The following is a 144179-nucleotide window of genomic DNA, read 5'->3' on the forward strand; positions in this document are numbered from 1 at the left end:
ACCCCGCCCTCTAAGTTTTCCCAGTTCTCCGGTGGAGAGGGATGCGTGGCAGAAAGGTAAACGCCAAGGTAGAGCAGCGGACTTGCGCTCCACCGGACGGTCTGAAGAGCGGGTGGGAGGGAGCTCGCCTGCCGCCAGTCTCCTACCGCCAAGCCAGAGCTCTTGACCCAGTTGACCCGGACGGAGGAGGCTGCCGAATAGATGGCCTGGCAAGCCTCCACCCGCACCAAGTCGCCCGGATCCTGGACCACGAGGAGCACGTCATCAGCGTACGCCGACAGGACCAGCCGCAGTTCTGGCTGCCGCAGCACCAACCCTGTCAACCTCCTGCGGAGGAGACAGAGGAAGGGCTCGATCGCCAGAGCGTACAGCTGGCCCGAGAGGGGGCACCCCTGCCATACTCCTCGCCCGAAGTTGACCGGTTCGGTCAGGGTCCAGTTGAGCTTAACCAGACACTCTGCGGAAGCGTACAGCACCCGGAGAAAACCCACAAACTGGGGTCCGAAGCCAAATGCCCGCAGAGTGCTCAGGAGGTACCCATGATCCACCCTATCGAAAGCCTTCTGCTGATCTAGGGACAGGAGGGTGAACGACAGACCGTCTCTACGCCCGAGTTCCAAAAGGTCCCGAACCAGAAATAGGTTATCAAAGATACTGCAGTCCGGGACGGTGTAGGTCTGGTCTGGGTGGATCACATCCGCCAGCACAGACCCTAGCCGCAGCAAGATTGCTTTCACTACGATTTTGTAGTCCATGCTAAGGAGCGAGACGGGACGCCAATTTCATAAATCGCGGAGGTCCCCCTTCTTCGGCAATAAGGCGAGCACAGCTCGCCTGCACGAAAGAGGGAGGACCCCGCTCTGCAGAGACTCGGCCCAGACCTAGTCACCGTCCCAAAACACGCGGTAGAAATCCACAGTCAGCCCGTCCATGCCTGGAGACTTATTAGTGGGCATACGACGGAGGGCTTCCGAGAACTCGGCCAGAGTGAGAGGCAACTGTAGCCGGTCTCGGTCGCTCGCGCTGACCATAGGGATCTCCTCCCAGAGCACTCTGCAAGCGCCAGGGTCAGTCGGATCCGGGGAGAAAAGACTTGCATAGAAGGCTCAGGCCCTCCCGCACATCTCCACTGGTTCCATGAGGGGGGTGCCATCTTCTGCCAGGAGGCAGGTGACGTGTTTCTTGGCCTCCCTCGTTTTCTCCAGGGCATAGAAGAAGAGGGAGCCGCGATCCATCTCCCGAAGGAGGCGGATGCGGGATCGAACAAAGGCGCCCCGGGCCCGATGGTCCTCGAGGGCCCGGAGCTCCTCCCACTTCTCCCGGCATGCTCCGCCAGACGCCTCTCCAGCTCTAAGACCTCCCGTTCCAACTGCTCTATCGCCGCATTTCTCCGTCGGCTGGGGCCCCGGGTGTAGTCGCGGCAGAAAAGCCGGGCACGCACCTTCCCCAGGTCCCACCATCGCTGGGCCGAGGGAAAGGCACGCCGCTGCCCTCGCCAGGCCAGCCAGAATTCCCGGAAGGACATCACGAAGCCCTCATCCTCCAACAGGCTGTTGTTAAAATGCCAGTAGGCCGGCCCTGGCCTCTCCGCACAGAGGGAAGCTGTCACGGTGGCTAGATGATGGTCAGAAAATGGGGCCGGCCGAATGCTGGAGGAGTGGACTCTTGGAGATGGAAGCATGATAAATAAATGCGGTCCAACCGGGAGTGGCTCGACCCATGGGCTTCCACCCGGACAAAGGTGAACGTGGAAGTGTCATCCGGGTGGTGGTCGTGCCAGATGTCCACTAGGGAGTGATGTTCGATTATCTCCCGGAGGGTGTCCGTAGCGGCCCGGCTCTGCTCGGTCCCCAAGCGGTCCTGTTCCTCGAGGGTGGTATTAAAGTCCCCTCCCAGGACCAGGCACTCATGAGAATCTAAGGTGCCGAGGAAGGCGGACGCCCGCTGGTAGAATTGCAGCTGCTCTGGGCCCGATGTCGGGGCATAGACATTAACGAGGTTAACTACGAGCCCCTCCATACGGACCCGGAGATGCAGCAGATGACCTGGCACGGCCTCGGAGACCCCTAGCACCTCGGGCCATAGGTCGGGAGAGAACAGGGTCGCCACTCCAGCCTGTCGAACCGTGGCATGGCTAAAGTAGACCCTGTCCCCCGACTCCAGCCGTCAACTGTCTTTGGTGGTTGGGTCTGTATGGGTCTCCTGCAAGAAAATCACAGAGTACCCTCTCTCCCAAAGGAAGAAGAGCACCTGGGACCTGCGGAGAGCCATTCTACAACCCTGGGTGTTCAATGTTGCGATGGTGAGAGGTGTCATGGGGAGGGTTGGGGGGGTCCTCACTAGCAGGGAGGCTCGCATCTCCCAGCGGCCCGCGCAGCAGTCCGTGACCCATCCCGTAGGTGACTAATTGTTCACGGAAGACGCGGACCCGCCAGTAGGCCGCAGCATCCTGCTTCCACGTCCCTTTACCTTCCCCCATGAGGGCCCTTGTGGCCCAGAGGATTTGAGAAAAGTCCCCCCATCGCTGGAGAGCAAGTTGTACCTTGTTGCGGGAGCCACGGACATCCTCTAAAAACTTCCGCAGCTCTCCTCGCAGCTCATGGGGGGGTGGAGTTACGGTTTCCCGGTTGTTCCCTGGCGGGGCCTTTGGTGCAGCCCTGCGGTCCATTAAACGGACAAGCAAGGTGCGGACACCCGACGGGGTGCCTGATGGGCTGGAGCTTCTAGGACCGCCTCAAGCTCTGGGGCGATAGGGGGCGGTGGAGGGAAAATAGCAGCTCCTAATGGGTCGGGGCAGGAGAACACAAAGGCCGCTCCCTGGGGGTCATCAGTTGGGAAAGGGAAGGAGACAGCCCCGGGGGTGGCAATGACATTGCAGGAGGTAAATTGGATAGGGGTAGGGGCAGGGGCAGAGGCGAGGTTCTGGGTTTCGGGAGGCAAGCAGCTGGATGGTGGCACCTCCCGATCAGGCTCAAGGGTTAAGGGGGTGGGGAGGGAGCTCTCAGTGACACTGGGTGCGCGCTCTGTGGTGGATTTAGCGGCCACAGCATCAGGAGGTGGATTATCTTCTGTAGGGCCCCCGCCCGGGAAGGAAGTCGATTGCTCCGCACCAACGGGGGGTGCCCCTGGTGACTTGTGTCCCGGCCGCGTGCCACCGGCTGTCACCTGAGCAGGCTCGGTGGTCGTCAGCGGGGTGCCATCAGCGGCTGGGTCGGTGGAGGAGTCCAGGGGCTCCTCGGAGGTGGGAGCGGAAGCAGCAGTTAAGGGGAGGGAGCATGGGGAAAAGAGGGGTGGAGTGAGGTCGCCCAGATCGAGATTTGCTGGCAAAAGGTCATCCTCCCCCTGGGCGAGCGAGGTCAGATCTAAGGCCTCGATCTCCTCGAACATGGAGGAGAGAACACTTTCCGCCGCCCCGGGGTTCTCCCCGCCGGCACCCGCCATGGCGGTTGCCTCGGGGTTCATGGGGCCTTCGGGTAGCGTCAGGACAGAAGGGGCTTCCTCGAGGGTCTCAGAGGGGAGTGTCTCCTGTGGAGGGGAGACACTACCCTCCGGTGCTGCCACGTCTTTCCTGGCTGACACCGGTGGATGGGACGCACTCGTGGGCAAAGCGGAAGGTTCGGCATCAGTGCCCCCCTTCCTGGTCTTCCGGGGGGCCTCCGCCTCGGGTAGATGAGGCGGAGCTCGAGCCTTCCGCTTGCCTCGCTTCCCCTGGACTAGGGCCCAGCCCTCCATGGCATCATCTGGGGGCTGGTTAGCAGGGGTCGTGTCAGGGGGTAAAGGCGATGGCTCAGGGACTTGGGGGGGGAACGGTGGGGCAGCATAAGGGAGGGAGGATTCTCCCTGGGGCAGGCTCTCTCCCATGCCTGGTGGTATCTCCGCCACACCCTCCTCCATAGGCCCCGCCAGATTGTCAGCAGCGAGGGTAGGGCTCTCCCACTCGTCTGGGCGTTGTAGGGGAGGTGCCCCTTGGGCCTGAGCGGGAGTAGTGGTGCTCCGAAGAGGAGGGGGGGCAGGTTCGGGTATCGGGCAGCCAGGGGCATTGGCAATGGCGGGGCCGATGTCCTGCCAGGTCTCTGGGATCCCAGATGCCCCTCCTTGCCGGGCTAAGGGGCAGTCCCTCCGGACATGCCTCAACGCCCGGCAGAGGTAGCACCAGGCTTCCCCCATGGAAAAGTACACCCGGTAACGGGCCCCCTGGTGGGGGACTAGGAAGGACCCTTCGAGCGCCTCTGCGTCACGCGCCGCCGATGGCATTAAAGTTGCACTTGCCGGCGGAAGGAAAAAATGTGACGAAGGGTGGGGTCCTTGCAGCCCAACGGGAGAGGGCTGATAACAGAAACAGGTTTCCCCAGGGTGGAAAGGGCGGGTAGCAGGGCAGCATTGGGGAGAAAAGGAGGGACAGAGGTCAGGACCAGGCGGATGCCCAGGTCCTCTGGCGGGGGGGGTGACAAACGCCCCCCCCCACTGCCAGGCCCCTCTCCACCGCTTCCTGGGCGGCAGCCTCCGATGCTAAGAAGAAAATGACCTTCCCGTACATTTTGGAGGCTGCCACGATGGCTGAGGGCCCCAACACCCTCACCAACGCCTGCACGTAGGTCTCCACATGGGGCAAGGCGGGCACCAGGAGGCATCGGACACCGTGCTTCCTTGTCATGGTGGGAAAGGGGCCCCGGCCGCTATTTTTGGTGGCGGAGGCGGTGGGCGGGAGAGATGACGAGGCAGAAGGCGAGGGGACTGCCGCCGCCCGGGCATACATCCTGGGGGCTGAGGGAGGGACATCCGCAGAGCTGGTGGAGGGGGCAGTGGGGGAGGACGCCGTGGTCGATGGCGGGGCTGCAGCAGTGGGGGTGGCCCCTGCCATGGAGAGCCCGGTGGTTTTAGAGGGGCCCTTCCCCTTCTTCTTGCCCTGGCCTTTCCCACCGGCTTGGGGGGCTTCCCTAGAGTCTGGGGAGGCAATGGGCATGGCAGCGGCGGAGGTCACCCCAGTGCCCTCCGTTGCCGATGCCCCAGCGGGGGTGGTGGCAGGTGATTAACAGTAGTTGGGGTCAGGTAGAAAGGGACAAGCTGTGGGGTGGACAATTCAGGCTGGGGGGGGGCACATGAACCACCGTACGCTTGTCCAGAGAGTCCTGTTTGGTTGGCTGGTGCTTCTGGCCCATGCGGTGGAATCAGGGCGAGCAGCTGAGTCCAGAGGCAGATGTTAGACAGCCAGCAAAGATGGTGGAGTGGGGGGGTGAAGATAGTAGTATGGGAGTTAGGAGGACACAGATGGATCGGGGGGCAGCTCCGTGCCACACCCCCTGTGTCCCTACAAACACAGTTAAAACACAGTCAAGGCCTCCCCCCACACAAGAGCACAATTCGAAAGCTACTCAGTCTTAGGCTCCCTCCACGGCAATTTGTAGACTCCCCGGGTGGTGTTCCTCTGGTGGACGGCTTTTTCTCTGTCTGTTCCGGGCTTTCTTTTTTGCATTCCAGAAATGCCAGAGCAAGTGATAAGAGTCCTCTCGACCGGAGACGGGTCCGCAGACAAACAGCAAGCAGCTGGATCTGGGGGCTGGGTCCTTCCACTCCCCCGCTCTGGGGAAGCGGGCCGGCAGGCCCCCCCCCCTCAGGGGCGGGGGTTTCAGCTGGAGCAGCAGCAGCGTCTGAGGGCAGGTGGGCGGGGGGAGGCTAACAGCCGGCCGGCAGCCGGCCAGCACTCTAGCAACAGCAGAGAAAGAAAAAAAAACAACAAAAAGAAAAGAAAGGGGAGAGAGCGTCTGGCCCGGTCAGGGGGGAAGCTGAAAGCAGGGGCAAAAAGCAAGGGGCCAGAGGGCAGCAGCAGGAGAGCAGGCTAAGTAGGTCCCTTTTCCCTGGGTAAGGTAACAGGAAAGGTTTTTTTTTTTTTTAAATACAGAAAAGAATTTTATTGTGACAATTACAAGAGTTACCAAAGAAACAGACCAAACTATGCAACAAAACAATGCAAACAGAAGGTATAACACAGCAGCTTTCAGGAGGGAGAAGTGTTCAGGTTAGCCTGGGCCCAGAGCGGGGGGGCTTCCTCGACACTCGTGGTCTTCCACCCTCCTGAGTTACCTGGTGGCCTAGAGCGGGGGGGCTTCCTCGACACTCGTGGTCTTCCACCCCCTCGAGTTACCTAGTGCCGCGCCCAGTGTCACCGATTATCCCCCTCTTGAGAGTGCCCGGCAAGATGGACACGGCTGCGGGGTGGGCGGCTTGGGGGTGGGGGGGTAGACACCCACGTATTATAGGACCCCTCCTAGATGACAGTAACGATCATATCCACAGCGGCAACGGCTGGGGCTGGTGTCTCTCGCTCTTCCCCTCAATCAAAGGGTCAAACGGAGGGAACCGGACGGGGTCACCGAGCAGAGAACCCCGGACAGCGCCCACCGCTCTTCGAAGGTGTCAAGGGAGTCGGTGGATGCCGCCCAGAGGAACTCCGCCCGGATACGTGAATGTACTGAGGATCGGAAAAAGGCCCTACAATCGCAGGACGTTTCATGGGCCAACCTCCTCTCTCTGGTTTTATAAATGGCTGTTTTAGCCAAGGCTAGAAGGAGGTTAACCAGGAGATCCCGCGATTTTGTGGGGCCACGGATGGGAAGTGTATAGATAAAGAGGTGAGAGAAGAAATGAAGCCAGAAGCGCAATAGAATATTTGTGAGGAGCCGAAAAAGGGGCTGCAATCTGGCACACTCTAAATATACGTGCGCCAGGGTTTCCCTCACATTACAAAAAGGGCAAGTATCCGGGACGGGAGTAAACCGTGTCAAAAACATGCCCGTGCTCACAGCTCCGTGAAGGAGCCGCCAACTGATGTCCCCGACGGGCCTCGGGACCAAGGTGGAGTACAGGCTGGCCCACCGAGGTTGCTCACCCTCCAAAGGTGGCAGGAGGTCCCGCCACTTTGTGTCGGGGCGGGACACCAGGGTGTGGGCGTGAACGGTGTGAAGCGAGAGTGTATACAAATATTTCCGTGGTGCAAGTTGAAAACTGACCGGCTGCAGTTCATGCAGCTGGCTCGCAGTGAAAGGGTGAGGGGTTTGTTGGGATCGGCAGGGTAGGGGCCCAATGGAAAGGTCCGGCGGGCCTGGGGTAGAGGATGAGCGGGGTGCGCCCTCGCGCAAGGCTCAGTTGACATAAGCCCGAGCAGCGGGGGTCAAGGCGGCCTTCACCTCCTGAAGTACGCGCCGGGGAGTACGAGGGCTGGAGAGCCCCATGCGCCGAGCGAGCATCAGGGGATCCAGCCAGTCTCTCCGGTCGTAGTCCAGGAGGTCTCCGACCCTCGTGACTTCCGCCAGGACCAACCTCTGGCGCACCGAGCGGGACTCCGCCACCTGCACACAGAGTTGGGGGTTGTGTAGCAGGGGCTCCGTGAGGAGATCTGCTCCCACGGTGGCCGCCACGGACCTGGTCGTTAGAAACAGTTTCCAGGTCCGGAGGAGGTCCTGGTAGAAGACCGGCAGCCCGGAGAGGTCTCGCGGAAAACCTCTCGGACAAAGATAAAAGAGCTGCCGGTCGTATCGGAGCCCTTGGAAGCGGCGCAAGAAGGAGTGCGCCAATATGCTCCACGTCGAACTACCTTCACTGTAAAGGAACCTCTGCAGGGCCTGGAGGCAGAAAACGTGGACCTGAGTGTACAGACACTTCAGGCCCTGCCCTCCTTCCTTCAGGGGTAAATGAAGAACTCCGACAGGGGCCCAGTGCATTCCTGACCAAAAGAACTCTAGAATCAATCTCCAGAGGTGGGTCAGGAAACCCGGGGCCGGGGCCAGGGTGTTGAGCCGGTACCAGAGCGTGGACAGGACTAGTTGGTTAAGCACCAGTGCTCTCCCCCGGAGGGAGAGACATCGGAGTAGCCTCGTCCATTTCCGGATCCGCTCTATCACCCCGCCCTCTAAATTTTGCCAGTTCTCCGGCGGGGAAGGGTGCGTGGCGGAAAGGTAAACGCCGAGATAGAGCAGAGGACCCGCGCTCCACCGGATGGTCTGAGGCGCGGGTGGGAGGGAGCTTACCTGCCGCCAGTCCCCCACCGCCAAGCCAGAGCTCTTGACCCAGTTGACCCGGACGGAGGAGGCTGCCGAATAGATGGCCTGGCATGCCTCCACTCACGCCAGGTCACCCGGGTCCTGGACCACGAGAAGTACGTCATCGGCGTACGCCGACAGGACCAGCCGCAGCTCCGGCTCCGGCAGTACCAACCCCGTCAACCTCCTGCGGAGGAGACAGAGGAAAGGCTCGATCGCCAGAGCATACAGCTGGCCCGAGAGGGGGCACCCCTGTCGCACTCCTCGCCCGAAGCTGACCGGTTCGGTCAGGGTCCAGTTGAGCCTAACCAAACACTCCGCGGAGACATACAGCACCCGGAGAAAACTCACAAACTGAGGTCCGAATCCAAACGCCTGCAGAGTGCTCAGGAGGTACCCATGGTCTACTCTATCGAACGCCTTCTCCTGATCAAGAGACAGGAGGGCAAACGACAGACCGTCTCTCCGCCCGAGTTCCAAAAGGTCTCGGACTAGAAATAGGTTGTCAAAAATGCAGCGACCTGGGACAGTATAAGTCTGGTCTGGGTGGATCACGTCTGCCATCACGGACCCTAGCCACAGCGAAATTGCTTTCGCTACGATTTTGTAATCCGTGCTAAGGAGTGAAAAGGGACGCCAGTTTCGTAAATCGCGGAGGTCCCCCTTCTTCGGCAGCAAAGCGAGCACCACTCGCCTGCACGACAGAGGGAGGACCCCGCCCTGCAAAGACTCAGCCCAGACAGTGACTAGGTCTGGGCCGAGGATGTCCCAGAACGTGTGGTAAAACTCCACGGTCAGCCCGTCCATGCCCGGAGATTTATTGGTGGGCATGCGGCGGAGGGCTTCCGAGAACTCGGCCAGGGTGAGAGGCAGCTCTAGCCGGTCTCGGTCGCCCACGCTGACTGTGGGGAGTTCCTCCCAGAGCACCCTGCAAGCGCCACGATCGGTCGGATCCGGGGAGAAAAGGCTTGTGTAGAAGTCGCAGGCCCTCCCACACATCTCCTCCGGATCCGTGAGGGGGGTGCCGTCTTCCGCTAGAAGGCAGGTGACGAGTTTCTTGGCCCCCCTCGTTTTCTCCAGGGCATAGAAGAAGCGGGAGCCGCGGTCCATCTCCTGAAGGAGGCGGATGCGGGACCAGACGAAGGCACCTCGGGCCCGGTGGTCCTCGAGGGCCCGAAGCTCCTCCCGCTTCTCCCGGCACGCTCCGCAGAGGGACGGGTCCTCGGGGTCGGCGGCCAGGCGCCTCTCCATCTCCAAGACCTCCCGTTCCAACTGCTCTATCGCCGCATTTCTCCGTCAGCTGGTGCCCCGAGTGTAGTCACGGCAGAAGAGCTTGGCGCGTACCTTCCCTAGATCCCACCATCGCCGCACCGAGGGAAAGGCACGCCACTGCTCTCGCCAGGCCAGCCAAAACTCCCAGAAGGACGTCACAAAGCTCTTGTCCTCCAACAGGCTATTGTTAAAATGCCAATAGGCCGGCCCCGGTCTCTCTGCACGGAGGGAGACCGTTATAGTAACTAAATGATGGTCGGAAAAAGGCGCCGGCCGAATGGTGGAGGAGTGAGCCTGTGAAAGATGGAAACGGGATAAGTAAATCCGGTCCAACCGAGAGTGGTGTGACCGATGGGCCTCCACCCGGACAAAAGTGAACGTGGAGGTGTCATCTGGGTGATGGTCACGCCAGACGTCCACTAGGGAGTGATGTTCGACTATTCCTCGGAGGATGTTTGCGACGGCTGGGCTCGGCTCGGCCCCTGAGCTGTCCTGTTCCTCAAGGGTGGTGTTAAAGTCCCCTCCCAGGACCAGGCACTCGTGCGAATCTAGAGTGCCGAGAAAGTCGGACACCCGCTGGTAGAATTGTGGCCGCTTTGGGCTCATTTGCGGGGCATAGATATTAACAAGATTGACCACGAGCCCCTCCATACGGACTCGAAGGTGCAGCAGGTGGCCCGGCACGACCTCAGTGACCCCTAGCACCTCGGGCCGTAGGGTGGGGGAGAACAGGGTCGCCACTCCAGCTTGCCAAGTCGTGAAGTGGCTAAAGTAGACCCCGTCCCCCCACTCCAGCCGCCACCTGTCCTCGACGGTCGGGTCCGTATGGGTCTCTTGCAGGAAAACTACAGAGTACCCCCCTTCCCGAAGGTAAGAGAGCACCTGGGACCTGTGGAGAGCCATCCTACAGCCCCTGGTATTCAAGGTTGCAATAATAAGAGGCATCATGCGGAGGGCTGGGGGGGTGGGGGTTTCTCATTGGCAGGGGTGTTCGTGGCCCCCGGCAGGTTGCACAGCAACCCGTGACCCATCCCGTAGGTGAGTAGATAGTTTCGGAAGCCGCGGGTCCGCTCGTAGGCCGCAGCACCGCGCCTGCCTTGCCCTCTGCCCTCCTTTATAAGGGCTCTTGTGGCCTGAAAAATTTGATCAAAGTCCCCCCATAGCTGAAGAGCCAGCTGTACCCTATTGCGGGTGCCAGGGGTGTGTTCTAAGAATTTCTGTAGTGCATGCCGCAGCTCATGGGGGGGTGGGGTTACGATTTCCGAGGTATTCCCTGGTGGGGCTCTTAATACAGCCTCGTGGTCCGTTAAGGCGGGTAGGCAAGGTGCGGACCACCGACGGGGCGTCTGACAGGCTGGGGTTATTAAATCCATTTCACTTAAATCCATTTCACATTTAAATCCATTGGGGTGGAAGGGGATGGCGGGGAAAAAATTGCAACTCCTAATGGGTCGCGACTAGAAAATGCAAAAACTGCTCCCTGGGGGGAATCTGCAAAAGGCGGGAAAAAAACAACCCCAGGGGCGGCAATAGCATTGCAGGAGGAGGTAAACTGGGCGGAGACAGGGGTGGGGGCAGGGGTAGAGGTAAGGCTCTGGGGTTCAGGAGGCAAGCAGCTAAAGGAAGGTGCCTCCTGAGCAGAGTCAAGGGTTAAGGGGTAAGGGAGGGGGCTCCCAGTAATGCTAGGCGCTGGCTCCATGGTGGTCTTGACGGCCATGGCATCAGGTGGTAGACCACCTTCTGCAGGGTGCTCGCCCGGGAAGGCAATCAGGGGGAGGGAGCATGGGGAAAGCGGGGCTGGGGTGAGGTTGCCCAGCTCGAGGCCAGCCGGGAGTAGATCATCCTCTCCCTGGGTGACCGGGGTCAAATCTAGGGCCTCAATCTCCGCGTACACGGAGGAGAGGCCAACGCCTGCTACCCTGGGGGCCTCTCCTCTAGGGCCCGCCTCAGCGGTCGCCTCAGGGTTCGCGGGGGGTTCAGATGGTATCCGGGCAGAAGGGGCGTCCTCAGGGGTCTCGGAGGGGAGGGTCTCCCGTGGAGGGGGGGTTCTGCCCTCCAAAGCCAGTCTGTCTTCCCCTCCCGACACCAGCGGATGGATCTCACTCGTGGTCGCAGCGGAGGGCTCGATATCAGTGCCTCCCTTCCTGGTCTTCCAGGGGGCTTCCGCGTCGGATGAATGCAGCGGAGCTCGAGCCTTCCGCTTGCCTCGTTTTCCCTGGACTAGGTTCCAGCCCTCCATAGCGTCGTCTGGGCGCTGGTTAGCAGGGGTCGTGTCGGGGGGCGGAGGCAATGGTTCAGGGGTTTGGGGGGGGTAGCGGTAAGGCAGCATGAGGGGGGGGGGGTTCTCCTTGGGGCGGGCCCTCTCCTATGCCCGATAATATCTTTGTTGCACCCTCCTCCATAGGCTCTGCCGAAGTGGAAATAGCAAGGGTGGGACTCCCTTGCTCGCCCGGGCGTTGTAGGGAAGAAATCTCCTGGGCCCGGATGGGAGCAGCGATGGATTGAGTAGGAGGAGGGTTGGTTTCAGGTGCCGGGCAGCCAGGGGCGTCGGCAACAACGGGGCCGATGTCCTGCCGGGTCTCGGGGGTCTCGGGTGCCCCTCCCCCCCCGGGCCAAAGGGCAGTCTCTGCGGACATGCCCGGCTGAGCGGCAGAGGTAGCAACGGGCCTCTCCGGTGGAGTAAAAGACCCGATAGCGGGCTCCCTGGTAGGGGACTAGGAAGGACCCCTCGAGCGCCTCCCCATCACGCACCCCCGCCGGCGGTAGAAGCTGCACTTGCCGGCGGAACGAAAGGACGTGATGGAGGGTGGGGTCCTTGCAGCCCAACGGGAGAGGGCTGATGACAGAGGTAAGTTTCCCCAGGGCGGAGAGAGCGGGTAACAGGGCAGCATTGGGTAAAAAGGGAGGAACGGAGGTGAGGACGAGGTGAACGCCCAGGTCTTCTAGCGGCTCTAGGGGGACGAACACCCCCCCCACCGCCAGGCCCCTCTCCACCGCCTCCTGGGCGGCAGCTTCCGTAGCTAAGAAAAAAACGACCTTCCCATACATCTTGGAGGCCGCCACAATAGCCGTGGGTCCTACCACCTTCGCCAACGCCTGCACGTATGTCTCCACATGGGGCGAGGCGGGCACCAGGAGGCAACGGACACCGTGCTTCCTGGTCAAGGTGGGGAAAGGGCCCCGGCTGCTGGTGATGGTAGCGGAGGCAGTGGGTGGGCGAGATGATGAGGCGGCAGGCAGGGGGGAGCCTGCCACCGCCCAGGCATACATAAGGGGGAGGGGCATTCGCAGAGCTGGTGGAGGGAACTGCGGGGAGGGGCACCACGGTCGAAGACGAGGCCACGGCTGTGGGGGCAGCCCCTGCCACGGAGGGCCCAGATGTTTTAGTGGGGCCCTTTCCTTTCTTCCCGCCCTGGCCTTTGCGGCCAGCTTGCGGGGGGGTTCCTAGAACCTGGGGGGGCGGTGGGCGCAGCAGCGGCAGTAATCACTTCGGTGCCTCCTGCTGCCGGTGCCCCAGCGGGGGCGGTGGCAAGTATTTTAACAATTGTGGTGGGGGAGGGAGGTTAGGGGTTGGGCGGGGGGGGTGGGGGAGGAACAGCTGATATTATTAAACGGGCCTCGCCCCTCTCATTCCCCGCCATTGTGAGCAGGGAGAGACGGGGAGACACCGGAAGGAGGAGGGGGTAGGGGGAAGCAGATTAACCGCTCCTCGCTGCAGGCGGAGGGGGGGAAGCCAAATGAGTGGACTGGGAGAGGGGAATGACAAGAATCGGGGTCCGGTAATAGGGGTAAGCCTGTGGGATAAGCAGACCGAAGGGGGGGGCGGTGTAGACCCACGCACATTTGTCCAAAGAGTCTCGTTTGGTCGGCTGTTATGTCCGGTCCGAAAGGCAAAGTTCAAAGCAAACAGCTGGATCCGAAGGCAGATGGCAGGTTGCCAGCAGGGACGGACAGCGGGGGGCCGTGACAGTTGTGATAATGGGGGTGGGGGTGGGGGGGCACCGATGGATCGGGGTGCAGCTCCGTGCCACACCCCCTGTGCCACCACAAACGCAATTAAAACACAGTCAAACTCCCCCCCACGAGAGTATAATTCAAAAAATTATTCAGTCTTACGGCCCCCTCCACGATGATTTGTATCTTCCCGGGGTGATGTCTCTGAAAATCTTCTTCTCCAACTGTGTTGGCTGTGTTCCAAGGCTTCCGGCAGGCTGGGAATGTTATAAAGATAGGGCTGGAATATCCAAACAAAACAGCGAAATGGCTGGGTCTGGGGGCTTCCACTCCCCCCTCCGGATAGCAAAGTCGGCAATCTTCCCCCCCCCCCCCCCGGGGGTTTCAGCTGAGACAAATAGCTGCGCCCGAAAGCAGGCGGGGGGGGGGGTGGTGCTGGCTGCAAGATGGCAGCCTGTCAGCACTCAAAAAAAAAAAGCAAAAACGGCAGAAAATCAAACCAAATCAAAAAAGCGTCTGGCCCATTCGGGGGGTAAACTAAGGCAGGGTCCAAAAGTAAGAAAAATCCTGGCCAGGGGGCTTTAGGAAAGAAAAGAAAGCAGATAGCTGAGGAGCAAGCAAGGGACGGTCCCGTCTCCCAACAGGGAAGGTTTTTTTTTTTTTTTTTTTTTTTTTTTTTTTAAACAGAAAAGAAATTTATTTGTAACAGTTACAGAAATTACAAAAGGATAAAGAAAAACTTAGCAACAAAACAACGCAATCAGAAGGTATAACACAACAGCTTTCAGGAGGGAGAGGTGGTCAGGCTAGCCCAGGCCCAGAGCGGGGGGGCTTCCTCGACACTCGTGGTCTTCCACCCTCCTGAGTTACCTGGTGGCCTAGAGCGGGGGGGCTTCCTCGACACTCGTGGTCTTCCACCCCCTCGAGTTACCTAGTGCCGCGCCCAGGGTCACCGACCCTCCCTCTCCTGAGAGTGCCCGACAAGATGGGCACGGCTGCGGGGTGGGTGGCTGGGAGGGAGGGGGGCACATCCATGTATTATAAGACCCCTCCTAAATAACAATAATGATGGTATTCACAGCAGCTAACGGCTGTGGCTGGCGTCTCTCGCTCTGTCCCTCAATCAGAGGGTCAGACGGAGGGAACCGGACGGGGTCACCGAGCAGAGAACCCCGGACAGCGCCCACCGCTCCTCGAAGGTGTCAAGGGAGTCGGTGGACGCCGCCCAGAGGAACTCCGCCCGGATGCGTGAATGTACTGAGGATCGGAAAACGGCCCTACAATCGCAGGACGCCTCATGAGCCAACCTCCGCTCTCTGGTCTTATAAATGGCTGTCTTAGCCAAGGCTAGGAGGAGGCTAACCAGGAGATCCCGCGACTTGGTGGGGCCACGGATGGGGAGTGTATAGATAAAGAGGTGAGGGGAAAAATGAAGCCAAAAGCGCAAAAGAATGTTTGTGAGGAGCCGAAAAAGAGGCTGCAATCTGGCACACTCTAAATAGACGTGCGCCAGGGTTTCCCTCACATTACAGAAGGGGCAAGTCTCCGGAACGGAGGTAAAACGTGTCAAAAACACGCCCGTGCTCACGGCCCCGTGAAGGAGCCGCCAACTGATGTCCCCGACGGGCCTCGGGACCAAGGTGGAGTACAGGCTGGCCCACCGAGGTTGCTCCCCCTCCAAGGGTGGCAGGAGATCTCGCCACTTTGTGTCGGGGCGGGACACCAGGGTGCGGGCGTGAAGGGTATGGAGCGTGAGTGTATATAGATATTGCCGCGATGCAACTTGAAAACCGACCGGTTGCAATTCATGCAGCCGGCTTGCAGTGAAAGGATGAGGGGTGTGTTGGGATCGGCAAGGTAGGGGCCCGATGGAAAGGTCCGGTGGGCCTGGGGTAAAGGATGGGCGGGGTGCGCCCTCGCGCAAGGCTCGGCTGACATAAGCCCGAGCAGCGGGGGTCAAAGCGGCCTCCACCTCCTGAAGCACGCGCCGGGGGGTGCGAAGGCTGGAGAGCCCCATGCGTCGAGCGAGCGTCAGGGGATCCAGCCAGTCCCCCCGGTCGTAGTCCAGGAGGTCCCCGACCCTCGTAACTCCCGCCAGGACCAACCTCTGGCGCACCGTGCGGGACTCCGCCGCCTGCACACGAAGTTGGGGGTTGTGTAGCAGGGGCTCCGTGAGGAGATCTGCCCCCACGATGGCCGCCACAGACCTGGTGGTTGAAAACAGTTTCCAGGTCCGGAGGAGGTCCTGGTAGAAATCCGGCAGCCCGGAGAGGTCTCGCGGAAAACCTCTCGGAGAAAGATAAAAGAGCTGCCGGTCATATCGGAGCCCATGGAAGCGGCGTAGGAAGGCGTGCGCCAATATGCTCCACGTCGAACTACCTGCACCATAAAGGAGCCTCTGCAGGGCCTGAAGGCGGAAAACGCGGACCTGAGTGTACAGACACTTCAGGCCCTGCCCTCCTTCCTTCAGGGGCAAATGAAGAACTCCAACAGGGGCCCAGTGCAATCCTGACCAAAAGAACTCCAGAATCAATCTCCGGAGGTGGGACAGGAAACCCGGGGCCGGGGCTAGGGTGTTGAGCCGGTACCAGAGCGTGGACAGGACTAGTTGGTTAAGCACCAGTGCTCTCCCCCGAAGGGAGAGACATCGGAGTAGCCTCGTCCATTTCCTGATCCGCTCAATCACGCCGCCTTCCAAATTTTGCCAGTTCTCCGGCGGAGAAGGGTGCGTGGCAGAAAGGTAAACGCCGAGATAGAGCAGAGGGCCGGCACTCCACCGGATGGTCTGGAGCGCAGGTGGGAGGGAGCTTACCTGCCGCCAGCCCCCCACCGCCAAGCCAGAGCTCTTGACCCAGTTGACTCGGGCGGAGGAGGCTGCTGAATAAATGGCTTGGCATGCCTCCACTCGCGCCAAGTCGCCCGGGTCCTGGACCACGAGGAGGACGTCATCGGCGTACGCCGACAGGACCAGCCGCAGCTCCGGCTCCCGCAGCACCAACCCCGTCAACCTCCTGCGGAGGAGACAGAGGAAAGGCTCGATCGCCAGAGCGTACAGCTGGCCTGAGAGGGGGCACCCCTGCCGCACCCCTCGCCCAAAGCTGACCGGTTCGGTCAGGGTCCAGTTGAGCCTAACCAAACACTCCGCGGAGGCGTACAGCACCCGGAGAAAACTCACAAACTGAGGTCCGAATCCAAACGCCCGCAGGGTGCTCAGGAGGTACCCATGATCCACTCTATCGAACGCCTTCTCCTGATCGAGAGACAGGAGGGCGAACGACAGACCGTCTCTCCGCCCGAGTTCCAAAAGGTCTCGGACTAGAAAGAGGTTGTCAAAAATGCTGCGACCCGGGACAGTATAGGTCTGGTCTGGGTGGATCACGTCCGCCATCACGGCCCCTAGCCGCAGCGAAATTGCTTTCGCTACGATTTTGTAATCCGTGCTAAGGAGCGAGAGGGGACGCCAATTTCGTAAGTCGCGGAGGTCCCCCTTCTTCGGCAGCAAGGCAAGCACCGCTCGCCTGCACGACAGAGGGAGGACCCCGCCCTGCAAAGACTCAGCCCAGACAGTGACTAGGTCTGGGCCGAGGATGTCCCAGAACGCGCGGTAAAACTCCACGGTCAGCCCGTCCATGCCCGGAGATTTATTGGTGGGCATGCGGCGGAGGGCTTCCGAGAACTCGGCCAGGGTGAGAGGCAGCTCTAGCCGGTCTCGGTCGCCCACGCTGACCGTGGGGAGTTCCTCCCAGAGCACCCCGCGAGCGCCAGGATCGGTCGGATCCGGGGAGAAAAGGCTTGCGTAGAAGTCACGGGCCCTCCCACACATCTCCTCCGGATCCGTGAGGGGGGTGCCGTCTTCCGCTAGAAGGCAGGTGACGTGTTTTTTGGCCCCCCTCGTTTTCTCCAAGGCATAGAAGAAGCGGGAGCCGCGATCCATCTCCCGAAGGAGGCGGATGCGGGACCGGACAAAGGCACCTCGGGCCCGGTGGTCCTCGAGGGCTCGAAGTTCCTCCCGCTTCTCCCGGCACGCTCCGCAGAGGGACGGGTCGCCGGGGCTGGCGGCCAGGCGCCTCTCCAGCTCTAAGACCTCCCGTTCCAACTGCTCTATCGCCGCATTTCTCCGTCGGCTGGCGCCCCGAGTGTAGTTGCGGCAGAAGAGCTTGGCGCGCACCTTCCCTAGATCCCACCAGCGCCGCACCGAGGGAAAGGCACGCCACTGCTCCCGCCAGGCCAGCCAAAACTCCCGGAAGGACATCACAAAGCTCTCGTCCTCCAGCAGGCTGTTATTAAAGTGCCAGTAGGCCGGCCCCGGTCCCTCCGCACGGAGGGAGACCGTGACGGTAACTAAATGATGGTCGGAAAAAGGGGCCGGCCGCACGGTGGAGGAGTGGGCCTGTGAAAGATGGAAACGGGATAGGTAAATACGGTCTAACCGAGAGCGGTGTGACCGATGGGCCTCCACCCGGACAAAGGTAAACGTGGAAGTGTCATCTGGGTGATGGTCACGCCAGACGTCTACTAGGGAGTGATAATCGACTATGTCTCGGAGAATGGTCGCGGCGGCCGGGCTCGGCTCGGCCCCCGAGCGGTCCCGCTCCTCGAGGGTAGTGTTAAAGTCCCCTCCCAGGATCAGGCACTCGTGCGAGTCTAGGGTGCCGAGAAAATCGGACACCTGCTGGTAGAATTGTGGCCGCTGTGAACTCACTTGCGGGGCATAGATATTAACAAGATTGACCACGAGCCCCTCCAGACGAACTCGGAGGTGCAACAAGTGGCCCGGTACGACCTCAGTGACCCCTAGCACCTCGGGCCGCAGGGCGGGGGAGAACAGGGTCGCCACTCCAGCTTGCCAGGTCGTGCAATGGCTGAAGTACACCCCGTCCCCCCACTCCAGCCGCCACCTATCCTCGGCGGTTGGGTCCGTGTGGGTCTCCTGCAGGAAAACCACAGAGTACCCCCCCTCCCGAAGGTAGGAGAGCACCTGGGACCTGCGGAGAGCCATCCTACAGCCCCTGGTATTCAGGGTTACAATAATGAGAGGTGTCATGCGGAGGGCCGGGGGGGTGGGGAGTTCTCATTGGTGGGGGTGCTCATGGCCCCCGGCGGGTCGCGTAGCAACCCGTGTCCCATCCCATAAGTAAGTAGCTCTTTCCGGAAGCCGCGGGCCCGCTCGTAGGCCGCAGCACCGTGCCTCCCTTGCCCTCTGCCCTCCTTCATAAGGGCCCTTGCGGCCTGAACAAGTTGATCGAAGTCCCCCCATCGCTGGAGAGCCAGCTGTGCCCTATTGCGGGCACCACGGGTATGCTCTAAGAACTGCCGTAGTGCATGCCGCAGCTCATGGGGGGATGGGGTTACGGTTTCCGGGGTACTCCCCGATGGGGTTCTTAATACAGCCTCGAGGTCCGCTAAGGCGGGTAGGCAGGGTGCGGACCGCCGACGGGGCGTCTGACAGGCTGGGGTTAGTAAATCCATCTCGTGCCTTGAAGTGGAAGGGGATGGCAGGGGGAAAAGCGCAACTCCTAATGAGTCGCAACTAGAAAACGTAAAGACTGCTCCCTGGGGGGGGTCTGCAAAAGGCGGAAAAGAAATAACCCCAGGGGCGGCAGTAGCCTTGCAGGAGGAGGGAAATTGAACCGGGACAGGGGTGGGGACAGGGGCAGAGGTAAGGCCCTGGGCTTCAGGAGGCGAGCAGCAAAAAGAAGATGCCTCCTGAGCAGGGTCGGGGGTTAAGGGGCAAGGGAGGGGGCTCCGAGCAATGCTAGATGCTGGCTTCGGGGTGGTCGTGGCAGCCATGGCATCAGGTGGTAAACCACTTTCCGTGGGGTGCTCACCCGGAAAGGCAGTCAGGGGGAGAGAACATGGGGAAAGGGGGCCTGGGGTGAGATTGCCTAAAACGAGGCTGGCCGGCAGTAAATCATCCCCTCCCTGGGTGACCGGGGTCAAATCTAGGGCCTCAATCTCTGCATACACAGAGGAGAGGCCGACTCCTACTACCCTGGGGGCCTCTCCGCTAGGGCCCGCCTCAACGGTCACGTCGGGGTTCGTAGGGAGTTCAGGTGGTATCCGGTTAGAAGGGGCTTCCTCCGGGGCTTCGGAGGGGAGGGTCCCTCGCGGAGGGGGGATTCCTCCCTCCAATGCCAGTCTATCTTCACCTCCCAACACCAGCGAATGGATCTCACTCGTGGCCGAAGCGGGAGGCTCAAGGTCAGTACCTCCCTTCCTGGTCTTCCGGGGGGCTTCCGCGTCAGATGGATGCAGCGGGGCTCGAGCCCTCCGCTTGCCTCGCTTCCCCTGGACTACAGTCCAGCCCTCCATAGCATCATCTGGGGGTTGAGTAGCAGGGGGCGGAGCGGGGCGCGGAGGCAAAGGTTCAGGGGTTCGGGGGGATAGCGGTGAGGCAGCAGGAGGGGCGGGGGGTTCTCCTTGGGGCGAGCCCTCTCCTGCACCCGGTAATAGCTGTGCCACACTCTCCTCCAGAGGCTCTGCCGAGGTGGTTGCAGCAAGAGCGGGACTCCCGTGGTCGCCCGGGCGTTGTTGGAAAGATACCTCTTGGGCCCGGACGGGGGCAGCGTTGGATCGGGTGGGAGGAGGGGTGGTTTCAGGTGCCGGGTGACCAGGGGTGTCGGCAACGACAGGGCCGATATCCTGCCGGGTCTCGGGGGTCTCAGGTGCCCCTCTCCCCCGGGCCAAAGGGCAGTCCCTACGGACATGCCCCGCCGAGCGGCAGAGGTAGCACCGGGCCTCTCCGGTGGAATAAAAGACCCTATAGCGGGCTCCCTGGTAGGAAACTAGGAAGGACCCCTCAAGCGCCTCTCCGTCACGCACCCCCGCCGGCAGTGAAATCTGCACTTGCCGGCGGAACGAGAGGACGTGACGGAGGGCGGGGTCCTTGCAGCCTAACGGGAGAGGGCTAATAGCAGAAACAAGTTTCCCCAGGGCAGAAAGAGCGGGTAACAGGGCAACATTAGGTAAAAAGGGAGGAACGGAGGTGAGGACGAGGCGAACGCCCAGATCTTCTAGCGGTTCTAGGGGGATAAACACCCCTCCTACCACTAGGCCCTTCTCCACCGCCTCCTGGGCGGCAGTCTCCGAAGCCAGAAAGAAAACGACCTTCCCATACATCTTGGAGGCCGCCACAATGGCCATGGGTCCTACCACCTTCGCCAACGCCTGCACGTATGCTTCCACGTGGGGCGAGGCGGGCACCAGGAGGCAACGGACACCGTGCTTCCTGGTCAGGGCGGGAAGAGGGCCCCGGGCGCTAGTGATGGTAGCGGAGGTAGTGGGTGGGCGAGATGAGGAGGCGGCAGGCGAGGGGAAGCCTGCCGCCGCCCGGGCATACGTCCTGGGGGCCGGGGGAGGGACGGTCGCAGAGCTGGTGGAGGGAGCAGCTGGGAGGGGTGCCACGATCGATGATGAGGCCACAGTAGTGGGGGCGGCCTCTGCCATGGAGGGCCCAGCGGCTTTAGCGGGGCCCTTTCCTTTCGGCCCGCCCCGACCCTTCCGTCGAACTGGGGGGGGGTTCCTAGAATCTAATGGGGCAAAAACCAAAGCAGCAGTAGTAATTGCCCCGGTGCCTCCCACTGCCGAGGCCCCAGCGGGGGCGGGGGCAGGGGTTCTAACAATGGAGGCGGTGGGAAAATCTTGAGGGGTGGGCAGGGGGGTAGATGGGGAAGGGACAACCAATTTCATTGGAGGGGCCTTGCGTCTCTCCATCTCTGCCATTGTAAGCAGGGAGAGACAGGGAGACACCGGAAGAAGGGGGGGGGGGGAAAATCGGGGTCCGGTAGTAGGGGTAAACTATGGGATAAACAATCCGGGGGGTGGGGGTTGGAGGGAGGACGACCCACCACAATTGTCCAAAGAGTCTCGTTTGGTTGGTTGTTATGTCCGGTCCGAAAGGCAAAGTCCAAAGCAAACAGCTGGATCCGAAGGCAGATGGCAGATCGCCAGCAGGGACGAGGCAGCGGGGGCCGTGATAGTCGTAGTAGTGGTGGGGGGGTTGGGGGCACCGGTGGATCTGGGGGTAGCTCCCTGCTACACCCCTGTGCCGCCACAGACGCAGCTGGAACGCAGTCAACTCCCCCCCCCGAGGGTATAATTCAAAGGAAATCCCTCAGTCTTACGGCTTCTCTCCACGATGATTTATAACTGCTCGGGCGAGTTCTCCGGCCTCTGGCATCTGTTGCAGCTGTTGGCTCTGTCCCAAGGCTCTCGGCAGCTAGGAATGTTGTAGTGATAAGAAAAAAGTCCAGGCAAAAAACAAAACGGCTGGGTCTGGGGGCGTCCACTCCCCTCTCTGGACAGCGGGTCGGCAGTCCTCCCCCCCTCTTCTGGGGGTTTCAATTAAGCAAAAAGCAAAATCCAAAAGCAGGCGTCTGGGGGGGGGTGCTGGCAACCGGCCAGCACACTGACGCAGCTCAGAAAAGCGGGAGAAAACGAAACCAAAAAAACAAAGCGTCCGGCCCAAACGCGGGGGGGGAAACTAAGCAAAAGGAAAAGTGTGAAAAATCTGGGCCAGGGGGCTGCAGGAAAGAAAGGAAAGCAGATAGCTCAGGAGCGAGCGAAAAAACGATTCCGTCTCCTAACAGGGAAGGTTCCAGAATAATCAGGAACCTTCTGGAGACAATTAAGACAGGCTGATTAGAACACCTGCAGCCAATCAAGAAGCTGCTAGAATCAATTAAGGAAGGCTAATCAGGGCACCTGGGTTTTAAAAAGGAGCTCACTTCAGTTTGTGGTGTGCATGTGAGGAGCTCGGAGCAAGAGGCACTAGGAGCTGAGAGTGAGAACGTGGACTGTTGGAGGACTGAGGTGTACAAGCATTATTAGACACCAGGAGGAAGGTCCTATGGTGAGGATAAAGAAGGTGTTGGGAGGAGGCCATGGGGAAGTAGCCCAGGGAGTTGTAGCTGTCGCACAGCTGTTCCAGGAGGCACTCTAGACAGCTGCATTCCCCAGGGCCCTGGGCTGGAACCCAGAGTAGAGGGCGGGCCCTGGTTCCCCCCAGATCCTCCCAACTCCTGGTCAGACACAGGAGGAGTCGACCTGGACTGTGGGTTCAGAAAAACGGCCAAGCTGAGGGCTGCCGTGAAGCTCCAAGGCGAGCAAATCCGCCAATAAGCACAAGACCCACCAAGGTAGAGCAGGAACTTTGTCACACACTATAGAGATACTAAGTGTTATTACTCTAATATCTGCTGTATTATGGGCCAGATCCTCAGCTGATGTAAACTCATGTAGCTCCATTGTCTTCAGTGCAGCTAGGTTAATATACACTGGTTGAAAATCTAGCACTATGACTTAATTTCACTCTACTGTGAGCATGGATCCAAGTTCACACAGAGTCCACTGGATGCAAGAGAAAAAGAGCTGTTGCATTTATGATGAGATTGTGTCCTGGGTTTTATTACCACCACTCTTTATTCTTTGCAATGAGAGGCTGTTACAACAGATTTATAATGAATAAGGTAATAAAGTGTAACATTAGTTCTAGCTGGTAGGTTCTTGTATTGCCAGGAAATGCACTTTCTCAAGAGTTGATGTTTGCTGCATACTAACTCTATTATTATGTGGATCTGCACCTCAAATACAGCCCAAACATTGTCTTTAGAGGAACCACAAGTAGGGTGACCAGACGTCCCGTTTTTAAAGGGACAGTCCTGTACCTAAGCCCTCCTGCAGATGTCCCGACTTTTTGTGGGGCAAATTGTCCCATATTTTCTGTCTTCCCCACTCGCCCCCATCACTACTGGTGGGTCCTGCTGCTAGCTGGATCCCTGCTCGCCAGCCACTCGCCCGCCAGCAGTGAATGGGAGGGTCCAGTGGCCGACGATGGGGGTGGGTGTGCAAGACTGGTGGGGGGGGCAACTATGCAGCACACGGCGCTGGCCGCTCCCCCTGCTGGTCCTTCAGCACAGCCCCCGCGGGGTGCTGGCTCTGGGCCAGCAGGGCCCCGCCCCCCGTCCCATTTCCAGCTGGCACTGGCTGCATGCTCTGAGCTGCAGTGGTCGGTGAGCGAGGGCAGGCACCTGGCGGCAGCCGGTTTGTCGTCTCTGCTGCCCACCCATTGGCCCTTTCCGGGCTTCTCTTCTCACTGTCCTCTCCCTGCTTTGCCCCTTCGCCCCCCCCCCCCCCCCCGCAATCCGCTGCTCCTTCATATACCCCCCAGCAGGGCACATCCGGCTCCCTGGTGCAGAGAACCAGCCCCTGGTTGGAGCGCTCAGCTCACCAACAGCCTGGCTGGCAGGCTCCTTCCTTCCCCCACTGCCTCCGGCTGGGCCGGCACCACGGGAAAGCCCAAGACCCTCCGGCCCGGGGTGCTGGCCAGGAGGAACTGAGCTCTGCAAAGCCCCGCACAGCACTGGCATGGGGAAGCCTCTCTGCCCCTCTGCTAAGCTCTGGAGTAGTGGGGAGGAAGCAATTTCCAGCCTGATCACACCCCAAACCTGAAGGTTCAACAGTAGCCCCCAGGGCAGGGGCTCAGCAACCTCTTCACCCACCCCTCCCCCTGGGTCTTGCCCCTAGGGAGCATGTGCCTGCTCCATCCCCTAGGCACCCTCCTCTGCTGAGCCACCTCTCTGGCTGGGTTTGCTGAAGCCCGTGCAGTCAGGTTCCTTGGACCCTGGTGCACAATGAATCCTTAGGGCTTAACCCCTTCCTGCCTGCGCTGTAGCCAGGGGACAGGAGACGGCTCGGTTACGTCGGTGGTCAGCAGCAGCCTGGAGGTGATAGCTGCCTTTTGACATTGTGCAGGCAGGAGGGGACAATCTGCTTCCAGCCACATGGGAGCGGTGCAGGTGGCGGAAGAGATGAGCTCTGCAAAGACACAGGCCAGGTCATCCCTTCCCCCGCTTCTCCTCCCCTGCTTCTGGAAGCAGCTCCCGTCCCTTCCCTCCCACACAATGCTGAAAGGCTGCTGCTGGCCACACTCTGAAGTGAACCCTGGCAGAAATCTGGGAGGGAGGCATGTGACCCTGCATGCCCCCCCACATGTTGCCTTGGGAAGATGCAGCGCCAGGTACCAGGAGAGGCAGGTCCATCCTGGGGGCTCAGCCAGGCATGGAGGGTGGAGAGCACTGGGCAGAGAGGGTCAGGTCGGTCGGTCACCCCAGTTTGTGTGTGTGTGTGTGTGTCTGTGTGTGACACCTCTCCCTGTGCATGTGAGGGAGCGGGGGGTAGTGGTGTGTGTGTCACCCCTTCCAGTGTGAACTCTAAAGCCTTAAAGGTAAGAAGGTAAATAAACAGAATCCAATTACACAGTATTTCTTTTCAACAAGGACTCAGTCAACTTGTTGTTAATTTGAACGTTTGTATGATTGCCATTTAACTCACTTGAATACAAGTAATTTTACCAATTGTCCCGTATTCAGCACAGGGAAATATGGTCACCCTAACTACAAGAAGAATCAGAATTTTGCCTGGAGGGCAGGTTCATAATGTGCTTCTGTAGATTTCTTCACTTTATTATATTCCCCATTTTAAAATGTATCTTCAGTTTTTATTCTAAAATCTTGGCAAGGAGATTCATAAGTGAGCTAAATTCAAACTGTCTGATTCTCTGCTTCACTCTAGTTTTGATAAGTTAGTCTCAGTGCCTAACCTAAGGCTATAGTCTGTTGAAATACAGCCACTCTAAGGCCATGGTCTCTTATGCAAAAGAAATAATACATTATGGATCAATACAGAAAACAAGGAATTTAGAATATGCTTTATAGTCTTATTTTGCAACTGTACTGCAGCAAACTCCAGCAAATCACATATTATTCTTATTATTGTTCATTGCTCTTTTTCTATTTTTAGATTGGATATTTTGGGACATGTAGATTTGTGTTACAATCATGAAGTTCTGTAATGAGACAGTACATCAGTTTATTTTCTAGAGACAGCAAGAATGCTACTAATTCCCTGAACTCTTTTCTTGTTACTGAAGTAATTTCTTGGATTGTATAGTGCTAGAATGATTCTAATGTGGTCAGGACTAATATGAAAAGCAACAGCACAGAAATGAACTCTACGTGACTTTTTCCAGGAGAAAAAGTTATACAATAGAAAAGAACATAAGAATGGGTGCACTGAGTCAGATCAGTGGAACATCTAGCCCAGTGTCTATTCTCTGATAGTGGCCTATGCCAGATACTGCAGAGGAAATGAACAGAATAGGACAATATTGAGTGTCATCCAATCCAAGCTTTTGGCAATTGGAGGTATATTGTATGGACACCCAGACCATGGGGTTGTGTCCCTAGCCATCTTGACTAAAAGCCATAGATAGACCTATCCTCCATTAATTAATCTAATTATTTTTTGAACCCAGTTATACTTCTGGCCATCACAACATCTCTTGGTAACGAGTTCCACAGATTGTCTGTGCACTGTGTGAAGAAATACTTCCTTTTGTTTGTTTTAAACCTACTGCCTATCAATTTCATTGGGTGACCTCCTCGTTCTTGTGTTATCTGAAGAGGTAAATAACACTTCCCTGTTCACTGTCTCTGCACCATTCACAATTCTATCATACCTCCCTGACTTGTCTCTTTTCTCAGTTGAACAGTCCCAGTCATTTTAATCTCTCCTCACATGGCAGCTGTTCTGTACCCCTCATCATTTTTGTTGCCCTTCTCTGTACCTTTTCCAATTCTAATATCTAACATTTTTTGAGATGGGGTGACCAGGACTGCCTGCAATATTCAAGGTGTGGATGTACCAGGGAATTTATAGAGTGGAATTACGGCATTTTCTGTCTTACTATCCATCCCTTTCATAATGGTTCCTAATATTCTGTTAGCTTTTTTGATTGCTGCTGCTACACATTGAGCAGATGTTTTCAGAGAACTATCCAGTATGACACTAAGATATCTTTCTTGAGTGGTAACTGCTTATTTAGACCCCATCATTTTTTAATGTAGAGTTAGGATTTTTTCCAATGTGCATTACTTTGCACTTATCAGTACTGAATTTCATCTGTCATTTTGTTGCACAGTCACCCTGTTTTGTGAGATCCCTTTGTAATGCTTCGCAATCAGCTTTGGACTTAACTCTCTTGAGCAATTTTGTATCATCTGCAAATTTTGCCATGTCGCTGTTTACCCCTTTTTCCAGATCATTTATGAATATATTGAACAACACCGGTTCCAGTACAGATCCTTGGGGTACCCCACTATTTACCCCTCTGAACTATGAAAACTGGCCATTTATTCCTACCCTTTGTTTCTTATGTTTTAACCACTTACTATCCATGAGAGGACCTTCCCTCCTATCCCATTACTGCTTAATCTGCTTAAGAGCCTTCAGTGAGCCTTGCCAAAGGCTTTCTGAAAGTCCAAGTACATTCTATCCACTGACCTAACATTCAGCGATCAGATGTCTCTGATGCTATAGAGTTGCAGAGAAGATGTGGTCTTGTTCACATTCTTGTTAACCCCCCTCAAAGAATTCTAATAGATTGGTGAGGCATGATTTCCCTTTACAAAGACCATGTTGATGCTTCCCCAACATATCACGTTGATCTATATGTCTGATAATTCTGTTCTTTGCTATAGTTTCAACGAATTTGCCTGGTACTGAAGTGAGGCTTACTGGCCTGTAATTGCCAGGATCACCCCTGGAGCCTTTTTAAAAATCAGCATTACATTAGTTATCTGCCAGCCATCTCGTACAGAGGCTGATTTAAGCAGTAAGCTACATACCACAGTTAGTAGTTCTGCAATTCTGTATTTGAGTTCCTTTTGAAATCTTGAGTGAATACCATCTGGTCCTGGTGACTGATTACTGTTTAATTTATCAATATGTTCCAAAACCTCCTCTACTGACACCTCAACCTGGGAAAGTTCCTTAGATTTGTCTCCTAAAGAGAATGTCTCAGTGTGGAGATCTCCCGCATATCACCTGCTGTGAAGACTGAAACAAAGGATTCATTAGCTCCTCCTCAATGGCCTTGTCTTCCTTGAGTGTTCCTTTAGCACCTTGATTGTCCAGTGGCCCCACTGACTGTTTGGCAGGCTTTCTGCTTCTGATGTACTTAAATAAAATTTTGTTCTTAGATAGCATAATGGCAGTATAACATTCAGCAAACAGATGTCTTTGTTGCCGTAGAGTTGCAGAGAAGGTGTGGTTCTTGGAAACCAAGCTGACAATGCTGGAACTCAAGCAGTATTGAACCCTATTGACTGAGGTCTGTAGTTGTTTTCGACAATAAACACCTCTTGCTTAAGATGGATTGCAATTCCGTGTGTCATGACAGACAAGCTTTGACCATATTGTGCAAATTAACTTTAAACCAGGAGAAATCTGACATAAGGTCCCAGATACATAAGTTCCTTAGAGGAGTTCCAGGTTTAGGCAGGTCTCAAAACTTTTCTCCTCCTCATCATGACCTCCAGCTATCTTTTGTTTTCTTCTTGGGAGACCCAATGGCCTGCTCCCCACTTCAGCTCAGTGTTTCCAAGGAAGGCTAACTAGCCCATCTCCTACTTGTGGGGCTATCTGAGTGCAGGTGACTGACCTACTCCCAAAAAAACAACAAGGAGACCGGTGGCACCTTAAAGACTAACAGATTAATTTGGGCATAAGCTTTCTTGGGTAAAAAACCACTTCTTCAGATGCAACTTGACCTATTCCCATCTTCTGTCTTGAAGCAGGGTGATATGATGAACCACTCGGCACCAAATCATGGAAATAGCTTTCAGTGGAGAGGGTTGCTGATCCACCAACTTAATTCAGCAGGACTCTGCTGTTAGTCCTGCTCCTTTAGCACATTCTGGAGCCTGAGGCACCCTAGAATGGTATTGCAATACAAGGAAACTTCATTTTTGAGAGTTAGGGAGGAGTAGGGTCTATCTGCCTAGAACAAGACAGGAGAATTGATTGATCTCAAGTTACACTCCAAGAGCTAGTCATCTGACCCCAACACTAGCTGTGCAGAGAGTGTTGAAGACCACTGCTTTCTTGCCCTCACAAGACAAAAGGTAAAGAAAGATCCCAAGACTTGTTTAAATATGAAGCTTAAAGCAGTTCTATTAACTGTATCTGTCTAGCATATCTCAGCTCTCCTAGCTCTTCCCTGCCACCTCCCACTCATGCACTTTGGCTGGTCCAAGCCCCAGTTTTTGCTCCTGAGGCTGTCCTGTGGGTTGGGACACACACAGTTGAACAGAAGATAAGCTGTAGGGGTGTGTCAGTTCCCAGCCAGCCAACGTGCCAGAGTCGGGCAAGTCTAAGTATGGGTCACAAAAACCTGACGTGCTGGCACTGATGCCCAGAGTGGTGGTTTGAGTACCAATTGCTTAAAGAACTTGCCAGTGTCCTTTCAAGAACAGGGAGGAAAGGTTTTGGGGAATCACAAAAAATATTCATGCAGAACAAATGCATCTTAAACTTTCCCCACGTTTATTGACATGGACCAATAAAAAAATATAGGTTAACACAACATTAAATGAATTGAGCCCTTGAATGTGGCATTTTATTAAATTCAGTTGCAGTGGATACAAGCTCAACACTTTTAACTTGCATTTAGTGAAGGATTTATTTTATGATGCCCATCATCCAGTACATACTGGTGTCATATTTTATGTTATACCTTGTTGCATTCTGGGGTGTAGTCTAGATCAGTGAAAGGTTGTGTCATCACCTGCCCTATACCCCTGGCTGCCTTAAATGCACTGCTGCTGTGGCTCACAGCTTGGACAACAAAAGCTAGCAGACAAACATGCATTCGCTGATTTTGTCCCTACATGCTTGTGCTGTTCTTTTGTACTCCTCCTTAGCAATTCAGCTATGTTTTCATAGGATTCCTTTTTGATTTTCTGGTCGTTAAAGAGCTCCGATGGGGCCATAATATCTTTTTCCTATTCTTCCTATCTTTCTTCCACATCAGAATAGCTTGCAGTTGTGCCTTTAATATTGTCTCCTTGAGAAACTGCCAGCTCTCCTGGACTGCCTTATCCCTTAGATTTTATTCCCTGACCCACCAGTTTGCGGAGTTTGTTAAAGTCTGCTTTTTGAAGTCCATTGTCCTTATTCTGTGCTTTCACTCCTTCCTTTCCTTAGAACAGGGATTGGCAACCTTTGGTACGCGGCCCATCAGGGAAATCTGCTGACGGGATGGGACGGTTTGTTTACCTGCAGTGTCTGCAGGTTCGGCTGATTGCAACTCCCACTGGCTGTGGTTCACCCTTCCAGGCCAATGGGGGATGCGGGAAGCAGTGTAGGCCGAGGGATGTGCTGGCCGCCGTTTCCTGCAGCCCCTATTGGCCTGGAATGGCAAACTACAGCCAGTGGGAGCTCCGATCGGCCGAACCTGCAGACGCTGCAGGTAAACAAACCATCCCAGCCCGCCAGCGGATTTCCCTGACGGGCCGTGTGCCAAAGGTTGCCGATCCCTGCCTTAGAATCATTAAATCTATCATTTCATGATCGCTTTCACCCAAATTGCCTTCCACCTTCAGATTCACAACCAATTCTTCCTTGATGGTCACAATCAAATCTAAAATGGCTGTCCCCTGGTTACTTCCTCCATTTTCTGAAACCTAAAAAGTCATCCCCAATACATTCCAAGAACTCATTGGAAAGTTTTTGTTTTGACATATTACTTTTCCAACAAATGTCTGGGTAGCTAAAGTCCACTATTACTACTGGGTTTATTTTCTGGTTGTTTTTGTTGTTTGTTCTAGAAATGCCTTATCCACCTCCGCTTCCTCATTTGGTGGTTTATCGTAGACCTCTGCCATGACATCATTCTATTTTTTCCCCTTTTATCTTTACCACAGACTTTCAACTGGTCTGCCTCTCACCTCCTTCTGGATCGCAGAAAAAGTTAGTATATATTTTGATGTATAATGCAATACCTTCTGCCTTTTTTCCCTTCCTGTACTTCCTGAACATGCTATACCCTCTATATCAATATTCCAGTCATGACATTTATCCCACCAAGTCTCTGTGATGTAAATTAAGTCATAAGTTAGCTTATGTAATAATACTTCCAGTTCTTCCTGTTTATTGTCCCCCATACTCCTTGGATTCGTAGATCGACTTCTGAGATGTTGATCAGATTCCACCACTGATTTCCCTCTTGTTGTTCCTATGACCCTACTGTAATTTTCCATGTCCCTCCCAACATCTAGCCCTCTGTTAAGTTCACCTTTTTTTTTATGCTTATCTATGGGGTTCTGTTGCCTGACCCTTTTGAACCTAGTTTCAGATCCTCCTCACTAGGTTAACAACTTGGTGCACAAAGATGCTCTTTCCCTTCTCAGTCAGGTGGACCTCACCTCTTCCCAGAACAGCATCACATGGTTGAGGAAGCCAAAGCCCTCCCATTGACAACACCTGCACAACCTCAAACACAACTTGCCTGAACCAGGAGGATGGTTAAAAACACAACCTGAACCCCAACTCCTTCACACAAGCTCCCAGAGCCCTGTAGTCACTGATGATCTGCTCAGGGTCAGACGTGGCAATATCCTTAATGCCCATATGGGTGAGCAGTATGGGTCTGATTAGATTATGCACAAGGTCAGATAAGATTATCACAATAGCTCTTCTGGATTTAAAATCTATAAAAGCAAAGAAAGGTAACACCATCCAGTAAAGACAGATCACAGGATCACAAGTAACTGTCATTCCCCTGTGTGCATACATGATTGATATCACCATAACAGAAATGAAGCAACAGAATGATTGACAAAAGTGGCTCTATGGATGCCCACTTGGATATCTGCTATATGTGCAAAGACATTAAAAGGATCAGGCTAATACATTACTAAGCGGTACAAATTTCTTTCTTGTAAAACTAGGGAAGAGTAGTTATATCAAGTGTTGCCAAGAGGCATATTACATTACTGCTGCTATTTTATACATTCAACTGTAGTCTGTACTTCATGTTGCTACAGGATGCATTTTATATTTAAAAATTAATCTACTGCTAAAAGATATTTTATCCTTTGCTCTTTTAGTATTTCTGTGGGAATCTATTTTCCATTCTTTGCTTAAAATGAAAGTGTCATAGCAAATTATACGTAAAACAAGAATAATCCTTTTCTCTGCAACTTCAGATCCAGTAAGATAGTTTTAAAAACATGTCTATGGATATTGAATACCTACACAATATTTGAAACATACATGTTATTTATTGAGTGCTATTAGTGTACAGGGCACTTTACATTTAAGGACAAGGGGCAAATTCTGTGTCCAGTAAAGTCAATGGGAAAACTCCCACTGACTTTAGCAAGAGCAGGAGCAGAATCAGACCCAAGAGCCCTGTCCCAAGGATTATACAGACTAGGCCAATCCTGGAACCGTTTCACTTACTTGAGCAGTCCTCACTCATGAAAACAATCCAGTTAACTCCAATACATTGACTACAGTGTAATTACTCACACAAGTAAAAATTACTCATATTTAAAGGTTGCAGGACTGGAGGCCAAGTGAGACTAATTCAATATACAGGCTGATAGGTCATGTGCAAGGAGTCCTAGCCCTGGTCTACACTAGGACTTTAGGTCGAATTTAGCAGCGTTAAATCGATGTAAACCTGCACCCGTCCACATGATGAAGCCCTTTTTTTTTGACTTAAAGGGCTCTTAAAATCGATTTCCTTACTCCACCCCTGACAAGTGGATTAGCGCTTAAATCGGCCTTGCCGGGTCGAATTTGGGGTACTGTGGACACAATTCGACGGTATTGGCCTCCGGGAGCTATCCCAGAATGCTCCATTGTGACCGCTCTGGACAGCACTCTCAACTCAGATGCACTGGCCAGGTAGACAGGAAAAGAACCGCGAACTTTTGAATCTCATTTCCTGTTTGGCCAGCGTGGCAAGCTGCAGGTGACCATGCAGAGCTCATCAGCAGAAGTGACCATGCAGAGCTCATCAGCAGAGGGAACGGGGGCCTGACGATATGTACTCAGAACCACCCGCGACAATGTTTTAGCCCCATCAGACATTGGGATCTCAACCCAGAATTCCAATGGACAGCGGAGACTGCGGGATAGCTACCCACAGTGCAACACTCCGGAAGTCAACGCTTGCCTCGGTACTGTGGAAGCACTCCGCCGAGTTAATGCACTTAGAGCATTTTCTGTGGGGACACACACACTCAAATATATAAAAACGATTTCTAAAAAACCGACTTCTATAAATTCGACCTAATTTCGTAGTGTAGACATACCCCTAGTGAGATAATCAAGATAGATATCAACAAAGAAAAGCTTAGTGGGCCTGATCCAAAGGCCACTGAAGTCAATGGAAAAACTTCCACTGATTTCAAAGGGCTTTAGATCAGACCTATGAAAGAAAGAAAGTTTTGCGGAAGGACGGGGAGAGAGATTAGCACACAAGACTATTCAAAGTTGAAAGGAGTGGCATGAAAGGAAGAGTGATACCACCAGCAGGAGAAAAGGATGACAGGAACAAGACAGAAGGTAGGAAAAGATGTGTGGCAGAGATACATGGGCATGAAGTAATACTGTGCCCTGGGAGAACCCAAAGAGCCTGGTGCATGAAAAATAAACTAGAGGTTGTTCACTAGGACAAGGAGTCAAAGGAGCTGAGGTGGCTCAGACCAGCAGACTAAGACAATGATCTTAGCAATAACATGTTAAGATGCCAGGAGAGCGATTCCTAATGATCATTTGATAGTAAATGTGCAGCAGGTACTAGTATGCTAGGAAATCCATAGTAAATTAAGTGCAGTTAGCTTTAGCAGGGACATTGTAACCACTGTATTTATGTATATCTTGTGATATGAAAATGTGACAAGTATTATTTTCCTTTTCTCTGAGATGTCAGTTTTCTATCAATTTCTTCACTGGCCACATCTTGAATGATAAGGGGATTAAAGTGGTCATTGATTTACAACAGTGAATTAATTTCATAGAGCACTGACACATCTCAGACGGTGATCTGATGCTGAGACAGAATTGAGGTACTGTATTTTACATTGAAATGATTCTTTAAGCAAATATTCAGAGCCAGGGCACTGTGTGGTCACTGACTAGAACTATTTGGGAATTTTCTGTCAAAATGTTTTTTTCTGTGGAAAATGTGATTTCCACAAAGACAAAATTTTCCATGAGAAAATATAAATTTTTGCTGCTTAAATTTTCTTTTTCCATTGGGAAAATAAAAATGAAATATTTCATTTACGGTTGGACTGAAAGAGTTTCATGTTCTCTTCCAGTTAAAAAACAAATATATTTAACCTAATTAAGTAATTATGCATATGTTGGGGCTAAACCACACATCAACTTTATGGCCAAATTCTGCTCTCATTTACTCAAGTGAAACTCCGTTGGCTTCAGGGGACCTGCGCTGCAGTGACCAAGGAAAGAATTTGGCCCTTCAATATTATTTAGCTCAGGGTATCATTGTTAGGCCTAATTCTGCTCTGTGCTACACCTGTACAAACCTGGAGTTATAGGCGCCGACTTCCTCTGTTCCCAAGGGGTGCTCTGCCCCTGCTGGGCCCCAGCCCCCATTCCACCCCTTCTCCCAAGCCCCCACCCCAGCCTCTTTCCACCCCCACTCTGCCACCGCCCCACCCCCACTCTGCTCCTGCCCCACCTCTTCCTTCCCCCTCCCCTGCCTCTTCCTGCCCCAAGCTCCCCCCCTCCCCGCCCAGCACCTCCTGCACACTGCAGAACAGCTGATCGCAACAGGCAGGAGGTGCTGGGAGGGAGGGGAAGGAGCTGATCAGCAGGGCAGCCAGTGGGCAGGAGGGGGAGGCGCTGATCCATGGGGCTGATATTGGGTGTTGAGCACCCTGGAGCACCCACGGAGTTGGCGCCTATGCCTGGAGTCACCCTAGTGAAGCTGACCGCACTTTCATTTGAATTACTCTGCATTAATGCTGGTTTAACTGAGAACAGGACCTGGCCCAATTACAGCATAAGCAGAAAGCACCCACAAGCATTATCCAAAGATTTTGATAACCTTTAAGGCCTGTTTTGCATTTACCCCTATTATTACATATACTTCTTAGCCATGCTCTACATATTTTGATGGGAACCAACTAGTTCAGGTTATTACTCCATCTCACTGCACCACTTGACAATAGCTTAATAAAATCATAAATCAAAATATGACAGCAGTTTAAGATCTAGCCAGTCACATTTAGTATGCTACAGAACCAAAGGTTTAAGCATATTAACACACCCTTCAAAGTTTTGCCAGGAAATATGACACTGGCCACTTTCTTACTAGGATGTGGGGAACAGCCCAGCAGAGAGTATGCTCAAGGGAACAGTTATTTACATGGATAGGATAAGCAAACTTTTTCACAGTATTGTTTAGTTGAGCAATCTGTCAAAGAACAATGGCAGGAGAGGTAAAGCTTTCTCTGCATGGAGGGGTTTGCATAGGGTCAGACTGCAATCCTCACCCATCAAATAGCCCCAGTGAAATCAATGACTATTCAAAATGAGTACAGTTACCAGAATCTGGCCCACACTAACAGTGATTAAAGCTGGGGGGAAATTTTCATCCACAACTTATTTTCACCAAAAGACGTAGATGCAGGTGGATCAAAACATTTCATGAATTGGTGTTGAATTTGCCAAATTATCTCCATGTATTTAAAAAAAAACCAAAAACTTAAACTCTGAAAAAGTTTTGTTTTGATATTTTCAAAGCAAAATATTTCAATTTTGTTATTCAATACATTGTTTTGAAATATACTTCCATTTTATTTTAAAAAATAAATGATCAATAAAGCTCAAAAACAAAATAGAATGTTTTATTCTACCCCCAAATGAGTTTTTTTCTGATTATTTTGATTCACCAAAAATTCACATCCATGCCTCCTCGGACATTAGGCTGACCAATGTTTGCAGGTTACAGAGGAGAGCCATGTAACAGTCAGAGACAAACAGGAGTTTTGGAGGGATCAAACCAGAGAAGTTACACATTCTCCCTCTTCTGCTTAAGCACACAGAAAGGGAAGTTACTTACTTTCTTGTAACTGGAATTCCATGTTCAATGGACTGTCACCATAATACACTGGGATCTGGAGTGGTAATTCATGACCTCATGGGACTTGAAAGAGAGAACCAATTCCATTGAAGAAAATGGAGTTATGATGAGGATGATTCACGTCGGCGGAGGATGTGACCCAGTATGTCTAAAAAAATGTACTGAAGGGCAATCTGAACATTTGAAGAGTTCAGTATAAACTAATGAACTTTTCTTAATCCTGTTTGCAGAGCCCTTTTAAAATACCATTTAGTTCTAGTTACCCTTGAATCTTACGTGTTTGCAATTTACGGTTCTAAAGGAGTAGCTCTCTTTTATGCAGGAACAGATGCAGGGAAAAATGAGACTATTTTATTGCATTGTTCTCATGTTTAAATATATCCAGTATTATAGCCCAATCATGCTGTCTGTCATTCATTATTATGACTCATTTAAATTATAACTACCTTGTTCCAATTTTCTTTCAGCAGATCTAACTGCATATTGATTTGGAAACCTTTACACAACAGAAAACTTACAGTGGCCAAATAAAGTAGCAGTGATAATAAAGTCCATTCTGTGGTCTGCATCTATCATTTTCTTTTTGTGGGGCTAGAGTTAACCCTTTTTAAAATATTAATTTAACACAAACACACTAAGTGCTAGTCTAAATTAAAAGCCAAATCATTCTGTAATCAAATAGTCATTACTCTTTTGGGAATTACTCTCTGAGAACGCCTGCATTACTATTTATTGCTCTATTATATGATAATGGGATATTTAATATTAAAAAACCCATTTCATTGATGTGAAGTTCACATTTAATTTAAACTTCAGTTGAAACAAAAGAGAATGTGGAATGTGTGTATATTTGTCATTCATTCCTCATGATATTCCTCAGTACCATCCTTTCCTTTCCCCAGCTCTCAGTAATGCAGTGGAAAACATCCAGTGCAGTGCTATTCAAGGGACAAGGGTCTTAATTCTGACCTTGTAAACTCTGGGCTCTAACTGCAGACCAATGTGAGAATGTGCTGTCTCCACAGGAATAAGAAAGGGGAAACCTAGCAGGAGCTATGACTCCTTAGCATGAGGGAGGAAAAACTAGCAGCAGCCTGTTATATAATGTCCATTTCAGGACAGCAGCTGCTTGTTCCTGCCTAATTTAAAGGGCCAGCCCCCAGAAAAAAATGCTGGAAGAAAAGTTTCTATCACCTTATACTAGGAATAGTCAGTGCAGGTCAGGGAGCTGTAAAGAAAGGTGTGTTTGTGTTATATGTGCCACCATTATATCACTGCTAATTTCTTTGGATTGATACTGTAGTACCCGTTGATTTCATTGCAAGCCAGATCAAAATATCACAGCTACTCACTGAGGTTCCAGTTCAGCAATGCATTTAAACATTGAACTCAATGGGACTTAAGCACATGGTTAAAGTTAAGGATGTGGTAAGTACTTTCCTGAATAAGGATGGACTGCTTAAGTGAGTCCTAAGGGCTGCTCTTACTCATGTCCTGACCACAGCAGACAGGTACCAAGGTTCTCTCTGCCAGAGTGTAGTGTGCTTCAAACATGCACTGTAATGTAGTCCAGCTGGGGAACCTGGCCCATAGAGAATGGGAGTATGAGGCACTCAAATTACAAGTCCTGTGAGGAACCACTGCGACATGTCTGAAACAAAATTTTGATGTGATGGAAATTGGCATGCCTATACTATGCCACTGAGGAATCCCCCTTACACCAGCTGCATTCCACAGTGCAGACATCAGACTGGCTTCCAGCCGCTTCCACCATTAGAACAGTGGAGTATCTGGGACGTGGTCCAGAATGTTGTCCTATGACAATGGAGTGTCACTTTATGTGTATTTTCAAATGTAAATCTTACTCTTAGGAGGAGCTTTTCAACTATATCAGGGGTTCTCAAACTGTGGGTTGGGACCCTGATTTAATGGGTTCGCCAGGGCTGGTGTTAGACTTGCGGGGCCTGGGGCCAAAGCCAAAGTCCGAGCCCCACCGCCCAGGGCCAAAGCCAAAGCCCTCGGGCTTCAGCCCTGGGCTGCAGGGCTCAGGCTTTGGCTTCAGCCCTGGACAGCGGGGCTCAGATTACAGCCCCCCTGCCTGGGGCTGAAGCTCTTGGGCTTCAGCTTTGCCCCCCCTCCCCCGCATGGGGTGGTGAGGGTCAAGCTTTGGCCCTAGAGTGACCAGATGTTCCGATTTTATAGGGGCAGTCCCAATATTTGGAATTTTGTTGTATATAGATGCCTATTACCCCCCACCCCCGTCCCAATTTTTCACACTTGCTGTCTGGTCACCCTATCTGGCTCCCTGCCCGGGGTGGCGGAGCTCAGGCAGGCTGGGGCTTTGGTCATCCCTCCTGGGGTTGTGTAGTAATTTTTGTTGTCAGAAGGGGGTCACGGTGCAATGAAGTTTGAGAAGCGCTGAACTATATAAATCACCCAGAGCAGTCAATAATCAAATATATCCAAGCTTCCAAATACGATATTTGCTCCATTTGCCAGATTAGTAAATTTACAATTCAGGTGATGTGTGTCCTATGCTTTTCCTAGAGTTATGTTTAAAATAGGCTAAATCATTATTATCACTATTTATTATCTGCATTATCATAGCAACTAGGGGCTCCATTTATGGACCAGGACCCCAGTGTGAGAGGCACTGTATAAACACAGAACAAAAAGACAGCCCCTGACCCAAAGAGACAACAGACGGATACAGATAATCCAACAAGGAAACAATGAGACGGTGTGGGTGATCAGCAGCGGCCTCAGCACACCCGTGGCCTAGCTGTTCTCAAGGTGTTTTTTTATCGGCTTCACAGCAGAGTGTTTTAAGTAAGGTTTTGAAAGAGGATAATGAGTTAGTTTTGCAGATCTTCTACGTTTTAGAAACAATATATGCAGTGGAGGAGTTTTTATAAAGGCCAGCATTAGAGACAGGAAATAGAGTTGCTATGTCATTTGATCATCTCCATTTCATTGATTTGATTTGATTTTCTTGCCCATGCAAAAAGCAGCAGTCTGTGTGCAGAGTATTTTAAAGCAGCAGCAGCATTAACACCACACTCAAACAAATCACATTTGTGGTGTTCTTCTTCTGTGAAAATGTTAATGGTTTACAGGAAAGGCTGGATTATTTATTTATTTTACACACAGTTAATACTAAGAATGTTCCTCTATGACAAATGTTTAGCAATAAGGATAAAAGCCCAAAGGGACCTGCATCTACAGGTAGCATGGAGGGGTTGCCAAAAAAACATACTAAACGTTTCAGTTGCATTTGAAATAAATTGGAGTAAATAATTCTATTAAAGCTTCTGGAGAGCGGTATGCATTTAGAAAGATTTCCTAAATCAGAATATCTATGAAATGAAAAACTCAGTATCAGCTCCAGATGATGGCTTTGTGGGCTTAAAAATGATTGGCCAAACCTTCATTATAAATAGGTCCTTTTCTCCAGATCTCACCTTTTGTATCTCCTCGTCATGCAAAGGATGTAATTTTGTCTAATACAGGCCTTGTGCTGAACTGCAATCAGCACCCTCATTTCCAGGGCTTTCAGTCTTGCCTGATGGAATGAGACCCTAAATCACTAGTGCACATAGAATTCAATCATAAAAACATATTTTGATAGGGCAGTAGTTATGCTGTGATGTGATTAGGACAGCCAAGGAGCTTTCAAGTATAATTATGGCTAGGTAAAGCTATAGTAGGCAAAAACATTATGCGCTTACCAATGGAAAAGTTACAATCTATCGAGTATGATTATCTTGGTTAAATCCATGTACATCTTTATATCTGAAGTTATGAATATTGGCTATGGACTTGTATTGTACTCCAGGGTGACACCCACCAGATGGATTTACATCAGGGCTAGACAGCTATGTGTCCCATCAAGGACACTCAGCTCTCACAATAGGCCACTGAAGAAATTCATCCCGCCCACTAGGCCTTCCCGCAGATGCCTAACAGCGAAGAATCAGTGGCCACCCCTGTGATTCAGCAAACCATGTAAGGACATGTGATATGCTCATGTGACCCTGAACTCCATCTTGTCCAGTAACTTTCCACAGATAAGGGCTGTGGGCTTTGTTTGGGACAGTAAATTTCCACGTACATGGCAGAAGATATAAAAAGACACCTGAATCATCTCCATGTTACCTCTTTTCCTGCTCTAATTCTCTGGCCTATGGATTTACAACAAAAAGAAGCATCTTGAACTATGGACTGAGGACCTTCCAATCTTGTGGAAGTTACTAGAGAGACTTTACTAGCCAACAGTCTACTCCATCATGCTACAAACCTGATGTAAGGAATTTGCAATCATTTGAATGTGTATGATCTATTAACAATTTAGAATTCTCTTTTCTTTTATTATTAAATCTTTAGTTAGTTTACTAAGGATTGGCTGACAGCATGATATTTCGGTAAGATCTGATATTCATATTGACCTGGAGACGTGTGTCTGATCCTTTGGGATTAGAAAGAACATATAGTGAAATGCATTTTCAATAACCTCTCGCTACATGAGATTGGGTTGCCTGGATGGGAGCCGAGGACTGGAATGCTTAAAGGGGACTGTATTGGGGTTCTGGTTAACCAGTATGGTACTGCAGAAGCTTGTGTTACTGCCTTGGTGAATCTAATTATAGACTAAATCACCAGTTTGGGGGATTGTCTGCCCTATTTCCTGCAGTCTGCTCTGAGTGTGGCATTCTCTGTGTGGCCCATTTCAGGAACTCAGTCACAGTCTCGTTACTGCATTGTCTGAGTAGCACATCCATGCAGCTCCCACAAACAGGGAGTCGCCTCTGACACATTACTGGTCTCCTGCTTGGAGCCCGTTGCTGCACAGTGCTGCAAGTGCCCTCAACTCCCAGGTAACCCATGGGAGCTGAGGCCTCACAGATCCAGCGCTTCTCTCACTGAGTCAGTGGCAATCAGGCAATGCACTGTAAATACCTGTCCTGCTTCTCCCCAGCCCCCCTTTTTATTGTTTATTACCTTAACTTGTATCCTGTCCCAATTTAAGCCCCATTTGTGCACGTTTTTCCACACAGACAAACTTGCTCCCCTTCACCCTTCTCAGAACCCCTACAGAAGGCTTGTCAGGGGTGCGAGGCTCTACCCATAGATTCGGAGTGTAGACTTTCAGCTCTTTGAGGCAGGCTCTGTTTGTCTTCCCCTGTTCTTGTGAAACATTTAGCTCACATTAAAAAAAATGAAATGGTATATAGTGCACTTGCAAAAGATACAGTGAAGGTTAACAAACTAACTTGCCTTTTTAAAAAAAAATCCTCTTGTAGCCATAGGGTTCTATTAGGCTAGACAAGGGAGAGGAGAAATCGGGTGGCGAGGAGGTCACATGATACCAGTAGGAAAATGGCTCCCTAGTCCCACACCTCCTCACTCCCCACATATAAATTCATCTCTAAACATTACTCTCTTAGCACATGGACAATAAGTTCCTGTCCCCTGGATAAACTTTGAACTGTTGAACATGGATTCCGATGAAAAAATGAGAGGCAATAAAAGACCTAGGCCTGAATCACCGAAGCAGCTGAAAGTGGAGCCTCAAGGCCATTGCAGAACCTAGCCCAGGATAGAATTCCAGAAAGAATTCCTCACAGACTGACTGGATTCAGTCTCAAAAAATATTGATGGCCTCTCTAAAGATCTAGTGATGTAAAACCCCAGATGGCTCACTTGGCGAACAAAATACAAAAGACTGTCACTAAAACCAGAGAAATAAAAGAAGAAACTGCCTCCTTAAAGCTTAGACTAGACAAACTGGAAGAAAAACAGGATGACTTAGAAAATAGATTGAAAAGAAACAGCCTTTGTCTCTTGGGCATTGCTGAGGGTCTAAAGGGGAAGGATATTATCGGTTTTCTTCAAAAGCTGCTCCCTGACATACTTAAATTGGACCCCCAGCTGTCCTCCTTAGATATTGAAAGGGCTCATTGAATGCATGGTACTAGAAGGCAGTAGTCTGGCAAGCCCAGACTCATCATCTTCAAGCTGCTGAAGTTCAACGATAAAGTAATGTTAACGAATGCTGCCAGAAAAGCTGAAACTCTTTTGTACAAAGGCCACAAAATTTTTTTCTTTACTTCTCAATTGAGCTGAACAAAAAGAGCTCTATTCAATTGCATAAAGCCATTTGCCATTGAGGGGGACCACTATGAATTTAGCAGGCTCCATAAGATTTGGCAATACCCCCTCTGAAGTTTGGCAGACACTTCAAAGACTCAGACCAGATTTGACCAAAAATAGCAGAATGTTATTTTTTTTAATCATAAAAAGATATCTCAGCACATTTAAAAATCAATTTGTTTTCCTATGTATCCTTGTAGATACGATAATGTTCACATACATAATCTTCCAGCTCCTAGGAGATAACCAGCTAGGCTGAACTCTTCTGTTGATCTCCTTTGGAATTGAGCAAAAACAACAACTGTATAGGACTGCAATGCATAGAGTAACAGTTTAACATTAAGCTGAGGTATACAGCACCATCTACTGACTGGTTTCAGAGTAACAGCCGTGTTAGTCTGTATTCGCAAAAAGAAAAGGAGTACTTGTGGCACCTTAGAGACTAACCAATTTATTTGAGCATAAACTTTCGTGAGCTACAGCTCACTTCATCGGATGCATACTGTGGAAAGTGTAGAAGATCTTTTATACACACAAAGCATGAAAAAATACCTCCCCCCACCCCACTCTCCTGCTGGCAATAGCTTATCTAAAGTGATCACTGTCCTTACAATGTGTATGATAATCAAGTTGGGCCATTTCCAGCACAAATCCAGGTTTTCTCACCACCCCCCCCCCACACACAAACCCACTCTCCTGCTGGTAATAGCTTATCTAAAGTGACCACTCTCCTTACAATGTGTATGATAATCAAGGTGGGCCATTTCCAGCACAAATCCAGGGTTTAACAAGAACGTCTGGGGGGGGGGGGTGGTTAGGAAAAAACAAGGGGAAATAGGTTACCTTGCATAATGACTTAGCCACTCCTAGTCTCTATTCAAGCCTAAGTTAATTGTATCCAATTTGCAAATGAATTCCAATTCAACAGTTTCTCGCTGGAGTCTGGATTTGAAGTTTTTTTGTTGAAGAATTGCAACTTTTATGTCTGTAATCGCGTGACCAGAGAGATTGAAGTGTTCTCCGACTGGTTTTTGAATGTTATAATTCTTGACATCTGATTTGTGTCCATTTATTCTTTTACATAGAGACTGTCCAGTTTGACCAATGTACATGGCAGAGGGGCATTGCTGGCACATGATGGTATATATCACATTGGTGGATGTGCAGGTGAACGAGCCTCTGATAGTGTGGCTGATGTTATTAGGCCCTGTGATGGTGTCCCCTGAATAGATATGTGGGCACAGCTGGCAACGGGCTTTGTTGCAAGGATAGGTTCCTGGGTTAGTGGTTCTGTTGTGTGGTATGTGGTTGCTGGTGAGTATTTGCTTCAGGTTGGGGGGCTGTCTGTAGGCAAGGACTGGCCTGTCTCCCAGGATTTGTGAGAGTGTTGGGTCATCCTTCAGGATAGGTTGTAGATCCATAATAATGCGTTGGAGGGGTTTTAGTTGGGGGCTGAAGGTGACGGCTAGTGGCGTTCTGTTATTTTCTTTGTTAGGCCTGTCCTGTAGTAGGTGACTTCTGGGAACTCTTCTGGCTCTATCAATCTGTTTCTTCACTTCCGCAGGTGGGTATTGTAGTTGTAAGAATGCTTGATAGAGATCTTGTAGGTGTTTGTCTCTGTCTGAGGGGTTGGAGCAAATGCGGTTGTATCGCAGCGCTTGGCTGTAGACGATGGATCGTGTGGTGTCGTCAGGGTGAAAGCTGGAGGCATGTAGGTAGGAATAGTGGTCAGTAGGTTTCCGGTATAGGGTGGTGTTTATGTGACCATCGTTTATTAGCACTGTAGTGTCCAGGAAGTGGATCTCTTGTGTGGACTGGACCAGGCTGAGGTTGATGGTGGGATGGAAATTGTTGAAATCATGGTGGAATTCCTCAAGGGCTTCTTTTCCATGGGTCCAGATGATGAAGATGTCATCAATATAGCGCAAGTAGAGTAGGGACGTTAGGGGATGAGAGCTGAGGAAGCGTTGTTTTAAGTCAGCCATAAAAATGTTGGCATACTGTGGGGCCATTCGGGTACCCATAGCAGTGCCGCTGATCTGAAGGTATACATTGTCCCCAAATGTAAAATAGTTATGGGTAAGGACAAAGTCACAAAGTTCAGCCACCAGGTTAGCCGTGACATTATCGGGGATAGTGTTCTTGACGGCTTGTAGTCCATCTTTGCGTGGAATGTTGGTGTAGAGGGCTTCTACATCCACAATGGCCAGGATGGTGTTATCAGAAAGATCATCGATGGATTGTAGTTTCTTCAGGAAGTCAGTGGTGTCTCGAAGGTAGCTGGGAGTGCAGGTAGCGTAGGGCCTGAGGAGGGAGTCTACATAGCCAGACAATCCTGCTGTCAGGATGCCAGTGCCTGAGATGATGGGGCGCCCAGGATTTCCAGGTTTATGGATCTTGGGTAGCAGATAGAATATCCCAGGTCGGAGTTCCAGGGGTGTGTCTGTGCGGATTTGATCTTGTGCTTTTTCAGGGAGTTTCTTGAGCAAATGCTGTAGTTTCTTTTAGTAACTCTCAGTGGGATCAGAGGGTAATGGCTTGTAGAAAGTGGTGTTGGAGAGCTGCCGAGCAGCCTCTTGTTCATATTCCGACCTATTCATGATGACAACAGCACCTCCTTTGTCAGTCTTTCTGATTATGATGTCAGAGCTGTTTCTGAGGCTGTGGATGGCATTGTGTTCCGCACGGCTGAGGTTATGGGTCAAGTGATGCTGCTTTTCCACAATTTCAGCCCGTGCACGTCGGCGGAAGCACTCTATATAGAAGTCCAGTCTGCTGTTTCGACCTTCAGGAGGAATCCACCTAGAATCCTTCTTTTTGTAGTGTTGGTAGGGAGGTCTCTGTGGATTAGTATGTTGTTCAGAGGTATGTAGGAAATATTCCTTGAGTCGGAGACGTCGAAAATCGGATTCTAGGTCACCACAGAACTGTATCATGTTCGTGGGGGTGGAGGGGCAGAAGGAGAGGCCCCGAGATAGGACAGCTGCTCCTGCTGGGCTGAGAGTATAGCTGGATAGGTTAACAATATTGCTGGGTGGGTTGAGGGAACCATTGCTGTGGCCCCTTGTGGCATGTAGTAGTTTAGAAAGTATGCATCCGATGAAGTGAGCTGTAGCTCACGAAAGTTTATGCTCAAATAAATTGGTTAGTCTCTAAGGTGCCACGAGTACTCCTTTTCTCTTTGCATCTACTGAATGAAATACTGGCTGCATTAATCATCATAACTTGCACTGCTAGACAGAATCTCTTCACTAGCTCTGCCGCTGATGGACTGTGTTATGGTAACCAGACATCCCTTGGAACAGTCAATATTCCTGACATGTAAAGTGAACTATAACCTAAACTTTGAATAGCACTAGTTGTTCAATTTGTGCAGGACTTTTAACAAATCATGAATATGATTTTTATATTGTTGTATTTTTAATATTTAAATTTTGTACTAATTTATATTTGAGTTACCAAATCAATTGTTAATTTACTTGTGATGAGTCTGTATATAGGTATATGCATATACATATGTGTATGTATTGTGGCAAATTGCCAGCACTACTATGATGGGTCTCGCGCTTTCTCTTCTTGGGGGGGCGGTTCCGGGCACAGGTTCTTGCCCCTGAACTGGAGTATTAACTGCCCCACTAGTATCCTTGATGAGGGGAGTGGAGAGGGAGGGACCCAGGCCCGCCCTCTACGCCGGGTCCCAGCCCAGGGGCCTTAGGGATAGCAGTAAACTACTAGAACTAGCAGTTCCTTCCCCTGGGCTGCTTCCCTCTCCTGCCCTTCAGCTTGTGGGGCTTTCTGCCCTCCCTCTCTGCACAAACCAGGTGTCCCTTTACCTAGGGACTTAGTCTTCTTAGCCCACCACAGCACTTCTCCAAACTCTCCTCTGCTTCCCTTCAAACTGCTCTCTGTTCCAACTCAACTCCACTCCACTCCACTCCACTCCACTCCACTCCACTCCACTCCACTCCACCTCCTCCTGTCTGATTGAAGCAGGGGTTTTTTATGATGTGACTGGCTTCAGGTGCTTTAATTGGCTTCAGGTGCTTTAATTAATTTATAGCAAACTTTCTTCCCTCTACAGGGAATAAGTTTCAGAGTAGCAGCCATGTTAGTCTGTACTCGCAAAAAGAAAAGGAATACTTGTGACACCTTAGAGACTAACCAATTTATTTGAGCATAAGCTTTCGTGAGCTGCATCCGATGAAGTGAGCTGTAGCTCACGAAAGCTTACGCTCAAATAAATTGGTTAGTCTCTAAGCTGCCACAAGTCCTCCTTTCTTTTACAGGGAATAAGGCTCCCTTCAAACACTCTCCTGCTGCCCTCTGGCCATGCTGTATCACAGTATGTATACATAAAATCTTCTGTGGGTAAAAACATATTATACATACACTAATATGGTACTTATAGTGTAATATTTGACTTAAAATATATTTGTATTTAGAGATGTTTAGATTATTATTCTATAATACAGGGAGCGGAGGAGAAGATGGAACTGAAGTCATTAGGGATCTGAACATACCCACACTGGCTTGTTTTAAGTCTGTTAATTTTTTTTGTTTTGTTTTGTTTTTCTGTTGCAAATATACTTTGGAAGACACATGATATTTAACTATAGATCTTTTTGTATACTTGACACCCTTGGAGGCTCAACCGAAGGCATAAATTAATTCAAAACTAACCAGTTATCTGATATTTAAAAATAAAGACCATATCCTAAAGATGTGGGTTACAATATCAAGAGGGAAATATGAATCTTAAGATTATATATCTTAATATATCTTATAAAATTGTGCCATGAATTTTCTTAGAGTGGGTTTCTAGAATGTGAGGGGATTTGATCAACCTTCCAAAAGAATTAAAATCCTGAGAAACCTCAGATCAAAAAAGTGCCAAGTAACTTTATTGCAGGAAACTCATCTAGCAGAAACAGATGCCCTAGAATCAAGAAGATCTGGGTAGGTTCTGAGTATTATTTATCATTGAATTCTAAGAACAGAGACACATCCATCTTAATTCCTAAAAATATAACTTTTCAATGTACACAGTCTTGGTCTGATCCTGAAGGCAGATATGTTCTTCTTGAAGGCTCAAAAAGGTTAATTTTAGGAAGCATTCATAATCAAAGACATTGCAGACAGTCTTTCTAATAAAACAGACATTCCTCTAATAATGGGATATGACTGGAATACTACATTAGACAGACATCTGGATAAATCCAAGTACATGAGACCCAGCTCCCAAAGCACAACAGGCCAACCCTCATTATTGAAGAATGAATTTGATTTAATAGATACATGGAGACTGAGACATCCCAAGGAGCGTGACTACACATATGTCTCTACTGTACATTCATCTTACTCCAGAATTGACTTTTTTCTTGTGTCTTCAGAACTGATTCCAACATGCCTAGAAGCAGCTAGTGGTAAATATATTAATTTCAGATCATGCTCCAATCATGTTTACCATAGATGCTAGTTACATATCATTAAAATCTTCTAGGTGGAAGCCAAACACTCTGCTATTAAAAGAGGCAAAGTTTTGTTCCACAGCTGATTCAGTCATCTCTAACATCAGACAAGAACATAAGCACTCAGTTACCTCAGATTCCATCTTTTGGGAAGCTCTGAAAGCTACAGTAAAGGGTGAATACATAAAGTATGTGTGATGGGTGCACTGGGCCCTGTTGAGGCCCCCGTCCCAGAAAGGAGCAGTGAAGGTGGGTCCTTAAGGCCTGCCTAGAAAGGCTGCAGAGAAGCAGCCAATCAGAGCTCAGCAGGCTCAGTTAAAAGGAACTGTAGGATCTGAGCAGTTCAGTTGCTGGCTGGGACCAGAAGGGTGAAGAAAGACTAAGACTGTGAATCTCCACAGGTAAAGGAACTGGGGAGAAACTCTGCTCAAGCTGGGACAGGACTGTGAAGATTGAGAAATTCTCCAGGCAAGGAGGCCTGGGAGAGACCCTGCTCAAACAGCGAACAGACAGAGAACCCAAGAGGAAGAGGCTACATGGGAAGTGGCCCTGGGAATAGCAGCAGCAACTATTACAGGAAGCAGCATGTGACTGCTATTTATAGGGTCCCTGGGTCAGGACCCAGAGTAGTGGGCAGGCCTGCCCCCCCCAACTCGCAGGGTGGCCTAAGCCCCAAGAAGAAGAGAAGGCTTGTTTAGAGGCCCAAGTGAAGGGCAGGACTTAAAGAGTCTCCAGGGAGAAGGCCCTGAGGGCACTGCTCTATATCAGGGGAGACACAGACTTAAAGCTATCCCAGAAGGAGCTGAGGACTGAGCTCAGAGACTGGGCTAAACACAGGGACAGGCCCTGTTGGACCTTTCACCCCAGAAGGGGTTTCTTCGTTCACATGTTGACTGTGTGTGACTTGGCTGGAGGGCTGAGCCACTGAAGACCCACCTGATGAAGGCAACAGCCCACAGGGGGCACCAGAAAGGGAAAGAGTGCTGGTCCGCACCTGGCCAACAGGAGGCGCTCATGAGAGGTGAGTGTGCTCCCATCACAGTGTGCCTCCAAGGATGAGAAAAAGACTCAAGTTACTAGACTCTCTGGACAGGGAAATAGATAAGTTTCAGAAAATGCACAACACTGACTCAAATAACGAATGGTTTCAGAGTAGCAGCCGTGTTAGTCTGTATTCGCAAAAAGAAAAGGAGTACTTGTGGCACCTTAGAGACTAACCAATTTATTTGAGCATAAGCTTTCGTGAGCCTATCCCCACTGTATTTTCCACTGAATGCATCCGATGAAGTGAGCTGTAGCTCACGAAAGCTTATGCTCCAATAAATTTGTTATTCTCTAAGGTGCCACAAGTCCTCCTTTTCTTTTTTCAAATAATGAAAACCTTCTACATTCTCTAATCAATGACAAATATAAATATAATGAATGCTTATCCACCCAAGTTAAATTTGCACTCAACAGGGTCAAACAAAGATATTATGAATAGGGAGATAAAGCAGGTAAATTACTTGCCAGAAGACTTAAAACGGAACTAGCCAACAACAATATTTCTTCCTTACTACGAAAAGATAGGAGTGCCACCCTTGAACCAACAGATAATCAATTTAAGCAATTCTATCAATCTTTATGTAAATCAGAAAACCAGTTTGACTCTAATAAATGTGATTGTCTCATCGAAGGCCTACCTTTTAATATCCTAACTTCAGAACAAGTGTTGTTTATGGACAAAGCTATCACAACACTAAAGCTCAAACAGGCTATAAAAAATATGAATTCCAGCAAGGCCCCTTGTATGGATGGCTTTCTGGCAGATTTCTACAAAACATTTTGTAATCAGCTATCTTCTATTCTTTTAAAGGCCTTCACTGAAACATTCCAAAAAGGAACCATGTCTCATGACATGAGAGTTGCTTTAAATACTTTAATATTAAAGAAGAAAAAAGATGGTTGCAACTGTGACGACTTCCACCCCGTATCTCTATTGAACACAAATTGCAAAATAATTACAAAATTTTTGAGACAAGACTAACACCATCATCCCAACAATTATACATACAGATCAGGTTAGTTTCATTAAAGGAAAACTGGCTGCTGATAATATGCGGAAAAATCACTCACTTAAACCAGAGCGCTCAGATGTTCCCTCCATAGATTTATCTCTAGATGCAGAGAAAGCCTTTGATAGGGTTCAATGGCCTTGGCTAATGGCTGTCACTAAAAAATTTGGCTTTGGACCAATATTCCTGAATTGGATCAGTGTATTAGACAACTCTCCCCTTGCTTTGTTACCTGGGGTTCTTTCAACCCCAAACTCTTGATAACTTTACTCTGTGTGAGGTGGTGTTAGGAAATAAATCAACAGAGACACGGCCATCTGACTAACAGATGACTGGCAATAACAGTACAATACAAGAGTGCTCTCACTTAAAGTAATACTTTATTTAATCTCAAGCACTTACACATGTCCGCAACAGGTTAGTAAAATACCCCCAACCCTCAATAATTACCAAAGTTTAGTGTGGCTTTTGAGTAGTACAGTGGCAGCCTTCTGATGGCCAATCTTTATCTGCCCATGGAGACCGTAAGGTGCATCCATGAAGCAATCCCCCAGCCCAAACTTCTCCCCCCTTATTTAACCTTGTTAGTAAACAACGACACATCAATCGAAAAACTTGTTAGGCAAGCAGTTTCAAAAGCTAAGCCAGAGGTTTCCTCAGATTACCAATTAGCCAGATGTGGTCTTGCAGGGTCTGCATGCCTTGAGGCCAGACAAACACATTCCAGAAGGCAAATATAGAGAAGCTTCTTGTTTTTCTCCTAAAACACAGACTTCATGTTCAATAGAGACTTCATCAGGGAGGGGCACAGGATCAGTTACTCCATACTCAATCATTCTCTGTAGTGTGCCATTTTGCTCCAATGAGACGTGAGTGAATCTTTTCATTTACTAATTTGTTTGTTTGTTAGCGTTCTCAGTGTGTTATTTTTATTTGAACTGTTGTACACTCAATAAGGAAAAGTGGCTGAAAATGGAAAGTGTAAAGATATGAGAAAACAAAAATTCAACATCAGCTAGTGTTTCATCAAGTCCAAAGTGTGAAAAATCTAAATCAAATGATCATTATGGTCCCAGAAAGTTGCTTATGAAGAACAGAAAATATGATAATGATTGTATAAAATATGGCTTTACATGCATTGGTGATCAAGAGTGTCAAAAACCACAGTGTGTAATTTGTGGTGATGTTCTAGCAAACAGCTGCCTCAAACCTTCTCTACTTCAGTGCCACTTAGAAAGTAGGCACCCTGCACAACTCGACAAGCCTGTTGATTTTTTTCAAGCAAAAATTAGCTGAGCGGAAAAGTGACATTACCAGTTTTGTATCCAAAGCAAGTACTGATAATGAAAATGCACTTGAAGTGCCGTTTCGAGTAAGCTACTGAGTAGCAAAAGCATCAGAAGCCCATACCATAGCAGAGAGCTTGATTGGTCCATGTATAAAAGACATAGTTCATTGCATTCTCAGAGAAAAGGCTGCAAAAGGGATGGGCATAGTACCTTTGTCCAGTAATACGTTGTCATGAAGAATTAATGACATGTGAAGTAATGTAGAGACCACAATTGTACATAGAGTGAAAAATAGTCCATATTATGCTATGCAGTTGGATGAATCAACTGATGTTGCTAATCTATCTATTTTGCTAGTGTTTGTATGTTATGAATGAAGGCATGGTTGAAGACGACTTGTTGTTTTGTCAACCATGGAAAGAATGTATAACTGGAGAAGATATCTTCAATCTGATTAATGCATATTTTCAAGAAAAGGTCTCATTGCCTAGGCATTTGCACTGATGGGGCACATCAATGACGGGGAAGTATAGTGGATTTGTAGCTCAAACCAAAAAGGTTGTATCAGATATCTCTTGGGCTCATTGCAGTATCCATAGACAAGCCCTTGCAGCAAAACGCCTGCCTGAGGGACTGAAGAAAGTGCTGGACAATGCAGTGAAAATGGTGAATTTCTTAAAATCATGGCCAACAAATTCCAGAATATTTCACATACTTAAGAAATGGATAGTGTACACAATTGTCTGTTGTCTCATACCAAAGTTAGATGGATCTCACGGGCCAAAATCCTTGTGAGCTTGTTTGAGCTTAGAACGGAAATCCTTGTTTTTTTTCAACAGCCACCCTTTCCACCTTGCCAGCTGTATGGAAAATCATGTCTGGCTCCAGAGCCTAGCTTACTTAGCAGACATTTTCTCGGGGATTAATGACCTAAATTTATCTCTTCAAGGCCTCTATATAACAGTTTTCAATGTGCAAGACCGAGTTGAATCCATGATAAAGAAGTTGCAGTTCTGGGAAAGGTGTTTGGAACACAATCAAATTGAGTGTTTCAGCACTCTTCATGACTTCCTGGCAGAACATAAACTTTGGTAGGATCAGTGCACTAAAACCAATATAACTGCACACCTGAAAGGACTTTGCACAACATTCAGCGAATACTTTCCAGCTATGTCAGGTGATAATGACTGGATTCGCAATCCCTTTGATGATACCACTTTCTCAACGCAGATATTGAGCACTAAGGAAAGAGAAATTGATTGAGATCTCCTGTGATTACAAACTGAAAAGGAGTTTCAGAAGTCTATCACTGACCAACTTTTGGCTGAGTTTAAGAAACGAGTACCCTCTGCTGGCAGAAAAAGCTACTGTAATTTTGTTACCGTTTTCAACAACATACTTACATGAGAAAGCATTTTCCTCGTATACACATCTGAAAACCAAATACAGAAGCAGACTCAATGCCGAACCAGACCTGAGACTTTCTCTTTCTCCAGGTGGTTCTGGACTTCCAAGAGGTATGCAGATCAAAAAAGTGCATCCATCACACTGAGGAGATTTAAACGTCAAGACTCCTTATAAGAAATGGAAAGGGAGGTGGATATTTTTTGCTGTTTCTAAAATTAAATAGGTTGCTAGCGTTGTTTTTAAAAGTATTATGAAGAACAAGTTTAAGCTTTGTTGTAGTCATGCATTGTTTGCCTGGACTGCTCAAGACCCGAATGCTTGTGGGAGGAACTCTTTATTTAAGTTGGCTTCTTAAATACCTTCATTCTGTTTCACGTCTGGTACTCCTTGATGAAACATGGAGGAGCCTTGTCCTATAACAGGCTTAATCGAAGTGATATGAGCTACAATCTTGGAAGAGTGTTGTTTTCATAATGTAATAAAATTAATAATGTAATGATAAATAGTGTGTAGTAAATGTGTCATAAAAAACCCCAAATTATTTCCAAGATCACTGCTTCTATAATTTATGCTCAGGTAAGGGAGAAAATCCCTGGAAATATTCATTTTAGGGGGGGGGTTGTGAGATTTGATATTTTCGTGAAAGGGGTTCGCAGGTTATTAAAGTTTGAGAACCACTGTTCTAGAACAATATATTAAATAGGTACTACTGGGCTTTAGAACATTTGTGTAAGGTTTGATTAGCAACACACAATGAATGTTTGGGATGCAAACAGCCACATGCCAACTTTTCACACATGCTCGATATCCGTAAAAATACATGTGTTCTGGAACACCATATTCAGTGCTCTCTCAAAAACTTTAAGTGTTGCTAGCTTTCCTTCTCAACCTTGTGTATTTTAGGGAGCTGGATGAGTTGGCATTACCAGATAACATTCAGAAACAGATTGCAGTAACTATTTTAGTGGTCAAAAAATGGAAATCTGCAGTTCCTCACTCATACACAGACTAGCTTAGTGAGCTCTCTACTACTGCATTAATGGAAAAAATTACTCTGTCTAATAAAAAGGCTTGGAAAAAATATGAGGATGTCTGGTCATACATGAAACTATTGCATACCTTTGCAGTTTAGGTATATTAGTCCCCGATAATCATAGGTTATGTTCTCACTTATTTATCTATTTAGTGACTTTAATAATTGATGCCCTGCATAAATCTACGAGTTCAGGTTTGTTTGTTTTTTTGTTTTGTTTTTTTCAGGTTTCACAAATAATGAACATTGAATTTTGGTTTTTGTATAGTATTTCCATCTTTATATAAGTTTTGTTTTGTTATGTGTTTATATTTTATATAAAACAATAAAAATAAAGTTTAAAAAAGAAATCAGGACAGAGATGTGGTTCTCAATGTGGCTACAAATTGGGATTTTAACATGAGTCTTATGATATTTTGTGTTTCTCTCAAAGCTGTAGTCCCCGGATGCATGTGACTACACCAGAATATCAGCTTTCATTCAGAAATAAAGTTTCTAGCCCTCATGTTTGCAGAAATAAACTGAGAGCTGGAAAAGTGACCCCCTAGAGGTTCAAAATCCAGAAGGCCAGTAAAACCTCCAATGTATGGTTCTTAAAATTGTCTGACCTTAGAGCAGATCTCAGAATTTGTGCGGCCCTGACTTATGATATTTGAACATTCAGGGTTGACAATTCTGGAGATCTCTGCAGTCAGGAGAGAAAGGGTGAGCAGCACACACACTCTTCTCGTGCAGTACACACAGTGGGGCCCAATCGTCCTCAGTAGAAAATCAGCATTGTTCCAACCTAGTGTATTGATTTAAAATGTTGCTCACTGGGACAGTCTCATGAGACTTGTATCTCATTTTCTTGATGTTCCCAAGGGGACAGCAGTCATAAAATCTTGCTTCAGCATCCTGCATGCAACACAGACCATATCAAACAGAACAGATGTCACCATGCTCTAGCAAGGAAGCTAACAAATAGTCTCAGATTTTTCAGTAACGACCAGCCAAATGAGTTACATAAATGGAGAGACAAATATGATTTGCAAACAGAATTAAATTAAATGTTCAGCTTCTAAAGTGCTCTTAGTAACAAAACTAGGGTAGAAACAACATTGATTTCAAAACTTAGTACCGTCCTTTTAACAGTTTCCACCCATTAGCAAATATTACCCACTATCCTAAATAGCTATACACAGAGCAATAAACCTTATGTATGCATTTATCACAAGCTCTTCCTTGTTTTTTCATATGGTATTAAACCAACACGATAGAAATACAGCACAAAGTAACTTTGCACTATCTCAATGCAACATAGTTTATTAAGTATTATTATTATTTATATTGCAGTAGCACCTGGGAGTGCCAGTCATGGACAGGAACGCATTGTGTTAGGCGATGTACAAACACAGAACAAAAAGACAGTTCCTGCCCCGAAGTCCACAGACTCGAAGTTTAAAACAAGAGACAACAGATAGGTACTGTCTGTAACCCTGGGAGTTGGGTTGAAACTTCATTGAAGCCGGTGTGTGATGGCCACCCTTCATTTGGGAGAAATTTAAGCACTTTTTGGGGTAAGATAACTGAAACAATGGGAGACATCACCCAAGCCATAGGCCACATGCAAGGACAGCCAGGATCTGAGGTAGGTGGGCACCAGAGATAGATAGGGTGCTGGGGATTGTTTGGTGCAGGTGTGTGTGTCTGTTAGCAGAAGCAAAAGAAGTAACCAGAAGCAGGCAGGACAGCCAAGGAGACATCAAGAAAAGCACTGATAAGATGGAGATAAATCCAGATATAGGCATTTTCCTAATAAGCTGTAACCAGTTCAAAACACAAGATACACAAAGCCAGCACAACCCTTACAAAGAACTCTATGGTGGGGTTTCATAACCAGATTGAAATGGAATAATTATGAATAAGGCTATGATTTAGTCACAGGTATTTTTAGTAAAAGTCACGGACAGGTCATGGGCAATAAACAAAAATTCATGGCCTGTGACCGGTCCATAACTTTTACTAAAAATAGCCGTGATTAAATCTTGGGGGGGAAGCACTGAAGAGGAGCGGGGGGCCAGCTCCTAGGAGGAAGCATGTGGGGCCAGCGCCACCAGCTGCTGGGGACCGTGGTTGCTCCAGTCAGCTGCCTGGGAAGCGCGGTGGCTCCGACTGGCTGCCCAGGGACCACTGCGCAGGGCTGAGGCTGCTCTGGCCAGCCACCCGGGGCGTGCTGCTGGGACTGCCAGACCGGCGGCTGGTGTGGCTGTCCCAGGGGCCACCTGAGCCTCCAGAGCCAGCTGCTTGGGTGGCTCTGGGGTCAGCCAAACTGACCCCAGCCACAATGGCCCCTGCAGAAGTCACGGAGGTCGTGGAAAGTCATGGAATCTGTGACTTCCATGACCTCCGTGACAGACATGGAGCCCTAATTATGAACAACCTACTGACAGCAATGTAAAAATACACTGTGCTTTACAAACAAAAGGCAAGACACATTCTGGATCCTAAAGAACATACATACCACATAAGTTTAAACTGTATAGGATGAAGATACTGAACCAGACCTTCAGCTGCAGTAGAAGAGAGAATGGTGCTGCTTAAGGACAGGATGGGGCAGGGCACAAAAATGACTTTAAGCCCATTTTGCCCTCTCCCTACCCTGGGGCTGGCCAGGTACAAGTCTAGTCCCCAAAATAAATGTGCACTGGCTGCCATCGACTCCAAGAGGATAGAATAACCCTTCAGGATCACCCAGACATAAGGGAGGCTTGCAAGTGCCCCTACACTGGCGTCTGACATGAGGGTGGTGTAGGAGCTGCTCTGTGCCATTCTGTATGGAAGCTGTTATCAACATTAGGGCAGCTTGGGACCAAAGCAGCACAGCAAGTATCCCCAACATACTGGAGAACTGGGTCCCCTGGGTCCCCCTCCACCGTACATCACCTAAGACGAGTAGCAGTGTGGTCCAGGGATAGGCACAAGCCCCAGGAGGATCTGGGGGAGGGATTATGCTTGAGGAGGCTGGGATACCTTTTGGGGGGCTCACATTCTTTTAAAGGATGAGGTCTGCTCCCCTGGATAGTGCAAAGGAAAGAAGGGAAGTGGCTATGGCCCAGGGGGGTTGCTCGCTGGAGAACACATGGGCTGAAGCTATGCCTGATCCCTGTGCACAGGATCTTTATATCCTCCCCACACTTGCACACCCACACAGGGATCAGTTACACGTCAGCTCCTATGTTTTGTTGTAGGAAGTCACATCGGTCAGTGGAGCCAAACTGAAGTGAATGGCAGCCATCTAAAATTAACAAAGAGTGAGTGGAAACCAGAGCAGGATGAATATTCATTTAAAGACAGTAAAGGAATTAATAAAAGATCACAACGCTACTGGGAATAGACAGTGATAAGGATTAAAGACTTGTGAATTGCAAACTTTCTGCCATCAGATAATTGGAGAGAAATAAAGCAAAGGATTTCTAATTCCTTCCCTGGTGCTTTATGATTGTACTTGGGACTTACATACATGTTAGATTATAGAATGTACCATAACAATTAAATTAAATTACATTAAATTAATTAGAACATTACCAGTGTGACAGGTTGGGTCACAGAGACCCCCTTGGGACTGCCACCTGATGTGCTGAGACTACCTCTGAGCCCACTTTCCCTGGCAGCTTGGGACTTCAGTACCCTGTCTTGTTGAGCCAGACACACTAGCCTGCTATAAACACAGACCCAGGCCTGAACCACGTCCCCCACAAGCCGCAGACTTAACTGAAAACAGCTTAAGAAGTGCTCCTGTCTCTAGCACCCAGACACCCAGTTCCCAATGGGATCCAAACCCCAAATAAATCAGTTTTACTTTGTATAAAGCTTATACAGGGTAAACTCATAAATTGTTCGCCCTCTACACCACTGATAGAGAGATATGCACAGCTGTTTGCTTCCCCAGGTATTAATTACTTGCTCTGGGTTAATTAATAAGCAAAAAGTGATTTTATTAAGTATAAAAAGTAGGATTTAAGTGGTTCCAAGTAACAGACAGAACAAAGTAAATTACCAAGCAAAATAAAACAAAAACACGCAAGTCTAAGCTTAATACAGTAGGAAACTAAATGCAGGTAAATCTCACCCTCAGAGATGTTCCAATAAGCTTCTTTCACAGACTAGACTCCTTCCTAGTCTGGGTCCAGCAATCACTCACATCCCCATAGTTAGTCATTTGTTCCAGTTTCTTTCAGGCATCTCTTTGGGGTGGAGAGGCTATCTTTTGAGCCAGCTGAAGAAAAAAAATGGAGAGCCTTTTATATTCTCTCTCTTCTGGGCAAAAACCCCTTTGTTCTCTTGTGCAAAATCACAACAACTAGATGGAGTCTGCAGCCACCTGGGCAAGTCATGTCTATGAATGATTCAGCTTTTTGCAGGCCGACACCATTGTTTACATGTTAGTTTGAACCTTCCCAGGAAAGCTCAGATGTGGATTGGTGTCTCCCAAAGTCCATTGTCAGTTGTGTTTCTAATTACTTGAATAACCCCTTCACACTATGTTGGCCAAATCTCCCTTATGTGCTTCCTACAGGAAACACTTTAAATACAAGCATAGAGCCAACACTCATAACTTCAGATATAAAATGACACATGCATACAAATAGGATCCATATATTCAGTAGATCATAACCTTTGCAAAGATATGAACTTATCTAATTCTTTTTTTTAGCCCAGTTTTATTTTTGGACTTCACAACATCCATGGACAATGAATTCCAAAGGTTGACTGTGTGTTGTGTAAAGAAGTACTTCCTTATGCTTTTTTTAAACCTGCTGCCTATTAATTTCATTGAGTGATCCCTGGTTCTTGTGTTATGTGAAGGTGTAAATAACACTTCCCTGTTCACTTTCTCTGCACCATTCATGATTTGAATCTATCATATTTGCCATTACTCATTTCTTTTCTAAGCAGAACAGTCCCAGGCTTTTTAATTTCTCCTCATATGGACGTTGTTCTATACCCCTAATCGTTTTTGTTGTCTTTCTCTGTATCTTTGCCAATTCTAATATATCTTTTTTAAGATCGGGAAACCAGAATTGCACATAATATTCAAAGTATGGGCATACCATGGATTTATATAGTGGCATTATGATATTTTCTGTCTTATTATCTATCCCTTTCCTAATGATTCCTAATATTGTTAGCTTTTCAACTGCAGCTGCACACTCAGAAGATGTTTTCAGAGAACTATCCACAATGACTCCAATATCTCTTTCTTGAGTGGCAGCAGCTAATTTACACTCCATCATTTTTATGTATAGTTGGGATTATGTTTTCCAACATGCATTACTTTGCACTTATCAACATTGAATTTCATCTGCCATTTTGTTGCCCAGTCACTCAGTTTTGTGACTCTACACAGTCATCTTTGGACTTAACTATCTTGAATAATTTTGTATCATCTGCAAACTTTGTCACTTCACTGTTTAGCCCCTTTTTCAGATCATGTATGAATATGTTGCACAGCACTGACACCCATACAGATCTTTGAGGTCCCCACTATTTACCGCTTTCAATTGTGAAAACTGACCATTTATTCCTACCCTTTGTTTCCTATCTTTTAACCATGAGAGGATATTCCCTCTTATCCCATGACTGCTTATTTCACTTAAGAGCCTTTGGTATGGGATCTTGTCAAAGGCTTTCTGAAAGTCCAAGTACACTATATCAACTGGATCATCCTTGTCCACATGCTTGTTGACCCCCTCAAAGAATTCTAATTGACTGGAGAAGCATGATTTCACTACACAAAAGCCGTGTTGACTCTTCCCCAACATAGCATGTTCATCTATGTGTCTGATAATTCTATTCCTTACTATAGTTTCAACCAGTTTCCCTGGTACTGAAGTTAGTCTTACTGGCCTATAATTGGCAGGATCAACTCTGGAGCATTTTTAAAAATCAGCATTACATTAGCTACCTTCCAATCATCTGGTACAGGGGCTGATTTAAGCGATAGGTTACATACCAGAGTTAGTAATTCTGCAATTTTATATCTGAGTTCCTTCATAACACTGAATACCATCTGGTCCTGGTGACTCATTACTATTTAATTTATCAATTTGATCCAAAACCTCCTCTACTAACATCTCAATCTGTGACAGTTCCTCAGATTTGTTACCTACAAAGAATGGCTCACATCCTCTCTCCCTCACATCCTCTGCAGTGAAGACTGATGCAAAGAGTTCATTTAGCCTCTCCACAATGTTCTCCACAATGGGCAAGATGCAACTTCGTTTTTAACGCTTCCACCTCTTCTTATGTCCATGATGAATGACAGGAATGCAAGCAGAATTCACCTTTTGGAATCCTTGGAACAGCAGGAGTTTCTGGTTCTACAATGGAATTATACTGATTTGCATCCTCTTTCTTGTGATCCAGTCCATATGATTCTCCCACTACCATTCCCTTCCTGCCCAACTCTCTGGGGATATATTCCCCCTTCCCATCCCTCCTTCCTCTCATGGTCATTTCCCTCTCACCCTCTTTCCTTACATCTCAAGACCCCTTCCCATTCACAAACTATGTCAGTCTGATGAGAGCTTTTATCACTGTCATCCAACTTTGCCATAATGGTAGTTCTGAATATCATCATGCAGATCCATTTAGTGTCTTAACCACACACATCTATAATGTAATCAGAAAGCGTTCAGAGTGAGGCCTTCTTTTCCCCAGAGCCCATTAGACTACTTTATTTGTCAGGAACAGAAAGAAAAAAATCAATTAATAAATGAAAGAGTAATTCATTTTCAGACCAGGTTTACTTAACAACTCTTTCCAGAGCATGGAAAAAACAGCTTGGCATTATGCTGGTGAGTTTGGGGCTGACATCCCTATACACCTATTTGAGAAAAAGCATGTGTTCTGGGCCCAAGTCTATGCTCACACCAGCTTGACACTGTAACTCCATTGACTTCCATGCAATTACTCTTGATTTATACCAGGGTTAACTGAAAGCAGATTCAGATCCTCCCCCTGAAGCATCTTTTATGACAGCAACGGCAAGTTAACGAATTATGGTAGGTAATGTAATGTCTAGCTCATGTTCTGCTTTGTGAGGCCACACAATTGGCTAACAGTTGGTTCTGTTTTTATTGCCATCATCCTGCTGCATTAAATAATGGTGCTAGTGTAGGAGGGGAAGATTTTTGGTAGCCCAGAGTCCAGTAACATGCCTAGACCAATACCTACAGCGGTAATACCAACTGTTATGCTCATTGTTGAAAACAGCTAGAAAGGCTGTTTCTGAAGCCTTAGCGCAACTAACAGACCAAGTGAGGAGGGGGAAGCGAGTGACCGCAAGGAGTAAACATGACCCTGTGCCCTCCTGACTTGAGCTTTTTGCTGAAGTATACAGTTGTGCAAGCTGGAAAGTCTGGCAATAGTTAACTATTGCAATGTAAAATAGAGCTGGTTAACTGATGGAAAATTCCCTGCCTGACAGGCTGGAAAACTCCACACTTAATTTAGCTTCTGCTCAGCAGTTCTTTTGATGAACAAGCTAGGTATACTAACAAATTGAGTATAAAAAGAGTCACTCCTGACACATACCAACATAGGTGAGATTGACGTCTTAACCATGGTTATGAGCAATAGTTTAGCTGCACTGAGATCACCAAAAAGTGTGTCACATGTGGAAGGCATAACCAGCCTTTGCCCTTGTAAGTGACTTGATTCATTCATGTAGTTTATTGCTTGTAAGAAAACACTGCATACCACTGGTAGTTAAACATCTTGGAACATTACTTCATTTTTAATGCTGCCCAAAAAACTGCATTGCATTTATTATTCAACAGCTCCTCGCTATTATAATTTATTTTACTTGACAGGCACCATATCTGGTATAGTTTATCTATCATGGCTATTGATAGCAAAGTGGTTTCTGAAGAACAGGAGCTCTCTTTGCATTATTGGAGGAGCTTTCTTCTACTCATGTTTCCTTTTCTTGCTAGTTTGGATAAGCAAATAATAGGAACAGACCATGCTAGACAGAACTCAAGTCATCAGGTTGGAGGATAATTATGCCCCATAATGGTGAGTGTATGGTAACCTGTGTTCATAGGTTACACAATGTGCACATAGATTATCTATCACTTCAGTCTCCCTGGTCACTCAATAACAGACCTAAAAGTGGCAATTCTTCAACACAAAAACTTCAAAAACAGACTCAAATGTGAAACTGAAGAACTGGAATTAATTTGCAAACTGGACACCATCAGATTAGGCCTGAATAAAGACTGGGAGTGGTTGGGTCATTACAAAACCTAAACCTAAGTTCCCCAATACTAATTTCCCCCTACTGTTACTCACACCTTCTTGTCAACTGTCTGAAATGGGCCACTCTCATTACCACTTCAAAAGTTATTTTTCCTCCCTTGGTATCCTGCTGTCAATTGAATTGTCTTGTTAGACTGACCTCACACTTGGTGAGGCAACTCACATCTTTTCACGTATTTATACCTGCTCCTGTATTTTCTACTCCATGCATCTGATGAAGTGGGTTCTAGCCCACCAAAGCTCATGCCCAAATAAATATGTTAGTTTCTAAGGTGCCGCAAAGACTCCTCATTGTTTTTGCTGATACAGACTAACACAGCTACATTCAGGCATTCTGAATAGCTTCATGCAAAAACGAATCAAAAAGTTGGGAGGACCAGAGCCAGTGCTTTGTGGCTAATGCTGCAGCTATTTAAGAGCGATCTAAGTTACAGAGGGACCTCAGAGGTCAACTTGAGAACAATTTTGGACAATCCTGTTTTCCCTCTGACATCTACCCAAAGTTTGAGGGTAGTCAATTTTGGGTTTCCAAGTTACATATGGTCCCTGATCATGAAATTTAGATCCAAGATAGGGTCTTTATTTCATAATGCCCTACACTCAAAAGTCTGGAGGGCTTTATATTCAGGATTCCAGGTTAGTTCATTAGAGACAGATTCAAGTCATGAAAGTTGCATCAAATTATCAAATCCTAACCCTCAAAGTCTCAAGTTGTTGAGAATCAGGGTTCCAGTTCAGACCCATTTCTTATGAAAATATATCCATAATGTATGTTTTGCCCAGCAAATGGAGGTCAGCAAAATCTCCATTCTCAGCAGTATTGTCACTACACAATTTGCACACCCGACTACCAAACACCACCCCCATCAATGCCAACACTAACTGTCCCAGAAAGCCAAGAAAGAAACATCCATGCAGTATGGTCTTCATTTGGCCCGCGGAAGACCTAAGATTCCCAATCCTGTACGCAATACAACATTGTTTTTCTTATGTGCCCACTGGAATGGAGAGATCAGAAGAGAGCAACAAAAGCGATAAAAGGTTTAGAAAACCTGAAGAAAGGTTATTTTTTAAAATGGGCATATTTAGTCTTGAAAAAAGACTGAGGGGGACATCTGATAATCTTCAAATATATTAGGGACTGTTATAAAGAAGATGGTGATCAATTGTTCTCCATGTCCACTGAAGGTAGGACAAGAAGTAATCAGTTGAATTTACAGCGAGGAAGATTTACGTTAGATATTAGGAAAAACTTTCTAACGTGTTAAGCAGTGGAACAGGCTTCCAGGGGAGACTGTGGAATTTCCATCATTGCAGTTTTTTAAGAACAAACACCTGTCAGATCAGGGGACACTTCTGGCCTTGGAATCTATGAATGCCAACTGCTGAACCATGGACTAAACTTTCTTGTGGCTCCTGGGTTCCACCTAAAGGTTTTACCTATAAGTCTCCCAGCCAAGCACTGACCAGGCTAGACCCTACTTTGTGTGATCTGACATGACCATTGCCTAATGTGATATGGCTGCAGGCAATCTGGGTGCTACAGGAGCCTCTGGTGCCGCAGGAAAGGTATCAAAGTTTGAAGCTCTGGATATTGTAGAACATAAGCACATTTCAGCTCCATCCCAGCCAGAAGGACACTTCCAAATGCTTTAACAGCCCACAAAACTAATTGGGGACCATCAATTCCCACAAATTATTGCAACTAGGACATGGGGATTAGGGTGCACTGATGATGGCTGCATGGAGGGTATTTGGTTATTTGCAAGGACCAGTTAGCATGTAATTTTTCTGCTGGGGGTGTGATGAAGGATAGATGTTGCAAACATTTTGGTCAAAATGCCAGTTTTGCATCTTAAGCAGAAAGAACCTGAAAGGGCAGGCACAGAGACTCTGAAAATTCACTAATTTCACTTTAGGTGGTAGCAGCTTCCCCCACATCCATTTTTGTTCCCATATTTTTTTAAACCAACGCATTATTTTTCCTTCTATAACTTTATTCCCAGCTTCTATTTAAAAGAAATTAATTTTGTCGGTCTCTGCTGCAGTGTTTCTGAAGTGTTCAGTAGGAACAACTTGCATAAAAGGAGACTAAACATCTTCTCTTTATGAACATACTACTGACATAAATATTTTAATATCGTTAAGTGGCTGCTCTTATTTATGAGGGTACTAAATGGTGTGCAAAACTGTAATAAATGTTACATCAGGAAACTCTAGGGAGTAATCCTAGAACAGCTCTTTAAAATAACAGCAGAACTGTACTTTTATGTTTATACTTTATTTCTTGGGAAACAAAATTATCCAGTCTCACCAAATAAATGCAGTGGTGCTGTCAGAAGGAAAGAAATACTTCACACATCTGTATAATCTTAAATTAGGATTTAGTATTTCTTTAACAAGGTAGAACAGATGTATTGGGTTATCCACTGCAGTTAAATAAATTGAAAAGAGATTGTTGAATTAAGGGTTGGAATTGGGATGTAATTTTGAAATACAGTCTCCTCAGGGGACAAATGCACTCACTCTGAAGGGTACATTTATGATATATGGAAACATACCACTCTTAAACAAGAAGCATTTATTAAGAAAAACAGGTAAAATGACAGGCAAAAACAAGCTTCAACACAATTTAGGATTCAGCTTAGTCTCCTTTGTTCACCAGGGTTTACACTCAGTTTGGGACACCATGCTGCACTCATACAGCTGGTGACTGAATAATATCCTGCAGGTAAACACAAAACCATAGAAATGTAGGGGTGCAAGAGACCTGAAGAGGTCATCTAGTTCAGCCCTCTGTGCTGAGGCAGGACCAGGTATACCCACGGTGATCATCTAGTCTGACCACCTGCACAACACACGGCACAGTCCAGCCTGGGAGAAGGTGGCGAGTCCTGCAGGGTAACTGCAGCCAGGTGTGCGAAGGCTTCTCCAGTCCAGTTCTGAGGCAGAAACCTGTGTGAGCTATACACAGCCTGGACAATGTCATCCCCACTCGCAGCAGGCAGGGGAGCTCACTGGAGGATGGTGTGACAGATTCCCCCCAGGGTGCCACCTGGAACTAGGGTATCACTGAGCCCTCTAACTCACCAGCCCGGGTTCCCTCTCAGCACTGTGCTGCTGTGACAAACTGTGGACGACTCCCGGTCCTACACTTCCACCAGCATTCACACAGATAGGGACACACCCAGCTGCAGTTACATGCACGCTTTGGCCAGCCACTGAATGAACCAACAATAGAGAGGCTACAGCCAAAATAACCCCCAGCTTCCCAGGCTGAAGTATAAACCCAAAATTATACCATCTTGCCCTGCACAGGGATCTGTGCAATGTAAGCTCATAAATAGTCTGCCCCTCCCTCAATGTGGAGAGGAATATGCAACAAACTTGTGTTACCCAAGCTGAGATTTTTCCCAGACACTTCATTTAAAGACACATTGATTTAGATAAAGCAAAAAACAAGTTTATTAACTACAAAAGATAGATTTTAAGTGATAGCAAACAGATCAAAGCAGATTACCTAGCAAATAAACAAAACCACAAACTAAGCCTAAAATACTAGAAATATTGGATATGAATTAACAATTTCTCACCCTGGCTGATTGATACAAGCAGTCCACCAGGTTTCCATACACAGGCTGGAAATCCTTTTAGCCTGGGACCAGCACTTCCCTCCAGTTCAGTCTTTGTTCCTCGGGTGTTTCCAGGAGTTCTCGTGGTGGGGAGTGAGGCCCCTAGATGATGTCACACCCACCGTATATAGCTTTAACATATGGCGGGAACCCTTTGTCCCAAAATCAGTTCCCAGCCAGTTTGTGGAAAAATACAGGTATCAAAATGGGTTCAGTGTCATATGATCTGGTCACATGCCCTTGCTGAGTCATAGCAGCCATTACTTACAGGCTGTCTGGAGCATTCTCAGGAAGGCTCATGAGGTGGGGGATAAGCTTCTCCTAAGGCCTATTGTTTCCCCTCATGGCCCATTACCCTGAATAGGCCCTTCACAATCAGCTGTCTAGACTGGAAGCCTTTTGCCTAGTGGGTATTACCCAGGTATAACCACATTTGAAATACAGATATATAGTCAATATTCATAACTTCAGTTACAAAAGTGATACATGCATACAAATAAGATAATCATATTCAGCAAATCATAACTTTTCCAGACACCTAACAAGACATAGCTTGTACAATATGCATCATAATTATGTCATAAGCATACAACTATGAAGAATATGGGGTGCAATGTCACAGATGGTTTTTTTTCCCTCTTTTTCTCTCCTTTTCAGACAACCCATGACTACGGTGGGGGTGAGTGGATCACTCTCCAGGTGAGTACTTGGCCAGTGAGTACTTGGCCGGTGCATTCACCCACTTGGGAGATGGGTTGTCTTCATTCACTCAAGCCTAGTGACCTTTCAAACCAGGGTCTCCAGGGAAAGATTTTGGGCTTGCAATAAAAAGAAATAAGAATGATCTAGACACTGCTGTGCTCATTTGTGTGGAGCACCAAGTGAAGCCATAAGCTGGTGGGAGGGGCATTAACCTCATCACACACTCCTTCTGGGGCTATCAAACTGAAGAGCTGAGTTTCACCACCCCACAGAAGAGACTGCCATTGCTTAAATGGGAGGTGGGGTGGTGTATTTGTATTTATTTATGTATATATAGAGAGTAATTAGTTTATGATGTCTTTTCATCTGAGTGTAGGAAGTAATATAAGGCAGCATTTTCCAACCTTTTCCACTCTAAGGCACACTTACTTCAATAAAAGATTTGTGCAGCACACCCCTGCTCGACACTAAATTATAACAACACTTGCTTTAATGAGAAATTTGAGCTTGCCTTGATATGCAGAGTCGTTTAATCCTGGCAGGAAATGTTGACAGTGCAACTCGGAGCGCTTGCTCCGCCAATCTCAAACACTCTGTTTGTTTTTGATGTAAGTCAGGCTTGAAAACTCTTAACTTGCACAGGTACATTGTTGAAAATGGCAAGAAGGATAAAGCACGGCCTGAGATTGCTGTGTATTCATCTGCCACTGTCAACCAGAATGAGTCCAATGGCATGTCGCCAACCAATTTTAAAAGAGTGGTCCATCCTTAATCCAGCAAGTTGCTCCTGAGTCATTAGTGTAAGATTCTTAGCACTTTCCATTGCAGAGGAAATCCAAGGATCCCAGACCCAGTCAAAATCTTCTATATAGGTTGAGGGAAAATATGAGCTGAATTTTTCTTCCAGACTTTTCAAATGCTCAGAAATGACGTTGACCAAAATACTGCCAGTAGGATCTGCCACATTTTCCCAGGGGAACATTTCTGTTGTACCTTTTGCTACTTTTTCCACGTCAGAGGGCTAACTTAGATTTAAACCCAGGCAGTTTATCCATGCAGGAGAGAAGATTCTCATTTCTACCTTGCATTTTCTTGTTCAGTCCAATGAGGTGGTGGAATATATCAGCCAGGTAGGCAAGCTTTACACACCCTGCCACATCAGTGATTAAGTCCATGTATGCAGATTCCTCCAAAGTTAAGAATATTTTTAACTCCTCTCTCAACTCATACAAGTATGAGTGAACTTTTCCATGGAAAAGCCAGCGTATTTCTGTGTGCAAAAGTAAACGCTGGTGTTCTGCTCCCATTTCCTCACACAATAGTGAGAAAAGGCAACATTTTAAGGACCGTGATTTTATTAAGTTCACTATCTTTACTGCTCCATATTACACTAAGGAAAGTTCTAGCAGTCTTTTGGCCGTGAGAGCTTCATGGCACAGGAAACAGTGGCTCACCAGAACATCTGGGGTTTGCTTTTGACCTGGCTTACAAACCCCTTCACTTTGCCAGCCATGGAGGCAGTCCCATCTGTGCAAACACTAATTTTTCCAGTGCAATTCTCCCTCCTCAGGGTAGGCCATTGTCATCCTGAAGATTTCCTCTTCAGTTGTTTGACCTGGCAGTTGTCTGCAAAATAAAAAAAAAAAAAACCCTTCTTTTAGACCATTTCCATCAAAATACCTGACATTAGCCAAGAGTTGAGGATGACGACTCACATCTGCAGATTCATCAAGCTGCAGTGCAAATTTTCCACTTGATTTGATTTTTTCCCCTCAGAGCACAGTCTCAGTGTCAGCTGACATCATAAATGTGGCGACTTATCACATTATCTAAAACGGGAACTATGGTGATTTCATTGCATTTGCACCTAACATAACTCTCATCCTTTCTTTGCATGCTGGTAAAAATCAATGTTTCTGTGACTGTATGCGACTTTTTTGCCTTTGCTATAAGGTCAGCGACCAAGTAGCTTGCTTCCAGTGGTTTATCAGAAGCTGTTACGCAGTCTTTCATCATTTGCACTTGTTTTTCATTTTGATCCTTCAAACGCTCAAAAAAAATATTTACCCTTGTTGGCAAGGGACGGGGGTTTGCCTGTAAGGCGGCATTTTAACTTACTTGGCACCACGGTGTGGGTCAAAAGTTTTTCCCCAACCTTGTCGATGAGATTAAATGATGGTTCACCTGTAAATGAAAATCCAAACTGCAAATACCTGTCACAGTAGTGTCAGCTCACCACTTTGACTTTATGTTCCTATTCAGCTTCACCACTGAAAGTAGATGTGGAGGCCCCAGAATCTCTTTTCTTCAAATACTTACCCATTTTTGAGTCTTCAGTTCAAAATTCACCACTGTAACTTAACAGTTAAGCAAACATGGCTCCCATGTTATACCACACGAACAGCAAGGTCATTTGAGCATAGTGCGTGTCATGTGTTTCACACATGTACACCTGAAAAGCAACAGCACAAAACGCTCCCTCACCCTAGTCTCCAGTGTTCAGACTCAATCCCGCAGTCTCAGCAGAAGCTCTGATGTCCCTCAATAGGGAGGGTAATTGGGTTGCAGCCATAAACCCAAGCCCAAAGTGTTCTGGGGAACCAGTAGGAAAGGCCCTGCTAGAATAACCTCGCTAGGTAGATCGGGGGAAATGAAGTCCTCTGCAGTTACTAGTGTCCCACCCCTCCCCTTGAGTGGGGAGCCACACACAGCCTGTTCTTCTGCGTAATGCCAGGCTTAGGAAGAGATGGCTTTCTTCTCATCCCACCAAGATAACTCAGGGTGGGGTAGGGTCAGCTCCCATTTTACAATACCTCTACCCCTAACCCCATACAGGGTTGCCAGCTTAGGGTTTTTGCACCAGTACCACAGCACAGACCTCAACCACTTGAAATTTAGTTCACTCCTTTGGTTCAGTAGTCCAGCACCTTGAACTAAAGCATTCAGAGGTAGCAGTAGTAGACTGTTGTATTCGGGAGAACCTGCCAGCGTGTTACAAATACATTAGCAGATTCAGCCTCATTTCCCTGCAGACTCAGACACAGAATTGCCTAAGCTACAGAAACACAGAGAAACGCTCCAATACACATTTCTTCCCACTAAAGCAACACATCTTACATGTACGTTCGCTGCCTTTGTTTAGGCTTTCCTTGGTAGAGAATCACACTAGTGACCAAAGAGATACTGATGTCAAGAGCTGTCTGCACAATGACAAAGAAGAACAGTAGCTACAGGGGAGAAGGTTTCTAAACCCTGACTGTACGGCGAAGAATGACAAGTCAACAGATGCAGCTAACAGTCCAATTAATCAGGAAACAGGTTGGTGCAACTTTCAGATCACTGCTCCCTTTCTCCTCCAGGCAGAGCTTCTCTCTCCCCTTCTTCTGCATTGCTTCAGAGTAGGCATCAGGATGAATGTTCACATTTTGATACTACACAATATACACACATTGCAAGGCCTAGCTACATACACCCTGCTGTGCGGACTGCTTTCTGGCAGCTTCTAAAATATAGAACATGCCAAGAACCAGGAGAAGGCTCACAAACTACTTAAAGGTATACTACCCTATTCCTCTACACTACAACAGGGCTGGGTCACAAGTGAGCATCCTCACGCAGTGGACACTGAACTGCCATTTAAAACATTATTTGATGTCTCTACTGTAGTAGAAAGAGGGCCTGAAACATAAGCCCTTGTATCAGAGGCCTGGTGTGAGACATGAGGCCTGGGCTAAAGTAATGTTCAAAACTTACTAATATAAAGCAAAAATAAGTTGTGAGCAAGAGGCAGGCTCTGCTCACAGAATCTGGCAAGAACAGAGCTGATATTGCAGAAACACACAGGTGCTGTCGTCATCATGAATAAGTTAGAATATGAACAAGAGGCTGCTACGCAACTGTCTAACTGTACATTCTACAGACCATTATCCTCTGATCCCACTGAGGATTACCAAAAGAAACTACACCATCTGCTCAAGAAACTCCCTGAAAAAGCACAGAAACAGATCTGTGCAGACACATGCCTAGGACCCCAACCAGGGGTATTCTATTTGCTATCCAAGATCCATAAACCTGGAAATCCTGGACACCCCATCATCTCAGGCATTGGCACCCTAACAGCAGGATTGTCTGGATATGTGGACTCTCTCCTCAGGCCCTACGCTACCAGCACTCCCAGCTATCTTCGAGACACCACTGACTTCCTGAGGAAACTACAATCCATCAGTAATCTTCCAGAAAACACCATCCTGGCCACTATGGATGTAGAAGCCCTCTACACCAACATTCCACACAAAGATGGACTACAAGCTATCAGGAACAGTATCCCCGATAATGTCATGGCAAGCCTGGTGGCGACCTTTGTGACTTTGTCCTCACCCACAACTATTTCATATTTGCGGACAATGTATACCTTCAAGTCAGCAGCACTGATATGGGTACCCACATGGCCCCACAGTATGCCAACATTTTTATGGCTGACTTAGAACAACGCTTCCTTAGCTCTCGTCCCCTAATGCCCCTACTCTTCTTGTGCTACACTGATGACATCTTCATCATCTGGACCCATGGAAAAGAAGCCCTTGAGGAATTCCATCTTGATTTCAACAATTTCCATCCTACCATCAACCTCAGCTTAGACCAATCCACACAAGCAGTCCATTTCCTGAACTCTACTGTGCTAATAAGTGATGGTCACATAAACATCACCCTATACCGGAAACCTACTGACCACCTACTTACCTACATGCCTCCAGCTTCCATCCAGGACACACCACACAATCCATGCTCTACAGCCAAGCTGTAAGATACAACCGCATTTGCTCCAATCCCTCAGACAGAGACAAACACCTACAAGATCTCTATCAAGCATTCTTAAAACTACTATACCCACCTGCTGAAGTGAAAAAACAGATTGACAGAGCCAGAAGAATACCTAGAAGTCATAGAATCATAGAATATCAGGGTTGGAAGGGACCTCAGGAGGTCATCTAGTCCAACCCCCTGCTCAAAGCAGGACCAATCCCCAACTAAATCATCCCAGCCAGGGCTTTGTCAAGCCTGACCTTAAAAACCTCTAAGGAAGGAAATTCCACCACCTCCCTAGGTAACCCATTCCGGTGCTTCACCACCCTCCTAGTGAAAAGGTTTTTCCTAATTCCAATCAAAATCTCCGCCACTGCAATTTGAGACCATTACTCCTTGTTCTGTCATCTGGTACCACTGAGAAGTCTAGATCCATTCTCTTTGGAACCCCCTTTCAGGTAGTTGAAAGCAGCAATCAAATTCCCCCTCATTCTTCTCTTCTGCAAACTAAATAATCCCAGTTCCCTCAGCCTCTCCTCGTAAGTCATGTGCTCCAGCCCCCTAATCATTTTTGTTGCCCTCCGCTGGACTCTTTCTAATTTTTCCACATCCTTCTTGTAGTGTGGGGCCCAAAACTGGACACAGTACTCCAGATGAGGCCTCACCAGTGTCCAATAGAGGGGAACGATCACGTCCCTCGATCTGCTGGCAATGCTCCTACTTATACATCCCAAAATGCCATTGGCCTTCTTGGCAACAAGGGCACACTGTTGACTCATATCCAGCTTCTCGTCCACTGTAACCCCTAGGTCCTTTTCTGCAGAACTGCTGCCGAGCCATTCGGTCCCTAGTCTGTAGCGGTGCATTTGGATTCTTCCGTCCTAAGTGCAGGACTCTGCACTTGTCCTTGTTGAACCTCATCAGATTTCTTTTGGCCCAATCCTCCAATTTGTCTAGGGCCCTCTGTATCCTATCCCTACCCTCCAGCGTATCTACCTCTCCTCCCAGTTTAGTGTCATCTGCAAACTTGCTGAGGGTGCAATCCACCCCAGCCTCCAGGTCATTTATGAAGATATTGAACAAAACCGGCCCCAGGACTGACCCTTGGGGCACTCCACTTGATACCGGCTGCCAACTAGACATGGAGCCATTGATCACTACCCGTTGAGCCCGACAATCTAGCCAGCTTTCTATCCACCTTATAGTCCTTAAAGTCACCTATTACAGGACAGGCCCAACAAATAACAGAACACCACTAGCTGTCACCTTCAGCCCCCAACTAAAACCTCTCCAGTGCATCATCAAAGATTTACAGTCCTGAAAAATGATCCCTCACTCTCACAGATCTTGGGAGACAGACCAGTCCTCGCTTACAGATAGCCCCCCAACCTGAAGCAAATACTCACCAGCAACCACACAACAAAAACACTAACCCAGGAACCTATCCTTGCAACTAAGCCCGATGCTAACTCTGTCCACATATTTATTCAAGTGACACCATCATAGGACCTAATCACATTAGCCACGCCATCAGGGGCTCGTTCACCTGCACATCTACCAGTGTGATATATGCCATCATGTGCCAGCAATGCCCCTCTGCCATGTACATTGGCCAAACCGCACAGTCTCTACGCAAAAGAATAAATGGACACAAATCTGACATCAGGAATTATAACATTCAAAAACTGGTAGGAGAACACTTCAACCTCTCTGGCCACTCAGTAAAATATTTAAGGGTGGCAATTTTGCAACAGAAAAGCTTCAAAAACAGACTCCAACGAGAAACTGCTGAGCTTGAATTAATATGCAAACTAGATACCATTAACTTGGGTTTGAATAGAGACTGGGAGTGGCTGGGTCATTACACATATTGAATCTATTTCCCCATGTTAAGTATCCTCACACCTTCTTGTCAACTGTCTAAATGGGCCATCTTGATTATCACTACAAAAGTTTTTTCTCCTGCTGATAATAGCTCATCTTAATTAATTAGCCTCTTACAGTTTGTATGGCAACTTCCACCTTCTCTGTATGTGTGTGTGTGTGTATATATATATATATATATATACACACACACACACACATATCTTCTTACTGTATGTTCCATTCTATGCATCCGATGAAGTGGGCTGTAGCCCACGAAAGCTTATGCTCTAATAAATTTGTTAGTCTCTAAGGTGCCACAAGTACCCCTGTTCTTTTTGCGGATACAGACTCAGATGGCCGCTACTCTGAAACCTATTCCTAAATAGTGCTAGGCATAAGAATATATACGCAAACACATTCCAGAAAGGTGGTACCAGAACACCTTGATACCAGCACCTTCCTCAAAGATAACAGAAAAGCACTGACCCATCCTAAAGATAAGGGCAGGATGACAACATGATGGATAGAAACATTTTGATCAAACCAACAGATACAAGGTAATGGGTGGTGGTTAGCCATGTCAGAGGGTGGCACCTAACTACATCAGAGGGGTAATATGTAATTTGTCTGTATCTGTCTATAAAGATGTATCTCAGAGGCAATGTCTCTGTCTGGCCGAGGGGAGAATGGAAAGTCCCGCCATTCACTGAGCCAGTCCATTGTCACGAGCATACACGTGTTAGTGTACCTGAAACCATTGAGCCGGGGCATTAGCACCGTGCTTCATCAGCAATAAATGCGACCACGTTCCTTCATTGAAAACCGAGTGTGTGGATTTATTGGGCAGTTTGATTGGAGCTTGCTGTACAGGCTATCTGGCCAGAGTTAGAACAGCATGTAGAGAGAACGCACACACTCAGCCAAACATCTGATCACACCAATATATTGCTCAAATTTGTCTTATAGCGACGTTCCCAGCCACAGCAATCAGGCTAAGACCAGTAAGGTCAGGTTTTACCGCATTAGGTAGGTGAAGTGCAGAATCTGCTAGTAGAAGAGGTGGAAACTCACTGACTTTCTGTCTTGTGAACACTTCTCTAGAGCTGGGGTGTCAAACATATAGCCTGCAGGCCAGATTCAGCCCACGTAGTTTCACCTGGCCCATGGACTTCCTGTGACTCTTTGGGCTTATCTGCAAGACCCCGGAGTCTGCAATAGGGGCTGTGATTTGTAGAAGTCACCAGTGTGCCACGCTTTAACTCCCCCGTGTAGACCCTGCTAGTGAGCATTTATGTAGTCTGGAACTACATCCGTGAGCACGAAGGAACATTTAGTGCATGCCAGCAGGGTCCACACGGAGGAGTTAGAGCACAACACACTGGTGTGCTCTACAAGTCAGACCCCCATAACTCCAGACTCTGGCGCAACAATCCAATCTATACCTATACACCTCGCATACAGGTATAGATACACTTGGTCACAGTTAAGAGGCACTGGAGAGCCATAAGTCTGGTGGAAGCTGCTATGTGTCCACGCAAGCAGAAATGGCACTGAAGAGCACTTACCTACTGGCTGAAGAGTAAGTCAAAGAAAAGGAAATGTCAAGTAAGCCAGAGGGTGAATGTAAGTAATTATCAATATGGTTTATAGTATTCTATTTTAATAATTTAATAATTGTTACTGAATATGGCCCAAGTGGTAGGGTATCAGATCAGGCCCACCTTAAGACTAAGGAGCCATTTTGGTGGGAAACTAGGATGAAGATGCCTTTTACCAGACCCTGTGTTTCCCAGAAGCTTTGGGAACATGAACCCAAGCAGTTCACAGGAATTCAACAGACTCTTTTGCATGGGCTTTAATCAGGCCTTTATTATACCACTAAGTTACAGTAGTCCTTAGGCACACCGTAAATGTATGGTAGGGGCCTAGTTACAAAAAAAACCCTACTATATCCTCACTAAAGGCCCAATTATGCAACCCTTACTCACGTTGATTAGTACTTTCCTATGGCCTAAAACACAGGTTTAAGTCAATCTCTATTCAGCAAAGCACTTAAGCACATGCCTAGAGTTAAGCTTGGGCTCAAGTCCCACTGGAGTCAATGGTACTTCAGGCAGCAGTTTAGTGCTTTTGTGAATAGTGATGGAGGGCTGAATCAAGGTCTATGGAAGCTGTCCTGTTGATTGGCATAAGGTGCTACTCATGGAGTAAGGGTAGCAGAATCTGGCTCTACAGATAAAATTTTCAGAAGTCTCCAAATAACTTAGGGGCTTAGGACTCATTTTCAAAAGTGACTTAGGCACCTAAGGCCAGATTTTTAAAGGCATTTAAGCACCTAGTGGGATTTTGAAAAGCACCCAGGCACCTAACTCCCATTTGGATACAGAACAAGCATGGAATATTTCAGTCAGTGAAGAGCCAATGAAAACAGAGGGTTCGACTGGAAGCTATCATGCAGCCTTAACTATAGCAACCCGTGTCTTGCATTACATGCATTATAGTTGCATAAAATGTAATAAAGCTACTCCAGAGTGCTCTAATTCCATTTACTAATAACCATACAAATGTTTGATATGTGTCTGATGAACCGTTTGAAGATAGCATTTTCTAAAGATGATTGGTAGTACCAAGAAAAACATTTAATACCAGATAAATTAGATTCTATGTATGATAAAATGTAACAGTTGCAGTGTTAGTGTTTGTTGTTTTATTTTCATTGTTTGGGCTGCCCTGAACAATTTGTTTTGGGATGAAAAAAATACCCAGGGTTTCTGAGTTGTTCCCAATGAATCACAGAGCATGAGTAATATCATTTGTCATTTTTTATCGACCGATGTCACTGTGTTCAGCGTTGCCCTGCACAGTTAATCTGCTCAACTTCTGATGAATTACATTTTGTACAGTTCACAAAATTATTTTTGGATTTAACCAACCTCCCAGGCAGTTCCATTTACACCACATCAGTTCCCACATGCTAGGGATTTTCCGATTGTATTGCTCTTCTTAAAGGCATGCAGGAATGGACCAAATACATAAATAAATAAAACACAGCTCAACTCATAGCATCAAAATGCTGTCAGAGTCATCTCATTCACTAGATCTCAAATCAAAGTTGCATTTTGTGTTAACTACTATCACAACATGTTTGCTATGACTGCTAGTTTGAATGTTTATCCTCAGTCTTGGAAGCTGTATGAGTGTCCCTTTTTCTGTTCACTTTCCATGTCCTAGAGTAGACCCATTAATGTGACAGGCCTAGATTGTATCCCAGGGACAGAGCCCAAGGAGGATACAGTTCTGCACTAAATACATAGCATGGAGACACAGTGACACACAGTTCTCTCTCTTCTCCCCACCTGCTCCAGAAGGGCAGTAATTTGTTCCTGGCCTATATCAGCAGTAAGACTACTATCCTCTCACTTGGCTGACCTACCGAGAAAGAACTGAGGCTCCACCCAAATTCCATCTCTCCCAATACATGTACTCCAGAACGAGGGAGCAGCAGGTTCACAGCTCTCCTTCTCCTTGTGCCTGGTCCCAGGGTTCAAGTAGCCCTCATAGGGATATAAGGAGTGCCCCTGACCACCCCCTTTGTACTCCTGCCTGAGAACCCTTCCCAAGTCACTCCCTAACCCACAGAGATTTACTAGCACAAATGTTAATCAAATTTTCAGGTCACACACGGAAAATTTTAAACCCACTTTCCACAAACCTTTGCACCAGAGCCTGAATTACAAGTTATGCTCATCCATGTGACATATACCACCAACAACTAAGCAATGCAGCAAAAACTTCAAATAATAGACCAGAGTAATCATAAATTTGCAAAATGTTTCATTCACAATTTCAAATAGTGAAAAGAAAGACTGTCTGCACATTCCACGAGGAGAAACAGAACCAAATAGTTCTTCCAGCAGAGCCCTAAGTCACCCTGCTCAGCAGTACTCACTTGGACGACACCCTGGGTTCAAAGGAGCTAATTGTGTCAGTAAGTATTCATCTTTGTGAATAAGGTTTGTATGGACAATCTTCAAATAAATTAATGGCTGTGAATTATTTGCTCAACTGTAATGTCTATAAAGAACTTTGGTTAGATAATTCCATTGCCCAAAGGGGAGATGGATGTGGGCAGGGTTCCACAGAGTCATACAGAGGGGCTGCACCCCTTGGGCAGCAGGGAGTTCAGCTATGTGGGAACTTCTGAGTGCCGGTTTGCTGGCGGTTTGAAGGAAGGGGAGGGGTTTAAGAGAGGTGGGATGGGAGGATCGGAAGCTGTGCAGATGCTCCTGTTGAGGTTCCCCCAAGAGCTCTTGCACTTTGCTCCCCAAGCATTCAGTCTTGTCACTCGGATTCCTTTATCGGGCACACAGCAAAGCTATGCTGAGTTGATCTGACTCAAGTGTGGAGGATGAGTATAGGGCACACCACATATCCAGAGATCCCTAGCAAACTTTTTCCTTTATATACACATTGCATTGCATCACACATTTTGGGATTGGCTTGGTCACTCTGTAGAAATCAATTCCTATACAGCACGGACTATCCACGCATGACTTACTCTTCACCTCATCTTATGTTCCAGGCTTATCTTATCTATTGTTATCTTGTTCATTGTAAATGGTTCCCTGGGTGTTCCCCCTTATCTTAGCTAGTACAGACATTCTGCTTCCTGCCTGCTGATCCTAATCCTGTCTGCCAAAAAATGAGGCTTCACTGTGTCCAATTACCCATGTCAAGTCAGCCTTACATCTCCCAGAATCCCACAGTGAAGCCTATAGTGGCAGCTCCACAGACTGGAAGGCGGGAGGATCCCTCCTCCTCTACCACCTGCCTGCAGCACACATCAGATCTAAAGCTGGTCAAAATACAGTTTATTGACCATGAGAAGTTTAAAGACACTTTTTCGCATAATTTTTCAAGTTTTGCTGACTATTTTGAAAAAAACCAAACAGTTTTTTCAGTTTTCAAGAACTCTAAAGATTTTAGCATTTTTTGTTTATTTGTTCTATTTTTACAAATCCCCCAGAAATGGAAAGAAAATTCATGTTCAAATTTCCATTTTGTCAAAAAGCCAGTTTCCATCTAAAAATAACTTGACAAAAAATGTCCAACCAGCTCTGATCAAAACCTGAAATGCTACAGTCGAATCTGCCTTGGATTGTAAGTTAGAGGAATTTATTATCTGTCTCAATATAGCCTTCCATGCACTACCATTTTGCCATTGGCCATCTCCAATTGGGGTGACTGAAGTCATGCTGCTGTGGTGTTGACCGTTGAGGTGCATTGGGAGTATGGAGAAGCCAGCACAGCCTCTGGTGATATTCAGATTTCCAGGAAGTAATAACTGTAGATTCTCTTCTACTGAAAAAGAAAGCCTGCAGTAATTACTTCCTTGAAATCAGAATACCAATATTGTGTGGCAAAACTCCTTGTTCACCTCAGTAGGCTCAGTCCTTTTTAGCCTTGGAGACCCAGGTTTGGGCAAGGCATATCCTTATAGGTAGCACAGGGTCCTGCTACTCCTCTCCTCAGTCAGTCCCTTGTGCTTGTTTTCCTTCCCTTCTGGGGAGCGAGTGCAGCTTCCCTACTGGGAAGGTCTGGTGTCTTGCTGCAAACAGCCTACTGGCAACTTCCCTGCTCCTCTCACTCCCTCACTCTCCTCCTCCTACCACCCAGGGGAGGGTTTAAAAAGGTCCCAAGTAGTTGGAGTCAACTGAACCTAATTGGTTCCCTAGCAACCCCTTTTCCAGCTGAACCTTATTGCCCTGTGGTTCTCTCTCCTCAGTGGATAGGGAGGGGCCTTTTAATCCCCTTGGACTAATTACTACCCCTCTTTTGTAGCTGTTTGTCCTGGGTTTACCACAATTGTCACCCATTTTAAATGACACACACAAAAATCTCCCATATTTTCAACCTTTGTACCAAACATATAAAGACTACGTACAAAATCTTCATCCCCACACTTCTTCTGCAGATGTGCAACAATGGCCTAACAGATAAGCTTTGACATCAATGGATGCAATTTCTGATTACAGCCTCAGAAATGAAACACAGCACAATTTAGTGAAGAATGAAAGTAAGCTGATCACGGTACATACTGGATGGTTTACAAAGGATATAAAGAAAGGTCTCATGTGTTAATACCTCTTACAGTTTTAGTTTGTAAGAGGCAGCTTCACATTTAAAGCCGCATAAGGTGAATCCATTAAAGATAATGGAAAATCATATTCATTTGCAGATCAGTAGTGGAGTGATTAAGTAGATAGGTATCTGCTGTTTGGTCTGGTTTGAAAAAAAAAAAGAAAGAACTTTTTTCAGTATAAAGTGACTTTTAGTTTGATCACTTAATTTAATTTCTTAAATCAAATTTTCAATGGAACCATGTGAATCAGGATTTTGTTAACTGGCAGACTTCGCAGCCTGCACACAAAGCTGACTTTCCTCACTTCTTAGAGATTTAACAGCAGAGAAGCTGAAGGCCTGGGCTACACTGGGGGCGGGGGGGTTTCAAACTAAGATATGCAACTTCCACTATGCTATTCACGTAGCTGAAGTCGAAGTATCTTAGTTCAAGTTACCTGGCCGTCCTCATGGCGGCGGGTCGACCACAGCGGCTCCCCCGTCGACTCTGCTTGCTCCTCCTGCCGAGGTGGAGTACCAGCATTGATTCGGGGATCAATTTATCATGTCTAGACGAGACGCAATAAATCGATCCCTGATAGATCGATCACTACCCGCCGAGCCAGTGGGTAGTGAAGACGAATCCTTAGAGATTTGTGAAATACCCCCACTTCTGTACTGCTACAGCTGTGCCATTGTAAGGTCCGTAGTGTAGACATAGCGTAAGGGAGTGTCCACTTGGGAGATTTTCCCTGTTATAAGGCTGTAGTTATACCATTAGTCTCTAGAGGGGAGTGTTGTTGTTTTTTCTCACACCCCGACCGACAAAAGTTTTACCAACAAAAGTGCTACTGTAGACGTAGCCTTAGTTTTCTAGTAGATTGCAGCACGTCCCACCAGTGCAACCACTAAGCAAGTCATTCAACGCCTTATCTGAACTCCACTTATCACCTTCCCCAGCTCCGCCTTCTCTACTGTCTGCAGCCCACGTTTCCCCACCCAGTCACTTTGGAAAGTAAACTACTATAAAATCATTTTACCAGCCGTGATAACAGCCACAGTGCATCAGTAGTTTAACAGTCATTGTGCTCCTGCTTTCTCCTACTCTTGCTTGATACACTACTGAATTTGTGTTGAGACAACTCACAAGTTTATAGCTGCCCTTATTATTTGTGTCCAGAAAAGTATTGGCTTGCACTTTGCTGCACTTTAAAAAAAACATTTATAATCAAGAGATGTTTTTATTATTAATAATAAACAATAATCATGCCAATAATACCACCTCCTTCTTATATAATGCTTTTCATCAGTAACGGCAAAGCATTTTACAAAGGAGGTCAGCATCATTATCCCCATTATACAGAAACAAAATAATGGATGTTATTGAGCTTTAAGGAGAAGTTATAGGTTTTGTTCCAGGTTTATTAGCAAAGAGCTAGATCAGGCAACCCTTACAGGCACTGTCTGAAAATATTTGCATAGTAGTTCACCTCTCTAATAAAACTATCTTGAAGTCCACAGGGCTATCAGATGAGTGAGTGCTCACTGACATGATTAAGGCTTGCACAGCCTACCTTACAATATCAGCATGGAAGAAGTACAATGCACAGGGAAAATAACTTACACCTAAAAACCTGCTACCTAGAAGTAAGCAAGCATGAAAATAAAACTGTTTTTGTATCCTTTTGTCATCTTCACGCCTCAGCTATTCTAACGACCGTTACTGGCATAAGCACTGCTGGCCCTGCAGATATAATGCAATTAGCAAATAGAAACTATGCTCTGTGGTGGTTAGAGCAGCATCAGGACACACTCCATCCACCCAAAAGTTTAAAAGCAGGGAAATAAGTTAAGTGGAAAGACTTGTGCATTCCTTTCCACCTTTGTATTGCCTACAGCACTGCCGGTCATACGCTCCAATGTTCCATTCGGTTTTCACTTCCATCGCCAACAGATCCCCAAAAGCAATATCCCAGGTTCATCAGACATGTCCTCCAAGACAAAACCTTAACAGTGACCCTCATTTATTTTTATATCAATTGAATCAGTACATCTCACTGTCAAACATTCCTGGCACTTGGGAAGTTATTCTGCCTTAGCCCTGCTGAGGTCAACATTAAGGTTGCAAGTTTTGTAGACAAGCTGAAGTAGCTCAGGGCATGGCTCCCTAGAGCCAGGGGAAAAGGGAGCTGCACCTGCCTGGGAATCAGAGGGAGCAACTACACTGCTGAAGCTGCTCCTGACTATGGTGACCCTTCTGACGAGTGGCAAAGAGTCCTGTGGCACCTTATAGACTACCAGTGGGTATTCACCCATGAAAGCTCATGCTCCAATTCGTCTGTCTATAAGGTGCCACAGGACTCTTTGCTGCTTTTACAGATCCAGACTAACACGGCGACCCCTCTGATACTTCTGAAGAGTGTAAGAGGCTGTGATGTGCCTCAGCAAATCTTTAGCAGCTCTTCCCTAACTGCCTTCTGGGTTGGGATCCATGGCCTTAGTCAAAATTAAGGGTAGTGAACTGCATGGGAATTTGAACAGTGTCAGAAGGGATTTGAATGCCTGGCCTCCTCTTTCTTCGATCCCAAAGCTTTCCCATAGGCTAGAGGGGCATTTGGGGAAAACTGTCCCCCCATTTCCCATCTCCCCACCCCCAGAAATGAATGGCATTAATCCCTCACCAAAATTGTTGTCACCCTTCAGCTTCATGTTGGCGCATATATTTTCCATTATGGATATAAAGTTATAAAATTCTTTTTGGCAGGCATGGCTTCCCATAGCATCCCTTGCTAGTCACACATGACACATTTAGCTATCCCTGCCTCAGTTTCCCTCCCCCAGGGTTGGTCTCCTCTGCTTTCCAGACACCAGTCTATGCTGGAGATGTGGCTTAGCCCTGCAGTCAAGTCACAACAAACATAACTCCTTACAGTGTAGCAAAAGTCCAAACCAAAAAGTCCCAAATAAACAGAAAGATTCTTCTGTCCTTCAGAGCTTCTCTTCAGCCATCCTTCTGGGCCCTGTTCCCATCCCTTTTCTGAACTACATGTGAGAGTCTATCTTCTCTTGGCTACAGCACTGGCCGCAAGCTAGTTCCCCTGAAGTACCCTCTCCCCTACAGACCCCAGCTCAGAGCCCTCTACAGGAACCAGTCAGCTGCCTGTGGTGCCAACTCACAACTGAGCTCACTTTCAGTCATTTTATAAAGCCCAGGTGTCCATTCATCTCTCACCTCACCCTCCTTATTCCCACCCACACAGGCTAGGAAGCAGCTAATTAATTATGGCACAGGTGTGGTTGACCCCATTTCACCTTAAAGGGGCCACACCCCCTGTGACAATGCTCTGTGGACAAACACTATCAATGTATAACTGATATTCTAGGAATCAGCATGAGGAGCAACAATGTAGAGAGGGGACGGATGCTAGGGTGTTTTAGATTGCTTGTGTGGCCCCTCTTCAAGGTGTGGCTCAAGCCTCCACCCTGGCGCTTGCTACTTGGAATGGCTTCTCCCCTCTCCTCGAATGGGTTGGGTCCTGGGTTCTTTTTTGTGATGCCTGGTGCCTCCATCCAAGGTAACTAACTCCTCACTGTGCCTGAGACACCAGGGGTTGGAAAGTGAACTATGGTACCAGTGCTGGCAAGGAACATACAACCCAGTACACAAGAAACAACAGAGTACATCAACACAAAGCCCAGCAGAGGAGTTACATACCCAAAACCAACAATACAGTAGCGGGGGAATCTATTAGGAGCAAGAAAATAAGATCTGGGGAAGGAAAGGAAGTTAGGGTTAACAAATAAGTACTGACGCATTAACCAGTTTCTCAACCTCCCAACACTGCAGTCACAACTCTTCCCAACTCCCAGCTCCTTCCCGGGGCCCATTCCCACGCAGATGGTACATTAAGGGTGAGTCCAGAGATGAGTGCTGCAGCACTACAAACATTGGCCAGCTTAAACAACAAGAAAAAATGGGTCTTCTTACAGTATCTTTGCCCCGGGGTGGGGCTGCATTCCCTCCTGGCTCCCTGATCTGCAGTCCTGAGGAGGTCTCAGCTGGTTCTTGGTAGCAAGATCTAGGTCAGATGTCTGCCACTCTGACCTCTGCAGAGCTGGAACTGGCTGGCCCATGCACTAGATCACACAGCAGATCCTTTATGGAGAGAGGGAGTTAATTAGAGACTCTCCAAGCTGTTCTGCTCTCTCTCTGATCTCAAACTCAAAGCTCAAAACTGAACCTAAAACTACTCTCTTGGTGTCTGCATCAGGCTGTTTCCTTCCACTGAGGTGCTGAACAGCCTGGATTCATCATTGACCCAGCAAACCGCTTGACCATATCACCCTGCAGAAGCCTCATTATTGGCCTCAGCAGGATTTCTAGTCCATTCTCTTCCCACCCCTGACTCCAAGCATACTGGGAAATGATGTCAGAGGTCTCTGGTAGCCATTGTTGTTGTCGTCCATAGGGTAGATCCCTAGACTGAAGCCAAGTCCAAATTTCCAGGAGCTAGCAAATTCCAAGTGGGGGATACACTTGCAAAAGCAGTAGAAAGAAAAGAGAGACAATCCAGTAAAAAGTTGTTAAAAAGGGGTGATTTTTAAAATATTATTCTCTTTATCAGTTCATTTCTCATCAAAACATGAAAAATTTAAATAGTGCTCAAATTTTACGTTCTAGGATTTGGTTTTTGCCATTTCAATGAGATGTTTACAAAATAAAGGTTTAAAGCTTCTGCTAAAATGTAACTCGGTTGCACAACCCTATGGTGAAGCTACATTCACAAAGTGAATTTTTAATTCGTAACTGCAAACATTCATCTGCGGAACCTGATTCTACGACTTAGGCTCATCCAATGAGGGAAGAAAAACATACCAGGTGTCTTACACATCCACTTAAAACAGCTGTAACATCACCTACTTGCAATGAACAGCTCAGAGATGATCTACACAAGTATAATTTGCAGAAATTATCTGGCAAATCACCATCTGCTCATGGACAATTTGCAAATAATAAAAAAGGCAAAATTCATTAAGTGTGGTTGTTAAGAATTTTGGCACAATAATTCTTGGCTGCAGTTTTTTACTCAGTCAGGACTCCTACTAAAGTCAGTGGGAGATGTGTCTGAATAAGGATGAAGCCCTATAATCATTTAACCTATTGAGACCCAACCTCCTACTCCTAATTAATGAGAAAATGTAAAATGGTCCGTGTCCCCTCTCCCCCCCCGAGAATATTCTCAAACCAGACTTTATGCTGACCCCAGTTTTTGAGGTCTATACAAACGTGTTAGCCCACTCACTTCACTGGACACAGAAAGGTTTAAGGATCTGCCTGCACCGGTCAGATGGTAGGATCAAGGTGCTAGTTTCAATGGAAACCCATCAATATGACACTGTGTCATCCGCAACTGTCAGCCAAATCACAGCTGATAGAATGTGCCCTGCCAAGACAGGCAAGCTATGTGTTTGTCAGATGCAGGGCCAGTATATTTCCGGCGACGCTCTGCTGTTTTTAATGTAAGCACTAATGTTTCTAGGGTATTATCTTCCAAATGTTGCAGTAAGACATGCTTTATAGGATTTAATGAATCACACTGTAAAGATAATTGCAACTTACATATTGTTGTGCACTGAGTTTTTCAACATAAAAGCAATCAATTAAAATGCTAAACCTTTTATAACGTTTGCCAAAACCTACTACACACACTAACTCCTGGAGAATTTTGAACAGATGGGATAGGCTAGAATTTAGTTAAGACACCATCACTTTATCAAGCATATAAAATGTTCCTGTGATGGAGGAGTGAGGCTTCAAGCATGAAATACTAGATACTTTCAGCATTAAAAATGATTATAAAAAAATATCTGTCTGCCATGATATAGCCTCCTGTTTTGGCTGGCTGATTTGGACACCTGTGTTCATAGAAATCCCAGCTCTTTGGGTTCTCCTGAAAATGATGAACAACCTCTTAAAAACTGAATAATCAGCTGTACAGAGCAGATGCTGATTCCATAAACACAGCCATCTTGAATTTCATTTCTTAAAAAATAATGCAAGATTTCAAGAATACCCTACACATTAATGAATGAAATTTCAGATGGAATCCAGACTCCATGGATGTAATCAAACCCACTTCGGGTTTTAATTATAAAAGCTCTTCTGCAGAAATTCAATAATTCAAGGTTGTGGCACTCATGAAAGATACAATTACTGTTTAATTGGGTTTCACACACACACATGCACACACACACACACACACACACTTCATTATGTCCCTAATATTTAAAAAAAATCAGAGTAAGATAATTGCAATGTATTAATTAATTCAAGTGGGGAATCAATTCACAATGCCATCAAACATGAAGAAATTACAAGGGATCTGAATTCAAACTCACTACAAAGATTCCACGAGTATTGGTAGTATTAATTATTATTTCTATTAGTGCAGCACCTAGGAGCCCTAGTCATGGACCAGGACCCCATTGTTCTAGGTGCTTTACATGGGGAGTAGACCCATCCTAGCTTCAGAATCACACGAGAGCCATCATTTTCCCAGCCAATAGAGCCCAATTTCTGGACACTAAGCATATGTTTACAATGCAACATAAGCCCAGGCTTAAATTTGGGCTTATGCCTAATCTCCCTTGTGTCTACACTGAAATTGCACTCACCCAAGGCTTAGACCCAGGATGCCAGGACCCTGCCGGGCTGCAGGAGCCAAGCACAAGTCAAGTCAGGACTTAGGGTCCAAGCCCTATTGCTTTGCAGCATAGACACAGCCCCGCTTTACTTGTGTCCTGGCAGTCCGCCAGAAGTATCCCACAATTCCATGGCCCGACTTCCTTAGTCCTCTTTATCCCAACAATCTCCAGCCGACTCAGCTGAAAATGGAAGCCACCCCCTCTTGGCGTACAGCAGCAGCTCAGTGTGTCAGCATTAACCCATTTTCTTCAATCACCGAGCTGTAAGCACACCATCGGCAAGCCTCCTGGGTTTGCAATGGAGACTGAACTGAACAAGCCTTTGGCAAAGCAAGCTGCCTTATGGTCTCGGGAGCACAGCCAAATTTTGGTGAATCTCTGGTGCAAATCTGATGAACCTGTGGACTTCAGCAAAAGCACCAGAAATGACCTCGCAAACTAGCAGATAGCTAAAAAGCTGGCAGCTATGCAGATTTTCTAAGCAGGTGAACAGTACAGGGAGCATATGAAGAGGCTGAAAAGCAAGTACCGGAAAGACCAGGGACAAGAACTGCATCCAGCACAGAGCCAACATGGTTCATGGTATCCTGCTAGCCCCGAATCCAGCACAGGAACTGATGGGGGAGCGAGCCACAGGCTCTGCAGGAGGAGCATGAAGAAACTCTGTTTATGAAACCAGCCCTAGAGCAGGCTGTGGATCAGGATCAACAGCAAATTCTTGGTCCCTACTTGGAAGAGCTGTTTGACCCCACCCCCACTGAGGAACACTGCACTGGCAAGCCTACAGTGAATCTGGTGGAGACAGGAGCTGCCCCAGAGCCCAGTAAGTTTCTGACTCTAATTTACAGTATTATTACAGTAATCGGAGGGATTTCTTCTCTAAGAAGCAATGCAAATGTTCTACTCCAGCAAGGGTCAAGGTACAGCATGGAGTGATGCTTTTATAGGACAAGAGAGACTCAAGAAGTTGAAGGTATCCCCCAAGACATTGAACACTTCACCTTCATTCTGACTTTCCCCCCACCCCCGAAATTAAATGCTCCTTTGAAGGAGAGGGACCCTGTGCTACAGGTCACTGACCAGTCTCACTGATGCAGCTCTCCCATCACATGCACACATTAAGGAGAAAAGAAGGTGTTATTTTAACCCTACTTTAAATATCTGAAGTAGTAAACCTATTCCTCAGAGTGACAAAAAGTGAATCACCATTAGAAGAATGACCTAGACTCCAAAAGAAGTCAGTCAGCAGAGGAATTGGAAACTGAAAGCATGGCTTCCCAAATTACAGCTATGAGATTGCTTTGGATGGAAAGAGCCAGAAGGCAGAGCTGGAGGTGAAAAGGCATTACATCCAGAATTGTCTTTCATATCACTGAGGCAGATCCTCCATTAGCTATGCTGGAGAAGGAAAGAAGCAGATTTTACAAAACCTCTGTACCTTAGTATTCGAGTAAGTCACGGCCAACCATTCCCCGAGGAAACCAGAAGTTGGCAGGAGTGTGTATAAATGTCTCAAGAACATGAGAGTGCAATGGCTTTTACTTCTGCCTGGCATGCATCAGTAGAGAGATGATGGTCGCAGACATTGTTGCCAAGTAGTCTCTCTCAATGTGGATTGCCATGCTAAAAATAATAACTGCACTCTCATCTGATGTCCTCAACACACTTGACAAAGGAGAGTATCATTATCCTCAGTTCAGGACACTGACAGATTAAGGAACGTGCCCAGAGTCACAATTGGGGAAAATAGCACAGTCAGGTGACCTGGGTTCTATCACACTCCCTTATATACATTGTGCGCTTCAGTAGCCCTGCAGTAAAACTGCCAACTCATCCCTTCTAAATACCGGCCTCCCCAAACCACACACAGCCCAGTTGATGGCTCATTTTGGCCTTGTGACACTTCATCATTTTTAAACACGTTGTGTAGTAGTCTATCCCAGGCACCTCATCCTCTATCAGTGTTCTATTTGGGCCCAGTTCCTCACGGCTTTGCAGCTGATGTAGTCATTTACACCCGGACAAAGTGCACGGCAGCAAAGGAATGGGGCCTCTGTGTCTGACAAGTAAATGCCTATTTACAAGTAAATGTCCATACGAGACCCAGAAATAGACACCTGGACACAGATGTTAGGTGTGATATTGTGCACTGGTAGGAACACATTTTAATGGGTGCAGCATTGTTATACAAAATTGTATACTTGGATGTTTGGTGCAGTATATTATACAACGGTGTACAGTCTCTCTTCTCTGATACTTAGTTGTTTGTTCTCTTCTTCCCCTCCACTGCCAGCATCACTCTCCCTGCCCTCCTTACTCCTACCAGTTCTACATTTCTGCATGTCCCTCAATCACTTCCCTGGCTCTTTCTTCCTATTCCTGCTCCCTGCCTCTATTAACTCATCCTAGCTCGACTCTCTTAATATGTTGCAAACAACCCACCACCACCAAAAGCCAACAGAGCTAGCAGCACCTTTGCTAACTTTTTCCATCAACTGTTGCCTATCTTGTCTATTTACATTGTATTCTCTTCAGTGTAGGGACTGTGTCTTCCTATATGTTTGTACAGCACCTAGCACAATGGAACTGCTTGGGATATTCTGGTGCTATGGCAGTAGAAACAATAATAATGATGTGTCTGCAAGTAGTCAGTGCAGATTTCTACAGACCACACATGGTTAATTTGCAGATAAGGCTTCTCATTTGTATTACATTAACATCTATGACAGCTTCTCTAGGGTTATATGACACTTGTGACAATGCATATATATAACAATAACAGTATTATATATATAATACTGTTATCACCCAACATGTCTGTGGTAAAACAAGAGAGTAAAGGTGACATTGTCTACTATATTTTTCACTAACTGCTTTAAAACAATTTTTGCCCAGCCTGTCAATAATTAGCATATAATTATTGTTATGGCTCGTGCTGCTACACCTAGTCTTCCAGGTTCTGTTTTTCAGCATGCAGGCAAATGTTCAGTCTTGGGGAGCCATGCTGTCTGCTGGTCTCAGTTTTGTTATACAGGGTTCTAGGTAGATGGAGCTGTGTGAGTAGCAGGAGAGTTTGCTCTGTGCCTTTGCCTTAAAAATTGACTCCAGTTAGAGACGGAGTTGCATCCTGGGGACCAGGCATTGGTGATGGACGGAGATTCCTGAAAAAAGGAATTGCCCTACATGCTCTTTGACTACCTGTGTTCCAGGATTGATACATATGTAAATAAAACAATTAACACTTAGAATATGCCCATACGCTGCGCCACTGATTTCTCCGCCAACCAGCAGCTTATCTTTCAGGCCTCAGGTATCTGCAATTGTTTGGCAGTGGGACCATATTATAGCCATGTCAATGAAGCTGGGTTAATTTCCACCAGTTGAAAATTTGGCCCTTTAGTTATTCCTGTATATGTATATAGAAATATATCCTGATAGTTGCACATATGTATTTCCTGTGTCAGGCAGAAATAGAGTATGTATCTGAAGCACCAATGGGCTGATTTTAAAAGAAAGCAAATAAGGACAAAATTGTAGTTGCCTGAGATAGAAGTTGAAGATGGTAAAAAAAAATGCTCTGCTATATATAGAGCTCCTTGCTGGTAAGCCCTGCGGTTCAGTTCCTGTGCCTTGGGTTAAGAACTGCAATTGAGTTGAAGCTCTCAATTCAGTGTTCCCCACTAATGGATTGTGTTTTCAGACTGACTATCCCAGAATGCTCAGAAGGAGTTTCTCTGAATGACCTTGAAATACTTAGCTGGTATGCAAAGCTTTGGAATAAATGGTGCACTATTCAGGCCCTGCTATTACAGAACACATCCAGAGCTCTGATCTGGTATTATAGCTTATACCTGTGGACACCAGTAAATATACTTATGGGCCCTGAAAGCAGAAAAATCTCTTAAGCTTAAAAGCAGGCATTGTGCACAGAAAGAGAGAACACTGAAATAACCTTCCCAGACAATCACGGAATCTCTGTCTTCTTAAAACTCAGACGGCACCCAGTTTATTTTCACACAGCACTGCTTCAGGACAACACGTTCAATGGAAAGATGATGGGAGATTTGTTCTCATGTTGTGACTTGGCAGAGGGAAAGCACACTAAAAAGTGGAGGATTAGAGGGAATTTCTCAACATTCAGGAGCAACAGCAACAAAGAAGAAAGGACAGGGAGGAGAGAAAATAGTGCCAAAACAGAAGACTCTATCCTATAATAATATAGCATGAGGCAGGGATCTAACTCCTCATGCTTCATTCTTTTTGTTCCTCAGGGTGTCGGGAAAGTTCCACTTCTGAATCACTTTCTTCACTATACAGTACTGGTCACAGGACAGCAAAATGCTCCTCTGGATTTGCATTAGGGACTTGTGAATTTGCATTTGATTTCTTGAGAGGACCTTTCACCATAAGGCAGTGTCTCACTTTTTAGAAGTGATGGGTTACAACTGAAATAATTTATTCAGAACTTCAAATTTATGAGTCAGGGTAGGTCTAGAGCAGTGGTTCTCAACTCTGGTCCACCGCTTGTTCAGGGAAAGCCCCTGGTGCGCCGGGCCGGTTTGTTTACCTGCTGTGTCCGCAGGTTCAGCCGATCGTGGCTCCCACTGTCCGCGGTTCGCTGCTCCAGGCCAATGGGGGCTGTGGGAAGCGGTGTGGGCTGAGGGATGTGCTGGCCACCCTTCCCACAGCCCCCATTGGCCTGGAGCGGCGAACCGCGGCCAGTGGGATCCGCGATCAGCCGAACCTGCGGACGCGGCAGGTAAACAAACCGGCCCAGCGCGCCGGGGCTTTCCCTGAACAAGCGGTGGACCAGAGTTGAGAACCACTGGTCTAGAGGGACTGCACTGCCAATGGTTTGGTTTTCAAAACAAAACTCCCATTTATCAGGTTTTACAAAAACCAGGAATGTAATGGCCTATGATACAGAGGAGGACAGTCTACTTGGTCCCTTCTGGCCTTAAAGTGTATGAAAATCCAAGACCGCCACATAATCAATTTCCAGAGATGAACCAAACCTGGAACAATTTGTATGAACAACTCTCTAATTTGGAAGATAGGTGATTTAACAGCAGTGTGGGAAAAAAGAGTGGAGACACACAGAAGTTGCTGGTAAAGAAGATGTGAAGTGGTGACAACCAAAATGATGGGTGTGTTATCAACGGTGAGGGAAGTGGGCAGTAGAAGAAAGGAAGAATGCGGGAGAAAAAAAATGTCATTCTTCATACGTTGTATCAACAGTAGCTGGTTTTATGTGTTAGAGGAAATAGAGCTAAAACAAATGGAATTATGGATATGGGGACAGAGGAATGCATCGGAGTGACATCAGTGAATAAATGGTACTTTAGGCCATAGGCAAGATAAAGTCACCAAAAAGGGAAGTGTTACGAGAAGACAAAGGAGACCCAGGACAGTGTCCTTGAGTCCTTATCCAAAGGCTACTGAAGTCAGCTGAAAGACTCTCATTCACTCCAGAAGGCTGTGGATCAAGAATGGGAGAAGGGAAACCAGGGCAGGAACTGCAACAGTGGATACTGTCACGAGGGGTTTGCTTAAGAATGTAGCCTTTTGAGAATGAATGGACAAAGCCCAAGACATGAAAGGGGTGTAGTATGGGGACAGAGGGGAGAAATGCTGATTGGAGAGAACACAGGTAAGGGGGAGCAGGAATGAGGGGAAGAAGTGGGAGAATGTGGCTAGCTCTTGTCAGAAACAAACTAGGGTATTTATAAGGTGCCTTTCACATTGGTATTGAAGGGTTTATCATCACTGGGAGGTTTTTTTATTTGGTTGGTTTGGTTTTTTGCAGTGATGGAAACCTCTAATGTGAATGTGATTCATTGGTGTAAAAAGTGATTTGTACTGGTGCAGCTTACCATGATCTCAAACCAGGACAAGGTAGGTTGTGATGGTGCAAGACACTTTTTCCACTGGGGCAGCAGGTCTACATTAGGGACTTCTACCAGTTCAGCTATATCAGTGAACTCCAGTGCAACAATCCCCAGAATAGAGAAGCCAAGAGCCAGGAGGAATCAAAAGAGAAAAGAAAAGAAAAGAAAAGAAAAGAAAAGAAAAGAAAAGAAAAGAAAAGAAAAGAAAAGGTAGGGGAGGAAAAGAGGACAAGGGCCTCATGGATAGTAGTGACTTTGTACATAAAAAATGGGTAAAGTCAGGAGAGGTGAAATTGGTGACGACAGAGACATCAGGTCAGTGGAACAAGGGAGATAACTGACTATGATAACAGAAGTAATTAGGGCCCAGAAAAGGGGCACAACCTGAAATGTAGATGAAACAGATTTTAAAGCACAAAGGGAGACGGTGTGCTGAGTTTTATGCCAACGGCATTCTGGCTGGGGAAGATCAGTTCACTGGATTCAAAGAGCAGAGGTGAGCCAGGTCTCTGAGGAGGAAGAATTTGGGTTGTAAAGAGGAGCAGTGGAGTCACTGGAGAAATGCCAGGGGGGAGCTAAATGAAAGAGCAAATGATTCAAGCTCAAGGTAAGAGGAGAGGGAGTTCAAATGAAAGGAGAAATTAGGAGTAAATGCTTCCAGGACAGGGAAAATGGTTAGGAGAATCAAGAGAAGACAGGTTCCAGCCAGGAGTTGAGAGTTAGTGAGGTGAGAGAGAGAAGAGGAAAGAAGGAAGAAATCAGAAAGGGAAGGAGAAGGGGAATTAGAAATATATAAATTCAAGTTATTACTGTCTCACCCCTTATTACTCAAATGAACTCAGCTGGCAGGGACTTAGAAAGTGCAACAAATCACTGACATCAAGCACAGTTTAACATTGCGCAACCAGCCTCATTCTTCTGGTTTGTGGTAGCATACAAATGGGTGACACGATGTTAAAACTGGCAGAGGACTCCTAGGAAGGGGTATCTCATGATTGTAGGGATGTATGATGTGCTGGATATGTTCCCTGATCCTTTTCAAAGGAGCACTAAGCTATCTGGCAGCACATTCCCCACACTCATGTTGTTCTGAAACATGCCACTCTGCACTGGTAGGCTGGTGCTTGTACCCTACCTGTCACTAACGCTGTTCCACTACGCTTCCTCCCAAGCCCACCACATGCCACCATTAACTACAGACAGGACTGTGCCCCAAACTTCTTGAAGTTGCAATAATTGGACTAGAAATCTTGCAAGAACAACCTCTTTGTGAGACTTCCTGGTTCAGATAGGGTCAGAAATAGCCTTAGAGAAGGCCTTTTCCTTGGGGTATTCATGCAGTTCCACTCACAGACCCACAGCCAGCAGGTGAAGAGAGGCCCAATATGAAAATTAGTGGGGGTGGAAATTCTGAACTACAAAATCATTAAGACTGTTATAGGCAAACTAAGAACAAAGCTTACCAAGTGGGTAAATTCCATTAAGGGTGATGGAAATTCTCCCATTCATTTTAAAGATACTTGATAGGACACACAATAGGCTTGTTTTAAAGACATCTATTTAAGATTATGAGCCCCGATCCCACCGTGGGAGCATTGCTGATAAAAAAAATTATTTGCCCCTTGAACAACTTACATTCTGGCCCATGCACACTAAGGACATATTTAAGGACAAATGGACCCCTGTTCTATGTTATTTTGGGAAAGAGAACATTGATTATTATGTAGCCTGCTCATCTGCAGACTATCATTCCTGTACCTGACCACTTCACTAATACACTCTCAGATGTGCTGACTGATTGTAATATCTACATCAGTACAGAAGTTCATATTTAAAACTTTGAGTCAAGCAGGCTGACCTGCGGTATAAACACAGAATAACGGTAACAAGTATTTTATTATATGTATTGTGGTATCACCAAGAGTCCCCAGTGGGACCCTGGTCCTGTTGTGCTAGGCACTGTACAAACATATAGCGTAAGAGAGTCCCTTCCCCAGAGTCTAAATAGACAAAGGAAGGATCATCCAATTTTGCCAGTGGGGAACTGAACTGAGGCACCAATAGATTAAATGACTTGCCCCAGGTTATACAGGAAGTTTATGGCAGACTCTGAAACTGAACCCAGATCTCCAGAATTCCAACCGGAACCTCATCACCTCCATCCATCAAATGGACAAATGATTGCTCTGCCTCATTTATATTATTGCCAATTTGCATGAGCGGTGTGTCCTGAGAATCCATTTGTGATGAGTTGCCCCCTCACTCTGCGGTGCCACCTGATGTACTGGGGTACTACTGAGCCCGGCTGTTCCGGTAGACTGGGCTCCCTTACACTGTTCTGCTGAGCCAGGCCCACAAGCCTCATCCAGCACACACACAGGTAGGGACACACCCAGCTGCAGAAAGACACAGACATTGAAATCAGCTCTGCATGCGAAGGCTCAGCTAGGGAATTGCCCAGCACTCAAGTGCACATTCCCTCTGGGGTGCAAACCCAAAAACTCATATGGTCTTGCATTGTATTGTACAGCATAAGCTCATGAAATTTGTCCCCTCCCTCAACATGGAGGAAGATATGCACAGCTTTTTGCCCCCCAGTTAAGAATACCACAAACTGGTTTAGAGAAAACAAAAACAAGTTTATTAACTACACAAGATAGATTTTAAGTGATTATAAGGGATAGCAAACAGATCAAAGCAGATTACTGAACAAATGACGCAAACTAAGCTTAATACAATAAAGAAACTGGCTACTTAGGCTTGAATCGAGACTGGGAGTGGATGGGTCATTACACAAAGTAAAACTATTTCCCCATGTTTATTCCCCCCTCCACCATTCCTCAGACGTTCTTGTCAACTGCTGGAAATGGCCCACCTTGATTATCACTACAAAAGGTTTCCCCCCAGCCCCCGCTCTCCTGCTGGTAATAGCTCAGCTTAAGTGATCACTCTCTTGTTACAGTGTGTATGGTAACACCCATTGTTTCATGTTTTCTATGTATATAAATCTCTCCACTGTATTTTCCACTGAATGCATCTGATGAAGTGAGCTGTAGCTCACAAAAGCTTATGCTCAAATAAATGTGTTAGTCTCTAAGGTGCCACAAGTACTCCTTTTCTTTTTGCGAATACAGACTAACACGGCTGCTACTCTGAAACCTGGTTACAAGTAGTAATTTCTCACCCTAAATGTTGTTTTAGGCGTTTCTTTCACAGGCCAGAAACCTGTTTCCGCCTTGGCTCAGCTCTTCTCCCCCCTCCCTTTCTCCTTGTTTCTTAGATGTTTCCATCAGTCGTCCTGGGCAAGGATTCAGTGGAGACTGAACCCTGATTAACTCAGTTCCCTGCCTTAAATAGGATTTACATATAGCTGCAATTCTTTGTCCTTCAGTGTGATTCCCACCCCCCTCAGTGGAAAAATACTCGTATTCTATGATGGAGTCCACTAACAGGTGACATGATCACATGACCCTGCAGTGTCAAAGCAGCCATGAGTCAAAGGCTGTTTGTAGTATCCCAGGAAGTTTCTCAAGAAGGTGGGAGATTAGCATCTTCAAAGACCTATTGTTCTCCCTAATGGTTCATTGACTTGTCCCCAGCTAACCAGCCAGACTGATCGCATTTCCATCTCTAACTCTACAGGGATACTATGCACAGTACCATATATTTCATCTGATCTTGATTTTTCCTCAAGAGCTAGCTCAAAGCTCCAATATAACGTTGATCAGATCACACATGTCCAAGTTACATAACCATTCCAATTTAAATTCCCCTAACAAAAGACACAAGCTCTTTGACTGAAATCTGCTTTTTCTGCCTGATTGACTTTCATTTCACACTTCTTTGTTTTAATTACATTGTAAGATTAAATACGGGGATTGTGGTTAGTTACATTCAGTGGATATTGTACTAACTAAAGGGTCATAGTAAAAAGGAAAAAAAAGCGTTTTCTCCCTAATTGTTGGCACAATGACTATAACATGTGCAGTCAAGTGTTGAGCGAGATTTAATACAAATTTGGTTTGATTGTGATTAAAGGAAGACTTTGCTGAATGAAGTCTTCAGCTCAAAAGTTTGGCCTTTTTTTTTAAAGCACACTGAGCCCAAGAAAAGCTGACTCTGCAAAGATTACCTGACCTTACTGATTGCAACCAATTACAAGATGGATGGCCTAGATTTCAAAGTATCAGTGTGCTGCAGCAGCTGGCCAAGTTTATTTTAGAAGGCCAGGAGGAGATATTATGGATTTTATCATTATTTTGATTAGGGCAGTAAAAATCCTAGTTGGCTAGACAATAAGCTCCTTTAAAATAAATAAATAATCAAACAAAGCTTTACAAGCTTAAGAACTTGATTGTTTTAATATCACTGGCTGCTACTTTAATTTATGATCATTTCCATTGCCAACAGGAAAGGCTCTGATGCAGATGCTATGGAGCCAAAAATATACAATTGATCTACTTTTTTTCTTTTGTCTCCAGTGTGGCTTCAAGGAAAGATGTTACACAAAATTGGCAAATAAGACTGTGTTGACATTTTTACAATTTCATTCAGGACAAGCATTGTCCAACACAGAGAATTTGTAATGTTACATGGAGCCTTTCAGGCCAGACATGTTTAACACATTCTACAGTCCCTATCTGGCCATCCATGTGAAGTTCTTCCTCCTTCAAACTTTGGATTTTTTCTTTCTGGACTCTGAAGAGGATGTACAGAGAAGTCAGCCAGCAAACAGCATGCTGTAGAAAGCAGAATGTGCCCTAGAAGATTCTACATCCCATCACTTCCTTCATGTTGTGAAAACAATTTCACTGGTGAATTCTGAGCCTATAAAATCAGTTCTGGATCTGGGAAAAGTTCAAGGACGTGGGATCTAAGACTTGATCTGTGCCCATCAGAGGCAATGTGTAGAGGGCACATGGGGTCACATGCCTCTCCAGATTTCTGCCAGGATTTATATTTTTATTGTTATTTCTTTTTTTCTTTTGCAGGGAGTAGGTTCAAAATACGTCCCCTCCCCCCCATCAACAGTTACGCATCACCTCTGGTTCCCATCACTACTGAAAAAAAGCTAGTCTGCCTTCTGGTGCTAGCTTATGTAGTTAGTCTTTTAGCTCAAGTAGTAGCTGTGTCTGGGGAAATACTGAAGATTCAGGGTTCAAATCCTACTTCTGATAGATGTTACAGTTACACATAGTGAAGTTTATGCTTACCTTTAAAAAAAAAGGAAATTGCATTGAAAAAACTATGTTAGAAGAATGTTATTTAGGTTGCAAAGTCAAAGTCAAGCACTCAAAAGTTAGGAACAGCCAGATTCCAGGAAATGTTCATGCAACCTTAATTCTGCCCCTCCGTGCATAAGCATTATGATACAATCTTTAATTACATGATCACATACTATTTTTTCCACAGGATCCTGGTCTCAATCAGTGGACTGGCATGATGCACAAGGGAGCAGAATTATCGTGGTATAGACAACATTAAATCTGGTATTTGCTCACTTTTGAGTGCTTGAAACTTTGCAACCCTAAATAACATTTTGTTAACATAGATTCTTGTACGTAATCTAAACAAAAAATAGATTGAATGAACTGTGAAACATTATTACTGTGAGTTCTCTTTAGACATCTAAATACAGATATATGTTTCTCAGAGTTAAGGAATAAACCAATCAAAGTAAATTACTAAATCCACTTTTTACAAGCTACAGTCAAGAGGTTGGAAAAGTTAAATGGATAATAGAAAGGTAATAACTATTACTGCATAGCAGCACTATTCTTATGTATGAAATTATGTATTTTCTGATAAGTTAGGACCACGTTTCTGAAGAGTGGGAAGTTTTCCATAATTGACTGAATGATCTCATCTTTCTGTTCACTAAGGAGCTGATTCTGTAATCTATCAGGCAGAAGCTGAGCATTCTCAAAAGGACTTGGAGTTGATCAGCACCTCAGAGAACTAGGCCTTTATTTCAAAATTTAATCAAGCCTTATTTATGTGAATTGTGATGGCTCTTCTAAGCAGGGGACTACAACGCCCATCAGCCCTCTCCACACTGCACTTCCCTTTTCCTGGCCATGTAAGGGGAATGATCCTGAACCAGGAAATGGATGGAGTCTGGGTGTAAGCAGCAACTGCATGACAAGGAGAGAGATGCAGGGAAAAGGGTTACCGTACGTCTGGGTTTTCCCAGACAAAGCCTCTTTTTTGAGTCTCCTTTCTCTGTCCAGGGGTGGATTTTAAAAATAACAGGAAATGTCCTAGGTTGTTGCAGAACCCAAGCTGCAGCTCAGAAAGAGCCCCGATTGGCCTGCTTCCCAATTGGTCCACGCCCTGCAGCCACAGCTGATTGGTCCATTCCCCTGCAAGCCACAGTTGCTGGATTCTACCCACCAGGGAGGGGGGTCCTGCAGGGAGGCGCTGATTGACAGCTGTCACTGCATCCTGTGCTTGTACCAGCCACCCTGCCACTGTGACAGGGAGCAACACTGCCCCCCACATCCAGTGAGTACCCTTGCCATAGGTACCCCCCCCGTAACATTCATGGGGTTCATTAAATAACAAGCCAGTGAATGAGAAAGGAATAAAACTTTAATAAAACGAACTGGAGAGCTTCTGCAGTGAGCTGCTGCACACAGCCATGCAGTGTTCCCAACCCTCGCCTCCAGGGCACCTTTCCAAATTCCTATGTTCATAATACTGCCCCTTATGAGGGAGCGTCTCTAAATTATAATCTTTTATAAACTTCTACATCTCCAGCTTCCCCTTCCCTCCTCCCCCACTTCCCACCAATCTGCCCCCTCCCCCCCAGCTCCTCCTCCCCTCCGGCAGTGTCCTCTTTTGGGAAACCTGAAATATGGTAACCCTCACCAGGGAGGAATCCCCAGGAATGATGTGCAGAGCCATGTGTGGACAAGCTGTGACTGCCAGACACTATGGGTGGGTGCAGGTCTGTGCAGTGCTGATTGGGGAGCAGGAGCAGCTGGGCAAGGAGCCAGTGCAGATGGGCACAATGAGAGACACTAACTGTGCCTGGCCTTGAAACCCACAAGCTCCTGTTTGCTTGAATATAGACTGGACTGGACAGGGCACCTAGGCCTGAAGAGCCCTGACTCTTGACTGGACTGCCCCAGGAGCCCAAACATTTACTGCTAGTGCTCACTTTGAACTGTAACTGTGTGAGCTTCTGTGTGAGCTTCCGTACCTAGGGCATTTGCAACCTTTCCCTTTCCTGCCAGCCCTTGTAGCCATGTGTCTGAGCAGTTACACTACGGGCACCTTAGGAGTTTGCTGTACTCCAGCCCTGAGCAATCCTAATAATTACAGAATAATCCCACTGATCCAGTGACACCAGTTCAACTTCCAATTTAAATAGATAGTTACATCTCCACCCATCTACTTCTGGGTTCTTATTTAGATTTGTTATGCCTTGCTACCCACCCACCCCCACAAACATGAGCAACTTTCAGAATGGTTAGTATGTGAAAGAGCATCGGCATATCGAGCTCTATGATTTCTACAAAGACTGTGCAGTAGTAAACTGAAAACGGATGTCTGGAATGGAGCATTCCATTTGTTCTAGTCTATGTCTTCTGTTCTGGGTCCTTCCTTATACACTCTTATCACTGTAGGATCTGAAGGCTTTCCTGTAGCACATTAGGCAACAGCCCAGATCCTCAAAGGACAGAGTTAGGCTCCATGAAGTTAGGCACCTAAATACCTTTGAGGATCTTAGCCAACATGACCGACACCTGTCACACGAGGTTTGTTCTTACTCTCATCCTCTCCTGAATAGGAGACATGTAGCGTTTGGTAATGGTAGGGTTTTATTTTATTTTATTTTTTTTAAATGTACACACTGCTCTGTGTTCACATGCTTTGTTGGGAATGGACTCTGTTATACAGACAAACTGTATCTCTGCTCTCATTCTTGAGAGAGTCTGTAGTGGGGCGGCTGCCCCACTCATAGAGAACAGGGGTTAGAAGCAGCCAAGCTAGGCTGATTGGGGAAGCAGCCACAGGTGTGGCCAGCTCAATTAGGGCTCAGCTGGCCCTGATAAGAGGGCTGGGGGCCAGGAGCTGGAGGAGTCTTACTCTAGCCCTGGAGTGGGAAGGACTAGCTGCCTGGGAGCAAGGTAGCTGAAGTGGAGCAGTGCTGGGGGCGCTCCAGCCTGGTAATCCCCCAAGCTACAGGCCTTGTTGAAGGCCTAAGAAAGGTACTGGGGCTGCAGAGGGGCAGCCTGGGAATAGGCAAAGGCAGAAGGTCTGACCCCCTTGCCAATAATGAGTGGCCTTTACAGACTGCAGTTTGCCCCAGTGAGAGGGGGCCAGATGATGACTGGCAGTAGCCATTGAGGCAAGGTGGGGTTGGGGGTTCCCCAGAGTATGGGGGTACTGTGGGGGTAGAACCCCAAGGAAAAGGTCTGGGAGGGACACAGGGCCTGAGGCAGGTGAGACACCTGCTGGCAGAGGGTGCTCCAAAGGCTGGAAAGAGCTAATTCCCAAGACAACCAGCAGGAGGTGCTGCACTGGTGAGTCTTCAACTTTGCTACAGAGTCCTATAGAATTTAAAAGAAATTAAATTGCTTTACAACTTTAGAGTGAATTCTGTAATAGTTAAACTCTACAGAAATAATACCTTTTTTAATTCTATAGGTTTTCAAAGTAACATCTAGAACCTCATTGATTTAATCCCTATTAGAGTCAATAGGACTCTTCTATATAAGCAGCAGCTTCCTTTCTCACTCTTCCCTGTCTTTTGAGTTCTTCCCTAAATATGGTGCCATCTACTGAAATCTTTGGATATTGCAAGGTAAAAATGTAATTATCTTATCAACAATTTTCCTATCTTTAAGATGAGAAGTGACTCCCCGCTCCCGCCTCACACTTCTTGTGTAGGGACAACCACTTCTAGGTTCTTGGTATAGGTTTTATGAAGTCCCCGCTTTCCTGCCCCCAAGAGTCTACTGTCTATTGCTACATTTGTTTAAGAATAAATATTTCCTCCAATACATTTACACACAAGTGAACCAAAAATGTTGCAGCCCACTGTATTAAAGTACACTGAATATAATGATGATGCAAATGGCTGAGCCTAGCAATTCTTCTCACTTGCCTTTGTCTCTAAGTGACATTTCTTCATCCTAAATTAGGAAATGTAAGGTTAAGTTTACCAGTCTTCCTTCAGTTTACCTTTGTAATATCAGGCCAACAAGACATGGCTGAATTCACTAGAAGGAATGCTGCCTACCTCTTTAATGGCCTCTTCCACCTGAAGAACTCAAACTGCATTAATGTGCCTCTGAGGCAGGAAGAAATAATCCCGTATTACAGATGGCCAAACTGAAGCACAGAGTGGTTAAATCGCTTGAAGTCATACAGGATATCTGTAGCACAGCCTTAGAGCAGAACCTACATCTCTCAGACCTATGTCTTAACTGCAAGACCACTTACAGATCTCATAGTCCAGAAGACTTACCCAAACTGCCCTAACAAGTCCCACCTGTGATTCACTAGTTACTAGCATTGCCAGCCCCCCAGGATTGACCTGGAGTCGCCAGGAATTAAAGATTGTCATCTGATGAAACCTCCAGGAATACGTCCAACCAAAGTTGGCAACATTGCTAGTTACTAAGTTGTGGTGTTCCAGTAGAACTGGATAAATTACACTTTTTTTTTTTAAAGGCAGGATTTTGGGAGAAAGGAACCACTTTTGTTAAAACACTAAATGATTCAGTGAAAATTTAAACAAGAATTTTTTTAAGGTGACCTGGAAGGCCAGTCAAAATCCCCACGTGTAAATTTTGAAGATCTTGCCAACTCTCCCACCACAGCCATAAGATTTTGTAGACTGAGCACACAACAGGCATACAGCAAATAAGCTTCAGCCCCAAGATTGGAACTGGAGCCTCAGTTCATCTTTAGAACACTTCAGAAGTACAGGTTTATAGCAGGGAACTTGCAAGGAAGCCTAGGCACAAATGGCTTTAACTTTCCACTACTGGAGCTAGACATCACTAGTAAGGGATGTTTTTTCTACTATCTCCATGTTATGCATTTAAAACACAAATGCTGGTGATTAAACAAATGGACTCAAGCTAATTAAATCAATAGCCCAAGCAAATTAGTTTTTTTTCAAGTGTACATTTTATTAAGCATTATTTTATTTTACTGTGAGGCTATTACAGGGATAAGTAGCAAGGTAACTTAGTGAATTGAACATGATATACAAAGCCTTCTGGGGATTTTTGTTTCCAATCCAGTGATATCAAGTCTCTTACTCAATTAAGCATTTTCTACAGTATGCAGTCCTGTTTTAACATGGACTTACCTAAAACAAGACCATTGTCTATGATGCATTATACACAGCCATTTTGTTATATATGAATCAGTAGAAGTTAGACCATGTAAAGTGGTTCTAAGACTGGCTATGCTGGGAGAGGCCACTCCCTGCCTTCTGTAGACAAGGGACCAGCAACAGCACGACTAGCCTCACATAGTCCCTGCATTGTGGGGTGTGCAAGGATTACTTTGAGCATGACCCTGCTGAGGTGTCCCAGCAGGGAGAGTGGGCTCTGACATTGCAACCTTCTCCACTTGCATACCAACACAGCCACCTTTCTCTTTACAGCATTACAATAGACACAAAGAAAGAGGGACTGGGGCCCATGCCCAACATTACTCTAAACATTGACGAGAGGAATAAGAGGTCAATACTGATTGTGTTCATTGCAGTCACCCTCTGCGGGGCCTGGATCAATGTTCATGTCACGCTCCCCATCAGTACCTGGCCCGGGCTAATGATCCAACCAGTGGAACAAATTCTGGAGATGAATCCTGGTCACGTGCCACCTGAAATATGTTGCACATACACTAAAGCCCCCTAGATTAAAACTAGCTTTTGGCATAGACTTTGCTTCTGCACTTGCATAGATTGCATTTTGTATATCAGTCAGTGTTATATTCTGGGATTTAGCAAATTTAATCATTATCCCAGTCCATCTTCCTTTAGGAATAAACTGAAGGACAACTTCAGCAGAGAGCTCAGGGTACTGCAGAGACTTTGACTGCAAGTGTACTGCCTTTTCTCCCATAAAATGAGGTCCAGCTTGTCCCTTTAAAACCTTTGTAAGAAACCCATGATATCAGGGCATTGGTGCAGGATTCCATAACAGTGGCAAATGTCATCTGTCGTCTGGTCATGTTCAATTATATAAATTTATCAGCCATACATTTCTTCTCAGAAGATAAAGCAAGGAAAATAGATCCCCTAGAAAGGCAATTGCTTCCTTGATTTGGTATATGAGCAGAGAACATTTCAGTACTTTGTTCCACAACTTTTTATGCCCCTCAACTCAGTCCCAAATTCTGGCCAACAAAGAGTTTGGCTTTTGCAGATTTATTGCTGCTCTGATTCTGATTTCTTGCCCTTCGGTGATAGTGTGGATTTGGCCACACCTTGTCAACCTCCAGGAGATTGCAATCCTATAACCTGCCCAGACTATACAGCACTGCAATCCTATAACCTGCCCAGAGTCAAGGGTATTGAGTAGATATTGCTGCCCACCTTGCTTTCCTCGTTATGCCAGCTCCTCTGAGCTGTCTGAAGCATTGTAGGTGGGGCTGAGCTAAGTCCCTGTCATCTCTCTGAGAAGTGTGATGTTCAGCATTAAGACAAGCACTCCTTGCACTAAATGCATGCCTATGTTTATTAGGACTCTGCATTTGTAACCCACATGCCTAATAGGGAGATATCTCCGTAAGAGATCGGGGGGTGGGGGGTAGGATTGAGCTGTGTCTGGGTCATTGTTGCTAGGCAGATACACAATGAGCAGTCCACATCCACAAGTTTCTGGAATTGGGTATGCTCAGTAGGTTCCCTCTAGCTGGACTCGGACACCGTGAGGCCAAGCAGTCAGGGCAGCTGCTTTACAAAAGGGCATGTACCTTATGTGGGCTTGGAGAAGCGGAGCCCAGAAGCAGAAAACAGGCTGTTTTCCTTAAGTCTGAAGCATTTTGCAGCAGGTTCATGATATTGTTAACCCTCCAACAGGGAAGCCCTGGCAGTGTTAATTATAGAAAGGGAAAATTAGGAGGGAAAAATAATTATTTTAATTCTATACTTTGAATGTTTGATTTTTTTAGCCAAACTGTTTTAGTTACATTGTCTCAATTAGTATGATTCACCAACTTTTCTTTTTTAATGTGACGATGGGGAAAAGTCATTTATTTTGCTATTCTTGGTTTTTGTAATGTAACAGGCTTTTTTCCTTCTAAATCTAGACACTTAACTGAGTGAGTGGTTAATCAGTTCGCTGACTGGCTAGCAGTGATTTCAGTGAGGAAGAGTCTGCCTGGATTCTAACTGAAGATTCCTACAAGCAAGAGAAGGGAAGATGTTGCTTTTGACTCAGCAGACTGGATAGATTTGGTGATCACCTGAGTCTTGGTTAGAGTCTTTGAACTCAGCTAAACTTTTGGGAACACTGAGATTCTTCTCACTGTTTCTGTGGGGGCTGACCTGTTTAGATTTAATTTGTTTTCTTTATGTTTATGTATAAGTGTGCAGATAATGTATGTGGATTATAAAAGAGCTGTGTTATGTTGCAAAAATTATTTATGATGTTTCTTTATGATGGAGCCCAAGTTCCAGTGTGCTTCAAGAGCAGCTGTGGAGACTACAAACTGCATCATGTTGGGAGAACAGCCTGGTCTCTGCAAGGAAGGCCCTACCTGCAGGAAGCTTCAGCACTGACTGAAGCTGCAAGCATGAGGTTGGCAAGCAGAGAGGAGGCTGCTGGACTGCAATCCTGTTCTGTTTCTTTACAGAATAAAACCTTGTTCCTGGTGGCTTGTCTGAGTGGGTCTGGTCTGAGGTGACACACTGATACACAATGCAGAGCTCATGGAGGAGCCTCAGGCCCAGTTTCCCAAAGTTGTGTAAAAAAAATCCACAAGGCAGAATTTCCCTCTTGAACAACCGCATACTGGGCGAGTGAACAAGAGCAGGGCTACAGTAAGATTTTTAGAAAGTTGGTGTTTAAGTACATGCCTTTTGGGGACTCGAATGCGGGGAAGTTGACCCTGTGCAAACCTTGCTGAAAATCTTTAGAGACTGAATTCTGAGGCCCCAGCTGCTTTTCTATGTGAGTTGGGGGTTTCTTAGGCAGCACAAAAGGGCAATGAAGTGAACTCAAGCCCACCCAAAGGTTACACATTCACCTGCAGGACCCAAACCAAAGGCTGCACCTAGCCACCACCGGGAACAGTCTGTTTGGCTCAGCCTTCAGAGCCCAGCATAGTTACATGAAGGGGAACTCTTTGATTGCTCCAGCCACACCTAACAAGCAGCTGCTCCACAGAGGAGAGTAGTAGACCAGCTACACCACTTTCTTCCCCCTTGTAGGGGCTGATGTTGAAGCATAGGTGGATTGTTTATGTTCCCTTGCTCACCTGCCTTGTAGGTAGTTAGGCTCACAACTGAGCACTCAGTGAGTACCCAGTTGCACTGTGCGTACATGTTGCAAAACCCTGGCTAACCCTGATGATCAGTAATAAGTCTAATGAGAGTGTAGCAGTTGGCTATTGAGGGAACAATTGCAAAATAAAAAAAACCCAACTCACCCACAGGAGTGACAGGTCTGAAACATGCCAACAGTTCTGATGTTATAGCAAGTAAAGTGCTCCCCACACTTAACTGTCCCATAATGAGTTGATTAATTTAAATCAGGCTGTCATTTCTCACCAGCTGTATCCATTTAGTTTGGATCTATCACAGCAGGAGGTGCAGGCTGTTCAAGCTATGCAGATAACTAGCTTTGGGGCTGAAGCTAAAAAGGACTTGCCATGCCCAGAATGAGCTCAGCAGGGCAGCTGCTGAGCAACAAAGACAAGGTCTTTAGAGCAGGGCCTCCAGAACTGGGGGAAGGGAGGCTGAGAACTGAATTAATGAATTGGGGGTGGGAAGTTGGGTCCCAGAATCAAATAGATTAGGAGGGGACAGGCTCTGTTCCACAGCATCATCACACCAAGGGGAGGGGCTGGAGGAGGAGAAGTGCACAATGGATTTGGAAACCAAACTTCAGAGTGGGGGAAGAAGGCCAGAGAATTAATTTTTGGGTGTCCACGTGGGAGGAAATGGATTGTGTGGAGTAAGGACTGGGGAAGAGAGAAGAAATGGGCTGTGTAGGGAGAGGGGACATGGCTGGTGCTCTGTTGTACTCTAGCGATTCCAAACCCACTCTATTTTGAGGGGGCCAATAAATCATCAGGGTGCTGTCCAAGCCTGCTTCAGGCTGATGCAATGGCAAAAAACAAATCAGCCACATCAGGGCCATGCTCTATCCCTATAGCATTAAAACTCCTGCTGTGATTTTTATGATGATTTCCCAAGATTCCCACCAAGATTCCCCCCAGCTTCCTCTGGATTGAGATGGGGGGGCATGGCAGACAGCAAGGGCAGATTTTCTGGTGGATGTTAGAGAGGGCATAAAATAAGAGAGAGCTTTGACTCCACTATGGAGCAGCCAGCACTATTCCACAATGCAGAGAGGGGAGATTTCTAGAAACTATTCAGTCTTCCAGAGTTTTCTGCCCACCTCCCAGGTCTTCTCATCTATGCTGTTCAGTGTCCTGTTTGACCTACAATATATTAACAGGCTCATGTAGATACGGTGCATGTACTGAAGTGCGTTAGTCATCGAGTCTAGTTAAAGCCCCTAAAAAAGTACAGCAGTGACTTTGGCAGAAACTCTGAGTTAACAAGACTGAACCCCCTATCCTGCACGTAGGGCCATAATGCCCAAGAGCACTAGCGCTTTCTACAGTCAGTTTAGTCCAAGGCTTGCAGCCTCTCTCTCTCAATTACTAAGTGGATATTAGACCTTGGTGCATTCATGATGCCAGGAAACCATTCCCTTATTTTGAGCACTAGATGCATTATAGACAGCTCCCACTTTTGACAGCAATACTGCTGCATGCCATTGACAAATACTGCTAAGAATATGAACAAGACTTTTAGGTTTGTATTAAAACAGTGATACCATGTGGCAGGTTGAATTCAAGTCTGTCTTCTTACCTGTGATCTACAAAGGCCTTGTCTTCAGAGGTGCTAAGCAGTAGATGTCTCCAGGCAGCCAGTGGGACTACTCACATAGTTCATGGCCTCTGGGTCAGGGCTACCCAACTTTTAGTTATGTCATTGCAGCAGGCTGGCAGTGCTTATCTGGAGCGTCCCTCTACCCTGATTTTCTAGCAATGATGTGATGGCTGCCAGTTTGGCCAATACACTGAGAATTGAACAGGGGACCTCCTGAAGTAAAGTATAAGATCCTATATCTTAAGATAAAGCTCCCAAGATGAGGTAGTAATATACTCATCTGCTCTGTGGATTAAGCATGGGGTGGAGGAACATGTAACATATTTACCATTGGGCTACACTGAGCCTCCTGGGAAAGGCTTTTAGGGAGTCTTCTGACTATTGAGGCTGGTGATTCCTTATCCAATCAGGATACAAGGGAGCTGGGAGTGGCTTTCTGTGATGGGAAGGATCTCAGGTGTGGGCTGAGCAGTCCTGAGGGAGAAATTCCAGCAGCAGCCAGACTGGGGAGAAGACATTAACTGAGCTCGGTTGATCCTTTTGTTAATAAAGCTAATCACTAAGAAGGGTATGAATTTGACCTTTATATACTGTATGGATTTGTTTGTTGAGCAAATTGGGAAAGGAATCTGCTCATGGCCCCTTTTTATTATGTTAAATAATTCCTCTTCCGTCAGGGTATTTATGCAGTTCTAATTCTGTAGACCGTCACATAGACAAACTATACACATTGGCTCTTAACTTTTTCTCATAAATCATTCCCTCTAGCCCATTACTATTTTCTGTGCTTGTCTCTCAACTACATCCTGTTTATAGGGTGACCAGATAGCAACTGTGAAAAAACAGGACAGGGGGTAGGGGGTAATAAGGGCCGAAAAAGAAAAAGTCCCCAAAAACGGGACTGTCCCTATAAAAATGGGACATCTGGTCACCCTACCTGTTTATCCCTGTCTTTCTGGTTGTGAGGTGTCCAGAAGAGACCACAAAATGCCAAGTGCACCAGCACTATGAAGAAAGGAGCTATTGACCCCAATTCCTGTGATGTGATGCTACTGTGTAGGCTGAACACACTTGCAGAGGCCTTTTTAGGTGACCTGTTGCATTTCAAGCTTCTGTCTTATATATTGTACTCCATCGTCCTTCACCCTCTTTCAGCATTATTCATTTCCAATTTCTCTCGGGCACTGAATCTGGGTTTGGGGTTAAGTCCTCTCTCCCTCACTAACAAAATAGCAGTTTATGTTTCTCCAAATTTATTCTTGTTTCATTCTTTTCTGCCCATCTTCCTAATCTCTCTAGATCTCCTCTTTATTATGTTGCTGTCTTGGAAGTTTCATATCGCCTGAATTGCAAGACTTTACTAATTATCAGGGACAGCGAGAACAGCATGTTAATGAAGTATCACTGTACCTAACACACAAATTTGCAGTGTCCCACTGGGCTTCCCCCCACAACTTCACGCTTTGCCATTTGTCACAACCCTTAGCATATAATCCTCTCTGCAGTTTTCAGTCCACATGAGAGCATTCACATTACACAAACCAGTTGGTATTCATTTTGAAATTCAGAGACATGCTTTTCTGATCAAGGTTTTCCACTTCTTAAAACTCACTTTATCTGCTAATTTCATCATAACTTCAAGGCAGCAATCAAGTTTATGGGGAAAGATCTGTTCTTTACAAATAATGTGGCTACAACACCACATTCTGTTGTTATCTAGATCCATACCACGTGGTGTCCAGGGCCAGTGCAATACCCCTACCATTCCACCCCAGGGGAGAATACAGACAATCACAGCTGCATGTACATTGACCTCTGAGAGACACAGCTGGTGTATGTGTTTGTGAAATGGAAATGACTGTTCTTTCCCCTTCAAAGGTTCTTTTCCCTGTATTTCTAAAGTTTTGTTCGGTTTTAAATATGTCTGTTTGTATGGGTTTGAAATAAAAGTCTATTGATGAAAACTTAATTTATCTTTATTAGTTCACAAGATATGTTGGCTGGGGGCTGACATCATTCACAGATAATAGCAATAGGTGCATTTGAAATGCTATATTACCACACACACAGCACGCATTATAAGGTTTACCTTTACTGGGGTGAAAAAAAAATTGCCAGGCACAGCGCACTACAACAACACACATTACTGTGGATCATTATTTAAATGGTCCTTCAAAGCCTCCCTGTTGAGCCCCTCATTGAGCTCTCCTTATTGTCCTGGTATCTGGCTGCTCAAAATCAGCAGACAGCTATTCCACCTCTACCTTCCATCCCTGCAGAAACTTCTCCCCCATTCATTGCTTGACAGATATTATGAAGCACACAGCTGGCACCTATGACCATGGGGATATTTTTTTCACTGAGGTCTGATCTCCTGAGTAGACAGCACCAGAGCCCTTTCAAACAGCCAAAGGCACATTTAACTGTCATTCTGCAGTTGCTGAGCCTGTGTTGAAATGCTCCTTGCTGTTGTCAAGGTGGCTGGTGTACAACTTCATGAGCATGGGAATAAGGGGTAGGCTGGGTCTCCCAGGATCATTATTGGCATTTCAACATCCCCAGTGGTAATTCTCTGGTCTGGAAAGAAAGTCCCTGCTTGCAGTTTTCTGTACAGGCCTGTGTTGTTAAAGATGTGTGCATCATGCATCTTCCTTGACCAGCCCGCATTGATGCTGGTGAAATGACCCCAGTGATCTACCAGCACTGCAATACCATAGAAAAGTAGCCCTTTCTGTTGATGAACTCCATGGCAAGGTGGTCTGGTGCCAAAATTGGGATTATGCATTCCATCTACGGCCCCACTGCAGTTAAGGAACCCCATGGCTGCAATACTATCCACTACTTCCTGCACATTTCCCAAAGTCACAGTCCTTCATAGCAGAATTTGTTACTCCAGAATTTGACATTCCTGTGTGTTACCCCAAAATTTGACAGTACTGCAGTCAGCAATTTTGTATGGTCAGCCACTGCCAACTGAAAACCAAACATCACATAGCTAGGGAAACCTTAGGCCCTGAGAGACAAGGCCAAATAATTGCATGTTTGCTATCAAAATGGGAGGTAGGGACAAGAAGTGAAGATTCTATGAAAATAGAAGGAATGTTTGGACAACAAACTTGGTTTTAGGTGCCTCTAACGTGTACGTTTTATTGTTGTTATGACTAGAAATGCTTTGGTGATAAGGAGAATAATGAATTGTTATTGGCTGTTGCTAGGGAAATTTTTAGCCTAGTAGAGGCTATTATGAGTTATGTGCTTTGTTTGGAGAAAATTTATAAAAAGTTTAATTAGAAAGTGTGCTTTGGAGCAGTTCAAGGAAGCTTTCCTCTGGGCAAGGATTTGACATGTAAGTTCCTCAGCAGCTGGATGGAATGAGGGCTGTTGATTCCTCAAAACCATTTCAGACTTTTACGTACGTGCGTGTGTGTGTGTGTGCACGCTTGAGATCTAATTAAAAAGGTAGTTTTAGGAGAAAGCACTCTTGCTTGTGCCAATCATTTTTCAGACAGATGAGTGATGCCCCCATTGACTTATTCCTGACACTTCCTAGAGAAAGTTACCACTGCTTTGGGTTCTGAAAACATTGGGTAACAACAGGACATGATTAATGGCCCTGCACACTTGCTTCAGAAACCCCCCATGTTGGATTTTCCAACTCCAAATTTCAGAGTAGCAGCCGTGTTAGTCTGTATCCGCAAAAAGAAAAGGAGTACTTGTGGCACCTTAGAGACTAACAAATTTATTTGAGCGTAAGCTTTTGTGAGCTACAGCTCACTTCATCGGATGCATGCAGTGGAAAATACAGTGGGGAGATTTTATATACACAGAGAACATGAAACAATGGGTGTTACCATACACACTGTAAGGAGAGTGATCAGGTAAGGTGAGCTATTACCAGCAGGAGAGAAAAAAACCTTTTGTAGTGATAATCAAGGTGGGCCATTTCCAGCAGTTGACAAGAACATCTGAGGAACCGTGTGGGGTGGGGGGCGGGGGAGGAATAAACATGGGGAAATAGTTTTACTTTGTGTAATGACACATCCACTCCCAGTCTTTATTCAAGCCTAAGTTAATGGTGTCCAGTTTGCAAATTAATTCCAATTCAGCAGTCTCTCGTTGGAGTCTGTTTCTGAAGTCTTTTTGTTGAAGGATTGCCTCTTTTAGGTCTGTAATCGAGTGATCAGAGAGACTGAAGTGTTCTCCGACTGGTTTTTGAATGTTATAATTCTTGACGTCTGATTTGTGTCCATTTATTCTTTTACGTAGAGACTGTCCAGTTTGGCCAGTGTACATGGCAGAGGGGCATTGCTGGCACATGATGGCATATATCACACTGGTAGATGTGCAGGTGAATGAGCCTCTGATAGTATGGCTGGTGTGATTAGGCCCTATGATGGTGTCCCCTGACCAAATTGATTCCCAACTGATCAACAGCAATCTGGCATTACAAGCTTCCACACAGTGACTGCCACTCACTTCTCCATCCTGAGTGCAGCTCTCAATTTGGCGTCACAGCACTGGAGGGTTGGGGAGAGCTCTGCACACAGTTCCAGGAATGTGGCCTTGCGGATCCGAAAGTTCTGCAGCCAGTGCTCGTCATCCCCTACCTGCAAAATGATGCGATCCCACCAGTGAGTGCTTGTTTCTTGAGCCCAGAGCCACTGGTCCACCGTGTGCAGCTGCTCTGTGAATGCCAACAACCTTGATTTGTTTCTTTCCATCGTGCACAGCAAGGCAGCCTACAATGAATTGTCAGATTCCATCTCGTGGCTCTGGAAATACTGTAGGATCAGGTGTGTTGTGTTCATAGCACTCATGACGCTACTGAAGAGCCATGCATGATCCATGCTTCTCGCAGGGATAGCAGATGTGCAGGTTTGCAGGGCTTTTGAAAAGAAGTGTAAAACATAATAGGATGCCCACGGAATGATGGGATGGAGAAAACTGTATTATGGGACATGTTTCCAGTCACTCCTGCACCAGTCATTTGCCCCCATGAGGCACTGCAAACCCTTCCCAAAACACCCATCACTACATGGTGGTGAGCTGCACAGTGAGATAGCTACTGATGGTGCACTGCTGTCTACACTGATGCCAGCACTGCTAAGAGAGGATGTGCACCACCGACACAAGGCGCATAGCACAGACATGCAAAATTAACTTAATAACTGTGGTGGCTGTACATCGATGTAATTTAGGTCAACTTAATTTTGTAGTGTACCATAAGAACATAAGAATGGCCATCCTAGGTCAGACCAAAGGTCCATCTAGCCCAGTATCCTGTCTTCCGACAGTGGCCAATGACATGTGCCCCCAGAGGGAATGAACAGAACAGGCAATCATCAAGTGATCCAACCCCTGTTGCCCATTCCCAGCTCTGGGAAACAGAGGCTAGGGACACCATCCCTCCCCATCCTGGCTAATAGTCATTGATGGACCTATCCCCCATGAAGAAAAGGAATACTTGTGGCAACTTAGAGACTAACCAATTTATTTGAGCATAAGCTTTCATGAGCTACAGCTCGCTTCATCGGATGCATCCGATGAAGCGAGCTGTAGCTCATGAAAGCTTATGCTCAAATAAATTGGTTAGTCTCTATGGTGCCACAAGTACTCCTTTTCTTTTTGCAAATACAGACTAACACGGCTGCTACTCTGAAACCTATCCTACATGAATTTATCTAGTTCTTTTTTGAACTCTGTTAGTGTCTTGACCTTCACAACATCCTGTGACAAGGAGTTCCCCAGGTTGACTGTGCGTTGTGTGAAAAAATACTTCCTGTTTTAAACCTACTGCTTATTAATTTCATTTGGTGACCCCTAGTTCTTGTGTTATGAGAAGGAGTAAATAACACTTCCTTATTTACTTTCTCCACACCAGTCATGATTTTATAGACCTCTATCACATCCCTCCTTAGTCGTCTCTTTTCCAAGCTGAAAAGTCCCAGTCTTATTAATCTCTCCTCATACGGCAGCCATTCCATACCCCTAATCATTTTTGTTGCCCTTTTCTGAACCTTTTCCAAGTCCAATAGAGATGGGGCAACCACATCTGCACACAGTATTCAAGATGTGGGCATACCATGGATTTATATAGAGGCAATATGATATTTTCTGTCTTATTATCTATCCCTTAATGATTCCCAACATTCTGTTCACTTTTTTGACTGTCACTGCACATTGAGTGGATGTTTTCAGAGAACTATCCACAATGACTCCAAGATCTCTTTCTTGAGTGGTAACAGCTAATTTAGAACCCATCATTTTATATGTATAGTTGCGATTATGTTTTCCAATGTGCATTACTTCGTATTTATCAACATTCAATTTCATCTGCCATTTTGTTCCCCAGTCACCCAGTTTTGAGAGATCCTTTTGTAGCTCTTCCAGTCTGCCTGGGACTTAACTATCTTGAGTAGTTTTGTATCATCTGCTAATTTTGCCACTTCACTGTTTACCCCTTTTTCCAGATCACTTATGAATATGTTAAATAGGACTGGGCCCAGTACGGACCTCTGGGGCACACCACTGTTTACCTCTCTCCATTCTGAAAACTGATCATTTATACGTACCCTTTGTTTCCTATCTCTTAACCAGTTACCAATCCATGGGAGAACCTTCCCTCTTATCCCATGACTGCTTACTTTGCTTAAGAGCCTTTGGTGAAGGACCTTGTCAAAGGCTTTCTGAAAATCTAAATACATTATATCCACTGGATCCCCCTTGTCCACATGCTTGTTGACCCCTTCAGAGAATTCTAGTAGATTGTTGAGGCATGATTTCCCTTCACAAAAACCATGTTGACTCTTCCCCAACAATTTATGTTCTTCTATGTGTCTGACAATTTTGTTCTTTACTATAGTTTCAACCAGTTTGCCTGGTACTGAAGTCAGACTTACTGGCCTGACATGGCCTGAAAGAGGGAGCCAGTAGCCCCATCTCCTTCAAGTGCAGTGATATTATTTGGCTCAATTTAGTATCTGTTGGACTCCTATTATGCAGACAGGGGGTGCCCTACAGGTTTTGCAGCACCCAGACAGCAAGAGGCACCTGTCAGTAACCTAACAACTGAGACAGGAAGAGAGCAGAAAATGCTTATCCCATTCTGACTTCTGAGAGCAAGCAGTTCTGGGAAAACGGATGAAGTAACCTTGGACTAGAATTACAAAGGCACTTAGGCACCTAAATAAGCAGATAGTTGCCTAGGGGGATTTACAACAGCACCTAAGTTAATTAGATCCCTAACTCCTATTGCTGTTCAATGGGAGTTAGAATCATAGAATATCAGGGTTGGAAGGGACCTCAGGAGGTCATCTAGTCCAATCCCCTACCCAAAGCAGGACCAAGCCCCAATTTTTACCCCAATCCCTAAATGGCACCCTCAAGGATTGAACTCACAACCCCTGGGTTTAGCAGGCCAATACTCAAACCACTGAGCTATCCCTCCCCCCATTAGGCACTTAAGCTGTTTAAGCATTTTCGTAATTTCTACTAGGCACCTAAATACCTTTACACCCCAAATCTGCCCCTACTCCCTTCACAAAGCAAGTAAGTATCAAGTCCTTTCCTGTTCTGTTACTTGGGCATTTCCTCTGTAGCCTGCCCTTCAGTCTAGGAAGATCATAAAGTTGCAATCGAGCCAGTAATATTTCTCAGCATTTGTTAGCTCTGGATAGTTTGAAAGTCTGTATTAAACTCAGGACAGACTTACTTACCACGTGATTAGGGAACTAAAAGGAAACTGCACTAACAAATTTTGTTTTATTTTTCTGCTAAGATTCCTATATGGAAATAATTGATAAGAGATCCAGTTTTTCCTTACTAGGTTTATCTTCACTATGCAGTTAATAGTAAGATTGTCTTGAAAAACTAATCCACAGCCCTGAGGCAAAGCAATTATTTATTTTAGCATTTGCATTTAAACAAAATATTAAAATTCACTAAGCCATGATATGTAACCCAATAGCCTAAAGTAATGTAATTCCAGTCTGTGTAGCAATCAATCCCCCAAATAATCTGACCATATATGACCAGGACAATTTATAGGCAGTCTTACTGTATTTACAATTTTAATATACTAAGGTCATTAATGTAAAGAGGGGGGAAATTGTTTTTTGCTTTAAATCAATGATAAACTAAACCTCAAGCTATCTCTGCCCAAAATTCCATTTCCCTGAATATATCAATCTCTTCTATTTTACAGATTCCTAGGTGTTTACTGGAACACCACTGGGTACTGTTGACAACTACTCCAGGGAGTACTACGCCACTGAACTTTAATTAGTAGTGAAATATAACCACCAGTAAGTCAAACAGGACTACAGCTTGTTCTTGCAGAATTTCAAATCAATATCTCACAACTCCCGGTGAGTCAGTAATTCCTATGTATTGTTTAATTGTATCTATTTTAACCTCTAAAGACCCCTGAATCGGTATGCAGTGATGACTCCTGCTACTGGAAAGGCATTTTGCAGATGATGATGGAGGAATTGCCTGGCACTCAGGGACTGTATGGATGAGATTCTGATCTCTGTTACACCAATGTAAATCGAAAGCAATGACTCTGATTTCAGTGATGTTTTCTCTGTTTCTCTGGACAGAATATAACCAGAAGAGATTGTGTATTGCTTGTGAGTTTATGCTGCTAATGATTTCACCCTCCCCTTTAAATTGGTACAAGAACTGCAAGTTTTCCTCATATTATGTAAACAAGCTGTCACAAGAGGAGATGCAAAAATATGGTCAGTTGTTCTTCCTTAGACAGGCAGCCATATTTACACAGGCAGCCAGTCTTTCATTATGTTATTACATACTATTTTTTCCACAGGACCCCTGCCTCAGTACACAGAATGAACAGTGCTCACATAATGAGCAGCTATTGTAGGGGAGAGATCTCAATATTGATAAAAATCATGGTTAGTAAAATTATCTCTACTTTATTTTTATTAGGTTGTTGCATTCTTGGTTGCACCATTACAGAATAGTAAAATATAGCTGCAGGTATGTTATGGGATGCTTGGAAATATAGCAATACGTATGTTTAGCTAGTTATGTTAAAGCTAGGGCTGTCAAGCAATTAAAACAATTAATCATGATTAATCACGCAATTAAAACAACTGCGCACTTAATCGCGTTGTTAAGCAATAATGGAATACCATTTATTTAAATATTTTTGGATGTTTTCTACATTTTCAAATATATTGATTTAAATTACAACACAGAATACAAAGTGTATCGTGCTCACTTTATATTTATTTTTAATACAAATATTTGCACTCTAAAAAACAAAAGAAATGTTATTTTTCAGTTCACCTCATACAAGTACTTTAGTGCAATCCCTTTATCAGAAAAGTTGAACTTACAAATGTAGAATTATGTACAAAAAAAACTGCACTGAAAAATAAAACAATGTAAAACTTTAGAGCTTACAAGTCCACTCAGTTCTACTTCAGCCAATTGCTCAGACAAACAAACTTGGTTACAATTTGCAGGAGATAATGCTGCCCGCTTCTTGTTTACAATGTCACCTGAAAGTGAGAACAGGTGTTTGCATGGCAGTATTGTAGCCGGCGTTGCAAGATATTTACGTGCCAGATGCGCTAAAGATTCATATGTACTTCATCTTCATCCTCCATAGGACATGTGTCCATGTTGATGATGGGTTCTGCTCGATAACAATCCAAAGCAGAGTGGACCGATGCATGTTCATTTTCATTATCTGAGTCAGATGCCGCCAGCAGAAGGCTGAGTTTCTTTTTTGGTGGTTTGGGTTCTGTAGTTTCCACATCGGAGTGTTGCTCTTTTAAGACTTCTGAAAGCATGCTCCACACCTCATCCCTCTCAGATTTTGGAAGGCACTTCAGATTCTTAAACCTTGGATTGAGTACTTTCGTTATCTTTAGAAATTTTACATTGGTTCCTTCTTTGCATTTTTGTCAAATCTGCAGTGAAAGTGTTCTTAAAATGAACAACATGTGCTGGGTCATCATCCAAGACTGCTATAACGTGAAATATATGGCAGAATGAGGGTAAAATGGAGCAGGAGACATACAATTCCCCCCCAAGGAGTTCAGTCACAAATTTAATTAATGCATTATTTTTTTAATGAGCATCATCAGCATGGAAGCATGTCTTCTGGAATGGTGGCAGAAGCATGAAGGGGCATACGAATGTTTAGCATATCTGGCACATAAATACCTTGCAATGCTGGCTACAAAAGAGCCATGCAAACACCTGTTCTCACTTTCAGGTGACTGTAAATAAGAAGCAAGCAGCAGCATCTCCTGTAAATGTAAACAAACGTGTTTGTCTGAGAGATTGGCTGAACAAGAAGTAGGACTGAGTGGACTTGTAGGCTCTAAAGTTTTACATTGTTTTGTTCTTGAGAGCAGTTATGTAACAAAAAAAATCTACATTTGTAAGGTGCACTTTCATGATAAAGAGATTGCACTACAGTACTTGTATGAGGTGAACTGAAAAATAACATTTCTTTTGTTTATCATTTTTACAGTGCAAATATTTGTAATAAAAATAATAATATAAAGTAAGCACTGTACACTTTGTGTTCTGTGTTGTAATAGAAATCAATATATTTGAAAATGCAGAAAAACATCCGAAAATATTTAATAAATTTCAATTGATATTCTATTGTTTAACAGTGCGATTAATCACAATTAATTTTTTTAATCGCGATTAATTTTTTGAGTTAATCGCATGAGTTCACTGCGATTAATTGACAGCCCCAGTTAAAGCTAATCAAAGAGATTCCAGAAGGTTTCTGTTTCTATCTCCCAAGGATAATCAAACATCAAGATAACAAACCATGTAAAACATTCATACATTAAGAAGAGACCTAATTGTAAAAAGCAGATTAGGGTGAGTTAGAGCCATAAATCTAGGTTCTAAAGTGACCATACCAACCCCTTTCTTTTCTCTTTCCACAAGTCTCTGCTTGTGTCTTTAAAACTTTAGGAAAACATGAACAGTTCAAAATGCTTTATAGAAGAGATTGATTACTTCCAACTCAAGTGTCCACTTACAGGTGAAAACTTTTGTTTCTCAAGTCTTTAAGGTTGCATAAGCTTCTTTAAGTTGTATATTTGCAAATATTTGGTATTTAAATGCAAGCCTTCACAGAATAACTAACAGCATTGTTATATGAACAGTAAGGAGTTTGCATATCAAGGTCATTTGATGCTATAACTGGTTACTAATATTAAAAAAGCTATTTGCATGTAGAAATAACTAATTTTCCAGTTAATATAAACATCTGGCAATGCTCAAGCAACCCCTCACCAAACTTCGTGAAGACAAGAACCACTTTTCCAAACACTGGTAAAAAAGAAAAGGCAATACCTTCTTTGACCTTTTAAGCTTAAAGGCTCTCTTTAAGAACTTAATTTAAAAAGACTATTTTGAGAGTTCTCTTTTATAGAGAGAACAGAAGTGTTTGGACTCATTTGCACCAAATTTCAATCCCTAGTAAACTCTGGTGGAACTAAAGGGATATCTCAGAAAATGGACTGAATAAAAGAATTAAAGCTCTAAATTTAAAGATGCTCTGAGAATCACCCACCAGAATGGAAACGTAACTGTCAAGAAGGAATTACAACCCTCCTATATGCATTAACAAATACGTGTTCATATGATGAAGAGGCTCTTAAGGATTACCCAGGAAGGCAGGGAGCCAGTGAAAGAGTGACAGCAACCAACTTTGAAGTTAAGCAAGCCTGAAAGAGGTGTTTTCCTATAACTTCATGGAAATAAAAAGAGTATAAGACTCTGAAGTGAGTACCCCCTTACACACCCTCTCCTATCCTGCTTAAAACAGCAAACACACATCAATTTATCTTGTTCATCTCATCAAGCAAGCTGCCACAGACAGCTAAGAAAACACACTCAAGAAAAAAACAACCATTGGAAAACCTTCCCAAGACTTCAGCATGATTTGGTGAGAGAAAGTTCACTAAGAGACTGTGAAAGGGTTAGATTTAAAACTCTTGTGACGATTTTACTGGGATATTGAATGTTGCTGTAATTTAAAATATTAACAGTTTCTCTGGTTTAATCATCAGTTGGTTAGACCATGTATTCCTGGAGAGGAGACAAAGGCTAAACATTGTTAAACAGAGATTCTGTGATTTAATTGGATTTAAGATTCTTAATATTCATAAGTGGTCTGTCTTAAGACAGCTCCTTACATTGCTTCTTCTAATTAACTAGTTTAAATATTTTATTTGACTGGTTACTTTACGCAACTATAAACTGGCTCTTTATTAATAACTAAACAGGTTTCACTTGCCCTTCAATTATTTGCCCAGACACAAGCAGTTTTAAGTATCTAAGAAGATACTCATGTAAGCGGGGGAATAATCCCGCTATTGTGGGGAACTTTCCTGGCTTCTGCACTACCCCGGTGAAGTGGACTAGCGAAAGGATCTGAGTCCTCGCTCCCACTTCCTTTATCCAGTGGTCTCCCTGCCCTTGAGGACACCCCTTCCACTCTCCTGTCTGGCAGAGTCCTTGTAACCCCAACAAGGCTGGGCCCAGGATTCCTGGGGGGCTCAACCCCCAACCCTGCTGTGGTCACCTAGGACACGGGCTAGGGTGTCCCCATTCCGGGGTACTCTCTCTTCACTGGGCACTTCTCTGACCCACTGACCATTACATACAATTTAAAGCAAATGCAAGTTATTTAATCAACAATTAATTTTAAAAAGAATAAGGAAAAATGGGAAAGGTTAAAGGAAACACATCACCCCGCTCTGTGGAAGGGATCACCACAAACAGTGTCTCTGGAATGTCAGGGCAGTTCAGTCTGTTCCTTGTAAGTCCCAGGCCTTCTTCTCAGGCCCTGGCTGTGCTGCAGGGATGCTGTGGGTTGGACACTTGCTCTGGTGGTGGCCACACGCTCTCAGGCTCTAAGGGGTAGGACCCTTCTTCCCAGTGTCGCCCCCGCCCTGTCGGGGTTATGATCCAAGCCTGGCCTGCAGAGCCTCTTGGCTGAGGCGTCTCCCTGTGCTGGGCCCGCTGCCCAGGGTCCCTCTCGCTCTCCCCAGCTGCTCACTGCACCCAGCTCCGGACTGCTCCAGCCCCAGCTGCACCACTCTGTCTCTGCACTGCTGCAGCTCTGCCTCCAGCTCCCTGGGCTGCTTCTTTGGCCCCTCTGGCTCTGGTTGCTGCAGCTCTGCTCCCAGGACAGGTCTGCTCTGCAGGCTGCTTCTGTGACTCTGCTCCCAGCACTGGCCTGCTTCGTGGCCTGCTTTTCTGGCCCCTCTGGTTCTGGTTGCTGCAGCTCTGCTCCCAGGGCAAGTCTGCTCTCTCTGGGCTGCTTTTCTGGTCCCTCTGGATCTGGCACAGCTCTGCTCCCCAGCTTATCTTGGGCCCCTGCTCTCTCCTTAGCTCGGCCCCACTCTGTCTGACCCAGGGAATTCCAACTCACACGAAGGATGGAAGGACGGGACCTTCCTGGCCTCCTGACTCCCTGATTAGCCTGCCCGCCGTCATTCAGGCTGACCTAGAGCATTGGCCTCTCCCCATTGTTCCTGGGGACTATCAGTCTCAGAGTCCTGATTTCCCATAGACCCTTCCCCTTTTAGTACTGGGAGCTATCCAACCAAAACACCCCCACTGAATGTTAGTAAGGGGGAAACAGTCCCCTTACACTAAAACAGAATTCACAATCATTTGGGGAAATAACGTACTTTGGTCTTAACTTACCAAACAAAGAATATTCCAGCAGCTGTCCAGTCTCAAAGGTGTAATCTCAGTTAAAACCTCTCCATAAAGAGATACACAGAAATAACCAGTATTTTACGTTTTCTTGTCCTTTCTTCAGTAATAAAATGGCCATGGTTAATAATTGTGACTATTTTGCTTTGTCTTAATCACAGTGTCCCCTCAGGTGTGTAAAAGAAGCCCTGTGTCTAAATAATAGGAATCTCATGAATAGCTTCTATCAATAATTCCGTCATTTAATTTTGGGTTTCCCTTGGTTGGCCATAAGAGAAACAATTAGTAAGAGATGGCTTACCAGTTCTTGTTTCTCTGGACTAAATTGTTTTAGAAATTTTGAGAATAAAATTACTTGGCATCCAACAATTAGTTACCCCTTTCTACCCTCTACTATTCAAAATGTTGATCTTTATCCTCATTGTTCAATGTGTGGCCCCTGGTTATCATCACTGCACACTGTTCAAAGCCTGCTAGGAATACAGTTTTATTAATTTCCTCATAAGCTTTTCTGTGGTGCTCATCACACAGTATCTGAGTGCTTCATAAATATCAAGAAATGTATTTTCACAACCCCACTGTGAGATAAGGGGTTATTGTTATCCATTGTTTACACACAGAGAACTGAGACAGAGAGAGTAAGGTCGAAAGTTCTCATTAATTTAGGGTGCCCAATATGAGATGCCTAGGACCAGAGTCTTCATAATACTCAGCACTGTATTGCACAGACATTCTTTTCTATTCCTGCAGTCTCCTGCCTCCTTCATTCCCTACCTTCCAACTTCTGTAACAAAGGAGTCCTGCAGACATTAGCCTCCTTTACTGCACAGCTGTGATTCATCCTCAGCATAGGTCCATTCTGTGCACAGAATGAGGCAGGGGTCTTGTGGAAGATATGTAATTAATGACTATATCATAATGCATATGCACAAGGGAATCAAATTAAGTTTGCACAAGTAACTTTTATTCTGGCTTTTCTTAACTTTGAAGTGCTTGACTTTGCAATTTTAGTAATGTTATTTTAAAATAGTTTGTGTGTAATTTCCTAGGTATTTAAAAAAGCGAACTGAAAAAACAAATTCTATCATGTGGCATCATATTTATACTCCCGTGGTTCATCAGCAGGGTTGGAATCTTTAGCTCTACTGCACAGACCTCTGCAAATTGAGCTAATGGTGAAACTGATAGCAGCAGTAGGTTGTCCGCATCTATGTGGAACAGCACCAAAGGAGGATGGGATACCTTATCAGTGGGTTTCACAGATATATGCTGACAGAGAGAAATGGTGAAACTTAAGAATCTTGGCTTCCATTCCTGGCTGTGGAGGGGAGTGTGCTCCAGTGGGGACAGCTTCTCCTTCCTGTTTTCCCCAAACTTTGCCCCTTCATCCTCATTTCCTCCCGCCTGGCCTAGTCCTGAACCTTCCCTTCCCCACTCTTCTCACCTAACCAGTCCCAATTTCCAAATCTCAGACTTCTGGTCCCAGTCTCCTTGCCCAGCCACTCCCAGTGCCCCCCATTTCCTCTGGTTCCTTGTCTTTAGTCTCCTTATCCAGCCAATCCAAGTTCCCCCCACTTCTGGTTCCTCATCAGATCTGTCTCCCCTCACCCCACCACCCTCTCTCTGACCCACTGGTTCCCATTCCAAGTCTCCTTTCCCAGTCAATCCCATTCTCCTCCCACTTTCACTGGTTCCCTGTCCCTCACATTCCCCGCCCCTTTCCTCCCTGGCTCCTAGTCCTACTCTCCCATGACTCTGCCTCCTTGCCCAGCCAGTCCCAGACTCCTCCAACCTAGCTCTCAGTTCCTATTTCCCTCTCCCCTCTCCATGGCAGCCTTCTGTTCCAGTCTCCCCCCCTCCCCCGCAACTACTCCCCCTTCCCCCCTTCCAAAGTCTGGCTGTTGCCAGCTCTGCATTCAAATTAGGCAGATTCTTGCTCTATGCTGCTTGAGCTCAGCAGGGGGCTCGTTGAGAGCAGAGGAGAGGCTCCCTGCTCTCAGTTCCAGTGCCCAGCCTGGCCAGCAGCAGCTTGGAGCTGCAATTGCAATAAAAGTCTTTCTCAGACCCAGCCTGGAGCATGCTCCGGGGGAATGGAGTTATTGAGGAATCCAGATGGGAAACTCTGGCAAATCTCTAGCGAGCATCTGTGAATTGCAGTTTTTCAAAGGCTTGTAAATTGGCCAAATTTTCACAGGGAGAGCAAGAAGTACATCCCTCACACAAAGACTCTCTCCCCCTTGCCAAATTTTTAAGCCCCTGCTCCAAAGCATGGGGGCACTAGAGTTTCTTAAAGAAAAGGTCGCCAGAATTTTTTAACATGGGCAAAACAATGTGTTTTCCCCACCCCCCGTTCTTGAAAGCAGCTAAACTCTTTTGGTTGAGATTGTCCAAAAACATTCACCCTCAGCCAGACATCCAACATGGCAAACTTCAGCCCCAAAGTTATAAGCAACAGGAAACAGTGTCTTATAATGGGACGTGTCAGGCAGCTTTAGTAATAGATGGCACTATACCAGCCCTGCCTCTACTACATTTGGTATCTTATTTAATGTAACTGGGGATGTTCTCATTACCCATATGAATGTCTGTCTGCATTTCATCTGCCATTTTGTTCCCCAGACACCCAGTTTTGTGAGATCCCTTTGTAGCTCTTCGCAGCCAGTTTTGGACTTCACTGTCTTGACTAATTTTGTATCCTCTGCAAACGTTACCACGTCACTATTCACCCCTTTTTCCAGATCATTAATGAATATGTTGAACAGCACAAGCCCAAGCACAGATCTTTGGGGGAATCCTCACTGTTCATCTCTCTCCATTATGAAAACTGACCATTTATTCCTACCTTTCAACCAGCGACTGATCCACAAGAGTACCTTCCTTCTTTTCCACCGGTTATTTAGTTTCCTTAAGAGCTTTTGGTGAGGAACCTTGTCAAAGGCTTTCTGAAAATCCAAGTAACCAGTACAGACTGGCTCATCTTACCAACACGCTTGTTGAGTCCCTCAAAACATTCGAATAGAGGGAGCAGGCATGACTTCCCTTTACAAAAAGCCACGTTAACTCTTCCCCAGTATATTAAGTTTATCTTTGTGTCTGATAATTCTGTCCTTAACAATGGTTTCCACCAATTGGCTCAGTACTGAAGTTAGGCTCACCAGCCTGTAATTGGCAGAATCTCCTCTGCAACCCTCTTTAAAAACTGGTGCAGCATTAACTACCTTTCAGTCACTTGGTGCCGAGGCTGATAGCACAGTTAGTAGTTCTGCCGTTCCGTAACTGAGTTCCTTCAGCACTCTTGTGTGAATGCCATCTTGTCCTGGTAACTTATTGTTCGTCTGAAGAAGCTACAAGATGGCTTTCAAGGTTAACCAGCAGAGTAATGGTGCTTGGATCTCTGCTGACACTAGAGGGGATGTCACAGATGTTGCTCATAAACCTTAACAGCTTAAAATAATAAACTATTATCTTGCTGCTTTATTGACTGTTTCTTATAGCCTCAGATTCTTTGGCTCAGGGCGATAATTCCTCATAAAACTTCCTGTTTCAGTTGAAATTGCATTTGTTCCTGTCCTTTACATTTTATTCCTTGTCTATCAAACTACTTTTTATCTGTCTGGCTTGTTTGACTTAGAGATACAAAGTATAACTGGCTGGCACTTAACCAAGTAAGTTGCACTGCAACTATTTTCCTATCACTGTTCTCTTTGTTTGTTGCAACTTTAAATCTTTCTCCCTAATCGGATAGAATTTCCTTGCAGAAATGCTTGGCCAATAAATGATGAATCACCACGGGACTGATTTTCAGAGCATACACAACTCCCCTTGAAGTCAACAGGAACTGCAAATCTTGAGCATGTCTGAAAAGGGTCTGAGCCTTGCTTGCACGGTAGAGATCCATGTACTGGGCAGGACATCTACTGGGGAGGGCAGGACAGCAGTGACACATTGCAGCCACAATCTTTATTCATGCAGGGTAAATGCAAGGGGTCAGGATAGAGCCAATGTGAGCAGTGCTGACCTTCCGCTGCATGGCCATTGAATCAGCTACTTGAACATCTGTCGAGCTAATCTCCCTTTGGCACAGTTCCTATGGAACCCTAGAGAGTGTTAAAATTGCTTCACCCCCACCACCCATTGAAAACCCGTGGAGGGCAGTGACAGAAACCCTGGCTTTAGCAGCCCTTTGCAGGAGTGAATCTCCTAGGGTTGCTTTGCTAGCAGAAAGAGACGTATTTCATAGGCACCGATTCCCGGGGTGCTCCAGGGCTGGAACACCCACGAAAAAAAAATAGTGGGTTCTCAGCACCAACCAGCCACCTGCCAATCAGCTGTTCGGTAGGCCCCGCCAATCAGCTCCTCCACCTCCCCCCCAGTGTCTCCTGTCCACCTCCGATCAACTGTTCGGCAGTGAGCAGGCAGCATTGGGCAGAGGGGGCGGAGCAGGAAGAGGCGGGGTAGGGTGGAGGCTCAGGGTCAGACAGGGGTGAGGAGAGACAGAGTGAGGGTGGGGCCTTGGGGGAAGGGGCAGGATTGGGTAGGGCCTCAGGGCCAAGCAGGGTTGGAGAACCCCCAGGAAAAGCTGAAAGTCCATGCCCGTAATGTAGTTTACAATTCCCTACGCCAGGTTTGCTGAATTTGGCCCTCTAATTCTTTGATGGGCCAAAGGACAGTTCTCCCCTCCTCCAAGATACAGACCCTCATCCTGTAAGTGTGACCTACCTCTTTAGTTCTTAGATGTGTGACCTTGCATTTGGTTGTGTTAAAGCATTCATTAGTCAAGTGATCCCAGCTTACCCACTGATCCATATTGCTCTTTATTATTTAACACTCCACCAATTTTTGTGCCATTGCAAACTTTACTAGTAATCTTGTATCTTCCTCTAGATTACTGATAAATATATTGAATAACATTGAGCCAATAGCCACTTTGGATGACAATTCTCCATTTATAATTGCTTATGGAGATCTATTAGTTTCTAAACCGTTTAATATGGGTTACATTCATTTTTGCAGTGTGATCATTTTTTATTACAATATCATGCAGGTCTAAGTCAAATGCCTTAGAGATACCGAAGTATATTACCTCAACATAGTTACCTTTAGCAACCAAATGTGTAATCTCATCAAAAAATGATATCAAATGTATTTGACAAGATCTATTTTCCAAAAACCATTTTGACTGGCCTTAATTGGCATTTGATATGGTAGCGCACAACATCTTCTTTGAAAAATTAATTCATATTAGCTTGGAAATGCCAAATGGTCCAAAACTGGCTACAAGTCAGGCCACAAAGGGTAATTACATAAAGTGCAAGGGCAGGGGTAACTTTTCCAAGTTAACTTACTGAACTGGGTGGGAAGTGCCCAAAGTGGGAAGCGATCAAAGTAGAGCCTACTTGTATACACTGGGCCAAATTCACTGGTACACTCCAGCACTGCTTCTGCAAATGGCGTGAGTGGAGAATTCTGATAGGGCATTGCTCTGTATTCACTTCGTAAGTGACGACACAAGAAGCTAAGCGATCGGAAACATGCCCAATATGTTACGTATTTTATTTCCAAAGCAGGAGCCTTAGTATGGTGGCTGCAGTGTGGAGTTGGGAACACTACTGAAGTTTAAAAATGTAAGTCAGACTCCAGGCTCCACTTATGGCTAAAGCCTATAGAATGTCGTTTAAAAGTAATGATTCAGAAAAGGGAGGGGAAGATTTCTTTACCTTTACCCCACAATTGCTTTTTTTCAGTTGCTGTTTTTAGGATCCCTGTTCTCTCTATCCAGGCTTTCAGACTGCACTCCCTCCTATGAGTGATGGTCTGGGCCAAGACACTGAGGGATAGATTTTTAAAGGTATTTAGGCCCCTAAAGAGGCAGATAGGTGCTTTTGAAAATCCCACTGGCACTTAACTCTCAGTGTGAAGGCCAGATTTTAAGGTATTTAGGAGCCTGATGCAGATAGGCACCACGAGGCGCCTAGCTGCACTTTTAAGTGCCTAAATACCTTTAAAAAATGTGGCCCACCAAGCACATTTAACTCTCATTGAAGTCATTTGGAAATGAGTTTGCACACATCCAGACAAGTCATTTTGCAAGCATCTCTCAGGCAGCATTCCTCACCTTGCAGGAGCAGGCCCTATCTCGACAAGATCATCTGATGATGAGGATACCGACTTATTTGTTTTTCCATAGGGAATTTGAATACAGCATCAGTGATCAAATTACCCAATCAGAACCTGGAAATGAACAAGCTGGGGCTTATATGTGAAAACTCACATGACAATTTTGCTGTGACATTCTCATTAAAATCACTGGTCCAGATTCATCCCACCCTTAAGTGGAGTTACCCCAGTGATTACTTTGGTCTATTTGGAGTTTCTGTACAAGCTAATATCACGCTACCTCTCAGTGTCTTGAGCCATGGTGTGAATATTAATACGAAGACATTTTAATTTAGAACAGAGAAAATAATAATAGGAGGTTTTATACACACACACACACACACACATAAAATATCCCATATATGTATTCAGCAGATATGGGATCCTGCCAAGTGTTTCAGTGCTGATGTATTACACTAACATATCAACAGAGCAAAGGGACTCTGATTATGAGTTGCTATGATAGATCACCAAAACCCATTACTTGGATTATGAGCTACTCACAATACGTCAGCAGATGGATGATGAATTGGTATTATACATTACTAGAGGAATGGCCAGTGCTGGGCTTAAAAATAACTAAGGTACCTCTAGAAACCTGTGTTTTAAATATGCAGCATCCTTATGGTGCTATTGTACTGATGGGTGTGTGAATATTTTCTATTTCAACACACAGTTTTCATGCATCCTTAATGGCCATGCTTTATATTAAGGGTATATTCCTATATCATTTATAAAGGGTTAATGATTAATAGATGTTATAAGCAAGTGACAGACAGGTTAGTTTTGCTATAGATGGTTATAAGCAACCAAGTCGTTTAGATGATTTGAGAATCTCTGCCTAAAATTTTATAGCCAAATTCAGACCTGGGTTAAGCAGGTGCAACTCCATTGACCACAAGGTCTGAGTTTAGATTTTAGTTTGATCATCATTAATGACTTTCCTTGTGGAGATTTCAGGCAGGATTTCAGGTCTGGGCATGCTCAGGCTCTCTGCCTCTTTGGCCCCAGAACTAGAAGGGGAGACAGGGAGGGGGAGCAGAGTCAGGGCGCTCAGTCTGAGCAGCACACCAGGAAAGCTTTTGTCAGTTTCAATGGCAAAAAGCAAAATAGATAAAAACCTTCCAGAGGGGCAGCTTTCATTTTGATTTTCCTGACAGAAAACATTTTTTTCCTCAAATGCAAATTTCCCACAAAAAACTTTAGTTGTGTAAAAAGGGTATTCTTTGTCAGAAAATCATTCCAATTATTTTTTTTTGCCAGTTCTGTTTAAGAGTATAAATCCCATTGACTTCAATGGGTCTTGTGCTCCTCAGTCACTCAGGGGCTTTTGAAAATCCCATCCTGCTGCTCTTTTCATAGTGTTTTCTGCTGTCTTAACTGCACAAAGTTCTGTACTTTGGTTACTGCTGTTAAAGTACTAGTGAAGGGAAGTACAAATGGGTTATCTAGTAGTTTATTTTGATGACTCCACTATCTGCATCTAGATGGAAAGATACAAAGATGTATTGTGCGATTATGTGTTCTTTGACATTGATCTCATTGGCTGAAATGAAATGTTAGGCCGTTATGAACTGTGAATGAGTTTTTAAAGCAATAAAGAAAAGTTAAAATTTGAGCAGTGGCTTTGTTTCCTTGTCATTCATCTTCAGCATGCCAGATGGTATGTAGTTGGACTTTTATGGCTTGTTTATCTATTTTATTAGCCATATGATTTGACTGATCTTGTTTAGCCTGAGAAGAAATCAATTGGGGAAAAAACACTCTAACCAAAACAAGCTCTCTATCTTGAAGAAATAGAATAGCCTAACCAGCATTAAAAATGTCAAGGATCAGTCCACTTAAACTATTACCAAAACCTATATATGTGCAAAAAATCAAGTCTACAAGCAGCAACATTAGACAGTGAGGGAGAACGAAAAAAGAAGGGAATTAAATCAGAGGTACCTGGTCATCCTCTTGACTGCACAGTGTGCAGTCAGGGACAGGAGTGCAAGGTAAAATAATCTAAAAAATGGTAGTGACGCACACACATTGTTAGTCACTTTCTCTTTTGCATCAGGGATGCACAGCTGCTACATACACAAGGCATATGGTCAGTGGAAGACGGCCGTGATCTGGCTAAAAGTAGGGAGGAAAGGAGCAAGCCCGTAAAAGAGGGAGCAGGCATGTTCAGACTACTTTGATAACAACGTCAGACAGGGAATATGGACAGTTAGAGAGATAGGGACCTCTCCCACATATGAGACATCAGTTGTGGGACTGCCTCCTAGACACAGTTTATATAGCGTATACTCTTAGGTCCCCTGTGTTATGGTTACAAGCTGTAGCTGGCAATGCCAGTTCCTCCGACAGCACCTATTGCTACGGCCTGATTGGTACCTGTATTGGTTACGGTCATCAGGAGTGATGTTAATGCCACCAAAAGTAGTGCTGTTACTGCAGGATTTTTCTATGCTCTGTGTTTTACAGGTTTCCTACCACTGTGCAAATGTACTACTCACAGTATTGCCATTAGCACATACGCTTTCAAACTGATTCTGCAACCCAGCTAGTGGAACTTCCAGTGAGATGTGTGTAAGGGGGCATCATTTAGGATGGTGCCTGGACCCTGCCCATTACCTTTTACGGACTTGCTGCACATTTCCTTGCGATCTTCACTGCCCTCACTCGGTTCCGGAATGTTTTCCATGGGATGATGATATATTGATTCTAATGCATGTGTTCTGGGTGTATCCGTTAGCACAATGATCTGTTCATGCCCTATGCAAAGACTGGAATTTATCAGTAATCCATAAAATGGTCCAATGCTTAGCATTTGGCTGAAGCTCACTAAGTCAAAAATGCCATCATTCCCAAATTATGCAAATCTTGCATTTGGACATCCTGACAGTGCGTTTGGCTTCTCTAAGCCTCGGTAATGCAATTCCCACATGGTTCACGTGATCTTGCTAGGCTTCACTAAAGAGAGTCAAGTCATCTAAGTTGGCCCTAGTGAAGGTCTGAAAACCCTGCTGCACTTCATTGATAAGCCTCTGAAAGATAGCTCCTGAATTAATTAATCCAAAACTCATATATGCCAGATTCCACTATAAAAGCTGATTTTTCCTGGTCATCTGCATCTAAAGGAATTTGCCAGTACCTAAGAGTCAAATCCAGAGTGTTTATGAATTTTGCGACTCCCAGCAGATCCAACAGATCTTCTACCTGGAGCATGGGGTAAGGATCAGGTTGGGTGATGGCACTAACCCTTCTAAAATCTACACGAAATCTCATGGTTTTAGCTCTTTTAGATACCATCACAACAGTAATTGTTTACTGTCTCAAAGGTTCTCTCCACTCCTAAGCGTCCAGCAAAGGGGAAATCGTGAGCTTCCTGCAGCAATTCTTTCTCATACTTATCAGGCACAAGCACCTGCTTGCAAACCTCACCAGGGTACCTCTTTTTCCCTATGGGAGCCTTCCTGTACCACAAATCTCCTTCTAGAATAAATCTGCCCTTCCCTACGCCAGTTGGGTATTATTTTGAGCCATATTTCTTTCCTTTTCTAGGGCTCTTGAGCCTCAAACGCCTTTAGAATTGCACTTAAGAGCAGAATCTGGCAAAGCAGTGGCATCTCCAAACCCCTTCTCTGGGGACAAATTGTTGCTTTCAGCTGACAAAGGCCTGAGTGTGTTTTCCTCCCAGTTGCAGCCCTCTCTGCTGTCCACAGATAAAACAGATGAGATAGAGCCGCACTCTTTCTGGCTGAGAGTTATGATATTAACCTGCTTAGACATGGCTAAAATATCATTACCTGTTCAAATATTAGTGGGAAATAGATTCCTAATGCCTACAATAAATATCTCCCTTAAAATCCTTGCACTGTAGGTAAACCGTGGCCAAAGATACTATTACAGGGAATTTGATCAAAGCTAATATGTTTAAACTTTTACCAGGAAGCCTGTCTTCCTCCCATACCAAACTTTCCTTGACCAAAGTGACTTGGGATGCTGAATCCCTCCAGCCCTTACAACCTATGCCATTTACCTTAGCATTTTTAATACATTTTTCACTACCCTCCCAAGACTCGGTCCTCATATAGTTCACTGGGATTTTCTCCTTCTTTACAACTGCCTCTGGAGCAGTGGTAGAGGCTTTCATTGTGGCAGGTGGAGGTATAGATCATGGGTTTACCTTAATTTTGGAGCAATTTGGTTTTATATGGCCAGGAGCCCCACAGTGATGGCAGAGTACTTGCCTTCCCTTTTGGTAGGGGGCTTTAAAACCCAGGCTTCCTTGGGCTTAGGTTTATATCCAGTCCCCTCTTCCCTCTTAACCTGGGTGACACATTGATTTCCCTTCCACTGGCATTTTCACCCCCACTATTGTTGTGAGAGAACTGAATTTGACACAATCCGCAGCCATCTTGTGCACTTAACCCTCCCCCCCACCCCAAGATGGAAGCGAGGACACCACATAGCAATAATTTGGCCTTGCTTAGGCAGACAGAACAAAAACAGCTGCAAGCTGCATTTTTACTGACAGGGATCGATAAAGTGAAAAAGAGATTCATCGTGGCATGTGGGTAGTGGGAATGTGGAGAACTGACCTTGATTTTTGTTGTCTGTGTTTGTAAGATTTTTTGCTGAAGCTGCTTTGCTGATAAGGAGAATAATGAATTGTTATTGCCTGATTCTAGAGAAATTGTTAGCCTATTAGGGTCTATCATGAGTTATGTGTTTTGTCAGAAGAAAATCTATAAAGAGTTTAGTTAAAAAGTGGAGCAGTCTGAGGGAGCTTTTCTTTGAGCAAGGACCTGACACCAAAACTCCCCAGCAGCTTGATGGAAGGAAAGCCCCTGGAAGGCTGGCTGCTGATTCCTCGAAACTATCTTAGACTTTGGTAAATATAAAGGTTTAGGGTGCTCTGGACCTACTGCTACAGTGTGTGTGACCTAATGAATAGTAGTTTTAGGTGAAAGCACTCGTTTGTATCAATCATTTATCAGACAGAGGAGCTGTGCCCCCACTATTGGTTCCTGACACCACCTGGAAATAAACAGTTAAACTGCTTTGGGTTCTAAAAACCAGGGGTAACACCATGGGCCATTGAGTCAACATATTCAGCTGCAATTTCTGCAGCCTCTGAAACATTGGAAGGTTTTTAGTCACAGATGGCTGTCTTTGTCTCATCTATAACTACCCATAACAATTGCTCTTGGGCCATCAGATTAAACAGTTTTCCACAATCATCTTCATTCCCCCATCCCCGTTATCCATTTTCTCATAAAATTACATATTTTATGTACATATTCAGAATGAGTGATATTGTCAAACATTCTGAGGTTTCTATACTTCAGTCAATTGGTCTCGGGGGGGTAATCTTCAATCTTTTCTATATATTTTCTTTCAATTTCATATACACTTTAGCATCACCCTCTTCATATCATTAAAAACTTGTCTGGCTTTCCCAGTTAATCTGGTTAAGAGGATAGGCATCTTGTTTATCTGCTGGAATGTTGTCCATCCCACATAGTCTCTCCAAAAGTGGACAGGTACTCTTCTTACAGTCAGTTTCTTTATATGGCAAGACTTCCTCCCACTCCCTTGTGTTGTGGGGGCTGTACTCACTGGATGGAGAAGCTCCTTTTGCTGCTTCAGTATTTTGAGCTGCATTGCTTGAACTTCCATCAGCCTCTGGTGGGCTTTCTTTTCAGCTGCCTCTGGTGGTTTGGCCTCCCTGATCTGCAGTTCTGCCATCAGTCTCTGGTGCCCACATTCTTCCTGGGCTGTCAGGTGCTGCAGTTGGGCCAGTTCCCCTCTGGTGGTGTCGTCTATGGCACCTGAGGCAAGAGAGTTCTCAGGCTCCACCACCTCTTCTTCCCCTGGTGCCTGGTCAAAACTTAAGAACAAAGCTCTCCGCTCCTGATCTGAGGTTTTCCTTTTAAATGTTATTCTCCTCTGCAAGCATAAACTTTCAAGGTCTTGTCTCTCAAGATCATCATACGACTGTGGTTCACTCATTGTGTCGTCTATTCTATAACATTTCAAACTCTCTATATCAAGTTTAAACTTTGACAGCACTGGAGTTATGATCTGTAACCTTAACTGGCTTGTGGCATGTGAATCCTGCCAAGACTACTCCAATGTCATGGTGTCCTGCAGTGGCTCAAGAGCCTGAGTACAAACCTCAGGGCAAGGCACAAGCCCCAAATTAGTTATGAGTTGTAGCCTTAGATTTACCAGCCAATTATCAAGTATAAACTCCTCAGGCACTATAACAGCCTAACCATGGAGTCACAGACAGTCTCCTTGGACACTCCAATCTTTCTTGTCACGTAGGTAAGCTAGTCTTTGTGATAGATGGTCCCTTACACCAAAAATCACAATAATTCAGGTTACTCCCTGTCCCAAAGGACCGGTCACTTACCCCAAGTCAGTACCTTAGATATCACACCAACGACAATGCTTGTAGCCAATCCTATAATAAACTCTCTAAAGATTTATTAACAAGGAAAAGGAAATAAAGTTATTTACAGGGTTAAAGCAGATAAACATGTATACACACAAATGAGTTTCAAAAAGTAATAGAAACTTCTATAATAAGCATGCTCTAGAAGTCCTTTAAGGCTAACCCAGGCCAAGCACTGGGGATTTTTTGCTTATGCTTAGTAATCCTTGCCCCTCAGAGTCCAAACAGCATAACAGGTAGAGTTTCTCCTTGTTAGGGCTTTTTATTCCTTCCCCCGCTTCTGCTTCAAGTTGCAAATTCAGCTGTTTGGAATTTTCTTGCACATCTCCTCTTCATTGGGGAATGAGAGGGGGAAGAGCAATCAGCAAAGTCTTTTGTCCTCCGATGTTCCACAATAGTTCATCTCGTGTCAATGGGCCTTGCTTGTGGGGCAGGAGATAACATCTCCTCTTATTAACACTAGTTAATGCTTCTCTCCTGTCTGGTGATTTACAATTTCAGAGCAAACCCTTAAACTTCACCTTATAAGGTGGGATGCAGATGTTAAATGCAGTGATGAGCTGGCAAAAGCTGAAGAACCGGTTCCTTCAGTCGCTCCGAGTCTTTGGCGGCACTGAAGGACCCGCCGCCGAAGCGCCGCCGAAGACCCGGAGCAAGTGAAGGGCCTGCCGCCGAAGTGCCGCCGAAGACCTGGAGCGCCACCGGGTGAGTACAAATTAAAAAGGGATTCTCAGGGGAGCCTCTCCAGCCGAGAGCTCAAGCGGGCCAGACAGGATGGTCCTGCAGGCCAGATGTGGCCCGCAGGCCGGAGTTTGCCCACCCCTTTAACAACCGGTTCTAAACCGGCTTCAAAATTTAACAACCAGTTTGCGCAAACCAGTGTGAACCAGCTCCAGCTCACCACTGGTTATATGTGAGATTAATGCATGCAGCAATTTACAAGCATTCAATAAAATTTAAACACTAAGCACATTTTTAAAACTCGAATACCTATTTTAACAATATGAATACATCAGTGAGCCAGACTGGTTCTAGCTATGTATTTGTCTTTTCAGCTGAGACCTAGGGGCCTTGGCATGAGCTGGCACCTGGACTGACCGCATCACATTGAGCACGCAGCCTAATTCCCCACATTGGTGATTGGCCAGCATATTGGGATGAACATCCCTGGGTTTTTGAAGAGGGCTATGGGATCTTTAATACCCACAGGAGCTGAAGACTTTGATTTTCTGTGAGTTTCAAACAATGGCACTTCCACCAGCACGCTTCTTGGCACGATCCTGAGCCACAGGTTCACTTCTGACTCAGAGCAACCCCAGGGCCTATCTACATTAGAAACATTTGCAAAAGTATACACCAGTGTTGTGTACATCAGTGCACAGTCCTAATGTAGCTGCACTTCACCATTGTAAAACAGGGTTTACACTGCTGCGATTAATCCAGTAAATTACTGGAGTAATCTGCATTGGTATAAACCCCACTTTACTACATCAGTGCAGTGCATCTATATTACAGGTTTACACTGGTGTAGTTACACTCACTAATTTCTGTTGTAGGCAGGGCTTTAATGAACTAGCAGTATCATTTCTTGAAACACCTTTTCCCCCGAGATCTCACAGCCAAGGCCTGGGCTGACCTGTCTCAGCTTCTGGGATCTGTGTCTCACCTTGAGGTGGGTATGGGTCAGACCACACTATGCTTAGGGTGATCGCATTTCCCAAACAGAAAATGGGACACCATGTGGGGCTAGCCGGAGCCTTCCCCCGTCCCCCCATGCAGGGCTGGCACAAGCCACTCACCTGGGGCCCTTCCCCCTCCTGCCCCAAGTGAGGCGGGGGCTGGCATCACCGCTCGCCCCCCCCACACACACACACGTTCCTCCACACCCCAGTTTTGTGACAAAAGTGGGCATTTGTACCCTTTGCTCTTGCCAGCTGATCAAGTTGCCAAGAGCAAACGGGACAAATGCCCACTTTTGTCAAAAAAGTTGGGACTGCCGAGATAGAGCATAAAAAAGGAACTGTCCTGGCCAAAAAGGGATGTATGGTCACTCTAACTATGCTCTATGGGTGAGATTTTCAAAAGTCTCCTAAGTGACTTAAGAGCACAAGTCCCATTGACTTACTTGTTCTCCTAAGTCACGTAGGAACTTTTGGAAACTTCACCTTATAGCATTAACTTCATGATCAGAGTACATGTTAAGTGTGAAGCCAAGGGTAAAAAAGACTGCGGTCCCAATCACTTCCAGCCCAAATGTGAGAGGGTCACAAATAAAATGCTCAGAAAAGAGAAGGGATGAAATGCTGATGCAGAGACAGTATGAATGAACATTATGAATCCCATTACCAGGGCTGGTATTAGACTCACTTGGGGCCCAGAGCAGAAACCAAGGAGTTGGCTCCCACCCTGCCTCCCTTACCTGCTCACACATTGGATTTCTGCATCATTTCTGAAGCTGAAACACAAGCCCCCGCCATACGGGGCAGAAGCCAAAGCCCGAGCCCAGCTGCTCGGGGGCCCCGAGCAATTGCCCTGCCAGCTACCCCCTAATGCCAGCCCTGCCCATTACATTTACATCTAGCATAGCAGACTGCTGCAGGCAGGAATTTCTGGCAGTCTAAGTTGCTGTAAAGTCTTATTGCATATAAAACCACAGTAATCATAATGCCAAAGAATAAGGCAATGATAAATGAAAAAGCTTTCAGAAGTTAATGTTCACAACACTGTCAACAAACCATGATCTGTTTAATTAGTTACCTGCCATGAGATGCCGTTCAAGGCTACATTCCGAGAGATTGTGAGTATACAGTAGTAGTATAATACAGTGAGATGGATATATTAAAAATTTAAATATACGTCACTGGTAAAATGCAGACATTGCACACTAAAAATAAACACACCACATTGTAAATGTAACACACTTCATCTCATAATGGGCATTGAAAACTATGCCACCTATGAAACCAGCTGCACCATCAGCAGAAGCTCCTATTGACCCAGATGCTTTACATACTACAGACCCAGATGGATTTCCCAGCTCTTTGTTCTTATGGCTCAGATACTCCAAGGCCATGATCCTTAAGTCCATCCTGTGGTTTCAAGCTTGGTGAGGGGGTCACGTTGATTCATGTCATACCTTTGTTGATCACCGAATGTCCTCTTATTGCACTCACTGTTCATCCTTCTGGCTCTTGGCAGAATTCCCCACCATTCCATATCTACTGTCACTGACAAGCACAGGCTAGAGGGTAAATTCCACGTTCTATGCCAGACAAGCTTCAAGCTCTCTCAAACTCTCTTACAATCCATCCCCAAACTACTGTAAACTGGGTCCAAACCTGCTCCTTTACCTCCAAGTCTAAATGTAACTCTGGCTGCAATCAACACTGGATGCCACTACCAGGTCCCCCTCTGTGACATCCCAGCCCAGTCTCTATCTCTCTTTAGCTCCAGGTTCAGGCTCCCCAGTTGCTTCTGCTGCCAGAACCTCTCTCAAAATCTAATTCCCAGTTCTGTGATCACTGACCAGTTGCAGAGCAACAATTCAGGGGAAACTCTACCGTCAGCCCACACAAGCCTCACCAACCCATGTAAGCTTCAACTAATAACTTCTGTGCTCCTCCCTTTGGCTTGGCTATTCTCCTGTTCCTCACAAGCCCCATTAGAAAAACAATAATCTTTCCTCATACCTGCTTCATTGGGCTGACTTTTCAGTTCCAAGGTTCACACTAGAACACCTCTATAACTGAATGCCACTGTTAACCGTCGTCTCCCTGGAAGCTGATGCATCAGGTTTGAATAGGTGATGAGTACATTTCAGTAACTGACTTATTGGATGCAGTAGATGGCACCATGAATTCAGGTTTAATGTGCATACCTCAGACCTTGTTGATTCACCTTTCAGCGCTACTGCAGAGAATTTTACCCTAATTTTTCTGGGGCTATATGTGGCCCTATTGATGTTTTTTCAACAGGCCATATATTCCAGTCCACAAGTGGTAACTTTAATTTAGGATCTGTCTAAATCAGTTGTGATGCATCTGCATGAAGGGATGACCTGTCTGATTCAATAGGCAATAAACTGTTTCAGCAAGCAATAATATGCTTCAAGGAGATGAATCAGGTTCATCAGGTAATCTATTTCCTTTTCTCACAAATTATTATGAAATGGGTGAAGTGGATCAAATCGCCCATACGGTGTATCTGTTTCAGTGGCTGCTGTCAGTGTTTGGTTCAGATTTCCCATGTCTTTCTCGTTTGGGGGCTGACTGGCACCTAATCGAATGCCACTTCATTAAGAATCAACCAGAAATAATCCAATCAGAACAATTTTTATTGATAAAGTTGAGCAGCGGAATATCAGGGTCACTTATCATTTTGTACGTGGGGAAGAGAGAATGAAACCTTTATTGGAAAATCCTATATGACAGGAGCGTACGTAAGCTTGTCAGAGATAACACACACACACCCCAGTAATATACTGCCTGATACATACAGCTACAGTAGATAGCCCTAACCAGACATGCTGTTTCAGCAGTTCACAAGGTTTAAATGACTTCATCAAAATGCCTTTGAAGTTTTCATTTCTCTGTATTTTTGCCAGGAAAATGTAGTGTCCGTGCACTTTGTAAATGAAGCTTGCACATTCTCAGCCTTAAGGTAGGGCATACAGAGCTTGTTTTGTTATATGGCCACTAGAACTAGCCTGTGTTAGATAAAACTCTGACCTACATTTTCAAAGTGGTGCATGGGCCTCCTGTAACTTTAAGAGAAGTAGCGCAACCAGCAACATGCACAGACCTTATCCCAATAATAGGTGCTCTGTAAAGCCACGCTGTATTTTGGTTTATAATTATGTTAACCCTTTGAACACTGAGCTGCATTTGTATAGCTCTAGAAAACTCTACCTCCTGATGCTGTGGTTCTAGCACATCTCTCAAGGAAAACAATATCAAGCTGTGTCAGCATGAGACTGGTGACCATCTAGGTGCTGCAGGAAGTGGGGGGGGTGGGGATGGTTCCCTATGTGGTAATTTGAATTACCTGCCTTTGACTTCTTTGAATTAGTACTGGACCAATGTCTCAGTGTTGTGCCAGTGGACAGCATCTTGCTGGACATGATGTCTTTTGGATGACCTACAAAGCTTAGGCCCTAACCCTTTATGGTCATTTAATATGTCATGTCACTTTTCATAGGCGTAATACCATCAGCTCTAGTATTCTGCACCAGTTCCAATGCAGGTTATTGCATCCTGCTCACCTAAATGTATATGGTATTCTTGTAGTGCTTTTTGCACCATTACTCAGCTGTGTTTCAGTGGTGAAGTGATCTCTCTGTAGGATGTACCTCTGGCCTCTCTTACCTGAGTGTTTAGAGTCTTAATCAGTTAATATTTTACATGCTTTAAGATTCTCAAAAAAAAAGGCTCTAAAGACATGAAAATAATAATTCTTCTTCAAGTGCTTGCTCTTGTTCATTCCAAAGTAGGTGTGTGCTCACCCCGAGCACCGCCACTGGAAAGTTTTTCCCTCAGTGGCATCTGTCGGGTCAGCTCCGGAGCCACCCTATCACCAACCCCCTTTTAATTGAAAGGAGAGGTTCTCAGGTTATAACATGACTCCAGGAGCTGAGGTTTTAAGATAAATACCACATACTGAGAGACGTGGCAGTAAAATCACAAGAGCTTGCCACATTGCAGATTTATAATTAGCAGCCGGAATTCAACTTAACCAAAACAGTGTAACTACAGAGCTGACCTTTTTTCTAAAGACAAGACAGTCATACAGAAACTCCCCCACTAAAACAGAGAGGATCTTTTTCTGATATTTTGGGACAAAACCTGTGCATTTTAAATGCATGAACAAAGAAGCCGCACACGCCAGTGAAACGAGTACAGATGTTTTTTGACAGAAAGGCAGGGCTGGAACTGTGTGATTTTAGACAAAGGCAGAGCTCACTGTAGCGTTTTCTGTAGCACCAGGCTGCATCCTGAAACATACTGCAATGCTGCAGATACAGATCTAGTTAGGGCTTTGTGAAATAAGCCTAAATAAATAATAGCAGCAGCGACATATCTACAATATGAAGTTATACTTTGACTTACCTTCAGAGAGGTAAAAGTAGATAAGACTTAGTAGGTCATCTAGTCTATTTCCCAGAGAATGTAGGATTGCCTCCAAAGTACATTTTTAGAGTTTTGTCCACTCTAGCTGAAAAAGAGTTAGAGATGGTTTTTCCTCCTTTTCCTTTCCCTTTCTCCACATCCTCAGAACCATACCTCTCAGGGTCAGGATGTTAATCCTGGTTATTCAACTTAAATTTTCTTTTTATGCATCTGTGAAGTGGGAATTGTTAAGCTTATACATAATGCAGCCACTTCTGGAGTGAAAGGCAGCAGCTGTTAACAGGACATAGCAACACTATGTGAAGGATTTCTGGTTTTAGAAGGGGAAAATGAAGAATTATCATCCCATTGAAATAATATAATGGGAATATAGGGAATTTAGATAAACAAAATGTAGTTAGTAACCTCTGTTGGGATTTGGCCTGGAGACAAAGGCAAACACTGCTCTGGCAAAATAAATGCCATGAGATTCAATGAAAGCATTGGCCTCAGTTTTATGTCTCTATTTTGCCTTATCTATTTAGAAGTTATGGCCTTATAAAGGGTGATGCTGTACTTCAAGAGTGCCACACTGCAGACCACACCAATTCAAAATACTATAAGCATTCTTACATAGTGCTTTCCAGCTCACTGGAAAATCTCAAAGCACTTTGCATAAAAAGAAAGTGTCATTTTCCCCATTTTACAGATGGGGAAAATGAGGAACAGAGAAGTGAAGTGTCTTCCCCAAGACCACACAATGACTCTGTGGCAGTTATCCATGGTCAGCAGGGAGAAGACAGTGCCAGGTATTTCAGCTAGTCTTCACTATTCCCAGCTAGTCTTCACTATTAATATAGCATACTTTGACTCCACAGCCCATATTCTTCACAGCGATATTATTATGATATGATTATGATATAGTTATGATGTAGTTTATGCAAGAGGGGTCATGTGAGGTATCATTTAAAAGGCTATGATCTACTGAATGTGTTTATCCAATTTGTATGCATGTATCGTTTTCGTATCTGAAGCTAGGAATATTGACCATGTAGCTGTATTTCAAACGTGCTACTTTGGGTGACACCCACAACTAGCCTTTCAGGTACAACAAAGGAAAAGTCAGACACGGCTGATGGCCCATCAGCAAGGACAATGGACTGTGAAAGAGCTTAATCTTCCTGTGGATGCTCCAAACAGCCTGCGAGTAATGGCTATGACCCTGCAGAGACATGTGACTGAGTCACCTGGTACTGGACCCCACCTTGGAATGCCAATGTTTTTCCTCTAGAAGACAAAGGGCTCCCGCCATACACAAAAGCTATATCAGGCAGGGGAGTGACATCATCATGGTTCTCCTCTGCCTACCCGCCCAAAGAGACACTGGGAAACACCTGGAAACACAAACTGAACTGGGGGGAGAAGAGCTGAGCCCAGGCTGGAAGGGCGTCCAGCCTGTGAGTGAAAATACCTGAAGTTTCAAGCTTCAGACTAGTGCAGCTGGCTTTCAAGAATCTCTGTAATCTGCCTAAGACAACATTTAGGGTGAGAAATTACTATTTGTAGCCAATTTCTTTAGTGTATTAAGTTTAGTCTGTGTGTTTTGTTTTATTGGCTCAGTAATTTGCTTTGTTGTGGTTACCTCTTATAATCACTTAAAATCCACCCTTTCTAGTTAATACACTTGTTTTTGTTTATTTTGAAATCAAGTTTGTGCAATTCATAACGGGGCAGGGGGAGAGACTGTGCATACCCTCCTCTGCATTGAGGAAGGGGGAGGATTTCACAGTATACCTTTGGGTCGGCACTCCAATGGAGATGGGCACCTGAGTGCTGGGACAAGTCCCTTAAGCTGAGTCTTCCCAGAGCTGATCTCAGTGTCTCTGTCTTTCTGTAGCTGGGTGTGACCCTGCCAGTGTGTGTGCTAGAGGAAGCTTAAGAGCCTGGCTCAGCAAGACAGGGTAAAGGGGGCACAGGCTGGCAGAACAGGCAGGCTCAGTGGTATCCCCATACATCAGGTGGCACCTTAAAGGGGGGCAACCTGTCACAGTATCCGCCACACAGGTCACCTGGTGCTGGACTCCATCTTGGGATGTCAGTATTTTTCCACTGACTGGTGTGGGAACCAAGCTTTGAAACAAAGGGTTCCCGCCATATGCAAAAGCTATATAAGGCAGGGGAGTGACATCATTGTGGTTCTTCACTGACTCCCAGCCCAAAGAGACTCCTGGAAACACCTGAGGAACAAAGACTGAACTGGGGGAAGTGCTGGACCCAGGCTAAAGGGATTTTTTGCCTGTGAATGGAACACCCGGGGATTCCAAGCTGTAAGCAAGTGTAGCTTGCCCCTTAAGAATCTGCAGCCTGCTTGTATCATCACTTAGGGTGAGGATTTGCTATTCATATCCAGTCTATGTACAGTAAAAGCCGTGTTATCTGGCCCTATACCAGCCAGAAAGCTCTACAGACTGGCATTTCTTATCTTCATAGGAAGTCCAGTTTATAGTCTGGTTGGCGCAGGGCCAGCAGGCTCCCTACCTGGCTCCGTGTGGCTCAAGGGAAGCAGCAATGTGTCCCTGCTCCTCCTAGACGGAGGAAAAGCCATGAGGGGTTCAGAGTGCGGGCGGGGGTGTGGGGCTGGGGGTTGGAACATGGGAGGTGGGGCTGGATGTAGTCTCTGGGAGGGATTTTGGGTGCGGGAAGAGGCTTGGGACAGGGAGCTGGGGCATGGGCGGGGTTTCAGGGTGCCAGATCCGGGGGGCGCTCAACTCAGGCAGCTCCCCTGAAGCGGTGACCTGTTCCTGCTGCTCCTAAGCAGAGGCGCAGCAGGTGGCTCTGCATGCTGCCTACGCCCACAGGCGCCACCCCCCCAGCTCCCATTGGTGCCCAGCAAATGGTAGCTGCAGAGCCAGCACTTGGGGCATGGGCAGCGCGCAGAGCTGTCTGCCATGCCTCCACCTAGGAGCGGCAGGGACAGGTCGCTGCTTGTGGGGAGCTGCCTGAGATGAGCGCCCCCCAGATCTGGCACCCCAAAACTCCTCCTGTGCCCCAACCCCCTGCCCTGAGCCCCTTCCCACACCCAAACACCCTCCCAGAGCCTGCACCCAGCCCCCCTCCTGTGTCCCAACCCCCAGCCCCACACCCAAACTCCCTTGCTCTGAGTTAACCGGAATTTTTCACTTACCAGCACGCCCCATTCCCCCAACATGCTGGATAAAAAAGCTTCTACTGTAGTATATTAAGCTTAGATTGCATTTTTGTTTATTTGCTAGGTAATCTGCTTTGATCTGTTTGCTATCCCTTATAATCACTTAAAATCTATCTTAGTTAATAAACTTGTTTTTGCTTTGTTTAAAACCAGCTGTTGTGTATTCCTCTCCACATTGAGGGAGGAGGCAAATTTCATGAGCTTATGCTGTTCAGTTCCCTGTGCAATGCAAGACAGTATAATTCTGGGTTTACACTCCAGAGGGGGTGCGTGCCTGAGTAGCTAGGAAGTTCCCTAGCTGGAGCCTTCCCATATAGGGCTGGTCACAGTGTCTGCATGTAACTGCAGCTGGGTGTGTCCCTACCTGTATGTGGGCTGGGCAGCTTGTCACAGCAGTACAGTGTAAAGGGAGCCTAGGCTGGTGGGTCAGGGGGCTCAGTGGTACTGCAGTTCCAGATGACACCCTGAGGGGGAACCCGTCACACATACCATTCACACACCACTTTTTTATCAGGAGCCAGACAATGTGTAGTTCATAAGATGTGTGTCACAAAGGGGGAACTGATGAAGAAATTAAATGGAGCTAAGAATAGACTAGACTAGACTAATCTTCTAGTTTGAGACCTAGCAGGGCCCAGTTTCTTCCCAACCACTCTCCCAATGCTGCCCGCTTCTTGTTTACAATGTCACCTGAAAGTGAGAACAGGTGTTTGCATGGCACTGTTGTAGCCGGCATCGCAAGATATTTATGTGCCAGATGCTCCAAAGATTCTTATGTCCCTTCATGCTTCAACCACCATTCCATAGGACATGTGTCCATGCTGATGACAGGTTCTGCGCTATAACGATCCAAAGCAGCGCAGACCGATGCATGTTCATTTTCATCATCTGAGTCAGATGCCACCAGCAGAAGGTTGATTTTCTTTTTTGGTGGTTTGGGTTCTGTAGTTTCCACATCAGCGTGTTGCTCTTTTAAGACTTTTGAAAGCATGCTCTACACCTCGTCCCTCTCAGATTTGGGAAGGCATTTCTGATTCTTAATCCTTGGGTCGAGTGCTGCAGTTATCTTTAGAAATCTCACATTGGTTCCTTCTTTGCGTTTTTGTTAAATCTGCAGTGAAAGTGTTTTTAAAACGAACAACATGTGCTGGGTCATCATCCGAGACTGCTATAACATGAAATATATGGCAGAATGCAGGTAAAACGGAGCAGGAGACATACAGTTCTCCCCCAAGGTGTTCAGTCACAAATTTAGTTAATGTATTTTTTTTAAACGAGCATCATCAGCATGGAAGCATGTCCTCTGGAATGGTGGCCAAAGCGTGAAGGGCCCTACGAATGTTTAGCATATCTGGCATGTAAATACTTTGCAATGCCAGGTACAAAAGTGCCATGTGAACACCTGTTCTCACTTTCAGGTGACACTGTAAATAAGAAGTGGCAGCATTATCTCCTGTAAATGTAAACAAACTTGTTTGTCTGAGTGATTGGCTGAAAAAGAAGTAGGACTGAGTGGACTTGTAGGCTCTACAGTGCTACATTGTTTTCTTTTGAGTGCAGTTATGTAACAAAAAAACCTACATTTGTAAATGGCACTTTCACAATAAAGAGATTGCATTGCAGTACTTGTATGAGGTGAATTGAATGAGGTGAATATTTGTAATAAAAATAATATGAAGTGGGCACTGTACAGTGTATTCTGTGTTGTAATTGAAATGAATATATTTGAAAATGTAGAAAAACATCCAAAAATATTTAATAAAATTTCAATTGGTATTCTATTGTTTAACAGTATGATTAAAACTGCGATTAATCATGATTACTTTTTTAAATCACGATTAATATTTTTGAGTTAATCGCATGAGTTAACTGTGATTAATCAACAGCCCTAGTTAGGGCTCATCCCTTGTGTGGTTGTACACAGTGCTCAGACTTAAGCTTATATGTCTCTTTTCTTAAGAACAAAATCCTGGTTAAATACCTGTTCATATCAAAGGAGAGCTTTATGTATAGAACTGCAGTTGGACTTTAGAGATTAATTGCAAAGATGGTTCTTTCAGCTAAGCTTTAATTCATGTGCATCTTATCAGGCTTTATAAAATTGCTGAAAAAAATCACAGTTTTAGAAACTTTGTACAGTGCATATGAAGGTCTAGAATTCTCTTACTGCTGGAAATGATAAAAGTTTGATTTCCTGTGTGCTCTCTAATAGGCTAATAAACTGCAACTAACTGATTCTCTATTAAAGGCCAAGAGGCAAGAGTTAAATAGAAATGTCTTCTATCACTCTACTCTCTATATAAAGTAACATATAGACGTAATAAGAAAGTTAATTGGTTTCATGTTGCTTGGAGTGCACGCAAAAAAAATTAAAAAGAACCCAGTTGATATCTCTAATTAGAATTTCTGAGAAACACAATTGTGGCGATGGATTGTTAGCTTCCTCAGGCATTTCCCTAGTCATGCTGGTCAAATTTATGCATCTCCTTTCCAATTAGTACCTTAAATCGCCTTTCCATAAGAATGGAACTTGTTTGTACTAGTTTGCCACTTTATTTTAATTCATACACTCAAAAAAGACGTTAAAACACATCTACCAATAAACGGGTGGCTAACTGGGAAGATTACTGCTTGGTAATGGTGTCTAAACACTACTAAAAGGTGGACTTGTATCATAAACGTTAAGACAGAACTGAACATAATCTAAGAAGTCAGCCTATTTTTAGTCCTGAGAGAAAAGAAGAGGAAGGCGGAGGACTAGAAAGATGTTTTGAAACTGCTG

The sequence above is a fragment of the Natator depressus genome, chromosome 2 (genome assembly GCF_965152275.1).
Source record: "Natator depressus isolate rNatDep1 chromosome 2, rNatDep2.hap1, whole genome shotgun sequence".
Lineage (NCBI taxonomy): Eukaryota > Metazoa > Chordata > Testudines > Cheloniidae > Natator > Natator depressus.